Source organism: Triturus cristatus, chromosome 3_1, assembly GCF_964204655.1.
Source record: "Triturus cristatus chromosome 3_1, aTriCri1.1, whole genome shotgun sequence".
NCBI classification, from domain to species: domain Eukaryota; kingdom Metazoa; phylum Chordata; class Amphibia; order Caudata; family Salamandridae; genus Triturus; species Triturus cristatus.
In genome coordinates, this window is record NC_140583.1 from 309,289,573 (window position 1) to 309,411,468 (window position 121,896).

At 46.8% G+C, this 121,896-nt stretch overlaps 1 long non-coding RNA gene across 1 annotated transcript; it reads left to right on the top strand.

The window, feature by feature from the left end:
• The first annotated feature begins 38,068 nt into the window (after nt 1-38,068).
• LOC146860158 (uncharacterized) lies at nt 38,069-116,694 on the top strand. The gene is made up of 3 exons (XR_014979107.1): nt 38,069-38,125; nt 108,688-108,740; nt 116,021-116,694. It is a non-coding gene; the product is annotated as an uncharacterized LOC146860158 (long non-coding RNA).
• The last annotated feature ends 5,202 nt before the right edge of the window (nt 116,695-121,896 follow it).

Consider the following 121,896-nt stretch of genomic DNA (forward strand, 5'->3'; position numbering starts at 1 on the left):
CTGACCATATTCCTTACTATTCCATAGGCTGTCACTCCCTGTCCTGATGAAGACCCGCATTGACTAGTTAGTAATGCTACCCTGGGTTGAAACGTCGACATTTTTTCCGTGGACCAGTTGAAAAGACTCTGCATAAAGAATTACTTAATCCGTCTGCAGACTGCTTCAAATATTTGTTTTTCTGGCCTTTTGTATATTATCAATACTTCTATAAGTCACGTTGTATATATTACGCACCTTTCACCACAGCACTGAGCACTATATGTCACTTTGTCACAATTATTATTCACTCTTAGTCCTTGACAGCCATTGAAAGTGGATATTCATAAATGATGCAATTTATAAAACTTTTTTGAATACTGTTGATGGTCTCTATGTGTGTCAATTTTGATTAATCTTCGTACAAACAAACCAATGATGGTTTAGTGCTTTAAGAAATATTCTTTACCCGACAGAACCGTTTGTATTATCTTTGTATACTGCCCAGGTTCTGAGGGATACTGGGTTACCCCATTGTTATCATAATACATTGTGAGTCCCCAGCAAAGCTGTGGCAAGTGGGCCCCACGAGTGACGAGGAACAGCAATACCCGGGGACCATGCACTATTGTTGAGTGCAATCCCTTCACTACGTTCTACGAACTTGTACTTTGGACCATTTGTGGCCCATGCCTCCAGCAGGTTTTGCAGTGAAAATCAGAGGCCTACCCCATCCCGAGTGACCGTGGGCTCCTGTGAAGCATTTCCTGAAGAGGCATCTTTGCGATCACTTGCCCGTTGGCTAGTGGGTCCCCCGAAGACTTTCTTATCAACTAAAAGGGCTCCTCTGGTTGCTCCAGGCCTGCCCTCACTCACCCTTGCTGGGTGAGTCCCTCAGACCTTGCTGGTCTGCACCATCGACTTTCTTCAGTCTACACAAGACTTGCAATTTCCAATGCTTGTTGGTTCCAATCTGGTTGGCGATACCGCCATCAGCTGCAGACGTTGTGCGACACTCCGAATCCAGCCGCTGGTCATCGCCAATCCTTCCTGGACCTCGTGAGCGAAGAGTCAAAACACCATCGACGACCTGAAATCACCCGGCATCTGTGGTCCTCCATCTTCCTGGCCACCGGTCACTGGCAAGTGACTTTGAACACTGTCGCTTCAATTTTCAGGTCTTCTGCATCTTGAATCCACCCTTGGATTCCACCGGACACTTCTTCAGTCGACGCAAGCAGCAAGTCTTCTTTGGTCTCCATAGAAAACAGCGACGCGACCCGACACCAAAAGACACCTATGCACCCGGCTTCCCTGGGTGACGTAACTCGCGCACTCTGGTGCCCTAGTGTGTGTTGGCCCTCAAAATACATACCTTGTAAGTGGCTTGCTTGTAGACTTCCTCAAAGTACCCTAAAACTTTAAAAATCAAACCGCGACTTGCTCCATTGTAATTAGATTATAAAGCTTACCCCATAATGCATCATGAAAAGCAGGATCGTCAACGTTCGGTCCATATAGATTTACTATGACCAGCTGTGTACCATATAATGTTCCTTGCACAATTATGTATCTGCCCCCTTCATCTTCTTCTACATGAATCGGTACAAAGGGGATCACTTTCTTAATAAGAATCATCACACCCCGCCCATAGGAGGAGTAAGACGCAGCCAGCCTCACCCCCGCCCATCTGGTGGCAGTTGTGGAAACCGCCCGCTTAGTGAGGTGAGTTTCTTGTAGAAGAGCTATCTGGATGTGATGAAGATTCAAATAAGAAAGTACCTGCCAAACCTTCTTGGGGTTGTAAATCCCTCTGACATTCCAGCTCAACCACGAGATTGTAGAGACTTTGGGTTCAGCCATATCTGATATGAACGATATATTGACTGCATTGGTGCCAAAATATGAGCGCTGTACAAGGCATTCCCAGCCCGTGTAAAGTGGCCAATGCTACATCCAGAAAACATTGCTCCCCAACATCCCTACCCACCCACTTCAGCAATGGAAACTTGCTGCGACACCCCCCCCCCCCTTGCAACAAGAAAACAACTGGGCAGTAGCATTCCTGCCACAGTAAACATAAAAATTGGGAAAACAAAAAGCAATGCAACAAAGGCACCAGAAGGTGCTCTGATGTAAGGAAGAACTCTGTGGGGTATTCCCATACAGTGGGGCACTAGTAGCCTTTGGCACCCCGTCAAAACAGGGTGGGTCGGGATAGAAAGTGAAAGGTTGAACATTCATGTGTATGAAGACAATTAAATTGGCTCTGACCCATGAAAACTCTTGTATACCATCCCAACATAACAGGCAGCCCACAACTATACATTCATAAACAGCCTAAAGTAACCATATGAATAGCTTAACATGTAGAAATTCATCATTAGGGCCTAATGTGAGATAGGAGCCCTCCCCTCCGTGGAGATTACTAAAATCAAAAAAAGAAACAACCCATGCAAGAGATACCTGCAAACATTGAGCTACACAGCAATAATGGTCAAATGACAATGCAAGTCTCACGTAATCAACCATCAGAGTCCGAGTCCGCTCCCCTCTCATGCGTCTCCTTCCGTTCAAGCCGACGAATGTAGTGAAATGCTTCCTTGGGTGTCGAGAAGAGTGCTTTACCATTGTGTTGGATCCTCAGCCGAGCTGGGTACAGCATCGCATACTGGATGTGAAGGGATTGCAATTTTCTTTTTGCAGATTGAAATTCCCTGTGCGCTTGCTGCACCGCCACAGTGAAATCAGGAAACAACTCAACTTTCATTCCTTGATAATTCAAAGTGCCTTTTCTAGCCCAGACGAAGCGCAGTGTCCCGATCCGATAATTCAGAAGCCTGGCTATTATGGGATGGGGCGGTGCCCCCAGCACAGGGCGGGCAGCCAGAGACCGATTGGCCCGTTCCACGATGAACACTTTTGAGAAGTGTTCCACCCCCAGAAGCGTTGTGAGCAGGGTCTCAACATAGGATTCCATAGGCCCAGTGTTGGTTGATTCCGAAATTCCAGTTATACGAAGATTGTTCCTGCGGGAGAGTGCTTTGATGTCCTCATTCTTGGCCCTTATTACCTCCAGTAGTTTCTCCATACTAGCTCATGATGTGCCGACTGCCTCCACCCGATCCTCTGTAGTAGAGACGCGCTGCTCAGCCTCTGCGATCCGAGTGTCATGCTTCTCCAACTTTGCAGCCATATTGTCTATGCACAGGTTCAGATGATCTATCTTGGCATCGATGGTGTGTAGGCTCTGTTGCATATTCATCATCATACACTCCAGTTTAGTGCTCGATCCCGCTTCAAGATCTGGCTCAGTGTCGGAGGCATTGGGAGTTTGAGACTTGGAGATCTGTTTTTGCCTCAAAATGCAGTTTGGTCTGTTGCTTATCCGTTCTTCCCATATTGAGGCGTGAGTTAGAGCGAGTACACACTAAAGGAGTGAGATCGTACGTGGGGGCAAAGGGCGGCACACCAGGGGATCGATAAGGCACCACAGTCGCAGCAGTTTCCAGAGTATCCTTAGAGGTAGAGTATGAGGAGATGTTTGGGGCACATTCCCTGCTGCGTCTTATGCCAGTGCAGACCACCAGTTGCGAGGTCTCCGATATGCCGGGTCTTGCAGCGCAAAGTTCCTTACAGTCGTTAGTGCACCAGGGATAGTCAAGCAGCAGTAGTGTTGAAAGTGTCACTGTTCAACAGCAGGGAAACTTCCATTTATGCACAAGTGTTGCACCCAGACAGTGGCATCCCTCTGATTGGCACCCCCTGCAGCACAGCCCTCTCAGAAACCCCACACGCTGCTGCTCGCTTGCTCCTCTCAGTGTTGCAGTGTCTAGTGCGCAGGTACAATGCAGCGCCGGACAGAAAAGAGTTATATCGAAGGCGCTATAATAGGGGACAGTGGTAATGAAGGCACATAGGCCCCAGGACTTGCAGAGTAACCCCTTCGTGTAGTGGCACATGTGAAAAGGGAGAATCACATAAACTACTCCGTGTCATGCAGGATAGATCGTCACAGGGCCCACAATGCTAAAAGTGCCTTCAGAGCCCCGTTTCCTCATGTGCCAGGTCAGTGAATAGGAAAACCCAAGGCAACATGCACTGGGCCTACAATGTTCGGAGGGGAAAGTACCAGCTGCTGCCTAGATGACACTGCCACTCACCCGTCTCCCAGCAGCAGGCCCGATCATTAAAAGTGCACCGGCAGTCGCAGCAGATCTTCGCTGGGCTGGCAGGGTCTCACAGCTGGATCGCGGTAAACAGGCAGACAAGCACCGCGAATGTCACGGCTTCCCCCAGGCATATACCCGGGAGCCTCGCAGTGCCACAGCAGCAGGCGAAGGGCCGCAACGCAGACGCTCACCTTCTCACGCCAGCGTCTGCAATGGCAGATGAGCTCTGTGATGAGGTGGCGCGCAGACACCGATCCCAGACCTCTGGCCGCTCATCAGCGACACATCAGCGTATCGGCACCCCCGCAGCTCCCGACCACCAACGCAGGATCCAAGTACAGCGGCAAGGCAGTCAGCAGGTACACTGGAGAACACAAAACGTATTTTCACTGCGGGGCCGCCATCTTGCGCCAGGGCAGGCCGAAGTGAAACGAGCAGTTACAGGCTCATATTCACCAAGGCATCGGTATCAAATTGCGCCTCGATAGTCAGGGAGTCAATATTTGTGAAGTAGAGCCGTGGATGGCACCGATGTAGCAGGATATTGGGCGGATAGTAATCTCGACCGGCAGAGCTGCACTACAGTGCGGCCATCTTGCTCCGGGCTCGCTGGCGCCCCCCCCCCCCCGCAGAAGTCAAACTTGGTACCTTGTTCTATTATTATTCCACAGAGAAAGGGCAATCAAATTGGTACTACATGCAGGTGAGTAGCACGGTTTTGGAACCCAGTCTCTGAGGGTTACGTTAAGCACGGGGGTATACAAGGCAGCACCAAACTTACACCCTCAGCGGCACAGGGGCGGCTGGGTGCAGAGGGCCAACACAGCGTTGAGTGCCCGATGCAATCAAATAGAGAGTCTCACAATTGGAAAAAGGCTGCAGGCTCAGGACAGGAGACCCATCGACAGAAACCTACAGCTGCACAGGTAAGTTTGGTTGTGCTTGAGCTTCGGAACACCATCATATGATCTCCCCAAGGCACAGGGCTCTGAGTGCATGGGTTTCATTTGGTGTCGGAAATCAGCCTACCAGTGCAGGTCGCGGTTGGGGACGTTGTGGTGCAGATGCTGCAGGTGTCGTAGTGGAGTTTGGAAGGGGTCAACCCATGGTAGACTCTTGCTCTAAATTGCTAGAGAACCATTGCTGGATCGGTGGGCCACTGGAACTTGGGCCGTGAGCGTTGGGTGCAGAGGTAGTCGGTTTCGTGGCAACGCAGGCAGACCACTTAGTATTTAAAGTTGTTTTTCTTCTGGACAGGTCCGCTGCGCAAAAGAGATTAGGTGTCTTTTTAGTAGGCAGACAGCCCTCCCAGGGTTCTGGGGGTTGCTGGGTTGCGGGATGAGTCGCTCTTCTTTAGTAGGGTCTCTGAGGACTGCAGACAGACCAGTAGGCCTGGGGCCAAGTCAGTTGTTGCCTTCAGTCTTCGCTGCTGCATGGCCCTCATTTCTCCTCTTCTACATTGGTCATCAGTAATCTCAGGATTAAGGATTAATACTAATTTTAGGAGTATTACCGGGATCAGAAGGTAGTAGTAGCCAATGGGCTACTTACCTCTAGGATGTCTACACCCTTTGCATGTCCACTCCCTCTGGGGAAGGGGCATATCCCATAACCCTTTTGGCTACAGTCCTCCAAAACAACATGTTTGGATGATGGAAAGGATGGTGTGTAGAAAGCTGTTACAAATGCTGAATGGCTAGCAGCGATGTATAAGGACAAGATTTTGAAAGAAGCCAGGAAGACGATTTACACGGGTACATGCAGAGAGGATTCAGTGTCTGTGTCTGTCAAACCATATTGCAAGGTGGTGGAGGAGTTGACAATATGTGGTGAAGAACTGATCATGATAGGAGAAAGATGGAATATTTCTCAAAGGAGGAAGTCACTTCAGCTCAGGACACCGTAGGGGTGGTCTTGGCTGAGAGGAGACATATCTCTCCTGCTTACTAATGTTCTCAACAAAATTGCCACCAAAAGGAGCCTTGGTTAGGGGCGTGGGCTTCTCCACTGGCTGGAGAGGCCCTGGTCAGCATAACAAGGGGCAGGAAGCCTTTGAGGCTCACTGCCTTTCTATGCTTACCCAGCTTGGGGGTATGTGTGAAGCACCTCCACAGAGAACAGGCTCCATTCTGATCCACGAGAGCAAATGGCTCCCACCTTAGGGGGTCAGAAAGATGTCTATAGGTAGCAGGCTGGCAAGGATCAGTCAGGCACACACTAGCGAGTTGGTCGGATTTCAGGGGGTACCTCTGAAGTGCCCTCTGGGTGCATTTTTTAATAAATCCATTACTGGCATCAGTGTGGGTTTATTAAGCTGAGATGTTTGATACCAGTGAAGCCATCATGGAGCTGTGGAACTCATAATGACAAGCTCCCAGCCCATGTACTCAGTATGGCTTCACTGTGCACTTATAATGTCGAAGAATGTACTTAGACACTATATAAGGGCATATATACTCATGCAGTTATGCCCTCACAAGAGGTATGGTGCAGCCTGCTATAGGGCTGTAAGGTCTGCTGTAGAAGTGACTTACCTATGCCTTTTGCAGTTCTGCCAGGTATGGCACACAGGGATGTGCGCCAGGTTGACTCTTCACTTTTATCTGCACCAAAACACGCAGGCTGCAGTGGCGCCTTGTGTGTGTTTGGTGAGGGGCCCCCCTTTAGGTTGACACAATACATGCTGCAGCCCTTAAAGATCCTCTCTGGTCACAAGGCCCTTGGTACAATTGGTACCTTTAACAAGGGAATTATATGTGAGCCAGAGGTGTGCCAATTGTGGAAACAATACTATAGTTTTGGTGAAAGAACACTGGTACTGGGAACGTGATTAGCAGGAACCCAGGGCTCTACAGTCAAAGTTATATCATAAGCCAGGCAAAAAATGGGGGGAAGGCAGCTACTACAATAGAAACCCACTTCCCTATATAAGTGACAAACAAAGCACGAGCGTACGCTCGTTCACCTGCTCATTCAGTTGAGGAATAACAGCAAAGCAATTAAGGGCACACAAATGAGCAGCACACTAAAATGCATGGTACAAGAATCCTAGTGCTGAAGCTAACGGACATAAAACACAGCAAAGTATAAATTGAATCTGTCAGGATTTACGGCTCCGATGAATATCGGCGCCCTGAGAGACGCCGCGCGTCGCTGGGAAGGCGGTAGGGTTAAGACTACAATACCCATCGCCCCCAGCGAGCGTGCGAACGCACTTCCTGAGGCGGTACAAAAGCCGCTCTCACGGAAGAAACAGGGCTTGTCAATCAAGTCCCTTCTGGCGTATCTCGAGGTAATTGACCTCGCTGGACTGCTTCCCGAGAATTACTCGCTGCGTGAGCCGCTGCCCGGTTCACCTTCGCGTACTCCGTTCCGACGAACCTACGGGCTCACATGAGCTCACCCGCACCTTCCGCCTGCATACTACTTTGAGTGGCACTTCGCTTCTCCTTCCTCACTCCTGTTGGGGAACCGAAGCGTTGGAGACCGGACTAGAGGTTCTCCGCTTCGGCCCTACCCGCACCCCCGCTTGGAGCCGACTGAAAGGCTCGGAGAGCTCCGAGGCGCCTCTGAAGACACCTGGGTGTTGCTGTTCCTGCGCTTGGAGCCGACTGAAAGGCTCGGAGAGCGTCCGCACTTCCTCTCCTGGAGGCGTGAGTACCCTGGTCTGAAAGCGACTACCTGTGCGACACAGGGAACTGCCTGAGTGAGTGTGAGGAGGAATTCACTTGTGTACTGATATCTTGTCTTGCTGGGTGGGTCGGGGTTCCTGTAGCTCATGACTGTTCCTTCTCTCTCAACAGGAGTGGAGTACCTCCCCCATTTAGTCGCCTCTGCCCTTCTGAGTTATCCCGTTTCCCCGGGGGTGGTGTTGCTTGTAGAGGGGGCTCTCAATCCTCTAGGGTGATACTGTTCTCGGGGAGAAAGGACTCTAGCATCGTGGATCGCCCCTGCTGTATCCGGCTTATAAGGTTAGTGAGCAGGGTTGCCGCTGACAGATTGACAAGCCCACGGATAACTACAGCCCGTGCGATGGATACCGCTACAGTCTTGGCCACTATGTTGGACACCTTGAACGCTCTTAGAGTGGAGGTGGACGCAGTTAGAACGGAAAATCATGACCTTAAGAACGAGATGGGCACCATGCGAAGAGAGGTAGCCTGTCTGTCCCGTCACCCTCCCGCTGGTACAAAAGGGGGTTCATATATTCGAGACTGGACTCTGCCTCCCCCTGCGAAAACCCAAACGCATGTAGTGGATGGAGGTACGCAGGCTTCTGGCGGGGGTTCCCCCACTCCCGGGGTCTTCCCGAATCACTCCTTTTCTACGACTCTCCAGTCCGGTCCTCCCCCGGTCCAGATAATGCAACCCATGCAGATGCCCCTTGCCCCTCCGGAAAGATTCTATGGGGACCCCAAGAAGTATGGCATCTTCATGGGTCAATGTCGGCTTCATTTCCTATGCAAACCACAGGTCTTCCCAACGGACCAGGCAAAGACGGCCTTTGTGATGTCGTATTTAGGAGGCAATGCGGCGAGCTGGTCCTTCCCGTTAATCGAACGAGACGACCCTGTCCTGTACAACTTCCCCGCCTTTTGTATGGAGATGCGGAGGCTGTTCGATCGCAAGGCGCATCAGTTATCGATGGATAAAGAACTCCTAACCCTAAAACAGGGTTCACAGGACCTGCTGACCTACATTACCTCCTTCAACAGACTCGTGGTCGAAACAGATTGGCCGATGGAAAAAAGAACTTCTTTATTCTATCAGGGGTTGAGAAGCGAGCTCAAGGATGTTCTGGCTCAAGTGGTGCACATGCCGGCCACTTGCGAGGAACTAATTGATTTGACCGTCCAATTGGATCACCGGCTCTTAGAGCGAAAAGGGGACAAGAACCGCAGCGACGTCCGGTTCCTTCCTAGTAGACCTCGATATGTGCCGGAGGAAAAACCTTCCCAAGGGGATGGAACAGAGCCCATGCAGATCGGTGGCATCCGAGGCCCCTTGAGTCAAGCAGAAAGAGAAAAAAGGAGAACTCAGAAACTCTGCTTATATTGTGGCAAGCCCGGCCACTTCATCAAAGACTGTAGAAGCCGAACCAAGAACACCACTACCGGAAGCCCTGGACCTAAAACGGTGTCTGTAGTGGATTACCCGACTGAGGACCCGGAAAACTGATGAGCCCGAATAAGATGAGGACCGCTTGTTTGAGGCCTAGCAGTAAAGAGGTCTTCCCTGCCTTAGCCAATACCATACAGCCCTCGGTCGCTCACATGAATGTGTGCGTTGTGTTAACCTTGCCTTGTGACATATCGGTGGTGGTCCATGCTCTGCTGCATTGCGGGGCCACTGGAAATTTCATGGACCAACGGTACGCAAAAAAGTTAGGCATCCCTGTGGATCAAAAGGATACCCCCGAGAAGGTGAAGGCAGTGGACGGTTCAGCCTTAACCTCGGGTCCAGTTTGTTATCACACCAAGCCCCTCGTAATGCAAATAGGGTTACATCACTTCGAACAGATACAATTCGACCTGATCGATGCCCCCCATTTCACGCTTATTCTAGGAATGCCATGGCTAACTCTCCATGATCCCTTAGTGCGGTGGGCCGCACGCACTGTGACATTAAATTCGTCCTTTTGCCAAGAACACTGTACCGAAGTACAAGTCAAGACGTCGGCCCATAGGGGGAGTCCAGCTGGGTTCCTTGCCAGCACATGCATCCAGCCACAGGCAATGCCTGTTACCGTGTTACCCCACATTTACGAAAGGTTTCGATCCGTCTTCGACACCCAAGAAGCAAAAAGATTACCCCCACACCGGGACTATGATTGTGTCATAGAACTAGAGGCAGGAGCCAGTATACCTTGCAGCAGAATCTATGCCCTCACGGAAGCCGAAACCTCGTATCTCCGGTCCTACCTTGACGACATGCTTGCCACCGGGTTTATACGACCACCTTCCTCGCCTGCCTCCTCTCCGATCTTTTTTATTCCGAAGAAAGAAGGAGGATTACGGGCCTGCATTGATTACAGGGCAATCAACAAGGTCACCGTACAAGAACAGGTATCCCCTGCCATTGATCCCTGTTCTTTTAGACCAACTGAAAACCGCGACAGTATTCACCAAACTGGATCTCAGGGGAGCCTACCATCTGGTTCGGGTACGGCGCGGCGATGAGTGGAAGACTGCCTTTCGGACCAAATTCGGCCTGTTCGAATACACGGTCATGCCCTTCGGCCTGTGCAACGCTCCCGCCGCGTTCCAGTACTTCATGGATGAAGTACTGAGGGGCCTCTTAGATGTATCTTGCATCGTGTACATCGATGACATCTTGGTGTACTCCACATCCCTGGAAGAACATGTGAAGCACGTGGCGGAAGTTCTGGAGCGCCTACAACAGTATGCGCTATACGCCAAACTGGAAAAGTGTTTGTTCCACGTGTCTGAAGTGGAATTTTTGGGTTATGTCATCGGTCCCGAAGGCTTGGTCATGGACGAGAAGAAAACGCAGGCTATCACCCAGTGGGAATCGCCCACCACCGTAAAATCCCTACAAAGCTTCTTGGGCTTCGCGAATTTCTATCGCAGATTTATAAAGAACTTTTCCGGTATCATCCAACCGTTGACATTTCTCCTGAGGAAAGGAGCCTCCTTCGAGTGGACGGCCGCGGCGGAAACGGCCTTTCGGACCTTGAAGAACTGTTTCATGACAGCCCCCGTGCTTCGTCATCCTGACGCCACACCTCCTTTCGTGGTTGAAACCGACGCCTCCCAATATGCACTAGGGGGAATACTATCACAGAGACACCCGGACACGGGACAATTGCATCCCGTCGCCTTCTTTTCCAAGAAATTGGCCCCTTGTGAAATAAACTACAGCATTATGGATAAAGAGCTCCTAGCCATAAAAAGAGGGTGCGAAGAATGGCGACATCATTTGCTCGGCGCCAGACATACCGTAGAAATCTATACGGATCATCGGAATCTCTTATTCCTCAAAACCGCCAGAGCCCTGACCCCGAGACAACTACGTTGGTCGTTGTTTTTCTCTGATTACGACTTCGTAATCAAATATCGTCCAGGCCCACAAAACGGAAAGGCCGATGCTCAGTCCCGGCCCCAACTACCCGTCAGTACGAACCCTGTACCCGTCTCCGACACTCCCTTGATTCTAGAAGCCGCATCATTCCCTGATGAACTGACAGCCGCCGCAACAACACCCGACTTCATAGAAGAAGTACGACACCAAACCTCCGCGACCGAAGAAGCTGTTTGGGTAGCCAAAGACCCAGTACACAGGTCCTCTAGGCAACGCCTATTATTTCAGGATCATCGCTTGTATCTGCCGACCCCTTCCCTACAACAACAAGCCTTGAGATGGGTTCACGATTCCACCTTGGGTGGACACCAGGGGGTACTTAAAACCACGCTAGCCATGAAGCGCCATTTCTGGTGGCCTACGTTAAACCCAGATACAGCGGTCTACATCGCTGGATGCGCTATATGCACGCAAGGGAAGTCTCAGCCCAAACGACCAAGTGGGTTGCTCCATCCTATTCCAATCCCTCCCGCTCCGTGGCACACACTGTCTATGGATTTTATAGTGGATATGCCCTCTAGTAGAGGAATGACTACCATCCTGGTCGTCATCGATCATTTGACGAAGATGGGCCATTTTATTGCCATGGAGAAACTCCCTTCAGCCGCAGGCCTAGCCCAGCACTTTTTACAACACATCGTACGGAGTCATGGAATCCCAGCGGTTCTCATTACAGATAGAGGCACACAGTTCACATCAAGGTTCTGGAAGGCCTTGTGTCAAGTCATGAAAGTGGACGCCCGGCTTTCCACCAGCTACCACCCCCAAACAGATGGCAAGACCGAAAGACTGAACCAGACATTGGAGCAGTACCTCAGATGTTTTACGTTGCTCTACGAAGAAGAATGGAGTACTCTACTATGGATGGCGGAGTTTGCCTACAATAATGCTGAACACTCATCGCTAGGATGCTCCCCCTTCTTCTGTCTAACTGGGTACCATCCAAACATGTTGCCCTTTGAATGGCCTGCACAAACCAAACACCCTTCCATCCAAGAACATCACTCGCACCTGAGAGTGGTGCTACAGACAGCCAAGAAACAACTGGAAACAGCCCAAGAAAGAGACAAACGCTACGCGGACAAAAGAAGAACCCCTGAGCCGGACTACAAAGTAGGAGACAAGGTGTGGTTAGACACACGACATCTACGCATAAAAGGGAACACGCGCCTGAAACCAAAATACGTGGGTCCATACCCCATTATCCAAGTGGTGAACTCTGTAGCTATGAAACTGACTCTCCCTTCCACGTGGCGCATTCATCCAGTGTTCCACGTCTCTCTGCTTCGACCATGTCTCCCTCTCACTAGACTCCCCCCAAAACCTCCGCCACTACTTATAGATAGCGAGGAGGAGTATGAAGTCAAAGGGGTACTAGATTCTAGATACATCAGGGGCAGGCTACACTACTTAATCGATTGGAAAGGGTATGGTCCCGAGGAGAGGTCCTGGGAACCTCTGTCCAATTTACATTGCACTGCATTTCTGCGCCGCTTCCACGCGGCTCATCCTACGAAACCCAGGGGCCCGTCGAGACGCCGGCCCTAGTAGGGGGGTTCTGTCAGGATTTACGGCTCCGATGAATATCGGCGCCCTGAGAGACGCCGCGCGTCGCTGGGAAGGCGGTAGGGTTAAGACTACAATACCCATCGCCCCCAGCGAGCGCGCGAACGTACTTCCTGAGGCGGTACAAAAGCCGCTCTCACGGAAGAAACAGGGCTTGTCAATCAAGTCCCTTCTGGCGTATCTCGAGGTAATTGACCTCGCTGGACTGCTTCCCGAGAATTACTCGCTGCGTGAGCCGCTGCCCGGTTCACCTTCGCGTACTCCGTTCCGACGAACCTACGGGCTCACATGAGCTCACCCGCACCTTCCGCCTGCATACTACTTTGAGTGGCACTTCGCTTCTCCTTTCTCACTCCTGTTGGGGAACCGAAGCATTGGAGACCGGACTAGAGGTTCTTCGCTTCGGCCCTACCCGCACCCCCGCTTGGAGCCGACTGAAAGGCTCGGAGAGCTCCGAGGCGCCTCTGAAGACACCTGCGTGTTGCTGTTCCTACGCTTGGAGCCGACTGAAAGGCTCGGAGAGCGTCCGCTCTTCCTCTCCTGGAGGCGTGAGTACCCTGGTCTGAAAGCGACTACCTGTGCGACACAGGGAACTGCCTGAGTGAGTGTGAGGAGGAATTCACTTGTGTACTGATATCTTGTCTTGCTGGGTGGGTCGGGGTTCCTGTAGCTCATGACTGTTCTTTCTCTCTCAACAGGAGTGGAGTACCTCCCCCATTTAGTCGCCTCTGCCCTTCTGAGTTATCCCGTTTCCCCGGGGGTGGTGTTGCTTGTAGAGGGGGCTCTCAATCCTCTAGGGTGATACTGTTCTCGGGGAGAAAGGACTCTAGCATCGTGGATCGCCCCTGCTGTATCCGGCTTATAAGGTTAGTGAGCAGGGTTGCCGCTGACAGAATCTCAATTTAAAGGAACTGTCATTGGTGTGGTAGCTCATATCATGGTTCGGAATCAACAAATTTGAAAAAGAATTCAGGAAGTGTAGGAAGCAATGTTGCTTCACTCGTGTATGTCATGAAAACAGAGGCAGAGTGGGATCAGTGGATGTGGCTTCTAAAGATATCACTACTAAAATCTAGGATGACCAGGATGATTAAGTGCACGCTTTGGAAGAAGTTCAAAACAAAAATTCCAAAGAGACAGTGATAAGAAAGTCTTTGCTAGGCTGAAGAGGCTAAACTTGATGCAACAAAGATCAGCTCAGATCTTTCATGGGTTTAATATAATATAATTCAAGGTTTGTGAGTACTATTGCGGAAAAAACGAATGGATCTCAGGGTGATAGTAAAAAAAGTTAAATTTTCTTGGGGCAAAGAATAAATTTGGGCAATTCAAGAACTCAAGTGTGAGATATCCGAAGAGGGCATGCTCACACCTTCTGACATCAACAGTCAATCCATAGTTATGGTGGATGTCAATACTTCTGGAATTGGAGCCATTCTTTCCAAAAAACACAAAGGCAGAGAGATGACTGTAGCCCTGGCTTCTAGAGCTTTGAATTCTTCAGAAAATAACTATTCATTCATTGAGAGAGAGCTATTGGTAGCAGTGTGGGGAATGGGACATTTCAGAATGTGGGTATGGGGAACCAATGTAGTCTTGAGGACGAATCACAAAGCTTTGTTGATAATTCTGAGGCATTCAGGCATGGACAAAAGTTCTGGTAGGTTAGCAAGATTTGAAGTCAGACTGCAGAGTTTTAACTGTGTAATTGAATACATTTTGGGGTGAAGGAAATGCATGGCAGATTGCCTTTCATGACTACATAATAAGAGTGAATTGATTGAGGGTTATGAAGTTAAGGAGGTTGTGTCATGTTTGGATGATGGAATGGATGGCGTGTATAAAGCTGTCACTAATGCTGAATGGTTATCAGCGATGGATAAGAACGAGATTTTGAAAGAAGCCAGGAAGACTATTCACAAGGGTATATGGAGAGAAGGTTCAGTGTCTGTCAAACTATATCACAAGGTGGTGTACCTCATGGTAACAGTCCAGCCCGAACTGCCAAGCCATGTCTTCCCTGGACCGGAAACAAGCATCCTGGGACCGGTTTCTGGCTAATCAGCCGTCATCAGCCAGGCTAACTTGAATCCAGTGGCAAAGTGAGCAAGGGACCCACGTCTGGGCATACCCTGCCAACTTAGGGCGAACAAAGCAAAACCAAAGGGGATGAAGGACGGAGTGTTGAACATTGCAAGCACTCACCCCCAGTCAACTGATCTGGGTTTAATCCATCATCATTCTTTAGCTCACTCCGCCACCCCAGTTCAGACATGGCCATATGCAAATCAGTCTGACCCTGTGCCTCATGGGAACAGTCCAGCCCGAACTGCCACGCCATGTCTTCCCTGGACCGGAAACAAGCATCCTGGGACCGGTTTCTGGCTAATCAGCTGTCATCAGCCAGGCTAACTTGAATCCAGTGGCAAAGTGAGCAAGGGACCCACGTCTGGGGATACCCTGCCAACTTAGGGCGAACAAAGCAAAACAAAAGGGGATGATGGACGGAGTGTTGAACATTGCAAGCACTCACCCCCAGTCAACTGATCTGGGTTTAATCCATCATCATTCTTTAGCTCACTCTGTCACCCCAGTTCAGACATGGCCATATGCAAATCAGTCTGACCCTGTGCCTCATGGGAACAGTCCAGCCCGAACTGCCAAGCCATGTCTTCCATGGACCGGAAACAAGCATCCTGGGACCGGTTTCTGGCTAATCAGCCATCATCAGCCAGCCAGCCACTCCGCACCGTTGCCTCCTGCGAGCGGCAGAGTGAACACGCCTGCATCTGGCCCGGACACCACGATCCGCGAACTGGCACAGCAGAGGCCATTGGTTGACGGGGCTGGCCGGTGGGGCTGGGCCCGGGGCCGAGGCTGTGGGATCAGCTGAGCATGACATCCACCTGGGGCAGGAAGGCCAAGCAAGCTCCAAAAGAGAACTCTCTCAAGGATCTTTTCGCCCGGTCGCGGAGTGCGGGGCCAGCGGAGCCTGACCGGGAGGGAATGGCGGTGCAGATGGCCACCGCTGCAGAGGCGCCCATGACCTGGGCTTTCCTGGAATCACTCATCGCAACATTGTGGGACAACCTCCAGACAGTGAAGCGCGATCTCACAACGGAGATCAAAGATATCGGCAAGGATGTGGACAATATAGGGGAAAGAGTGGCGTCCCTGGAGACCAAAAGCGACATTCGGGACACTGAACTTGCAGCCATGCAACAGGAGGTCTTGCAGATACACGAGCAGCAGGTGGATGTCCAATCTCACTTGGAGGACCTCGAGAACCACTCCCGCCGACACAACATTCGTATCAGAGGAGTGAGCACTGACGAAGAGGCGGGCGACACCTTTGGTTACATTCGAGAACTCTTCAACTATGTCTTGGGCAACCCACCAGACTTTAACCTCAAACTGGACAAGGCGCACAGAGTAGGCCCCCTCAGGGCACCAATAGCCCCCCCCCCCGGCGGACATACTGGTTTGCGTCCAAGACTATCACACCTAGGAAGACATCCTCCGTAAAGCCCGCTCAATGCAACCGATCACTTTCCGTAACCAGCCACTGGCCCTTTATCAGGACCTTGCCGCCCTCACTCTCCAAAGACGCCGGACATTCCGGCCCATCACGGAGGCCCTGCACCAAAAAAACATTTCCTTCTCCTGGGGGCACCCATTTCGCCTTATATGACGATGGAGAGGATCCGGACCAAGACTCTACTGACGGCCATCCGAGATGGAGGCAGCAGCATCGCCGGTGCCGCATTCGAAAACCGGATCCGTAGGAGGTCCAGAAGGAGCAGCAGGCGGCCCTGGCGGCGCTGCCTGGAGTCCTGGCCAACACGACCACCAAGTAACTGGCTCCGACTACCATGATACAGTTTCTCATAGCTGCCCGGGGGGGCGGAGGGATGGGGGGGGGGAGCTCCCATTGGCCACCATTCGACCCCAAAGACTTTTTTCCTGTTCATCCTGGGATGACGGACTACTGATTGCATTCACAAACTCCTTATTTTTCCCTTTTGGCGCCAGTGGTGCCTTGATTTTTTTTCTTTCAATTTTTGTGGATCTTTCTTCTTCTTTGCTCTTTATCTCTCTTTCTTTGCTGTCCTTTGTTTCTGGGGGGGGGGGCCTGGTCCAGACGGCGACATGCTGCATTTCCTCTCGCGCTGGTGTTCAAGAGCCCTGGTGGTCTTGCTGCTCCTGCTTGGTGCTAACCCATATTTAGGTGTAAGATGTCGCCACCCTCAATTAAGGTTCTCACTTTCAATGTAAGAGGGCTCAACAACCCCATCAAACACAGGGCAGTTCTCTCCTACCGAGAGAATACGAGGGCAGACATTGCCTCCTCCAGGAGACTCATCTCCTTACCAAGGACCCGCGCTTTCCCGACCCAATTCTTCTCTTCCACTTCCTCTAAGACGGCAAGGGTAGCTATCCTCGTTTAAAGGGCTTTTCAGGTGAAGGCGATACAGAAAGGAGTTGAGATCAAAGGCAGACTTCTCACCCACCACTTTACTATAGGGGGCCAAACTGTGGTCGTGGGCTCAGTTTACGCACCCAACAATGGTCAGGAACGCTTTCTGCACGATGCCCTTACGGCTGCCACTGCCACACAGGAACACCACATATTAATGGGGGGGTACCTCAAAATAATATTTGACAATGACCTTGACAGGTCAACACAATGCACGAGCCAGGAGGATGCTCTTTTCCCCACAGGGCTCTCAAGACTACACGATCTAGACCTTACAGATCTATAGAGACACCGACAACCTCACTCACGGGCATTCTCTTACTATTCCAATGCCCACAAAACCTATGCGAGACTAGATTATTTTCTTGGTACCAAAACTCTTCGCGAGACCACACTTTCAATCGACATACTTGCAGCATTCCTGTCTGATCACAATCTGGTAGAATTCACGCTGGATCTTCCACAGTCCTGACATCCGGCCAGACACTGGCGCTTTCAGGACCACTCTCTTGCAAAGACCAGCCATGGTCACTCAGATACAACACGCAATAGAGGATTACCTCTCGCACAATGACACCCCAGACACCGCTCTCTCCACACGATGGGAAGCCCTTAAAGCGGTCATCAGGGGGGAGGTCATCGCTATCTCTTCCGCGGATAACACGGACCGCAAGGCAAAGAGGGAGGAGCTTACACAGAAGGTGCGGGAACTGGAGCAGATGCACCAGCGGACGAGGGCCCCCCGTACATGGCGACAGCTAATAGTCGCTCGGACACAACTGACAGCTTTAGACCGGGATAAGGCAGAATATGCTGCAATGCGGTTACGACACTCTTTCTACACTGGCGGGGATAAACGCGGCTGTCTTCTTGCGCACAAACTTCGTGAAGCTCGCTTACGCGAGGGCATCCAGGAAATCAGAGATGGCACGGGTTAAAGCGTGCTCCGATAACACGGCTATTGTCGAAACCTTCCGCAAGTTTTACGCCCAACTCTACGATGACCAGCCTCTGGACGAGGCGGACATCGATTCTTACCTAACCGAGGCCCGCCTACCCACATTTTCACTGGACCAGGCAGCCCATATCGAAAGGGGGATTAGGCCAGAGGAAGTTATCTCCACCATCGCCCGCCTGAATCTGGGCAAATCATCTGGCCGGGACGGCTACACAGCGGCCTTTCATAAACAACTGTGCGCGTTGCTCACCCCCCTGCTTACCAGGCTCTTTAATTCTTTCTTGGTGTCGGGGACCATCCCTCCCTCCATGCTGAAAGCGGCAATAGTCGTCCTCCCTAAGCCTGGGAAAGACAAATCTGAATGCGGATCATATCGGCCTATCTCACTCCTGAACATAGATCTGAAGGTTTACACCAGCATTCTGGCAAGCCGACTTGCCCCCTATATGCAGGTGCTAGTGGACCCCGACTAAGCAGGGTTCATTCCGCAACAGCAGACAAGTGACATTACGAAACGTGTTACTCACCTCATAGAAAAAGCCTCTCGCATACAGGGGAAGTGCATGCTGCTCACGATCGACGCAGTGAAGACCTTCGACCGGGTCTATTGGCCAATCTCGAGCAGGTACTGGCCCACATCGGCTTTGGGGAGAAAATGCGGACACATATTTTTAATTGCTACCGATCCCCCATGGCGAGCGTGAGAATTAATGAGCACACCTCCACTCCCTTCCCCAGTCATAGGGGAACGAGGCAGGGACCCCCCTGTCACCCCTACTCTTCGCTCCATACATGGAGCCCATGGCGCAGAGGGTCAGGGACCACACTCAGATCACAGGCATCCACTTTGGTGGGGACACTCATACTATTAGTCTGCATGCGGACAATATGCTGGTCACTTTAGCGAACCCTGAGGCAGCATTGGGTACTTTTCTGAAGGAACTAGACACCTTCGCCCGAGCCTCTGGGTTCAAGGTTAATCTGACTAAATCTATAGCGATGAAGCTCTCATTGCCACCCCAGGAGAAGGCTTCCCTACAGGCCCGCTATCCCCTACGGTGGTCAGACAATACCGTCCCATATCTGGGTAAATATCCGGCCCCAACCCTACAGGATATGAGACTGGCTAACTTCTAACTCCTCCACACTCACATCCGCACTGAGCTCCAGAGGTGGAAACACCACCAGATCTCCAGGCTGGGGCGTGTCGCTGCGATAAAGATGACGATCCTTCCCAAAATCCTCTATTTATTTTAAACACTTCCTCTGCCACCTCCAATTGCCTGGCTTCAGAAGGTACAATCAGACCTCTCTCTTTTCATCTGGCAGGGACGTAAACCTCGACTAAAACGAGCAGTCGGCTTTCTCCCACCCCACGAAGGGGACTCGGAATCCCGGACCTCGCACTCTACTACAAGGCCACACAGCTTAGATACTTGGTCGAATGGAGCCGGGCCGAATCTGAAAATAATTGGCTCTTCCAGGATCGCGCCGGTGCAGGTACCTCTCTCATGAAGATCCCCTTCCTCTTGAAAGCCCACCGCCCCCCGCCCAACCTATATGCCTCGCAGGTGACGCGTACAACTCTCTCGGTCTGGGACCAGACGAACATACCCCGCGACTTCACGACCTTCCCTTCGCCACTTACGTCGATCTTAGCCCCGGGACAGACTCACAATTCTTTCAATAGTGGCGGGAGGCCAGATGCCGCGCGTTAGGCCTTTTATTTGCCAAGGGCGACATCATCCCCTTTCCACAACTTCGGGCCAACTATGGCCTTCCAGAGTCGGAGCACGTGCGCTATCTCCAGGTACGACACTGGGCAATGCACCCCGACAACCGCCCAGAGGCGGTGAGGCTCCTTACACCATTCGAACGTTGGCTCATAACACGGTCCACGGACAAGAAACTGATTTCTGATCTCTATAAGATGCTCCAATCCAGATACACCTACACTTACCAGGTGGGGAGGGCTCGTTGGGAATGGGAATTAGGGCGCAACCTCAATCCTGAGGAATGGGAAGGTGCATGCTATAGGGCACGCCACACAGCAACACATGTAGGTCTCACCGAAACATTCACCAAATTAGTCTATCACCGGTATTACACCCCAGAGAGACTCCACGTGGCTGACGTGACCAAGAGCCCTGATTGCTGGCGGGGTTCTGGGCGGATGGGCACGCTGGTCCACCTTCTCTGGGGCTGTGAACATCTTCGGGCCTACTAGACACACATCTTGGATGAAGTGGACAAACGCCTCGATACAGTGATCCCTAGACTCCCTGCATATGTCCTCCTAGGGATGCCCAACCCTCTCACCTACCCCCTAAAGTCCAGGCGAGGGTAACAGATAGCTATAGCTCTCACCACAGCCATCCAGAACATACTGATTCACTGGAGGACCCCACTCATTCCTGCACACATGGGTTGGTAACAATGACTATAGCATGTCCTGGGAATGGAAAAGATCTCTCTCACACTGGCCGGGTAAGGCTCCTCCTTCAGCGACCTATGGCAGACATTTCTCACCCTGCTGGCACAAGACTTTTGCGAGTTGACTTGCCCCAGGTATCTGCGTCTCTTACGTTTAACAGCACCAGAACCCGCTTTGTAAACTGCACGAACACCAGGACTGACACACTGCCTGGCCTTCCGCTCCACTACCAAACTGGACCATGGATGGGTGGGGGGTGGCTACGCTTTCTCTTTTCCTTTTCCTTTCAATCTTTGGGTGGGGGGTGTGAGGGTATGTTAATTGTTTATCTTGAGATATTATTATTTTGCTTTATTTCCCAGCCGGGTCCTGAGCGACCCTTATAATGTACACTTACTTTCTACAGCTCTTAATAAAAAGAATTAAACCATAAAATCATAAAAGAAATGCGATACAGCCAAAGATGTCCTTCAAATAATTTGACATTTGTGCTAGTTTAAAATATTAGGTTACAATCTAGTTAATATGAGGTCTAAAGCTGATAATGCAAAAACTTTCCTACGACTTCTTATAAGCCTAGGGCTACCAGCCCTGAAGTCAGTAGATGAAACATCTAATACGTAGAAGTTTATCCAACCGCACACAGTCCAACATTCGTAACGCAAGTGAAAGCTAGCAGGTGATACTGTGACGTAAATAAGGAATAAAGTGCTGATGCAATAATCATATCAACTGACGATGTTTGTCCGAAGTAGGCAATGTGCCTATGTGTTGGTTGCTTGTGTCCTTGTGCAAGTTCTCTGATTTTGCATTAGGTTTGTTCAAGTTTGATGTTGGCTGTGAGGTCATTTAAAGTCAGGAACACTATAGGGTTCCTGACTTTAAATGACCTCATTTTTGTTTATGGCTCAAACTGACTTGTTCATTTACAACACCGCTTTACGAGGCTCAATGCTGGTCCTAGCTATAATTTAAAATAAACAGGAGAAGTAAAGTTCCCTAACGGGCAGACTTGATTCATCTGTCTCTCTTTTCTAGTTCCTTTGCTGCTAAGCTCAGAGTCTTCACAGTCTTGCATGCCAGTTGGACAGTCGATCCTCCTAATGAGTTTATAACAGCAGATCTTATTTGTTGTTACTTCAATGTTGGCAGTAAAAGAGTTTTCTGGAGGGGTAGTAACGCCGGGCAAGTGCACAATAGATGGAGCAATGATTTGTTACTATAACCGCAGAGGTGACAGTCCAGGGTTGGCCAAAACCGTTTCCACTTTGGTGTTAAATCTTTAAATGGGTAGACTTCGAGCCTCAATAACATCAGGTTAAACTTTTTTTTGATCTTGAGAAGTGGTCCAGGAAGTACAGATTAGGTTTTAGGGCCAGATGTACGACCGGTTTTTGCATGCGCAAACAGGTTTGCGGACCCGTTTGTGCATGCAAAAACATATTGGGCCATGTACATAGCCTATTTAGCGAGTCGCAATTTGTTTGCAACTCGCTAAATAGGTTTTGTGACTCCCTATTTGGAAGGGGCATTCAAAACAATGTGCTAATGTTTTGCGACCGCAATTACGGTCCCAAAACACTCGCAATTACCACCTAATTCAAGTAGACGGTAATGCATTTGCAAAGGGGAAGGGGTCCCCAAGGGTCCCCTTTCCCTTTGCAAATGCATGCGAAATAATTTTTTAAGGGCAGGCAGTGGTCCCATGTACCACTGCCTGCCCTTAAAAAATTATACGAAAAAGTTTTTTTTTTCTTTTTTAAATGCATCTCATTTTCCTTTAAGGAAAACGGGCTGCATTTAAAATAAAAAGCTGCTTTATTAAAAAGCAGTCCCAGACATGGTGGTCTGCTGAGCCCAGCAGACCACCACCCCTGGGAGGGCTGGCATTCACAATGGGCTCGCTAATTACATGAAGCTCATTAATTTTAATGAGCCTCGCAATTTGCGACCCCATTGGGTTTCGCAAAACAGTGTAAACACACTGTTGTACATTCCAGTTAGCGCTTTGCAATTTGCGACTCGCAATGTGTCACAAATTGTGAGGCGCTAAATGAAAGGGTCGTACATCTGGCCGCTAGAGTTTTACATGTAGGCATCACCACCCACGGATAGCTTTTGTTTGTCAAGGTTGCTTTGTCTATTAGCAGTGATTGCAGCCTGATGGCTTTGTTAGTAGTTTGTTTGAACTTGAGGTAGGCGTATACTGTGTGCCAAGCCTCTTCTAACTTTAGAGATGAAAGTGATTGAAGTAGAACAAAGTGAGATGAGTTCTTTTGTGTAGATTGTTTTTCGATTTCCAGCCAACAATGATGGGCGAGGGAGTTTGCCTCTGCTGCTCTCATTCTCCAGTAACATTTTATGAGGGCGCCTTGTTTTGCCTGAATCTGTTTTTTAATCCGAATTCCAGTTTGATGTGAGCTTGTCATGTGTATCATGGGACTGAAAATAATTTCTTGAAAAAGCTAGATTGAGAGGTGTTCAAACCTGATTCAAAAGACACACAATTGATGGACGGAATGCAGAACAAATCAAAACATTCACCCCCAGTCAAGAGATCTGGGTTAAATCCATCATTCTTTTGCTCACCATGCCACCCCAGTTTAGACCTGGCTATATGCAAATCAGTCTTGACCCTGTGCCTCATGGGAACAGTCCAGCCCGAACTGCCAAGCCAGGTCCTCCCTGGACCGGAAACAAGCATCCTAGGATCGGTTTTGGGGTTTCACCCCTCTTCAGCTAGGATAGCTTGATTCCAGTGGCACAGTGAGCCCAGGACTCACGTCTCAGCATACCTGGCGCACTTAGGGCGAGAAAGCAAAAGACACACAATTGATGGACGGAATGTAGAACAAATCAAAACATTCACCCCCAGTCAAGAGATCTGGGTTAAATCCATCATTCTTTTGCTCACCATGCCACCCCAGTTTAGACCTGGCTATATGCAAATCAGTCTTGACCCTGTGCCTCATGGGAACAGTCCAGCCTGAACTGCCAAGCCAGGTCCTCCCTGGACCGGAAACAAACATCCTAGGACCGGTTTCGGGGTTTCACCCCTCTTTAGCCAGGATAGCTTGATTCCAGTGGCACAGTGAGCCCAGGACTCACGTCTGAGCATACCTGGCGCACTTAGGGCGAGAAAGCAAAAGACACACAATTAATGGATGGAATGCAGAACAAATCAAAACATTCACCCCAGTCATGAGATCTGGGTTAAATAATCAATGTCACCCCGAGTGGGACGGGTATGCTCAGACGTGAGTCCCGTGCTCTCCATGCCACTGGAATCAAGCTATCCTGGCTGAAGAGGGGTGAAACCCCGAAACCGGTCCTAGGATGCTTGGTTCCAGTCCAGGGAGGACCTGGCTTGGCAGTTCGGGCTGGACTGTTCCCATGAGGCACAGGGTCAAGACTGATTTGCATATGGCTGGGTTCAAACTGGAATGGCATGGTGAGCAAAAAACCGATGGATTTAGGCCCAGATCTCTGTACTGGCGTGAATGCATGACATTGTTCTGCATTCTGTCCATCAATCAATCAATCAATCAATCAATCAATCAAGCCATTTATAAAGCGCACTACTCACCCGGAGGGTCTCAAGGCGCTAGGGGGGTAGGGGGGGGTGCCGCTACTGCTCGAACAGCCAGGTCTTGTGCTTCTTCCTGAAGGAGAGGTGGTCTTGGGTCAGGCGCAGGTCGGGAGGGAGGGAGTTCCAGGACTTGGCGGCCAGGTAGGAGAAGGACCTTCCTCCTGTTGTCGCTCTACGGATGCGGGGGATGGCGGCGAGGGCGTGGCTGGCTGATCGGAGATGGCGTTTGGTAGCGTAGAAGTTGAGGCGGTTGTTGAGGTAACTCGGGCCTTGGTCGTGTAGGGCTTTGTGTGCGTGGGTGAGGAGACGGAAGGTGATTCTCTTGTTGACGGGGAGCCAGTGCAGGTCTCTCAGATGTCCGGAGATGTGGCTGCTTCGGGGGATGTCGAGGATGAGTCTGGCTGAGGCGTTCTGTATCCGCTGGAGTCTCTTCTGGAGCTTGGCGGTGGTTCCGGCGTAGAGGGCGTTGCCGTAGTCCAGTCGGCTGGTGACAAGGGCCTGGGTGACCGTCTTCCTGGTCTCGGTGGGGATCCACCGGAAGATCTTCCGTAGCATGCGCAGGATGTTGAAACAGGACGAGGAGACGGCGTTGACTTGTCTGGTCATGGAGAGGGAGGAGTCCAGGATGAAGCCCAGGTTTCGTGCGTGGTCTGTCGGTTTGGGTGCGGTGCCCAGGGCGGGGGGCCACCAGGAGTCGTCCCAGGCGGAGGGCGAGGAGCCCAGGATGAGGACTTCCGTCTTGTCTGAGTTCAGTTTACGTCTTTCATCCCTTCGTGGAGGTTGGCTCTGGCGGCGGCGGGGTCGTTGGTCAGGGAGAGGATCAGCTGGGTGTCGTCGGCGTAGGAGATGATGTTGAGGTTGTGTTGGCGTGCGATGGCCGCAAGGGGGCTCATGTAGACGTTGAAGAGGGTGGGGCTGAGTGAGGATCATTGGGGGACGCCGCAGATGATTTCGGTGGCCTCTGACTTGTACGTCGAGGAAGGAGATGATCCATTCCAGTGCCTTCTCCTGGATTCCGGCGTTGCTGAGGCGCTGCACTAGGGTGCGGTGGCAGACAGTGTCGAAAGCCGCGGAGAGGTCTAGGAGGATGAGGGCCGCTGTTTCTCCGTTGTCCAGCAGGGCTCGGATGTCATCGGTGGCAGCGATGAGGGCGGTCTCGGTGCTGTGGTTGGCTCGGAAGCCAGACTGTGAAGGGTCGAGGGATCCATTCGTCTCGAGGAAGGCGGCCAGCTGCTTGTTGACGGTCTTCTCGATGACTTTGGCTGGAAACGGGAGGAGCGAGATGGGGCGGTAATTCTTGAGTTCGGTGGGGTCCGCTGTTGGTTTCTTTAGTAGAGCGCTGAGTTCGGCGTGCTTCCAGCTCTCAGGGAAGGTGGCGGTGTCGAAGGAGGTGTTGATGATGTCTCGCAGGTGGGGTGCGATGACAGCGTCGGCCTTGTTGAATACGTGGTGAGGGCAGGGGTCGGTCGGAGATCCGGTGTGGATAGAGTTCATCGTGTGGATGGTGTCTTCTGTGTTGATCGGGGTCCAGGCGCTGAGGGTGGTGGTGGGGGGCGTTGGTGCGGTCGTGGGGGGCGTTGTTTGTGGGATGAAGCTGTTGTGTATGTCAGCGATCTTGTTGTGGAAGTAGGAGGCGAGGGAGTTGCAGAGGTCTTGCGATGGGGTGATGTCGTTGTTTCCGGCGTTGGGGTTGGAGAGCTCTTTCACGATGTTGAAGAGTTCCTTGCAGTTGTGTGCGTTGTTGTCCAGCCGGTCCTTGAATGCAGTTTTCTTGGTGGCGTGGATTAGTTGATGGTGCTTCCGGGTGGCGAGCTTGAGGGTGGTCATGTTGTCCGGTGTTGGCTCCCTTCTCCAGGCTTTCTCGGGGGCTCGGCAGTTCTTTTTGGAGCTCTTGAGTTCGTCGGTGAACCATGGGGCCTTCTTGCTGCCGGGTCTGTTGGGCGGGGTCCTCAGTGGGGCGAGTTCGTCCGCGCAGGTGCTGATCCACTTCGTGAGGTTGTCGGCGGCCTGGCTAGGGTTCGCTGAGCTGGCTGGAGGGTGCTGTCTCAGGGAGGCGGCGAGCTGGTCGGCTGTGATCTTGTTCCAGCTTCTACGAGCCTCCTGTTGCTGGTGGTGGTGGATCGTGGTTCTTCTGAAGGTGAAGTGGACGCAGCTGTGGTCCGTCCAGTGGAGTCCAGTGGCGTGGCTGAAGGCGATGTCTTTGCTGGATGAGAAGATGGCGTCGAGTGTGTGTCCGGCGAGGTGGGTGGGGGTGGACACCAGCTGCTTGAGTCCGAGGTTGGCGAGGTTGTCAAGCAGGGTGGTGGTGTTGCGGTCGTTGTTGTTCTCCAGGTGGAAGTTGATGTCCCCCAGGAGGATGTAGTCAGCGGAGGGGAGGGCGTGCGGGCTGATGAAGTCGGCGATGTCTTCGCTGAATGTTGTGCGTGGTCCCGGGGGTCGGTAGATCAGGGTGCCTCTGAGGGTGGTCTTGGGGTCGGTGTGGATCTGGAAGTGTAGGTGTTCGGCGGTAGTCAGGGTGTCATCGGTGTTGGTCGTGATGCGGATGGTGTTCTTGTGGACGATGGCGATGCCTCCTCCAGTCTGGTTGTCGCGGTCTCTCCGGGTGATCTTGTATCCCTCTGGGATGGCGATGGCGATGTCGGGCGCTGAGGAGTCGTTCATCCAGGTTTCCGTGAGGAAGGCAACGTCTGGAGATGTGGTGTCGAGGAGGTTCCAGAGTTCGATGGCGTGTCTGTGGACGGAGCGGGTGTTGAGCAGGATGCACTTGAGGTGGTTGCTGCTGGTGTTCGGCTTGGCGGGTGCTGGTGCGGGGCAGGTCCGGATGCAGGTGTACTTGCAGGCGAGGCAGCTGAAGGGTCCGTGGGTGCGTCTCGGGGTGGCTTGGTAGCATCCCGGGGTTCGGCCGTTGTTGAGTGCGTTGAGGGTGGCGGCGTCGTACGTCCGGCGGGTGGGCTGGGGTCCTCGGGGCCAGGGGTTCGGGCGCTGGGCGCGGGCCAGGCACGGACGGGCGCAGACGGGCTTACCTTTGGTGCACCTTCGGTGCACAATCGGTGCGCCCGCTGTGCGTGCACGCTGCGCGTTGGCCACTCTGCCATATGAGGAGAGTGGGGGGGCAGAGCGAGGGAGGGGCAGCCGGGAGGGGGAGCGGGGTGGCGAATGGGGAGTGCGAGCGAGGGAAGGGGGGGGGGCCGCAGGGGGGCAGCGGCGGGGAGGTGGCGGGAAACGCGGCCGGGGCTGGGCGAGGGGGGGGGAGTACAGGGGCTGGGTAAAACGGCGGGAACGATCGGCGGCGAAGCAAGCTGGTGGCAGGGGGCACAGACAGGAGATCCGCAGACCAAGCGGATCCGGCGGTCAGGGCACGGCAGAGGGCGCAGGGCCCAGCTCGGGCAGAGGTGGCACCAGGGGACGGGCTCACTCGCGGGGAGTGTGCTCGGGGGGTGACCTGTCCGGGTCACCCCCCGAGCATCATTAGTTTTAAGCTCTTCCGATCCCTACGAGATTGAGGGCAAGAATTTAGCTGCTATGACATTCAGCAAATGATTTGTTGAACAGTCTATGAGTTTTTTTGGTAAGATTTTTAATGCAAATAGCAGCTGGTTTGCTTTTACTTGCCTTGATACCAAATATTGCTTATAGTTAAGGTGCCGATCAAGTAATACCCCCAGACGTCTTTGGTTGTCACTAAATTTGAGGCATTCCTGTGCTTGCTCCAGGATACCTTTGTAATGAAACAAAAAAGTATACCAGGACTCCTAGGCATCTGGATATCTCTCAGAGATCTAGAGCTACCAAATGTTCTAAGTTAGAAAGGAAAATTAATAAATCAACCAAAAATGCAAAGTTATGGTCTGATCTTCACTCTGCGGTTTCTTCTCGCAATATGCATAAAATCTGACTCATAATAACCAGAAGTTTGGGTAGAGATCACCTCAAAACTCCTACTCCTATTGATGAAAATCTTTTATATTCTAAATTTTGTGCTCTGTACACATCTTCTTCCGATCTATCAAATTTGGGACTCAGATTTTTAAAACGTTTCAGAGATTTTTTTTTTCAATGAAAAAAATTGGAGTTGGTAAAAGTAAACACATATTTAGGTGCAAACATCTCAAATAATGTTTCTTGGGTCCCATATAATACCTCTCAGGCTGTATAGAAGGGACATTTTTTTGCTGTTAAAGGTGTATATTGCTAGCGTGGTTCCTGTTGCTCTATATGGAATAGATATTCAAAAAAACAATGGGGTAACCCAGTATCCCTCAGAACCTGGGCAGTAAGTTTATAAGTTAACAGTGGTTCTGTTGGGTGAAAGTATTGCTTTGCGCATTCGGTTTAGTCAAGCATTTTTCAACAATGTACATTAATTTGACTTTAAGCAACACACAAGACAGTTCAAATGCAACCAAAAATTCTTTATATATGAATTGCGTCATTCATATATGCATACATCAATATTTTCACGAGTGGCCGTCATGCAATGATGTGTTGACAGAAGTGACACAGTGAGAAATAGGTGCTCGGTGACAATGTGCGTGATATGTACAGTAGTTTAAAAGCGAATTTTTTGAAAGTGGCCAGGATGTGTCGAATAGTAAAACTGCGCTATGGAAGAGTTCTTTTTTGGCACAGGTTCTATACGAAGGTCCACAAATTAGTCGACGTTTCAACCCTAGTACTGCCCTCTTGATAGGTCAGTGCGGGTCTTCATCAGGACTTGAATTTAAGCGTGACGGCCTTAGAAGGTCTAAGTCTATGGAGTAGGTAAAAATCCGGCGTTAGTGTCAGGATGGGGTTCACGCCTGTGGGTCCTGGCTCGTCTGGTGTGAATCACACCAGACGAGCCAGGACCCACAGGCCGGCTGTCCGTTTCTTCAGAACAAGTAAAATTTCGTCTGAAGAAGCCCATTCCTACCTACACTAATGAGGTAGAAGGATCTGGATTATAGACAGCACCGCTCAAGTAAATAGACACCGTCAATATCAAACACTATGATGGAGCCTCAAGTGAACTAACAAGGGCCCGTCAATAGGATAAACCATTGGAGTGAACCCCATCCTGACACTAACGCCGGATTTTTACCTACTCCATAGACTTAGACCTTCTAAGGCCGTCACGCTTAAATTCAAGTCCTGATGAAGACCCGCACTGACCTATCAAGAGGGCAGTACTAGGGTTGAAACGTCGACTAATTTGTGGACCTTCGTATAGAACCTGTGCCAAAAAAGAACTCTTCCATAGCGCAGTTTTACTATTCGACACATCCTGGCCACTTTCAAAAAATTCGCTTTTAAACTACTGTACATATCACGCACATTGTCACCGAGCACCTATTTCTCACTGTGTCACTTCTGTCAACACATCATTGCATGACGGCCACTCGTGAAAATATTGATGTATGCATATATGAATGACGCAATTCATATATAATGAATTTTTGGTTGCATTTGAACTGTCTTGTGTGTTGCTTAAAGTCAAATTAATGTACATTGTTGAAAAATGCTTGACTAAACCGAATGCGCAAAGCAATACTTTCACCCAACAGAACCACTGTTAACTTATAAACTATATGGAATAGAAGCAAGGTCGCTTTCTTCATTTATCTCTAATATTGAATCTATTTTATGGAAGGGCTACCTTGGTGTAAGCTCCTCCAGCTCTATTGAAATGATTTGTCTTGAGCTGGGCTTAATGGGTATTACCTTCTGTGCCTACTGCCAAATAATTTAATATTTTCAATAATTATTCTGGACTCCCAAAAATGCATAGAAAAATGTAACTTGGTGGGAACTTGTGTGGGATAATAACAAGATTTACACTTTTGGGGCTGTTTACTCCTATTGTATACCACAGTTTCCCTTAAATAATCATGGGGTGTTATTGTGTCTACATAGTAGTGCCTTAAAGTGTTACTTAAAAAAGCATGCTAGAAATGGAAGTTTCCGGCTTGAGTTGCAACATTGTTTAGAAAAAAGAAGATTACAGCTGGGCTGTACGCAAGAAGTGGTGAGATGCAATTGTATTTAAAGTCCATCATATTTCCCCTTGGGCGTGAAATTCAGGTTTAACCAGATGCCCTGGGGTGATAATGTGTGGATCAAGAAGGATGGGGTCTCCCCACATCCATGCTGTGAATATTGTGGAGTTGTTAAACATCATTTGAATCATGTGCTTTTTTTTCTGTCCTGACCTTTTTGATCTGCATTTTTTTTCTATCCTGTGATTTTAAGGTATTCTGTAGTAATGCACAAAGAAGCACTTAACTTTTTTAAAACTCTCCTACCTTGAATATTTCTTATCATTTAATTAGGTTTTTGGGTGCTTTCTTGATATAAATTGACCTATTTGTATTCACTACAATGTATTTTGCTTTCTCTAATCAAGTTTTGTATTGTTTTAATTACATGTATTTTTAATTCACTGTATTTATTTATTATTGATTATTGTGGTATTTAAGTTTAATCTGTGGATGCACTTTAAAGATTAAATAAATAAAGAAAATATTAAAATAACAAAGCAAACTTTGGATGTGGATAGCCACATCATGTTGAAGGTGTGCATACAACAAAACAATTTTTTTTTATATTTACAGAGTTGTGTCAGTAACTAAAAAGTAATACAATGCATGGGAGGGTGCAGAAGCAAACAAGGGACCTGATGCAGAAGTGAAATTGGAGGCGAGGGCAGGGGGAAGCAACCTGGGGAACGGAATCAACATGGGAGGGGCAAAGAAGCACATGATGAGACCAGGGAACATTGAGGGGAGCACTGAAGCACATGGCAAAACAGAGCTACACAGACAATGAGGGAGCACACAAGCTATAGAGAGATAGACCAACATGGGGAAGGGAGAAGCAACAAGGGGACAGAAACAACATGGGTGGGGCAGAGAAAAACGTGGCGAGAGAAAGTGTTGGAACTGGCCCCCTCTGCAGTATCACCCCCAAACTTTTTGCCTACCTCCTCCATTTTATCTCCCCAGAACATGGTAAGTTTGGCTTATCCCCAATTGGTATATTTAATTTACTTGTAATTCCCGAGTAAAGTGATATTACATGTACCCAGGTACACTTGAGTAGTTCTTCAAACCTGTCTCAGGCCTGCAATTACAGCCTGTGTGAGCAGTTTTAAACTGCCATTTCGACCTGGTAAAATAAACTGCTGCCAGGCCCAAACCTTCCTTTTTAGGTCTCGGCTGCGAAGGCTGCGCTTGCGCAGTCTCGCTCCGAGATTTAATGAGTTTGAGTGACTTTGAGAAGAGGGGCTTGCACCCGCCCCTCTTCTCTCCTGTTCTCCATTGGCTGGCCTCTTAAATGCTGGCCAGCCACTGGAGAAGAGGTCCAGTCACTCCGTTGAAGCCCCGTCCTTTTCGGATCGGGGGGCGTGTTTTTTCGTTGCTTTTCGCAGGGCGTGTTTTTCTCTCCTCCAGCCAATGGCAAGAGGAGAGAAAAAGAAACACGCCCCCGAATCCGAAACCGAGGCTGCGTTTCTCCGAGGCAGTTCTTCTCTGCCTCGGAGAAAGGCGGTGGTGTCCCGGCGTTGCTCCCTCACCTGATCTCCTTGTATTGCTATCGGGATCCGCACCGTGCTTTGGACGCCTTTCCCCCTTGTTAAAGCTCTTTCCTCGTGGCTTAGGAGACGGGACCGGAAGAAATTACGTTTAGTACACTGCAGCCAATTAGAAGAGGAGTACAACATTTTGCCTCTCCCCGACTTCCAGCTCATCTTCTCGTGTTTCTTTGCACGTAAACGGGAAACCTTCCCACGCCACGGCCCACCGACACTCCCTCCGCTGCTGAAGTTCTCGACCAGGATGTATTTTGTGTGATTTACGGATGGGGGGCGTGGTTAAGCTTCCTTATGTCAAAGGGGTGTGTTCTTCTACTTCAATTCACTATTGTGCGAGTCGGCGGCAGTTTGTAAACCCTACTCCTCACCCGTCCCCTGACTCTCGCTTCTTACTCCGGGACAGCCATGTCGGACCAGGCTCCCTTCGACACCAATGTCATCACCCTGACCCGGTTTGTGATGGAGGAGGGCAGGAAAGCCAAGGGGACAGGAGAGCTGACCCAGCTGCTCAACTCCCTCTGCACGGCTGTGAAAGCCATCTCCTCCGCTGTCCGGAAGGCTGGGCTTGCCAACCTGTGAGTGTGACTTCTTTCCGCCCCAAAGGGGCCAGTTTGCCTGGTGTGAGGTAGCACAACGCCACCAGCAATTTTACAAATAGCCGCCCAAGTCTTATCCAATTTGAGGGCGTGTCCTCGGTTTCTTTACACCTGGCCTGTCAGTGTCTCTCAGAATTTTTTTTTTTAATGTGGATTTTGACGTCAATGCCTCCATGAAATTAATATAAACGTGACACGCTGTAATGCGCCTTCCTAGAAGCCCACCAGGCTTTAGGGGTGCTTATGGTCCCCTGACTCTGGACTGGGGAGTAAATCGAGGCTTTGGACATCAGAGGTGCTAGTCGGTGGATGGGTCACTGAAATTCTAGTTTTCCGTTCCTAACCATGCGTTCCTCCTGGGCAAGGTGGGGATTTGCAAACTGGCTGAGGCTTTGTGGCCTGCTCTGTAGATCATTGGTCTCCTATTGGCCCTGGGGTCTGGCTGTCAAATCTTCAGTCTCGGCTGCATCCTTCAGGTCACCGCTAATGGCCGCTGCCCTGGTACTGTGCAGAGAGTTATCCAAATGGAGACCTGCCACTCTGCAGATCTTCCAACCGCCCTCTCTTTCTGTCTCTCCTTCACCCTCTTCCCTCCCTCGCCCTCTCTTACACAGTCACCGCATGCCTGTGTCTCGCGCCGTCTCACTGTCTCACACACTCCTGCTTGTTTCTCTGCCCCCTCTCCTTTTTCGTACCTCCTCTCTCAACACAAACCGAAAGTGCCTCCCAGCAGAGCACACGGGCATCCTAGCACTTTAAGGCACGGATGGCGTTTTGAAAGTAGCAAGAACGTGTCTCGCCGGCACCCCACCCCTCGAAAAACACCCAGAAAAGAAGCGTTAATCTGCATTTCGCAAACGACACCGCCAGAGTTCACGACCCAGCGGTAACGACACGCAGACATTACGACTAATTTCCGAGATTACCGCCTGCGGTAAACGAGCCTGCGCGGGCAGACGCATTTGCGTAGTTTTTGCGCGCTGAGCCCACTGCATCTGTGGCATGGTTGTAGGTCGCACGGAAGTATTCACAACCCAGTGCTCGACACTTCGATCTATTTCGAGGTGTATTGATCCGAGGGCGCTGTTCACCACACAACGGAAATTACCGGGCACGAGTTGTCTTTTATTTCGTTTCGAATCCGCGAAACGTAGGTGCGCAGCCTCTCGCGAACTCGCTTCCCGCCGCCGTTCTGTAGCCGAGTCGGTATATTTTTCTCAACCACATAAGTGGAAAAGATGGATACAACCCCGACTGCGCCTTGACTAATATCTGTATTTTACATATGCATTTTACAGGGCTGGATGGTGCATTTCTTTGGTTTTTGGTAGCTCATGTAGAAGATGTTTTGTTTCTTACTTCCTACCCGCCTGGTGTGTACACTCTCTGTCCTGCGGATTTTTTTCCTTGTGTTTCTAAATTGACGGGCAGTATTTTTTTTTTAAATGAAAATCTGTGAACATGTCAAAAAAACATACATCACCCTAAAGTGAACGAGGTATTTTGAAGTTTTCCCTGTCTGAACTTGCACGAACACGAGGAGATGTAAGTGAAATAAATGTGTTCTCTCCCCCCCCCCCTCTTTAATCTGCTCTGCTCCTCCGCACTATTACCTCTAATGGAATGTAAACTTTTTGACAAGGGAAAGGGCAGCGCAGGTGACCCTAAACCGAGCTCGACCCCCTCAAGCCACACCTGAGGCATTTAAAACGAACGTGTTTGTGCGAAGGAACATGTTAACTTTGGGGGAAAGGTCAGAAGTGTGATTTTTGGCACCACGCTTTGGAAGAGCAGCAGGTATTTTCAGCAATGCTAAGCGGCCTTTAAAGAACACGCGCTTAGACCTGTCCGGGGCAGAGTTTATTCCAACAATTCGTTGTAGCCTGCGCAAGATCACACAGTTCATTAACAGTCGCGGCGGAGCTGTGATCGACAACTTCAGATTTGTAATAATAACAAGCATTTACAATGCAACGGTCTCGGCATTGTTAAAGTTAGAGCTATTGGCATTGCTCATGACAATGCCGTTTCTTTAAATGTTTTAAAAACAAAAACATAAACAAAAATAATGTCATGAGCAATGCCAATAGCTCTAACTTTACCAATGCCGAGACCATTGCATTGTAAATGCTTGTTAATACATATAAGTCACCACTAGGGTAGGCCCTGGAGAGCTCAGAGGGCAAGGTGAAGTATATTCCAAATTTGGCCATGTACTTTAAAATTTTGCTTGTCCTGGTAGTAAAAAACTCTTACATTCATTTTTCAGCGCTGCAAGGCATACTTCTCCCATAGGAGAACATTGGAGTTACCTTATTACATTTAATTAGCTGTAATTTCCAAATGGAAACAGGTACCCAGTTCATGTTTTGTGTCTTTGGAATTGTAATGAAAAATCCTCTCGTTAAGGTCAGATTTTAAATTACAATTTTGAAAATGGCACTTTTAGAAAGTTGGCATTTTCCTGCATTAACCATTTAGTTTTCACAGCCTGTCTCTGGGTCACATGACTGGGTGTATCTGATTGTTGGGCTTTGTGAATTCCTCCACACACAATTAAAAGCTTCGGTGTGCCTATACGGGCCATCACTGACAGGATGGGAGGATGGAGCTGGGCACAGCCCTACATCCACTTGAATATGCTGTGTCCTGCCTTCACATAAAGAGCTACGTATCCCTGTAGCTAGTTTGCAGCCAAGACTGGGGTGGCAGGAAGCCTGTGCACTTCAAAGGGAAACCTTTAGAAGCTTTTCTCACTTCAAAGAAGGCACCTGGTATAAATATTGGACCTCAGACACCAACTCTTCAGTACACTTTTGGACCTGTGGAGGCTCTGCCAGGAAGAAGGAATGCTGGGCTGTTGATAGGACTGCCACTCTGCTAGACTGCTTCCCTGCTGGACTACTGCCTTGCTGGACTGCTGCCTTGTTGGACTGCTGACCTATTGCCCAGCTGCCCTCCTGTGTGAGTCAGACTGATTGGACCTGCATCTAAACCCAGGACTCCCAGAGTGACTCCAAGAACTAGTCTGCTGGCATCCTGTTCAGAGCCACAGGGACATAGCAGGCTCCCAACCACCTGAACCAGCACCCAAATCCAGCTGGAGCCAGCCCCTGACCTGCCAGTGGTGCCCTACAGGTCCTGGACCCTTGGTGTGGCCTCAGTGGACTTGAACTGATGTTCTTTGGCTCTTCCCGACTACGAGCTGGCCCGTTAGTGCCAAAACCTTGTCACTCACACAGCTCGCCAACACTAACTTGTTGCACTGAATAAATTGTACATTTTATCAATGCACAACTGTAGAATACAGTGGACTGCTTCTGCACTGTTATGACATCAACAAAACAATGGATGTTTAGCTCAAAGCCTTGTAATGTGGCAAATCACAAAGCTTCAGGTAGAAATAAGTACAGCTTTACATTTCAAAATGCAAAGATAGACACTGTGGTTGCAGTTGAATTTTAATGTTTTCTGAAAGGCAATGTAAAACATGCATAAGCACAGCTCATGCACAACAAATAAACAACCAATATTCAATAATGTGACTTGTTGCGGCCTAGTTATGCTAACTGAACCAAACCTATGTTAAGCATTATTTGTTAACATGAGAATAAGTTTCTCACAACTTTTTCAAGCTCACAATGTTTTATTTGCTATTTCATGCCTATCCTTCTTATTTGATAATAGGGTGCATTGCGGCTCTCACTTTTCTACCTCTTCACTTGTTCAACTTTGTTTGCTGCACTTTCACAAGCTAGGAATGACTGCAGTCTCATTTTTGTAGATGACAGCAGGACACTGGTAGACAGACACGTGGTATTATTACAATTAGTACCAGGTCCTGCTGATGTACTTCATTGCTTGAGGAAACAAAGAACAGAAGCCCACAATGCTCCCCCTCTCCCAGTGTGTGGCTGTTGTGTTTCACAGACCCACCATTCACTTAATGACCTGAGGTTAGTAACTAGCAGGCCTGAAACCTATTGGCGACCACTGTGAGATGGGCTGTGGAGTCTCAAAATTGCAAGTGATCCTATGTGGACAGTAGTATGTAAGCCGACAAAGCCCCACAGTCTGTCAGGGACTTCAGCAAGATCACAGATTGAAACTGGGTGGCACGTGAGACAACACATAGGTGCCTTTCCTGGGAGTCTTATGTGCCAATGTCTGAGTACTGATGCCCATTCTGCTTGTTCAGAGTGGGAATGATTGCAACTGCTCACCACTGGCATCTACTGAGTCATTGAATTTGGCTTTTCCTTCTTGGGATAAAATCCTAATATGCTTTTTTTAATTATTATTTTCTTGAAATTTTATATAGTGTGAACTTGGCCCGGTGGGGGATTAGTGTGCTTTACATGAACACGAGATTAAGAAGTCAAGCTGTTGCGGTACTACCGGGCAGCTGCACGACAGTTAACAAAAAATATATCAGGAACTTCATAGAATGAAGCATAAATCCGCATGTGCTTAATTGCGAATGAAAAGAAGCACTTCCAAATGTAAGGATTTCTTCTTCTATGACAGCTGCGGTGTACACTGTTATTTAAGAAAAGTGATTATTACATCTTCTGTGGGTGTTTTGGTTGGACACTTGGGGCCTCATTTACGAGACCCCAGTGGCACTTTTGCACCGCTCGAGCATCACAATTTTGACGCTCCAGTGGCACAAAGTGCCACAGCATATTTAAAAGGCCACGCAAAGCCACCGTACGTGGCTTTCATGGCATTGTAAATATGTGCCCCCTTCATGCAGGACACTGAGCTAAAGGTGAGTTCCATGTGTGTTGCTGTGGGTGTTTCCACGCAACACCCACAGAATCTGAATCATTCCCATATTTACGAGGAATCGCAAACCTGGGAATGTGTCAGAATCCTACGCCTCCCAATGGGAGGCGTGGGAGTGGCGCATCAAGGAGAAATTCTTTTACTCTACCTAGTTTTTTCCACTTTCTATGCTTGATGCATTCTGCAGCACTCATAGAAAGAGGAAAATGCTATGAATTATAGTTTTTTTGCAGGAAGATGTCCCTTCAAGCACAAAAACAATCATACCCTCAATGCAGGCACCCTTGCAACATGACGCGAGAGTGTCTGTGTTGGTGCACGGCTGCTGTTTGTGCACTGGCGCAGGGGAGAAGGACTGGAATGTGCTGTATCTTGTAGATATGGCACATTCCTGCCATTTTGTTTTGACGCACAGCAGTGCAGCAGAAAGGACTGCTGCGCTGCCATGCATCAAAAGTTTGTAAATGAGGCCCTTAGAATCTTTGTTTTTATCCACGGGTCTTCCTTTTACTAAATTATTTTTAATTTGATATTAACAAGTGCCAGAGGCATTTATTTACGGTACATTCTAAATTGAATTGATTAGTGGACAGTGATTTATAAATTGACAAAAAATATGAAATTAAAATCTGTCTAATAATTCATTAGAAATAGGTGGACTTTCTTATACCAGTGCTCCCTTGTTGTCATGGCGTTAGGGAACCTGCACTGCTAGCCTGTAGCTCTGTGAAGTTTGGTGACATCATAGTATGAATGATGCGTTCCTCATTGTGACCTATTGAGCATAAGCAGTAACAATACCTGTTGATGTGATTCAAGTTACCAGTGTCTCGCTGCTTTTCATAGAGCAAGGATGCAGGTTGCTAGTTTCTTCGGATTCAGATTACAAATTTGATTGGTAGGTTTTAAATCAATTTTATTGATCAGGAGTTTGTCTCAGCACAAGATGAGATAGAAGTTAAGAGGGCTGTTATGTTTACCTAACTGAAAATTGCATGTTTTCGAAGATTTTAATCAGGGCTGATATAAAATGACTTTCTGATGTTACACTACATGCCTGAACTTTTTTAAATGGCTAGAAAGTTTACGTTTGTGAAAATGTGCTGCACGTTTTAATGCTAATCGTTGCTGGAAAGTAATTTCTTACTTGTGAAAGTCCACTGTATTTGTTGTCTGATTTTAGAGAGATGATGCAATGTCTGACACATTTCTATGTTGGCAGAGTCCACTGTATTTGGGATATGGGATGTAATTTTATGAGACTGTGGTCTTTTCATAGAGTTATTGCAGTTACATATGTCCATTGCATGTGCTGTCTCTCAGGTTTGACCACCTTTGCTGAGATTGATTGCGGTCACCAGAATCCACTGCAGGGATGAAGTTATTTGTTTTGGCTGTTTGTTTTGCTGGTGGCCAATCAGCGATTGTATTCCTACCAGAAATGCCCCTAGTCACGCCTAACCTTCACTAGTCTCAACAAATGATGTTCCCTGGAGTGGACACTTAGGGGCCCATTAGGATGCTGTAGCATGTGCTGGGTAGCGGTGCTAGGAACGGCTGCTAGACGTGCGGGGCTCCCGCACCCCTGATTAGGATGGGACCGCCTCCCTGGTGGTCACATTCCGCTATCTTGACATTATGGAGGGGGCTGCTGTAAGCAGCACCCGCCGCAATGCCAAAATGGCATGTTGTGCATTGCCATGCACAACGTGGCAGGCACCGCGCAGTGCCAGCCGCCTTGTGCATGGCAATGTAGGTACCCCCCAAGTGCAGCCCTCCCACCCCCCCACCCCCTGTGGGCCTGCATCCTAATATGGATGGCGGTGCCTGGTAGGCACTGCCACCATATTAGTGCCCAAGTCCTCCCGGCCGGCAATCGCAATGATTACTGACCGGCGAAAAAGTGGCGGACACACTTTGCGTCCGCCGCTATACCCCCCGCCATGATGATATGGCGGGGGTATATCAGGTAGTGATGGCGGGCGGATCGCCACCGCCAGCCGGGCAGTGGCGATACGCCCGCCATCATAATGACCCTCTCAGCTCTGATGTGCTGACAGTAATAGAGGGCATCGTGTCTCAGCTACACACCTAGAGGTGGTCCTCAAAATAACAGTTATTACAACCTGATGTTCCACCCTGCCTTAGTCATTTGTTGCAAAATTCAACAGGCATATCTACAAAGAATTAGCGTAGGGCAGCACGCAACTCATTTTGCTGTGCTGCCCTTTGCCAATTTGAAAGGACAGAAATGCACTGCATTTACAAGAAACAGTGCATTCCTATTCTTTCAGCCAGTGCCAAATCATAAATTGAGACGTGCACCAACACAGACACCTTTGCACCGTGGTGCAAGGTGTCTGTGTTGCTGGTATGATTATATTTGCGCAGGAAGGGACACCTTCCGGCATAAAAACAATCACAAGAGGTGTTTTCCTCTTTCTATGTGTGCTGCAAAATGCAGCACAAATGGAAAGTGGAAAAAACTATGAGAAATGTAATCATTTCTTCTCGCTATGGCTGCTCTGGGGAGGTAAATGCTTTTTTGGCACTGCCCCAGATTCATGCTATGTTGTAAATCTGGGGCACTGTCAAAATCCATGGGTGTTGCATGCGAACGTCTCCCTTCCGGAATATAAGGCAACGCAGCAACTCCAAAGCCAAGAAAAGCCACGCAGTGTGGCACAAGTTTGCTGTTCTGAACAGAGTTGCTGAGTTTTTCAGTTGTCACTGTTAGTTGGGTTATCAATACGGGAGGTGGGAGGAAAGGGGTTTTGTTTCATTTGCAATTTTGGTTTGACGGCATTCACTGAGGAGCGAGCTGTCTGGAACTACTTGACCTTCATTCCTCCACTTTTGATGGATATTTGCATTAGGTTGTTTAATGTGTGCTATGTTTTTCCTTTTCAAGGGTGGCATTTATAATTAGGTGTATGACATGTAATGTACAAAAAAATGGTAACCCTAAAAATGCAGATTGATACTCGCATATTTAGAAAGACACGGGGCAGAAGTGGCTTTTCTTCAAGCAATGCCCCCTGATACCTTGGGACAGGGCTAATTTTTTGCATCACCGGGGAACCACAAATTACTTTGCTTCCTATAGCTCATACATGGCTAGAGTTGTAATCGTAATACATAAAACATTGCCTTTCTCATTTAATTATATTCATTGAGACTCCTTGGGCAGATTCATGTATCTAGCTGGCTTACTTTGTGACTTTGCCATCACAGTCAAAAACTCCTACACACCTAACTATCGACTTCTAATGTTTTTAGAGGACATTATGCAGCTTAATCGTAGACATGGTGACATAAGTGTTATTTGGGGGTTAAAACTTTAAGATAGCAGCGTATACCTTCCATTTAAATCCTTGAGCATGATGGTTTAGTGGATGTATGGTGTAAGCTGAGGGGGGAAGCAAAGGCCTACTCATAGTGCTCCACTGCCCACAACACATATTTGAGGACTGATTTCTTGCTTTAATCCCCCAAGGAGGTTCCCTGGGCCAGTCTCTTAAGTACTAATCCTGCAAATTCTCTGACCACTCATCCGTTGTACTTGCCATTATGTTACCTGACTTACTATAAAGACATGAACCTTGGGTGTTTCCATCATCAGCATTAAGGGACGCAGTATTCATAGCAAAGGGGGCAAACCATAGATTAAAAGAATGTAGGGTCAGTTGCCTCTTATCAAACAATCTCTGAAGCATTTAGAGTTTACACATGATAGACAGCTTTCTCAGAGCATATGACGTCCTTAAATCCATGTGGACCTGGCTTCGGTGACTTAAGAGGGAGTTAAATAGGGTTCACTGACAGAATATCGACCCCCAAAATACCCCCATACACAAATATCGACCTTTTAATATTGATGTCAACAATATCCACATCCTATATTTATTATTAAGTACAAAAATATCGAAAAAAATATTGATGTAAAAAATATAGTTGTACAAAATATCGATTTTAATATATATATAAAATATAATATTAAATATATCAAAAATAACATTTACAAAACAAGGAAAATAGATTTATTATACATTTTAATAAATATAACAAATACATTTAATTTAAAAAATGTAAACCTACGTATATAAAATGTAATATGTATATTTACCTTTAAACAATTAATAAACTATTTATTTTAATTTATTTTATAATTGTATTCATAAAAATCTATAAATAAATATATATATATGAATACACCAATAACATAAAATATAATAATAAAAAAACATTATATTATAAATTAAATCATTAAACTATTTCAAAGTCTTTCAAATTAAATTTTCAAATTCAGTGAATGCAACAGTAGATAAAGGTGCCGATTCCTATCCTGTAAAACCCGGGTACAAATGGTTGTAAGGAGCGTTTTCTCCGTCCGACTCGTACCCTGGAAAAACACCGTACAAACTCGCAAGTACGATTCGCACAGAAATACCATTTCCGTACGAGTTGTACAAAAGACCGACCGGCAAAAAAATACATACAAATCTGAATCTGGAATGCGCATATGCGACGTCCGGACGGAGTCAGGCAGCGTTTTACGGACTAGCAAGTACGATTCGTGCCTACGTCACTCCGCACGTAGCATTTTTTACGGGAGCCAAAAACTGCCGGGAAATTGAGGACGACGCGAACAAGGAGCACCGGTACGAGACGGACAGCGATGGACCCCAACCTACGCGTCATCCCGGCTCTCATAGCCTTCGACCTCGTGTTCAGAAACCGACGCAGATGCCGCAGAAGGTCAGAACAACCCCCAGGGGCAAAGGGGGGGGGGTGCAAGGGGCAGGAAACATAACCCACACCCCACAAAAAACAAATATATCCTGCACATTAATTACCTCCATGGTCTGGTCACTTCGGGGGGCGTGTCCACCAATCCCATGTCCCGCCACAACGGAAGTGGACGTGGACGCGTACCCGTCACCACCACAATGGTGGTACGGGACGTACCCACGCCCCTCAGAGCGTGGGTACGGTCCGTACCACCATTGCAGTGGTGATGTAGGGGTACGCGTGTATGGACCGTAACCACGCCCCCAGAGCGTGGGTACGGTCCGTACACGCGTACCCCTACATCACCACTACAATGGTGGTACGGACCGTACCCACGCCCCCCAGAGCGTGGGTACGGGCCGTACCACGCGTACCCCTATGTCACCACCACAATGGTGGTACGGCCCGTACCTACGCCCCCCAGAGCGTGGTTACGGGCCGTACCACGCATACCCCTACGTCACCGCCACAATGGTGGTACGGCCCGTACCCATGCTCTGGGGGGCGTGGGTACAGGCCGTACCACGTGAACCCCTACGTCACCGCCTCAATGGTGGTACGGCCCGTACCCACGCCCCCAGAGCGTGGGTACGGGCCGTACCACGCGTACCCCTACGTCACCGCTCCAATGGTGGTACGGCCTGTACCCACGCTCTGGGGGGCGTGGGTACGGGCCGTACCACGCGTACCCCTACGTCACAGCCACAATGGTGGTACGGCCCGTACCCGCGCCCCCCAGAGCGTGGGTACGGGCCGTCCCACGCATACCCCTACGTCACCGCCACTATGGTGGTACGGCCCGTACCCACGCCCCCAGAGCATGGGTACGGGCCGTACCACGCGTACCCCTACGGTAACGCCACAATGGTGGTACGGCCCGTACCCACGCCCCCAGAGCATGGGTACGGGCCGTACCACCCGTACCCCTACAGCCCCATTACATGATGGATACAAGGCGTACACACGCCAAGGATGTAGGTGTACGGCTTGGTGCAGCACATCATCTGTAAATTGGGGGTGGTGAAGCCCAGGACAGCAGTGTACCACAGCAAGGGCGCAAGTGGGTGGGTGGGTGGGTGCAGAGGAATACCAGCAGTTGACAGGGACATTGGGGGTGGGTGCAGAGGAATACCAGCAGTGGACAGGGACATGTGAGGGGTGGGTGCCCATCACTCCCAGCAGTGGACAGAGACATGGAGGTGGGTGCAGAGGACTCCGAGCAGTGGACAGAGACATGGGGGTGGGTGCAGAGGAATACCAGCAGTGGACAGGGACATGTGAGGGGTGGGTGCCCATCACTCCCAGCAGTGGACAGAGACATGGGGGTGGGTGCAGAGGACTCCTATCAGTGGACAGAGACATGGGGGTGGGTGCAGAGGACTCCCAGCAGTGGACAGAGACATGGGGGTGGGTGCAGAAGAATACCAGCAGTGGACAGGGACATGTGAGGGGTGGGTGCCCATCACTCCCAGCAGTGGACAGAGACATGGGGGGGTGTACATCATTATCAGATGACCACAACTCCATGGGTGTATGTACGCATCCCTGACTTTGGACTATGATGATAGTGCCATAACAACACATCACTGACAGCAGTGTCCCACTCCCAGGAGGATGGATGTCTTTCCCCCACTGCATGACACACCACATGTGGGTGTGAGGACAAATAACACATGCATACCCACCCCTGGCAGATGCAGCACAATACACACACTGAGATCATGCCACAAGACTGTATAGTCATGTCACTGCCTACTGAACTAGGAGAGCCAAACAGAACACACACTGTCACGCACATCCCAGGACTGATAGGAATGTTCAGGTGCTGGGACAGCCACCAAGATGTTGTCTGTCATGGAAGGAATAGGGTGTAGTTCCCACAGATACAATGCCCACAATTGTGATTCAGGTGTTCAAATACCCAGCAGAACAAGTACCATATGTGTGCTAGGCTGGGATTACACACATGCATTGTGCGGAAAAGGGACAATTTCTCCATGAAGGCATGGCAAAATACTCTGTACACAAGTACAGTGAGTACCAAGGATGGCACAGATGATGCAGCCGGAGACATTGCTGAGCAGGCATGGCCAGAGTTGAACGGATCCATCACCAACAAAGGAAATGTAGACACAGGTCAACACAACAATTGTGCAACTCTCTGCAGGGAAGATGTCAGGTGCCACAGAGGAAGGAACACTCCTAGGGACAATGTCTCCAAACACAAAGAGGAGACACGACCAAAGATTCTTTGCAGAGACCTTGTGAGGGCACGCAGATACCAGGTTCCACCCCATGAGATGCAGACTACAACATGTCCATGAAACATAACACATTCCCACAACCCCAACTCCTGGAGCCTCAGCATCAACATCAATACATGAAATGCAAGACTTTTCAAAACGGAAAACAAAATGCTTTATTCAGCATGAAAAAATAAGATGTAGTAAAGAACACTATGTACAAAGGCCAGTCCAGATATGAAGTCCTTGGGGGGGACACATGGCCACGCGTCTCCCCTAGCTTGCCTGCACATACTAAACCTCTGGTTCAGTGACTGGGGGGGAGGGGCATCATGTGGGGAAGGACCAGGCACCGCAGGGACAGGAGGGGGAAGGGTAGGTGTGGTGGGTGCAGGGACGGACGACTCCAGCACAGGGGGTGGGGCAGCACCAAAGGTGGAGGTGAGCTCGGCACTGCACACTTCTGCCAGTTCTTCAAGCGTCTCCCCTGCACCCGGAGAAACAACAGGCCCCAAGGAGGGAGGGGGGTCGGAGGGATGGGTTGCAGCGCTACTGGGGGAGGTGGTGGCAGGCTGGGGGACTTAACTCCCCTACTCGTGGAGTGCCTTGACCGTTTCCGGCCAGGTGAACTAGTGGGGCTGAGGCCCAGCCCAGCAAAGTAGGCCTCCTTCTCCGAATCTGGGGCAGGGGAGCCAAGGGGAGTGACATCGGAGGGACTGGGGAGTGAGTCATGTGGACGAGGACTGTGGCTGCGTGCCTGCCTGTGTGCCCCAGACCCAGTGGGTGTGGCTGCTTCCCCCTGCGTGTCAGGAGGTGTGCGCTTGCCCTTACGTGGTGGTGTGCTGCTTGTGTCTGGTGGGGTGCGTGTGTGTGGATGTCTTGGTGTGCTTGGGACAGGCATGGGTGTGGGACTTGTGGATGGGGCAGGGGTAGGGGGGGACGCAGCGCTGCAGGTGACTCACTACTGCCGTCAGTGACGAGTCCAGGGACCTCAGCAACATCCGTTGGTCAGACATCGCTGATGACATGCCCTCCATGTACGACACCATCTGGGTCAGCAGTCTGGTGTGGCCATGGAGGACAGTCAGGATCGATGTCTGCCCAACTTGCAACTGCCGCTGAATGTCCACAGACTCGGCAGTGAGGGCAGCAGGGGGGACAGGGGCAGGGGGTGTGGTGCCTGGCACGAAGGAGACACGGTGTGGCCTAGCACGGACAGAAGGGACCCGAGCAAGTGGGAGGGCGGTGATGGGAATGGAGGGGGCGGGTACGGATGGTGTGCTGCTGCCAGCTGTTGGAGCAGCCTCCGCCCCCTAAGGGAGTTCAGCCTCGGACCCGTCAGCCTCGTAGTCAGTGTTGGTACTGGGCAGGTCCTCCGCCTCACTCCCCTCGCCCTCGGTGCCACTTGACTCCGCCGACTCCTCAGCAGTGGTGGCACCAGTGCTCGATCCATCCTCCACGTCCATGCCGGTGTCTCCCTCGGTGTCCTCCGATGATGCTGTGGGCAAGGTGAAGAGATAGGAAAAAATCAGTCACCTGTATACATCTGACACATGAGTCCAAACAAAATAGGCAACAGTGCATATCAGGAAAGGCATCATGAGTAACATCTAGAATACTCCCCACATATGTAAGCCCTGCACTCCCCAGTTGGTTGATCCACGATGCCACTTGGAAACAATGAAAATTAGGACACAACAGCAAATAACTTGAAATCACAAGATCATAAGAAGCTAGTGTCTGGAATCAGTTGAGCACAGCAAGACTATGAAGGCATGCCACCTCTTCTTCACTGTGAACCAAACAGTATTGTCGCACCCAAGGCCAAATACCACATGCCAATGCAGAAGGTGTCCCCACACTCAGAGACCTGTGAGTACTTTTGAAACCCCAAAGAAATACATTGTGACTCCTGGAGAATCACAATCCTTTACACAATGGACATGTCTAGAATGTGTGAATGTGGCACTCTGTGAACACAACACACATGTGTCTGTATAGCAGAAGTCACACAAGGAGGTGCGCACCAAACTACATGTACACAGTCATTGTCTGAGCTGCCAGACTCATTCAAATCAGCCACTGTTAGGCAGAAATGGCGTATCAGTAAGTACATATACATGGCACCACGGTGGTCTGGATAACTTGACACTCGTAAGTTGGTATCAGCAACAACCAAGGACTAACCCAAATGCTACCACACTGTGGGAACATGTATATGTATGAACTCCAAACAAGTTTTGTTCAAACTGTGCCTTACTTTAAAATGTGCCAGTGTGTCCCTGGAAAGTGTAAAGGTGGTGTCTTGTGCACTTCCTTGGGAGACATCTGTCATGCAGGCACATCATTGTCCTTCACAACAAAACAACAAGGTCAAGCATATGAAACATTGAAACATGTTGACAGGTGTAGTGAGTGCCAATGGACATTTTCTCTGAGTAACAACTTGAATAATGTCATTTGGCACATGGCTATCCGTCACCTGATCACACAGTTGGCTACACATATGACCTACTGACTGTCATCTGGAGTGGCACACATGTCCACACCCAGGACAATGCATAAGCTAATGGGCCTGCAATTGTTTAGCCAAAAAGCCTAGCTGTACTGTGGGTTCCCCCTCATGGCAAACCAGAATGTACCCACAGATGTCAGCACACAAAGTCACAACTGTGTAGCATCTGAAACACACACAGGTGCCAAAAATGTACAAGCAGGATACATGATTGTCAAAAACTGACACAGGCTACGAAGCACGAACATTAAGCACTGGCCAACATCACGGGGGCACTGCATGATGACTTTCTGTGCTGCGAATCATCACACACAAGTCAGAACTGGCAATGAAACATCAGGGTTGAACATGTACGCCCCTCCCGCACACACCCACCCATACCTGAGTCAATGTGACTGATACCGATCAAGAAGTGACACCTCTTATTCAGGGTTACAATAACTGTGCTTGAAAACTAGCTTCATTAACACGACATCACCTTGTAGGGCTGCCAAAACATATTGGTCATGTTGTGAATAGCCACACAGGCACTGCCCAGTGTGAGTATGCACAAGCAAACTGGTGTATCCCTGTCCAGTGGACAAATGTATCACACATGTCTAAAATACTACCTAGGCCAGGGAACAATGCCACAGAGGCAGAGCCATGCTGAACCCACAGTGAATGTGCACAGTGTTGGATGACACACATGAGTAGGAGGGCAGGCTGTGTCAGGGGACTGTAGTGGGCACACTGCTCCATGGTCCTGGAATGAGCTGACTGTAACAGGAGCAACCTTCCCGGCACTATGCATATACCCCACTCATGCACATCATGTCTGAGGCCACAACATTGGTAATGCATGCTGCAAGTCTGTTCATTTGAAACCTCACACTCCTATGTTGAGACTCAGCATCAGTGCCAACAATTATGCACCCCCAAATGACTGAAGAGGACAGGGCATAGGCAGACCACCCGACACATGATGCTGAAAGCAGTGTGCACCTTGATTAACTGGCAGCCTAGAGGACCATGTGCAATAGTGATAACACACAGACCAGGTAACACATGTCAAGGAGGGGAAGGGAGGAAGAACAGCACAGGTTGACTTGGGGGAACAGGATATGCACTGCACATATATAGCCTGGCAGTGTATCCAGGCGACTGAGCAGCTACAAAAGCTGGCGACACACAACAAACACACATGTACCTACCCCCTTCCTGCTGCTGTAACTCCTGTATCCGCCTATCCAGGTCAGGGAAGACCACCGCCAGGACACGCTTCATCTGGTGGGTCAGGCGCCGGCGCCCGCCTTGCTTGCGAGGAGCCTCCTCCTTCAGCATGACCCTGGCGATCCTCCGGGTCCAGCACCGGATGTCCTGCCATCTCTTCCTCACTTGTGGCAGGCGCCGACTGCGACCCTCCACCGATTGAACGGCCTTGACGGCCTCCTTTCTGATCTTCCCCTTATGGTAGGCGGTTACCTGTGAGGATGACAAAGTGGGACAACATCACTACACCTGCACCATGTCACAGAGACACACATTTGAACATCTTTTATTTGTTGAACAGGGCATAGTATGCTGGCAAGTAATAGCACCTTAGTCATAGGGACTTTTTCCACTGGGGACGCACCAATGCACTACATGGCATAGTAAGTACACAGGTGGCATGAGGGGTGCAAAACAATCCCTGATCATGGCACACACTGTGCATCCCAAGCAACACAAGGCTGATGGACAGCACCGCAAAGCAGTCACATGCCCCAGGCCACTGACGAAACCTCAGCAGAGTACACAGACACACACAGGCACACATCAATCACCTGCCATTGGCAACAGCGGATGCAAAACTCACTCTGCACATGTGCCACTTGCCAGGGGGGGTCACAGGTGTGGGGCTAGCTCAGCAAGTCAGACACAAAGCACAGCTTACTTCACACATCAGATGGATTGAGCAGTTGCCTCCTCCATGCAGCTGTGGTGCAACACTCCACATAGACACTCACCCACATGACAAGAAACATTCACACACATCAATGTCCAGGGGGCGTACACATCATTTGGACACTCTCACCACTCTCACCACAGCTCCACTCAACTCACACACACATCTGTGGGTGCAGTCACCTGTCACACCGGGGTGACCACTGAATCATCGCAGGACAATAGAACAAGAATGCCCAAGAGGATTAGGCTGGCTGAATGTGCCATGCACTATGCAGTGAATGTCACAGTAAGCACAATGCAAGTGAGGAGTGCACACATGAACTACATCAAGCCCTGCATGAGAGACATAAGCCATCCATCCCCCCTGGGACCCACTCCAATCAACATTGCATGTCTGTCACACCTGGACACAATGCCAGAAGTGACAGACACAAAAAAGGTGCACAGGCAAAGGTAGTGGAGTCAGCACTCACCTGCTCCCCTGGTCGACCATACAGCATGGGGTACCGTGGGAGGATCACATCCAGCAGGGCCTCGTTCTCCTCCTGGGTGAAAGGCTGGGCCCTCTCCACAGTCCTTGACATGGTGCCAGAGGGAGACAATACAGCAGCAGTGGTATCGACTGACATGTTGTGCAGGCAAGTGCCCTCCCATGGGGTCTGCCTGCCTTATATCTGCCTTGCTGGCCTATTTCATTTACAGGAGTACAGAGTGATTGGTCGGACTCATTTGCATCCTACGTTTCCTCCAATCCCTTTAAACATACACCAGTGACAGCCTTAGCATCTTTCGATTTTGCAGCATCATGTCAAGTCAACAACCACTTTGCAACAATGTATAATGTGGCTAACTGCTTTTTCCAGACCACATGATGTAAAATTTTGAACTTGAAACTCGGTATCCATGACAACCAGCATGCATTTAGGCCCTAATACTTGTCCCTCATGTGTCCCCATTGTAATTCTTAAATCCCCACACAGGTACGACGCGTTTCACACGTACCCCTAGGGCACCATCACAACAGTGATACGGGCCGTACTCACGCGTGTACGGGCCGTACACGCATGAGTACGGGCCGTATCACTAGGGCCTACGGTACCCCAACTATAGTGATAGGCACGTACTCACGCGTGTACGGGTCGTACACGCGTGAGTACGGGCCGTATCACTAGGGCCTACGGTAAAACAACTATAGTGATAGGCACGTACTCACGCGTCTATGGCCCGTACACGCGTGAGTACGTGCCGTATCACTAGGGCCTACGGTAACACAACTATAGTGATAGGCACGTACTCACACGTGTACGGGCCGTACACGCGTGAGTACGGGCCGTATCACTAGGGCCTACGGTACCCCAACTATAGTGATAGGCACGTACTCACGCGTGTACCGGCCGTACACGCGTGAGTATGGGCCGTATCACTAGGGCCTACGGTACCCCAACTATAGTGATAGGCACGTACTCACGCGTGTACGGGCCGTACACGTGTGAGTACGGGCCGTATCACTAGGGCCTACGGTAACACAACTATAGTGATACGGCCCGTACTCACGCGTGCACGGCCCGTACACGCGTGAGTACGGGCCGTATCACTAGGGCCTACGGTAACACAACTACAGTGATAGGCACGTACTCACGCGTGTTCGGGCCGTACACGCGTGAGTACGTGCCTATCACTATAGTTGGGGGGTACCGTAGGGCCTAGTGATACAGCACGTACTCACGCGTGTACGGGCCGTGCACGCGTGATTACGGGCCGTATCACTAGGGCCCACGGTAACACAACTATAGTGATAGGCACGTACTCACACGTGTACGGGCCGTACACACGTGAGTACGGGCCGTATCACTAAGGCCTACAGTAACACAACTATAGTGATAGGCACGTACTCACGCGTGTACGGCCCGTACACGCGTGAGTACGTGCCTATCACTCGGACCTACAGTAACACAACTATAGTGATAGGCACGTACTCACGCGTGTACGGCAGGTACTCACGCGTGAGTACGGCCCGTACACACGCCCTCAGAGCGTGTGTACTGCGTTTCACAGCTTACACTGGTGATAGGAGGTGCACAGGAAAGAAATGGAGGTGTCAGACTCGCACAAGGCTGGACATCAAGTCATTGTCAGTGCAGTCCTTCATGTGCAGGGCCTAGGTGTGTCAGGCAGTGATGTGGCACATGTCTCCTCATGTTGTGACACAATAGATGTGTGATGAGCTGTTTACACATGTCATGTGTGATGGGGCACTACGTGGCACACTTCCCCTTCACACTTTGCACATGTGTGCATGTAGGACACACGTGTCAAGCACTGCATCACTGGTATGGCACAGTCAGCAACACCCGCAACTGTCCCCTGATGCCAGGTACACGGATAATTACACCTGACATGTGACTACCAGCGTGCCACGATGTGACTATGTCATGTGTGTGTCATGTGTTCCCATGAGCTTGCTGTTGGTGTTCCGTCAACTCCATCTGCTGTTGCAGCATCCAACATGTGTCTGTGTGCATATGTGCATGACACACATATACGCACACCATGCCACATGTGGACTCACACGTTACATGTGTCATGATGGTTCGAAGATGACTTCCTGACATGAGGCAATATCTGCGTTCTCTCAATGTCTGTGTCATCAGTTTTTTACATGTACCCCTTCATGGACGTGTGTTATCTGTCCTTTTTCAGATGACATGTGACCTGTGCGTCGAGACTCCCGCCAGCTGTCTGTATGAGATGACATCCTTCAAATGCTGATATGTGGATGTCTGTCACTCATGTAATGTGTCTGGCTTGTCACTTACACTGGCCCACAGCTATTTTAATGGCATGTCATGTCAACATTGCCATGCTACTATTGTGGCTGGCTCTTCGTAGGAGTATCACCTGGCTGGCCTACGTGTCCTGGATGTATTGCACAGCCCAGACTCTGTATTAAGCAGATGTGTATTAGCTGTTGAACATGTGCTCACCTCAGTGACATTGGTGTGGTAATGTACTCACTCTTCGTCATTCCTTCCAAATCTCTGCAGGACACCGCCTCTCCCCAGACAAATGCCAGACCTGGATGCCATGCGTGAACATGAGTGCATACGCAGATACCGCTTCTCGCAAGAGTTGATAGAGGACTTGACCCGCCGGCTTGCACCACACCACAAACCACAACATAGGTATCCTACAGCTCTGACCCCCAAGATGAAGATGATGGCAGCCCTACATTTTTTTGCCACCGGCATGTTTCAATTGACCATAGCTGATGTTGGTGGCATGTCCCAGACTATGTTCAGGCGTGTCCTGCATGATGTTTTAGAAGCCATGTTGGAGCACCTGGGTGAATTCATCCATTTTCCCACTCGTGAGCAGTTGACAGGTGTCAAGGGTGAGTTCTATGCCCTGGGAGAGTTTCCTCATGTAATTGAGGCCATTGATGGGACACATGTGGCTTTGGTACCACCACAGGCAGAGGAGGTAGCCTATAGAAACAGAAAACATTATCACTCCATTAATGCCCTTGTGGTGTGTCTTGCTAACATGCTGATTTCCCATGTTTGTTCCCGTTTTCCAGGGTCCGCACACGATGCCTACATCATGAGGCGTAGCAGGGTGCCAGAAATGATGCTGCAGCTGCACGCGGAACGAGCATGTCTTGTTGGTGGGTATACTCTGTTAGTCCTGTGTTTAGCGCTATCTTTGTATCTTACGGCATCTCCTGACCCACTTCTTCACATGATGTTTCCATGTGGGGGACTCTGGCTATCCCAACATGCCATGGCTGATGATGCCTCTCTGCAACCCCAGAACAGCCGCAGAACACCGGTACAACGACACCCATGGGCAGACGAGGCGCGTGATTGAGAGGACGTTTGGACTCCTGAAGAGCAGATTCCGGTGCCTCCACACGACCGACGGCGCCCTCCCAAATGCCCCGGTGAAGGTCTGCAAAATCTTCATTGTGTGCTGCATGCTGCACAACATGGCAGTGGAGAAGGCCGTGCCACTCATCCTTGATCCGGATGAGCAGGATCATCCACCCGTGGAGGATGAAGGGCTTGGGCACGGGGCATGTGAGGATGAGGATGAGGACATCCGGAGTCAGCTTATCCGCAACTTCTTCTCATGATGGTGAGTCCCTGTGTCTGAGTGTGCACGCTTTGAGCCTTGTGTGGCATGTGTTGCAATGTGTGTGTCCAGCTGACTGTGTGCTAAGTGACTTGGAGGTGTGTTCTGATGTGTCATTCAAGTGATGATGTCATTCCACACATTTTAGCTGGGACACTAAATTTATTAAGAGCATGGTGACAACATCATTCCTGTAGAGTACATGTACATGTCTGCGGATTACTAGCTCTTCGCTGACTTGTTGTGTGTCTGTCCTCCCCAGGTTCTTGCGGCTGTCGTCTGCTCATGTCATCATTGCCCTCCTGCTATTCCTCATGAGTATTGCAACGTGTGCTGGATCAGAGTTACATGCACAGACATGGTGAAAAGTCATTTTGGGTAAAGAGTGCAGCAAGGCATTTTGTGGGTGGTACGTGTTTGTGATATGTGGGGACTGCTCCTGTGCATGTTGTGTTACCATGCATACATGTCGACTCACCATGGGCCACATGACGTGTTGCATGGCTCCCATGAATTGATAATCACCCTTCCTGACAGTTATCTGTAATGGTTTGTGGATTCTGATGAAGGCATCAATGTGTGTATAACGTCCCTCAGGAACATACGGGATGCTAATGGTAGACATAGTGTGGGACATCCCCATATGAGGCTCAATGGGGAATTGCAGACTCTCCGTGTGCAGCAAGGGGTGTTAGGCTCAACCCCTTCACTTGTGTGCCAGCTCAGTAGGATTTATCACATCTGTGTGTTGAAGGGGGTGTCCAGTGTAGGTCACACATGGTCAGCCAAATGACCTGTGAGTCTGTTCCAATTGATGCATTTCCCTTAGTGTGAGGCTGAGTAATAAAGGTGTTCGTCACACTCCAAGGTGCCTCATCTCTGTCAATGCAGGTCTCTTGCCACTTTGCATGCGGCATAGCTGGCATAGTTGTGGAAGATTATGCATAGGAGTCCATGTGTAGTTTAGCAACATGCATGCAGTTGCTCATGGATTAGACTCCCTATTGGGCATGAAGTACATGGTCGTGTATGTTTTTTGGCATGTTGGTCCACACAATGGGCCATCAACAGCTGCTGAGGGTGTGTCTCCTGTGCGCAGGTCGGCCTTCAGTTTCCTGATCCGGTGTCATGCTTCTTTGGTGATTGTGCATGCATTGTCTCTGGGTGTGCTACGTGACACTGGACACTCCTTACTTTACACAGGCGCCTGTTGCAGTTGTCCTTCTGACATCCTAGTCTTTGTGTGCAAATTCTGGCATTTTGCAAGGAGATGCCGCCTGCTGCTGCGGCCCCTGCAGCAAGGGCCCACAGAGTATCCAGATTTGGCAACACACACGCCTCCAAGATGCTCCTCACTTTCTCTCTCCACCCATTCATTTGACTGTCCTCAGCTTGTCTATGCCACTGTTGCCGCCACGCGGTGCCAAAGGCTGGACCATCAGCACATGCAAGGTGCACATTGCACCACCACCCTGTCCTTGCATAACCCACATCACACTACAGTCTGATGTAGCAGCCACACTCCGAACTATGTCCATCCGCACATCTAACGCCTGCTTGCAGACATACCCTGGGCACACACACGACACCATTGCATGCTGAGTGTGCAACTCCAAATGCCTACACTGCGCTGCCCCGCCTTCCAGGCCCTGTCACACCAACCAGGTCACGTCCCTAATACTCCCCACCGGCTCTGTAGCCCAGCAAGGGCATGGGAGTGGGACTCAAGGCTTCAGCATGTAGTATGGTGTCATCGTCTGGGACATGGCACAGGTATCATCTCTCAGCATGTCAATCTACAGAGTGTCCAGGACCCCCCTCTCCACCATCACATGCGCACAGCACCTCATCATCAGCTCGTATGCCATTGACAGCCAGGTGCTCCTCACCCTCATCAAAGACACAGACATTGGCAGTTCCATCATTCAAGTATGCATGAGATCCATTGATGAATGGCTGAACACGAGCCACCTGAGGCTGGACTTGTACAGGACTGAGGTGATCATCTGAGGATTGTCCCGTCCAGCTGGGTCAAGTGCTTATGTCCCACCCGCAAGAGCCCTGCACAAGCACCCAGTGGCCACACACACAAGATGGTGTGCATCATGTTTGGCTCGCTCACATTTGCCATGCTAGTCCACAGCATCTGTACCTCATGCTGCAACGCCCTCTGCATTATGCACATGATCCACAGATAGATCCACTCCAAGAAAATACAGACCATCCCCCAGGTCCATGACAACATCCGTGTCAAATACTGCCCTGCCCTCTACGGAGCAAGTACATCCAAACTCCCAGGTAACTTGTCCACATCCAGGGTGCATCTGCACACCTCAGCTTCAACACCCTGCACCCCAGCCACCTCACCGTCCACCATAGATAGCTGCAATGGATCACTGTCTGCTGCAGGATGACCTCCACACTCCACACCCACACTCAGGAGGCAGTCCACAACCCTGACCCCAAACCAACCTGGTACGTCTGTCATCCTAGATCCCGTTGGGCCATCTCCGTGCATCCAACCTTGCCCTGGCCACTGTTCTTCACATTCACCGTACTCCAGCATACAGGACATTGTTCTCCCACCTGGCCACACATACCTGGGACTCCCTCCCCGGGAACCTCCACATGAGCCATGACCTCTACGCCTTGATGATAATCTCCCAAATAGGTCTGTCTGCACAGTTTAGCAAGCACCCCCTCAGCAGCCAGAGGCCATCACAGGTGAGTGTTGTGCTCCATGCCTACATTGAATGATACCTTGTGACCCATGTGTGTCCTGTACCAGACTCTGATCCCAGGGTATGGATGGCTGGAGTTAGTTCAACACTCAGGCATAGTTTGACATTTCCACACACATATGTCGTTGAATAATGCAAAATGACGGGAACGTCTCATGACCAAAGTAATATATTTATTTGCGGTGGGGTACGTGTTTTGGTAGATGAAATTTGGTGCTCTACCGGGGGAATAGAAGCCAAAGTTCACAGGGGGAGATGGTATCCTTGGCATTGGAAGTCATCAGAGTCCAGGGCACATTGTTGGTCATCATTGGTCAGACTGTGACCAGCAAGTCCATGTGGCAGAGAATGTCATTGGATGAGGTGCTGCTGTTGCACCAGAGGGCCAGTGTTTGACCTGTAGATTGTTGGCTCTGATGCTTATTTGGCTATGGATTGGTCTTGTTGTGTCACATGTCCATTGTGGGAGTGTGTAAATCCGTTGCCTGCCCCGGGGGTGTGTGCTTGTGTTAGGGGGGGGGGGGGGGTTGTGACTGGGCCTGCTGTTGTGTGTAGTGTGAGTTGTCATTGGGTCTCCCAGGTGATGTGTCTGTCCCCTCATGGTGCATGCTGGCATGACAGTGAGTGTGAGTTCCTGTGCTAGATACCTGTGCTTGTGGAGTTGGTGTTTCAGTGTACAGTGGTCACAGGAGGGCCTTGTGCTGCATACAGCAGGGCCAAGTGTCAGCTACCTTGTCAGTACTTTGCCAGTCCCTGTGCATTGTGCATGGGTATGCACCTATGCCATATGGGCTGAGGGCATTGGTGTCTGCGTCTCATTTTCACAATGTGTTGTGTGGGGCCCACCCTCGCAGCCTCCCGGACATCCAGTCTTGTGTTTGTGGTTATTGTAGCCTTGGACATGGCCTTGCCTTGATTTGTGTAGGGTGCATGGAGACGGTAGTGGCATGAGCGTGGTTTTTGAGTGTGGTTGTGTGCGGTGAGTGCTTGGGGGAAGTTGCATGCATTTGGTGTATATGTGGTATGGACCCCATTGCCCCCATGTTACGTAAGTTGGTTGTGTACTCACCAGGCTCTGCGACTCCTTCGACTCCGTGTACTCCCACCGGCGGTAGCAGGGCCATCACCTTCTCCTCCCAGGGATGGTAGTGTACGGGTCTGCGGGGCGGCCCACCTCCAGTGATGTTACTCTGGGCATATTCTTCGTTCATTTTCCTCTTGACCGCCCTGCGCAGATCGTACCACCTGGCTTGGCATTCATGCCTGGTCCTTCGGATGGGCGCAACAGCATTCACCTTATCGACACTCCTCTGCCACATGGCAGATTTTTCAGCTATGCTGGTCTGTCTGACCAATGTTCCAAACAGCTGTGGCTCGACTCTGATGACAAGGAGGTCCAGCTCCGCCGTTGTGAACTTTGGATTCTTGTCTGTGGGCATGGTGTGGGGTGTGGGTGTGGATGGTTGTGCGTGTGTGGGTGTGAATGTGACAGTGTGTGTGTGAATGTGAAGAGGGGGATGTTTGTGAAGGTGGTTGTGTGAAGGTGTGTGAGTGAAGGTGTAGTGAAGGTATGAGTAATGTGGAGTTGTTTGTCTGTGGGGTCTGGCAGCAGTGGGTCTGTTGCAAAGGCTCATGGGCTGTGTGTGTGGGCCCTTTTTATTGGTCCATTTTTGGGTGTGGCTGTGTTTGAATTTTGGTGGGTGTGTTATAAGAGGTGGTTGTTATTTAGGGCCTCTGTTTGCCTGTTTGGATGTGCCAGGTCAGTCATTGAGATGTATTTTGTCATGTAGACGTGTTTTGTGGTGTTGTGCGAGTCGAATTGACCCTCCTTGTGCTGTTTTACAGTGTCCTGGTTCTGTAAGAGTCTTTTTCGCGTAGGTACGATCCGTACATACGCGATGCTGGGTGAAGGTGCTGGGGTACGGTGTTGGAGTGCGGCGCGTACATGCAGTTGGGGTACGGTGCGTACATGTGCGGCCCTGGGGTACGGCGCGTACATGCGGAGGTACGGCGCGTACATGGGGGGGTAAGGCGCATACATGCGGTGGGGGTACGGTGCGGACACGTGCGGGCCTGGGGTACGGCGCGTACATGCGGAGGTACGACGCGTACATGGGGGTATAAGGCACGTACGGGGGGGTACGGCAGGTACAGGTGCGGGCCTGGGTTACGGCACGTGCATGCGGAGGTACAACGCGTACATGCAGGGGTACGGCGCGTACATGGGGGGGAAGGCGCGTACATGGGGGGGTACGGCACGTACAGGTGCGGGGCTAGGGTACAGTGCGGACGGGGGGGTAAGGCACGTACCTGGGGGGTACGGCGCGTACAGTTGCGGGGCTGGGGTACAGTGCGGACAGGGTGGTGTACGGTGCTGACATATTTGGGGGTGGGGGGGCTGTACGGTTCGTACACGGGCATAAGTATACCCGTGTACATGTGTGCTACTGCGTTGGCTCCGTACGGGCCATTTTACGTGCGATAGTGTATTCGGTCGGACGGTCGGGATCGTACTTGCGCGCTCGGACTTGTGTTTTACGATTTGCACGTAAAAATGTCCGGCTCACTCTCGTACACTTTTCCCGACGATATTCGGACGTAAAAACTTTCCGACGCACTCTCGTACACTTTTCCCGACGCTATTCGTAGTTATTTTACACGCACGAATCGTACTTGGCCGTTTGTACGGTACTTGTACGACTCATACGTAAAAAAATACGGATACAGGTCGTACGCAAATTATTTTTGACGGATCGGAATCCGCACCAAAGTGTTGGATAGCGGAGGGGTAAAAATGACTATTCCCACTCCAGTGAGTGCAACAGTAGGGAAAGTGCTGGATAGCAGAGGGGTAAAAGTTAATATTCCCACTCCAGTAAGTGCAACAGTAGGGAAAATGTTGGATAGCGGAGGGGTAAAAATTACTATGGGTAAAATTTACTATTCCCATCCCAGTGTGTGCAACAATAGGGGAAGTGCTGAATATCGGAGGGGTAAAAATTATTATTCCCACTCCAGTGTGTGCAACAGTAGGGAAAGTGGTGGATAGTGGAGGGGTAAAAGTTTCTATTCCCACTCCAGTGAGTGCAACAGTTGTGAAAGTGCTGAATAGCGGAGGTGTAAAAATCACTGTTCCCACTCCAAAGAATGCAACAGTAGGGAAAGAAGGGTTGGATAGCGGAGGGGTAAAAATTACTATTCCCACTCCATTGAGTGCAACAGTAGGGAAAGTGTTGGAAAGCGGAGGGGAAAAAATTACTATTCCCACTCCAATGAGTGAAACAGTAGGGAAAGTGCTGTATACCAAAAAAAATACTATTCACACTGAAACACCTAAAAAAAATCTATATATATTAAAAAATCAAAAATGTAATAAAAATGAATAATCGGTATTTTAAAAATTAAAATTAAATGTGTTATACATATAAAAAGAATACATATAACAATAGTAATTACATATAACAAAAACTTACAAATACTATATATAATAAAATAAAAAATAGATTTACCAATAACTATTTTAAAATACAAAATATTTACAAACAAAAACAATTAATGACAACTTAAATGTATTTATTTAATTTCCTGACCTATAACACCACACCAATAATAAAACACTTCACATTTCTAAATTAAATGTATTTACATATTTTACATAATTAATAAACAATAAAAAAGTCTTACTAATAAAAATTATAAACATGAATCTACTGCACACACTTTAACACTATATAATTTGTACAACACAAACTAAATTAAACTATCAAATAATAAAACACATTTAAAACTTATCTAAAAGTTACAATTACTATTAACAACTTATAATTAAATTATTAAAATGTATTCAATACCCACACTTTACCCCTTTTACAAATATATATATCAACCGCGCTATTCCACTCACTCAACCTATAAGAATCGGAGCCCCAACATTTACTTTGTCTGTCTCCAAAAGGCACCTCAAATCCAAGCCCACCCCACAAGTTTGACCAACGCAGTGAACAACGCCATGCGCCAATGCACTGAAGAGCTTTACGCATAGGAGTGCTCCCATTTAAGAAACGGTGCATCCACCCTCAGTTCCCAGCAGATAGGCGTCCCCAAACGTGACACACTTACTGTTCCTCCGCCTCGGCTTCGTCTTCCCAATTGCAGCTCGAAGTTGGCGTCAGAAGAGGGACGCGCTTGTTGAGTGGAGCCACACGACCCCAGAGCCCGCCGTGAGGGGAACGGCCACTGTTGGGGAATTGACCTCTCTCCTCCGCGACTTACCGTCATCAGCGCCGCCGTGAGGGGAACGGCCAGCGGGGAAAAAAACTACACTTCCCAGCAGTCCCTGACCCAGGCGCTCACTGCTGTTGTCATCAGGCAGTGCCTGGGACCTATTTGTACACCGCTGTTGCCCCGCAGCGCGGGACGCGCTTGTTGAGTGGTGCCACACGACCCCAGAGCCCGCCGTGAGGGGAACGGCCACTGTTGGGGAATTGACCTCTCTCTTCCGCGACTTACCGTCATCAGCGCCGCCGTGAGGGGAACGGCCAGCGGGGAAAAAAACTACACTTCCCAGCAGTCCCTGACCCAGGCGCTCGCCGCTGTTGTCATCAGGCAGCGCCTGGGACCTATTTGTACACCACTGTTGCCCCGCAGCGCGGGACGCACTTGTTGAGTGGAGCCACACGACCCCAGAGCCCGCCGTGAGGGGAACGGCCACTGTTGGGGAATTGACTTCTCTCCTCCGCGACTTACCGTCATCAGCGCCGCCGTGAGGGGAACGGCCAGCGGGGAAAAAAAACTACACTTCCCAGCAGTCCCTGACCCAGGCGCTCGCTGCTGTTGTCATCAGGCAGCGCCTGGGGCCTATTCGTACACCGCTGTTGCCCCGCAGCGTGGGACGCGCGCGGGCGGCGCCCGGGCAAAGGGCGGGCCGTCCTTGCCCGTCGTTGGCCGAAGGAGGCCGGGCTGGGCAACCCCTCTGTCACCTGAAGCAGAAGCACGAACTGTAAGTACCGTAGTGGTTGTAGACGAGCAAATCGGCTATTACTGCCCGCAGTTAACTGTGCTACATTCTGACTATGAGTTACTCTCCGGCCCTCGTGACCACCTACAATGGGGAAGAGAAAGTTAATGGAGGCTGGGGGTCCACTGGTGTGTAAAAGAGGGAGAAAAGCCAAAAAAGCTGCTCATGCCGCTAGTAACTGTGTCCTAACAAGGATCAAGGGTATAGTGGAGGAGTGTGAGGAGATTTTGGCCACCACTACTGACACTACACCTGCCATTGATGGAAATCAGCTTGTGGTTACACTGGTTCAGCCACTTCCACACAAGAGACACATTCCAGCTATGTTTTCCAAGAAACCATCAAATAAACACTCTACGCTCGAGGGGAACAGCCTAGTGGATAGCACTCATGGACCTATATCCCCACTAAAAATCGTTGATTCAAGTGTCCCTGTAATTACCAACAGTGACTGTATGTTTGCCCAAATACCCTGCTCCAATAGGTATGCTGTTTTAGACCCTAGTGCAGAGACTATTGATATCTCCACCTGTAGCAAAGCAGAGACTGCTGTGCCCCTCGTTAGCTCTCTATGCTGTAGTGTTTGTGGCCCCCAGAACGACGCCCTCCGCTTGAGAGTGGAAGCCCTCGAAAACGAACTGGCTACGCTGAGGGAAAAGGTGATTTTGCTCGGGAGTAGAGCTCCTGGTATAGCTCTCCCTGCACCTAAATTGACCAGTAGCCGACCTTGCCAGGGTCCAGCGGGAAATAGCTTTGAAGAGGTCGGGCGGAGATTAGTGAAAGACCAAGGGATTAAAGGTCGGCCACCCCCCCACTCACACCACTAATCTATACCCTGTTTTGGGCCCCAGAAAGGGCAGTAGAGGAGATTTAATAGATTGACTCCTCCCGGAGGCCAACCGTGACCATACGGCTATGACTAGGGAAGAGCAGCCCTCCCGACCCTATTTTGGGCCTAGCACAGGCAATTTACACCCAAGGGGCCCCACTCCCACAATCTTTATGACCATGGTCCCTAAACCTCTAAACCCCCATATCCACGAAACCCATGATTCCCTTCTTAACAAAGTTATCCATTAGATACGATATGTGAGGGGTTGTAGGTCAGTAATACGGGAGGATTTGGCAAAGGTAACGAGGATAAAAAACAGGGCTCGAAGACAGATTGCATTGAGATCAAGTTATGCAATGCTGAATTAGCCGAAAACCTGGTGGCACTCAAATTTCGCACTTCCCCACCAGGACTTTCGACAATTCAGTTTCGCAATTCTCCACTATGGTCAACATTTGGGGAAGCAACAGAGTCAGGCCTATCCTCAGTTGATTGACTGGATAAAAATTCCCCTTTAGTTTCCGATACCATTAATAATGGGGGGAAAAAGGACGAACCAGCCTATCTTCTAACCGCTAGCAGGGCGGGGCAAGCAGAGAGGGGGTGAACCTTCAAGGACCACTACGTTTTCTTTCCTGGAACATCGCGGGGTTACAAAAAAAACTGCTGCTCCCCGAGTGGAACACTTTTATAGAGGATCATGATATCTGCCTGTTCCAGGAAACATGGAGCATGGTGCCCCTTCATAAGCCCGGGTTTACCACCCACTTCATCCCAGCCACTAGATCAGAGAAAGGCCGTCCTGCAGGGGGACTCCACATCTGGATAAATGTTCATCTTAACTGGGTAGTTTCCTCTCACCCAACCCCCTCGATTGATATTCTGCATCTGACGATAAAAGGCCCAAAAAAAGATCCCAACTTGGAAATTTTCAATGTCTATGCCAGAGGGTCTCCTGGAGCTCAATTTTCTCCAACTATATTATTATTAGAGAGAGAGTTATCTAAAACCAACCCCAAATCAGTTGTTATTGTGGCCGGCGACTTCAATTGCACTTTCGAACCTCTATGTACTCTGGATGTCCTGGGCACCTGAGACCAGGATACTAAATTTGCTATTCCTCCTCTCAGCTTGGCCCCAATCAAGAAATGGTCCCAAAGGGCAACACAATTGTGCGCCCTCACATTGGAGCACAACCTTAGAGCCGTTAATGGCAGGTCACGCTCTGATATCTGTGGGGCCAATACATACAACAGAGCTAGCTGCACGTCCAGGATAGATTATATCTTACTGGACTTACGACTCTGGCACGATTTAGTAGACATGGAAATTTTACCTTCCTAGGACAGCGATCACAACCCGCTCTGTATGCTTTTAACCAACTCCTGGTCGGTCTCTAAACCTGTTAATGCAATGAAATTGACAACAAAAGAGGTAGTCCCCTCTCATTGCAACAGACGCCTCAAATGGCATAAGGTCGCACAAGACGAAGAGAAACTGTGTAAAATAAAAACTTTAGTAGAGCAGAAGTCTAGGGAGCTTGGTATACTCCAAGAGCCACCTATGGGTGTACAGAACTCCCCCTTTCTACATCAGTATCAAGATTTTATTGATAAAATGGGTTTTCTTCTTTGTATCCCAGATTCCCACACTTACAAAACATTTAGTGGGTCCACCAACCTTTGGTATTCCAGGGAATGCAGGGTGATGAGACGTAAGCTAACAGCTGCCCTCCAAAGTAATAACATCACTATGGTTAGGCATGCGAGGAAAGAGTACGCCAAGACAATTGTGAAAGCCAAGCGTATATGGGAGGAAGCGCATTGGCAGGATCTTCGATCCGCGGCTCTTTTGCGGGACGCTACGTTGTTCTGGGAACTTATTGATAAAGTCAGTTGTATGGGTGAGGCCCCAATCCCCAACCACATCTCTTCACACCAGTGGCACACACGCTTTACTAGCTTGTATAGTGTGGTTAATTCCACAACCGTCATGCCCCCTACATCTTCTGAGGCCCTTCCATTAGCTGCGATCCCCGTTTCCGTTATGGATTCGGATCTCTTCAAGCCTAATGAGGTCTCTATTGCCATCTCAGGGTTGGCTACCGGGAAGGCGGCAGGCCCGGATGGCATTGTGGGCGATTTCCTCCTTCACGCCCCAAAAATCTGGACAGACTTCATTCTCGTTATAATGAATCTAATTGCTAGAGGTCATCCTGTCCCAGACTCGTGGAAGGGCGCCGAAGTTGTAGCGATATTCAAGAAGGGGAATAGGGAGGAGCCTGCTAACTACAGGCCGATAAGCCTAATAGATGTCATCCAGAAGGTGGTTGGCAGGGTCCTCCTTATGAGGGCCAGGACTTGGCTGGACGAAGCAAATGTGCTTTCTCATCTCCAGGCGAGCTTTAGACACAGGGTGGGCACGATGGACCAGGTCTTCAGGTTCTTTACGATCTACTGGAAAGCGGTTGTCATTGGGAAAGGCAGCTTATATCTGGCCTTTATTGACCTAAAGACCGCATTTGACCTGGTCCCTCGCTCCAAACTCTGGTCGGTGTTGTCTGACCTGGGCTTTCCTCCCTTGATTCTGGATATCATCAAGCGCCTCCATGAGGGGAACTAAGCAAAGATCAGGTGGGGCAACCAGGGCCAGTTGACAGACAGGGTGGCGGTAGATAGGGGAGTCCGGCAGGGCTTTGTGCTGGCCCCAACCCTGTTCTCTCTCTACATAAATGGGGTGGTTGACTATCTGAGAGAGATTCCTTCAGACGCTCCACATTTCGCAGGGGAGAAAACACCTACTCTCCTTTTTGCCGACGACACCCTCTTGATGTCAAACAGCCCAAGCGGCCTACAAAAGCTGCTTGATAGGTTCTGCCAGTTTTGTGATGTACGAGGTTTAGTAATTAACACTTCTAAAACTAAACTAATGACACTATCTCCATCCAAACGTTTTAAGAACAACATCTCACTTAATGGCACTCCACTAGACATCGTAGACTCCTTTGACTATCTGGGAATTAGGATCAATAAGTCGATGAAATGGAACGATCATATAGCCAAAATGTTCCTCAGCCACAAGAGGGTGGCGGGAGCCATTTTAAGAAAACAGCGGCTCTCCTTTAGCAGACCAATTGTCCCGGCACTTGAGATTTATGGCGGGAAAGCTTTGCCTTCAGCCCTATACGGAGCGGAGCTATGGGGGTTCGAGAACCTATCCGACCTGGAGAAATCAGAGAACCACTTCTTGAGAGGTTTGGTTTCTCTCCCTCTCTCCACTCCCCTGCTACCGCTACGTATGGATCTGGGTAAACATCCCATCAGGGACATTGCTAGATTACGTCCACTGCTTTTTTGGGTCCGCACCCCTGAACTGGCTAGTTACGCCGACGCCTTGGATGAGATCATTAAGATAAACACAGGCACAAAGATTAAATGGATCTCCAACCTTAAGCGATTGGTGACTGATATTGGCTATGGCGAGGCATGGCTCAACCAGACCCCACCGCCAAAGCAAGTCATCAAAAAAGCATACTGGGTCTGGGTAAAGGGAGAGGAAGCAAGAAACCCTAAGAGAGGTTCTCTCACTAACTTGTTCCTTGAGCATAAGCTGGTGGCAAAATCTGAGCAATACCTTGATTATATTCAATGCCCCCGCGATAGAACGCTCTACATGAAGTTTGGGTTTGGGTCCCTCCTACTTAATTCTTGGATTGCAGGGTGGAATTGTCAGTCTTCAACAACTGCTGACTGCCCTGGGTGCCTTGCCCCTGGTGAATCTATTCCCCATTTCCTCTTTGCATGCCCTATGTCCAGGGCGGTCAGGAGGAAGTGGCTCAGACCCATTTGCAGGAATCTGGGTTTTGAGAATTATAGGGTGGCACTCCGCTTCCTCTCAACTGATGCCTCGTCCCTGGTGGTGGTCTGCGGGGTAGCCAAATTTTTGGGGTGTGCCTGGTTGATCCGTTCCAAACTGTTAAAATCTCACAAGACACATGAGCATTCGTCCCTGTTACATCTTGAACTGTTTTTGTGTTTTATCATCTGCCTATAATAACTTTTTTAATCTTTTAAATATTTGTTGTATATAAATGGATTTTAGGATGCTCGTAAATGTACATACTTTTATGATATTTTTTATATCGAATAAAGTTATACAACAAAAAATATTTAAAAATTACCAAAAATATTTATCTAATAATTACAATTAATTAACACCTATATTAATTAAACACAAATTACTTCCTACCATTTACACCTATAAACACCACAAAACACACCTAAAATTAATTACACAATTACCATAATTAATTAACAATTAATTATTTTAAATTAATTAACAACCAGTTATTAATTCATAAATTACAAATAAATTACTGCCAACCATTTACACCTACAAACACCACAGCACACACTTAAAAGTAATCAGACAATTACCATAATTAATAAAATTTAGTTAACAACCAATTAATAATTCATAAATCAAAATTAAATTGCTTCCCACCATTTATACCAACAAACACAAAAAATAATTACATAATTGCCATAATTAATTAGTAATTAATTCATTAAAATTCATTAACAATTACATAATAATTAAGTAATAATAAATTAATTCACACATTTTACCCTATAAACTATCAACAAAACAAATATTTATAAATAAAAATTAATCAATACATTTAATATAATTAAATTACTTCCCATCCTATTTCCCTATAAACCTTCAACCCGCTACAGAATGGAAAGCACAAAATTCATATTTAAGAAATAAAAAAATGTATATAATTAAATTACTTCCCACCCTATACCCCTATTAACGCACTACCTGCTACAGAACTAAAAGCGCAAATTATAAATAATCCTTTTTTTATAACTACTAAAGATGTAACACATATATTTTTTTTAAAAAATCTTACACACAAAAACATACATCACATGCATATAAAATATACACTAAAATACATAACAATAATAAAAAACTATATTTTTAACAACTATATTTTTGCAAACAATATTAAAAGCTTCGATATTATTAAAATCAAAATTACTTACCTGAATTCGATATTCTTAACCTTGATATTCTTGCTGTCGATATTTTTGACCCACGATATTTCCAACTCGATATTTGTGCACCTCGACATTTTGTACTCCATATTCTGTCTCTACACTGTTAAATGTAGCTTAACAATGATACAATATCACTCCCAGTAACTCCACACTTGCCCAATTGATTTTCTGTTTGCAGAATTTAGAGAAATGGCCTACCTTGGGAAAAATACTTGGGCCGGGACGTTTGTGGAGGCGTGAGTGTCCTCCTGCTGATACTGAAAGGGGTACAACCAAGAATGGTGTTTCGATCCCTGTGTACAGCCAACGGAGAACCCATTATGGGAAATGCCATGATAGTACATGCCTTCAAGTGTTTTAACCAAACTTTATATACCCACGTGATAACACTACCCCAGGACCACCAAGATGATTTTATGGATGACATAACCCAACCATGGGTGGAGGGAGGCAAGCTGGAATTTTTACTCACCCCATCATGCTGCAGAAGGTACTGACGGCTATAACTAGTCTGGCGGGTGGCAGGTTCCTCAACTCTAACGGGTTAAGACACATGTATTAAAGGTTTTTCCTAAATTAATTTGAGTAGTGCACAGTGATTTATAAACTGACAACAGATATGAAGTGAAAATCTGTATAATTATTGATTAGAAATAGGTGAACTTTCTTGTACCAGTCTTCCCACGTTGTCATGAGATTAGCTCACATGCACTGCTAGTCTGAAGCTTGAGTGGTGTTTGGTGATGTCATAGTATGAATGCTGCATTTCTTACAGTGACAGTGACCTGTTAAGCATAAGCAGTAACAAAATTTGTGGTCGTGATTTAAGATACCAGTATCTTGCTGCTTTCCATAGCGCAAGATTGTAGGTTGCTGCTTTCTTTTGATTCAATTTACTAATTTGATCTGTAGATTTTTTGTTGATTTTATTGATCAGGATTTTGTCCCAGCATAAGATAAGATAGAAGTTTAATGGGCTGTTATGTTTACATAAGAAAACAATGTGATGTTATAGGAGATTTTAATTAGCCCTAATATAAGATGACTTTTTAATGTTACACTACTTGCTAGAACTTTATCAAATAGTTATAAAGTTAATTTATAAATAAATGTGCAGCGAGTTATAATGCTATTCGATGTTGGAAAGTAAACTCTTACTCCACTGTATTTGTTGAATGATGTGAGAGAGACGATGCAATGTGTGACACATTTGTCTGTTGGCAGATTGCACTGTATGTGAAATATGGGATTTGATTTTAGTAAGACTGGGAACTTTTCATGTAGTTGTTGTAGTTACATGTGTCCATTACAGGTATGGAGTTCTGTCTCTCAGGTTTGACCACCTTAGCTGAGATTGGTTGGGTTCACGAGAATCCGCTGGGGAATTCTGTTATTCATGTTTGTTGTATTTTTATTTCCGGTGCCCTGTGGGCCTAATTCATAAAGGTAAGCTTACACTTTTATGGAAGTTTACATGTTTTCAGTATTCACAAAACTGCATTTTAATACTAAGTTTACGAGTGTGGAGACGTTGCAATCGGAACAGAGAACTTAGCCTGTTTTTATGTGCTGAATACTCTGCACCGATTTCGGAGTCTCCGCACTTGTAAACTTACTATAAAAATGCAGTTTTCTGAATACTGAAAAAGAGTAAACTGGCACAAAGTGTAACTTTACATTTGTGAATCATGTCCTGTATTTTTAAAAGTGAATTTCTGTAGTGCTCCTGCTGCTACAAAATCTTCCGATAATGAAGACTATAAAGTGCATTTTTAAACAATTCAACCACTTTTTTCATTGACTTACCGGATGTATATTATTTATTATGTGAAGTGTCATTCGCTGTGGTCACCCCCAACATTTACAGGAAACTGGGATATGCTATCTTGTCTGATTTTCTATTTCAAATTAATTCTGAAGGTTACAACTGGGCACTAGCTGGCTCTACACTGTGCAATTGGACAATGTGATTACTGAAGCACCATGCACAGCGGAGGGTGTACTCACTTCCATCGGGGTTTAAGGCAAAAAATAACAGGGTGATACCTTTAAGTGGGGGCCAGTGAAGAGTCACAAGTCCCGATTCACAAAGTTAAACTTACACCTGAAGTCAAAGTTTAAGCCTGAAGTCTAAATTTGGACCTAAAGTCTAAGTTTAGACCTGAACTCTAACTTTAGACCTGAAGTCTAAACTTAGACTTTAGGTCCACAGGAGTCCACAGTGCTGGCTATTGTCAAAATCTATATGTGAGAGTACAAGAGCGTGAACTGCAGTTCTGAAGTTGCTTTCTGGAAGAATCGGGTTCACTTTCTTTAGTAACGAGTGCTGGTACCAAGCCATGTGTACAGTGAGGGTGAGCTTGGTATTGAGATTTATTTGAAAGCAGGTACCAAGCAGTCTTGTTTTTCTTGGCAATGTGTTATTTGAGGTAGAGCTTGGTTTCAAAGGTACTACGAGCGCTAGTACCAGTCTTTGTTTTTATTAGCAGAGCTTTCCTTGTTTGAGAACTTTGTGTCAAGGGTGATGCCAAGTGACTTGACTCTGTTCGAAAGTTGGGCTGTGAATCTAGCCAAGACCATGGCATTGTGCCAGGTTTGGTCTAGTTGTTGCTTGTTGTTTTGGGAAATAGGAGAAATTTTCTTTGGTGTGGTTAAAACCTTGTAACTCTACCAGCCAAGGCTCGTAAATATCAGGCTGGTGTGGTACCATGTGGTGTTGTGAATCAGTTTCGATAAAATATGTCAGCAGATGTTTTCAATGAATTGAAAACAGAAAATGAAGATGTGCAAAATTAACTATTGCAGTCGTAAACATGAATTTATAGCAACACCAGCACCTCATTTGAGTCCTGAAACTGTTATAGGAATTCCAGTGCTCAGCATCAGAGGGGGTGGCTGTGTTGAAGGTATGGAAGTCTTATTTTGAGCCTGTATAATACCAAAAGAAATGGTCTTTCTAAACAAAACTATCCAGTAGGCTACTTGTCTAGGATTCCAAACAATTAAGGATTTAAAGAAACCTTCTATTCCAAAAGTCAATCTGACTATGTTTAATAATTGGCAATTTCTAATGAATATATCTGAATCAGATATAAAAAATATGATATAGAATGAATCCTGTAACTCAGCACAATTCTCTGTTGAAAAATTGGCCTTATGGCCCCATCATTCTAATACATCCATGCAGAATTTTCTTTCCAACACTCCTGAATCTAAACTTAATCGTCCTGATCCACGTTATAATACACAAATGCCTGTAGTGGTTACCACATACAGTGTAGGCCAGTTGTGTCAAAGATAGCTAGAACGCTCTAGTCTCTTAGCTGTAAAAGAACTCTTCTCCTCCATTAATAAAAATTTGAATTGTTCTGACTTTCTTTTAGGGCCATGTCCTTTAAGAAATAAAAGATTCCTTGCCACAGGAATGTATTCCATATACAATGAATTAAAAAAATATTCTGAAAAAGAAACTGCAGAAAGAATTAGGCAAATAGGTTAGGAAAACATACATTTTTTAAAGATATCAACAGTGGCATGCCCATAGTTTCTAAAAGAGTGTACTCACTATATAACATTCTGTCCTCAGCCTTGGACCTCATGAAAGGGTGAGCTGAAGTTGCTACAACATGGGCAGGCTCAGTTAAGAGCAATTATTCAATTAAATTGGGCATTACAATCACTTAGATAAGGTTTTGTGTCTTGGCCAATCCTTAATGAAACAGGTTTATTTGAACTCGACAATCCCTCAAAAAACAATGGCTAAGAAAGAATCTAACTACACTCTATTAAACATAGAACGAATTGAAGGTGTACCATTTACAGTCAGTGGCACACCAAATATTACCTGTTCTATACATGGTATCATTTCCTTATCCATAACTACTTTCCATTTTCATGACTGTCAAAAATATAACTCCATTGATTGGTATGAAACTATGCACACTTCACAACAGTTCCAGTCATGTTAATTCCCTTTCGCCCGAATCTGTTTAAATGAAAATTAGAATTAACCTGTGTATATCAGTATAGCAAACTGCAGAAATCCTCTTGGACACTCCATTCTGCGTGGCACCTGGGGCCATATGTAGGTACCTAAATACCGGTCGGTAACGGCCGAAAATCGGTAAATATCCCGTTACCGACCGGTATTTAGGCAATTGAGATGTAGGTGGCTGGATTTCAGGATTCGGTAATTTACCGAATCGGAATTTTAAGAAATCGGTAAAATACCGATTCGGTAAATTACCGAATCCTGAAATCCAATGTAGGGGGCACTCAAGTGAGTGCATTTTAGGTTTCTGGATTCGTTATTTACCACCAACTACAAGTTGATGGTAAATAACGAAAACATTTTAAAAATAAATGTTGTGCTTTTTGACAAGTGCCATGTGGCAGACATACATGCCCTTAGGGCATGTATGTGCGCCACATGTGCACACATGCACGATTCAGGGGTGCAACAGGGTGTCAATGTGACACCCTGCCACCCATGAATATGCTCCCCCTATTACCGATTCGGTATTTACCGAATCGGTAATTGTGAATGGCTTCCCATTCATTTCTATGGGCCTCCAGGCCCATAGGAATGAATTGGAAGGGATGCATTATTACCGAATCGGTAAATACCGATTCATAAATACCGAATATTACCGATTCGGTAATAATTACCGAATGTTTACCTACATTCTATTTACCGATTCATAAATACCAAATCGGTAAAATTCGGTATTTATGAATCGGTAAATATATCTTACCTACATATGGCCCCATATCTTTAAAAGGAATGTGTAGTGCTTTAATGCCAGAGTTAAGTTGTTCCTTATCTGTTTACCCCTGCTATTCATTCCCATAAATCATGAACTTTTAAACAACGGCTCCTATTTGATTTTAACAAATGTTACTTGCTTCGCGTTGGAACCTGGTAACTGTTTTGGAAACAATACAGTGCTGTGGAAAGAATTTCTATCCTCTGGCTAGAAATGATATTAGAAGCATCTTTTCCCTAGTAAAAGCATGAGATTTACGTGTTTTGTTGACTTGAACAAACTATTGTCTTTTCTCTTACAAAAAAAGGAGAGCGGTGTTGAAGGAACTCATGAAGGGAAGGAGGGAGTGGGTGGGGAACCCAGAAATTGGTATGGAGGAGAGTGTATGGGGAACAATGGGTTGCAACTGACATGAACTAAGGAGCTGCCACAGTTAATAGCAAGTCTGCCCGACTGCATGAACATATATTCACTTAGACGGCCACGTTGGAGACCAGAGGAAAGCTAGCTATTTGAGTTTTGGGGAGACAGATGCTTCAAGTTAGGTAGTATGGGATGGGGAGTTGAGGGGAAAGGTGAGGGAGTTTGTGTTTAACCCAGCTACAAGAGGTACCTGGTCGCAACTCACCGAGTGGATTGCCCCACTAAAGTACACAGCTTTGCACACAATATTCCTATGTTGGCCAACTTTTAAATAATCTCATGGAACATCAATTGGTTGAATAATAAGAATAAAAGAGGAGATGTGTTGCAAAACTTTAAAAAGCTAAATCCCAAGGCGCATTGCTGCAGGAAACCCACTTGGTAGATCCAAATGTGGATGCTTTGGTCTATTCGGCTTCACCTTGTGTATACCACGTAGGCTCTAGGGGTTCTACTACATCACTCATTTCCCTTCACAGTTACTACAACGCATGCTTCCCACTTGGAAAGTTATATAGGGGGGTCTGGACAGTTAGAAGGCACCACCTGGTCCTTTGTATGTATCTACCTGCTCCATGCAATGATAGACAGCACACTGTATACACTCTCGGAATTGATCATGGAACACCCTGCGGGTAACTAGGCAATATCCTAACCCTAGATGTCCGAACACCAGGCAACCGTGTTGCTACTACCCCACTGTTGAATTGGGCCACCTCCCTGGGTCTCTCAGACATGTGTACAGTACAACACCTGGGTATGCACTTACTATTCCGATGCACATTTCTCACATTTCAGGCTAAACCATTTTTTTCTCCACGCTGCATACTCAAACATTCTCCCCAGGTGTCTTTCTGACCACTCTCCAGTAGAACTGACTCTTAGGGGGCTCCCCAGAATGTGGGACCATCATTGACGAGTAAATACTTATAAATTGACTGATGGCAGGTTCACTGACCACATGCGACAGGGCATTGAGGACTTTCTGTCCATGAACACCACTTCCACCCCATCATCAGCAATAATTTGGGAGGCACTGAATGCAACTATATGGGGATATATTATCTCCATAACTATCAGACACCATAATGATGAGGAAGGTGACATTAATCAGTTGACGTAAGAGCTCTTGAGTCATGAGGCAACACCACACTACTGCAGGATGGACGAACTGCACCACCATGCAGAGGCTGTTAGAAGTACTACTATCGAAGGGCAAGAGAAGTTGGGTCACCTCTCAAGACACCACCTGTACGATATGGGTATAGAAAAAGAAAGCTCTTTGACTGGTTAGCACACCGCGACCAGGAACTCAGGGTGGCAGTGGGAATTTGAGACCCCACAGGAAATGTGGTGACTGAGGGCCTCATTTCCAACTTTTTTGACACAGGCAGCACTGCACACTACTTTGCGGTGTTACCCCTGTGTCAAAAGAAAAGGGCAGGAATGCCCCCTATCTATGAGATACAGCGCATTCCTGTCCTCTTCCACTGCGCTGGTGCACAAATGGCTGGCTTGCGCCAACGTAGGCACCCTTGCTTCATGCAAGGGTGTCCGTGTTGTAGGAATAATTGTTGCAGGAAGCGACACCTACCTCCACAAAAACATAATTGGAGGCATTTGGCTCTTTCTATTTGTGCTGCAGAATAGAAAGAGGAAAAAAGGAGGAGAAATTAAATTATTTCTCATTACGCCACCCGCGGAATGCATTCCCAGATTTACGCTATGTTGCAAATCTGGAAATGTGTCAAAACCCCGCAACGCCCATGGCACACCTCCCTGACGCAGTGTGAGGCAACGCAGTGACTTGCGCTGCGTTGCCTTACACCATATCCATGAGGACATGAAAGCTGTGCAGGCTTTGTGTGGCCTTGTAGATATGGGTTTGCACTGTGAGCTGCCAAAGCGTCAAAACAATTTACACTCCGGCAGCACACAGGGCTTATAAATAGGCCCCAGAGTTTTCCGAAAATGCTCTGCCAGCTGCCTGGATCATTTGTTGGGGCCAAACAAGAATGTGGACAAACCTGGCCCTCAAATACCACTTTGCTGAGAAGTGCCTCAATTTCAGATTTTATTGAACACAATAATTAGTCCATCCGCCGGCATTCATAATTAGACCTTCCCCGTGTCATTTGCAATAATTATCACATCTGATAAAATTGGACACTGAGGTGTTCAAAATTTTTCAAACAGCATAATTATCACCTATTTGACGGTTTTGAGGAATAAAATGCAGATGTTGGTGCACACTAAAATCTGCATATTCTAGTAAATACATATTTAAGGCCAAGTGATGCAGTGCAGCGCAGCAAGTTACCTTGCTCAGCTGCACTGCGTGACAGGTAAAGGACAGAAATGCACCTTATTTAAGGCAATATGGCACATTCCTGCCTTTTGTCCTGCGCTGGCACCCTTTTGGCTGCCTACCGCCAAAGCAGGCACCCTTGCATCATGCTGTAAGGGCACCTGCATTGAAGGGATTTTTGTTTCTGCGCAGGAGGGGCCACCTTACTGCACAAAAACAATCCTGATGCTTTCCCTTTTCTATGTGTGCTGCATACACACATAGAAAGAGGGAAAAAAGGGGAGAAATAAACATATTTCTTCTCATTACGCATCACCTGTGGAGATGTAGGTGTTTGTTGCATTCCTAGGTCTTCTACTTCTGCAAAATCTGGGAATGTATCAAATCCACTCAATGACCATAGAAATGCCTCCTTAATGCAGAGTAACGCAACGCAGCGATTTGCGCTGCGTTACAATACTCAAGATTTATAAAGCCACTTAGGGCCACACAAGATGGCCTTGTATGGCTTCAGAAATCAATGAATTGGCATAGGGCAGCGCCACAGGTCTTTTTGCTGCGCTGCCCTATGCCAGTTTGAAAGAGCAGGAATGCACCGTATTTACAAGTGTTAGGGCCGGGTTCTTGCCTACCTGATTATCTCCAAGAACCCTCACAGGTCGCCAGGATCTTTTTATCTGCCAGATAGCGTAGAGGGGATGAACACAATTATCAAAATATATCTACCACAATTAGACTTCATTTGGAAAGGACCACTGACTCCTAATCTATAATTTAAAGTGACATCCCTATTTAACATTCCCAACCCAGGCAAGAGGATCAAGAAAAAGGTGTCAGAAGTGAAGACCTCCTAAGAAGTTCATTCACTTAGTCAGGGCTCGATCTAAGATGCTCCTTCTAGCTTCCCGCCTAATCCTCATCTGCTCAACCCACGGGGCACTGTCCCTAATACAAAACCCCAAAATCGTAGAACACACCCTTCGGCACACCTCTTCAGCCAGGTCTTCCTCCAGTACTTTTCCTGCAGTCCACGGTTGGCATCCAACAACGGTTAGCTTGACCTTGGGTCCCAGGCACCTTCCATACTAAAAGTATCTTCTTCACGTTCCATTGCACTCCCCTGTTGGCTTCTCACAGCATCCCAACTCCTAAAACAAAGACTTATTCTCCAAAACGAGCTAAATGTCCTTGCACCTGCAACAGAAACATGGGAACGAAAGAAGAAACATTTCACGTCTTAAGATTTTACATTTCTCTGCAACCCCAAGCCTTTACCAAGGGAATCATTTTCGGCCTACAATATTAGCTAACATAAGAAAATGAACAGGCCCTCGCTTCCAACGTATATGTAACTAGGCCTTTACAAAACTAAACATACTACTAAATCACACTCTAAGCATTAGTTCATTACTATTATGTGCACAAATAAGCAAACTACACGTGAAACGTTTAACATGGCACGCATTTAACCTAATACATTGCATTACACAAAGCTAATGATTATGAATTTTACTGAATACATTTATGATAACTTGCAACATTGATCTTCACAAACTATTATTACATTTCTATCACTTCTATGTTAAGCAATCACAGCAACACATTTCTATGACACTTCTAAACATACATCGATTAATATGCGGGTGCTGACTAACGGTGAATATGATGCACCCCTACGAATTTCAGAATCTAGTGGCGCTCTATCAGTTCCCCCCTTTGATGACAATTGTCATCACACCATCACAATCTTATTCCCTTGGAGAAAGAACCGACCTAAACAGTGCTTGTTGCCATTCTACCCTGTCGGAACCTCTCCATTCTCTTAAGATTCTGATATTGACTGTCCTGCAGTCTCGCCATTCGCCTCTCACTCGCTCTAAAAGCTCTTTCAACTCTGTTTCCTCTGTACCACTTACAGGCTCTAATAAGTCCCCACAAGCAGATCACACAAATCACAACAATAATGAGTGGCTTCAACACAAATCCAAGGAATCCCTTTCCTAAATTCGCAAACCAACTTCCCACACGACCAAATCCTTTACCAATCTTCTCCCATACACCCTCTTCAGTCAAATCTGCAATCTCCTGATGAATCGTGGTAATGTTGTCTATATATTTCTCCAGATCCTTGCTGTTATCTGGAATATACGTGCAACATTCCTGAACTTTCAACAATTTACAGACTCCGCCCTCTTTTGCCAATAATACGTCTAAAGCAAGATGATTTTGCAAAACCATAATCCTTATCGACAACATCTCTTCATCCAACAACAACGACCTTGCAGTACAATTCATCAACCACAGTCGCCAACTTTCTTATCTTCACATCATTCAAAACTACTCCCAAACTCGGTATCATTGCTCCAAAGATATCACCAATCACTGCTCCTGCACTTGCAGCTCTCTGTACTTTAGAATGATGTCCTGTCTCCAAAAGATTCAAATCTTCCGCATAATAAATCTTCGGGAAAATGATAGCCAAGTAACATGTACCATACCAATTCGCAGGCAACCTCACATAGGCATTCCTTCCACACACATAATACACAGTTGGAATCACTTGCACCGGACCTTGCAAAAAGTTCTTAGCAGAGTACTCCATAGTAAAGGTATGATCGCACGTACTCTGTCCTACCGAAACCTTCTCATAATAGGTCTGAGGACGTCTCACACACAACTTCCCCTTCTGCGTCTGATCTAACGGTATAGGTCCATAACTTCCCTTAGATCTGTGCAATCTCTCCTCATCAGTCCAATCGACTGGACTCTCTCCTGTATTTCGTGTCTGGGTTAGTTTTCTATATCTATCCTCAATTTGACCAATAAACTTCTTTTCAGTTTCTGACAACAAACATGTCAAAATATGTCAATGAGCATAAGCTGTGTCTAAACTCAGTGTCGGTATGAAATAATTCCGAAGTCTGTCCTCTGACTTATAATAGTCATACTTATTCAAATGCTTATAGGCCGGAACTTCAGGAAGTACTGCATCGTAATTGGAAAAGAAATATTCAAACTGTTTCCTCTCATAGAAGATGCTAAGCAATAAGCTACAAGAAATCCCATAGGTTAGTGGAAGATGATGGTATCTAATACCCTCATCTACAGAAGAAGGTAACTGCATGCACACATAACAATCTTTTGCATCCATTGCATCAACATACTCATACAACAGCTTCGCATAAGCATCAAGTTTAAAATCACTTCTAGACAGATCTATGTGAAATCTATGACTCTTTTCAAGTATCAAAGCTCTTTGAGCTCCTATAGTAACCCCTTTTTGGCTAGAAGTGGTAGGTGTCCCCTGTACCATCCCCTCCTGCTCATGTGAAACTATATATGAGGCTACAACTATCTCAACTATAGCAGCTATCACTACCCCTAAAAGTGTACCTATCACTGCCATTTTTGTAAAGTTCGGTTCAATAGTAACAGGTAAAAGTCTCTTTCTCATCCGAGTATTGCTTGTCAAACCAGTTCAATCTCCACCTCGAAGCTGGAAACCCCCTGGCAATTTTTTCAGTTCCTTATTTACACAGTCCATAAAAGACTTCCTTAGCCCTTCTTCGTCATCTCTAGCGGGAAGTCCCTAACTTTATTCTTCTTCCACTCGGGCCTAGGTTATCTTCTTTCAGACTTATATACAACAAAAGAGTTCACTTTCAGTCCAGAACAATATTCGCTCCCAAACGCTCTAAGACTCCTTGCAACATTTCAAGACGATGTATCACCAACTCCTGATGTGATGGTATAACAGCAAAAGTCGGAAAAACCAGCGTCTCCAGAATCAACTCACAAAATTTACTCAGAAGCGGTGGATTCGGAATATTGAGAGTCAGTATTCCTTCGATTTCCAATCCTGGAATTCTCAACAACACTTCGATTTTCAAATTCGGAGAATTGCTGATCAGTGTCAAGGATCTCAGCCTCCCCGTGCTCGGTATGCCTGGCATCAGTCACAGCGTATGTCCACTCTGGTGAGGCGTACATTTGACACGGCACTCTTGCTCTTCTTGACCTTCTCAGGTTAACTTGAGCTTGCTCCTCGTCACTCTGCTCCGATTCAGATATTTCAGAAACTGGGGCAAGATCTCTTCCAGGTGCCAATCACGAGTTTACCCATCTCTGATTCACGGGGCAAACTCTTCCTGCTTCCGTGGCACTTCTGCTCTCCCTTCGAGTACCCTGTGCACTACTTCCTTCTTCAGTAGAATTTGACTCTACTCCACCCCCAGCAACACTTTCTCTGTCTGAGTCAACTTCGGGGCTTCGATTTGCACATCCCCTTTCAGCTCGATCTAGTGCACAACCAACTTCATCAGCAACACTCACAGCTTGACTTGCCCTCTCAGATGGCTCCGCCACCTCAGCTGGATTTTCATTCACAAGAGGGGCTGTATCTTCCAAGGGTGCTGGGAACTCTGCGGGTATGGGAGGCATGCACCCAGTTCGGCAAACCCCCACACTTCACTGCCATGTTCGTAACCAGTATTACCTGGTACGGACCACGCCAACGAGCATCCAGGCAACTCTTCCTCACGTGTTTACGCACAAGCACCCAATCCCCTGGGCACAAGTCGTGGCACAGGTCACTTGAGGCAGGAACAGCTGCTGCTTGCACCTGCTGAGACACAGAACGGACTACGTCAGCCAGACCCTTACAGTAGTCGAGAATCAAGTCATTAGTGATGTTAATCAAAGCAGTGGCAGGTATCGCTGGCAAACGCATCGCTCTCCCCATGAGTATCTCATGGGGCGACAACCCAGTCCTCCTATCGGGAACACTACAAAGGCTCATGAGAACTAAGGGTAATGCGTCAGGCCATTTCAGAGATGTCGAAGAACACACTTTTGCCATCCGTGCTTTCAGGGTCCCATTAACTTGTTCCACAATCCCAGAAGCCTCTGGTCGATAACTGTAATGCAACCTCTGATCCACATTTAAGGCAGCACAAAGCAATTTCATGATCTCACTATGGAAGTGTGTCCCTCTATCTGACTCTAAAGAGGTCGGAAAACCGAACCTCGGGATAAGCTCTCTCTATAACAGTTTAGCAACGGTGAGTGTGTCACATCTACGTGTTGGGTAAGCCTCCACCCATCTTGAAAACACACATACCACAACTAAGATGTACCTCAACCCATTGCACTTTGACATCTCAATGAAATCCAACTGCATCCTATTGAAAGGCCCTCCTGATCTCCCAATGTGGCTCAAAGTCACAGTAGTTCTCTTTCCTGCATTCATCTGCTGACATGTAACACACTTCTGACACACAGCTTCAGCTACTGCACGAAACTTCAGATTGTACCAAGTCTGTCGAAACACTCGCATCATCGCATCTCTACCAAGATGTACAGCACCATGTATCAATCTTGCCATCGGGCTATACAGACATTCTGGCAACACAGCTCGTCCATCATTCGAAACCCATACATCCACATCCCCCTTCTCACATCCAGCTCGTATCCAACTATCCCGTTCTTGATCAGAAATTTCATCCGGAAATCGTTTTAGTTCCTCCCATGTATCAGCCATGGCTAACATCACGCTGAGATCGGTTCTTTCTTGGCCTTCTTCTACATGCCCTTCAGTAAATATGCATCCCTCTTCTGCACAAAACCGGGCAACTTCATCCGCGTAGCTATTACCCAGCGACACGAAATCATTCCCCTTGCTGTGCGCAGAACATTTGACAACTGCGATTTCCTCTGGACATTGCAATGCTTCCAACAATTGTCTCACATATTCCCCATTTCTGATGGGTGATCCAGAAGATGTCATGAACCCTCTCTGTGACCATAACTGTCCAAAGTCATGAACGACACCAAACCCGTACTGACTATCGGTATAAATTGTTATCCGAATCTTGTCAGCAGCCAAACAGGCACGAGTCAAAGCAATAAGTTCAGCCACCTTTGCGGAGTATACTCCTTCTAAACGAGCAGCTTCAACCACTCCTGTGATGGTACATACAGCAAACGCTGCTCTCAGTTGACCAGCACTGTCTCTTAAGCAGGAACCGTCCACAAAGAAAATTTCATCGGGGTCAAGGAGCGGCTCATCAACAATGTCTGGTCTCGGTTTGGTGCACAATTCAGTCACATCGAGACAATCATGGTCCTCACAATCTTCATCATCCACATTTGGAATAGGCAACAATGTGGCAGGATTTAAAACAGAACACCTCTTCAAAGTCACATTTTCTGCAGCAAGGATGACTTGCTCATAACGCGTCAACCTGTTGTTTGTGAGGTGCTGTGTTTTAGTCCTTGTCATCAACAATTCAACAGAATGCGGTACATAAACTGTAAGCGGATGACCCATTACAATGCTCTCACATCTTTCGATACTGACACCTGTTGCAGCAACGGATTTGAGACATCCAGGCAACGCAGAAGCTACTGGATCTAAAGTAGCTGAGAAGTAGGCAACTGGTCTACGGACACCTCCATGACTCTGAGTCAAGACTGCCAATGCGCAACCTTCCCTTTCGCAACAGAATAGTGCGAATGCCTTGTTGTAATCAGGCATCCCCAAAGCTGGAGCACAACACAAAGCTTCTCTCAGCCTCAAAAATGACGTTAAGCAGTCTTCGTCACATGGTACCGGATCACTCACATCCTTACGCGTCAGCCGCTGTAAAGGCTTCGCTTCAAAGGAAAAGTTTGGGATCCATTGGCGACAATAGCCAACCATTCCCAAGAACATTCTAACTTCTCTCTGATTGGTAGGCACAGGCATGTTCATAATAGCCTCGATGCGATCGGGTGACACCTTTCTCTTGCCTTTCTCAATTCTGTGACCCAAATACTGCACTTCGCTCAAACAGTACTGCAGTTTGTTCGGAGACACCTTGGTGCCGATTAGGATCCTGGAAAAAATTTTCCCCGTACGACTCGTATCCGGTCTTTTTACCGTACGAATCGTACAAGTGCCGTACAAACTGCCAAGTACGATTCGCATGGGAAATACTCCATACGAGTCGCATTGGGAATAATTCCCCACACGTCCTCGGGTCGGAAAATGTGTCCGACACTTCCCCGGACGATTTACCGTACAAACTTGAAAAGTGAAGTCCGACCGCGCTAGTACGATCCATCCCGTGCGTCCAATGTCACAACCGTATGGAAAAAACACCGTCCGCACCGAACTCCCATTGCAACCATGGAGACATGTGCCCACATACGCGCCGAACCACCCCCCCCAGCCCCCGTATGTACGCGGCGAGCCCCCCGTGTATGTACACCCGTGTACGTTCGAGTCGTACCCCCCGTGTATGTACACCCGTGTACGTGTCGAACCCCCCCGTGTATGTACAAGAAAAAGACGGGCAGTGAGGTATATCCTGCGCAAACAATTAGTGATTAAGACAGTGAAAAAGAGAGACAAAATTATTACATGGCTTGCATCAAAAGGGAACAAAACAGCCACCACCCAACGCTGTTGCCTACAATTGTAAACAATTGCCACTGTGAAAAAACACTTGTAGTTCCCTGAGCAAACTAAACATATCGCAAACTTCAATTTCAATTCATAGAAATCATTTACGGATCACAGATAAGTATATTGATAAATAAGGGCCTTGTCCAGTCTGTATCTTTTATATAGTCGCTGTAATCCCAGTCAAGACACTTCTCCTTAGGAGACTTGTTCAAACCGTAGGCGCCTTCAGTATTCAAAAGAGTAATCCAAGTCCATATATGACTTTTGCAGAACAGAGTATTTATTTCAATTTCAACAGGTTCAACAGGTCATAAAAGAACAGCCAACACGTGTTTCGTCTAAGGATAATATTCCATAAGACTTCCTCAGGGCTGTAATAAACAAATATACAGCACAGTTATTAGTTGTATTCCTCTTAGCAAAACAAGTTCGAGGTCCCTACCTAACAGGGAAAGACAACCCGTGTCAGTGTGAAAATCGAAAAGAATCAAGAACCAAAGTGTGACAAGAATTATGATCAGTACACCCAAACCACCTTAGTAACACTCAGTTGTAAAGATCAAAAGAGGGACAAAAGGTGAGAGAAACACCACGACTGGTGTCAGAAATCGGAAATGGTAAAATCACCAAAACAAGCAAAAAATTTCCACCATGTGTAAAAAAAAGGGGGTCAACCCAAAAATACCTAACTGCAAAGATTAAAGAGCACTCACCCTGGTTCCAAGCTCTCAATATTGTTACCCGGAAATCACAATTTGGGTGGCCGCAGTAGTATCAGCCGACCCAGCTAGATAAAATTTACCAAATACTGTTCGTTGCCTATTAAAGGGAAGAAAGAAAGGCATATGTGTACATAACTCAATTTTTTATATAAATAAAGCCTGTTAATCCACAATCATCTAGTTTATAATAGCAGCAGCAATTTCGTACCACAATATTCAAATCCAAAAAATGTTCGTATACCATCCAAGAGTAAAAAGAGATAAGGATGACCATAAGGACAGCTCAACAATATTGAGTCCGACCTTGTCAACCCGTTAGTAACAAGAAGTATAAAACTAAACCAGATAGCTAAAATGCCATTCTTATCTCTATGTTAAAAACACCGAGTACGGTCGTATTCTGCCATATTCAAATGACGACCGAACGGAAAGCCCGACCATACTATATCTGACCTTGCCATCCCATTTATAACAAGAAGAATTATATATCTAATAAAAAGTAAAATGCCTTTCTTACCTCTGTATTCAAAGCACCGGGAATGGTCGTATTCTACCATCCTCAATTCGCGTTTTGCAAAGGCGCCATTTCTATCTACGTGTTTATGGAACGCGAGTGCTCTACCAACATAGAGAGAGGACTAAAAGACTTTAAACAATAATTACGCCGCTATCCTACCCGCGCCATCTTGGATAAGTGTTATATGAAACATGAACACATAAAGTTAATATCCAACTTAAACAAAAAAAACACTTATATGATTTGAGAAAAATAGTAAAGTTAAATCCAAAATCATACATGGGGGGGTTCGACACGTACACGGGTGTACATACACGGGGGGGTACGACATGTACACGGGTGTACATACACGGGGGGGTACGGCGCGTACCGGGCCCCCTAATCTGGTAGTTTCGAGGCGTACTTCGCTTTTCCGGCACTTTTTGGGTGCCGTGAAAATATTGCCGTCCGGACTGCTGTCGGTTCGAATCGTACTTCCTGGGTCGTGAAACGCTGCCTGTAAGCGTCCCGACGTCACGTCGGAGCATTCCCGGATCACATTCGTACGTGTATTTTAGTCGGTCGGTGTTTTTTACGATTCGTACGGAAATGGTGTTTCCGTGCGAATCGTACTTCCATGTTTGTAAAGTTTTACAACCGGGTACGAGTCGGACGGAGAAAACGCTCCGACTGACGGTTCGTACCCGGTTTTTCCAGGATCGTAATCGGCACCCAAATGTCCATTTTCCACCAGATAATTCAGAAGAGCAATGGTATCGATCCTGCAAGCGTCTTCAGTTTCTGACGCTACAAGCAGATCATCAATGTATTGCACCAAAACAGAGTTCTGTGGCAACACAAGACCTTCAAGGTTCTTCTTCAAAATCTGGTTAAAGATCGACGGGCTCTCCGTATACCCCTGTGGGATACGACACCATGTTTACACACGATTCTCCAGCCAGAAAGCAAAAAGAAATTGGCTCTCCTTATGCAGAGGAATCGAGAAGAATGCTTGACACAAGTCAATCACGGTAAACCACTCAGCTTCACATGGGATCTGAAACAGAATCACAGACGGATTCGGTACCACTGGACAACATAGGACGACTATCTCATTAATTTTTCGCAGATCTTGTACGATCCTGAACTTCCCACTTCGTTTCTGTAGTACCATGATATGTGAATTGCATGGGCTACCCATGATCTCTTTCAAAATTCCCTGCTTGATCATGGACTCGATTACAGGCTTAATCCCTGCAATAGTTTCAGGTGACAGATTATACTGGGGCGTTCTAGGGAACTCCACATTCGGCTTAATCTGGATTTTCACTGGGTCTACACCTTTGACCAATCCGATCTCTTCTCCACTGAGATCCCACACATCAATTGACACGGAGTCTCTCATATCGAGTGGAAGTTCCTCCACCGTCAACGCTGGGAACATTTCTACACACACACACTGATTCGCAACCTTAAAGGTCGCATCATCATCTCTCGTCTGTACTTCCACTCCCTTCGGGGTACAATAGATGGTGCAATTCAGCTTGCACAACAGATCTCTACCTAACAGACAAACTGGACTGGAATCGCACACCACAAACTGGTGTCGATCTCTGAAATTCCCTATTCTCACCGGAATTGGCTCCGTTAGTGGGCTAGTCAGTTTCTTATTCGCTACACCAAAGACTTGAATTAATTGTCCCGAGAGGGGTAAGTCAGGGACTACTGCAGATCGTACAGTAGACCGAGTAGCACCAGTGTCCACCAAAAAGGTTGTAGGGTGACCATCAATGTCTGCTTCCACAAATGGTCCCCTCTGATCTACCTCTAAGACTGCCCCAAGTGCGCAGTCTGCTTCTCCTATCAAGCACGGTCGTGCCAACGGGTCTGGACCGTATTTCCCACTCCCTTCAAACATAGGCATCTGTAGGTAAGTACGAACTCCCTGTTGCATACTCTGTATTCTAGGTGGTTGAGGAACCTGCACCTGCGGAACACCCGTCCCCTCTTTGACCATCTTAGGTCGAGTCACTGTAGGAACCATGTCCGTCACAGGAACCTGAACTATCTCTCCTTCCTGCTGTATCTGATTCAATGGGTTCAAAGGACACTCGCGTTTCCAGTGTCCGACCTGGTGACAAAGGTGACATGCTGTGGTCTTTTTCAATGTTGCCACATCCACCCCTGTCTTCGGATCAATTGATTTTGGTCTTCCCTGACCTTGGACATTCTGATTTCCTCCTTGATTGTTTCCCTGTTTCCTTCCCAACGTCCCTCCATTAGACTGTCCCTGAGCTGTCTGCATCTGAACAAGCATCAATTTATCCTTCAACTTCCTGTGCTTTGATTCTATCTCATCACTACAGTACCTAGCATACCGTAAGATCTCATCCACAGGCTTATTCTGCCAACAAATCAAATGCTGCTGTATCATGAGACTAACCTCTGGTCTCAATCCCAACACAAACATCGAAACAAACTGTCCCATGTCTTTTGTATCCAACACGTCTAATCCACTGTACTGCTTAAAAGCCTGCAAAAGTCTCTCATAAAATTCATGCACCGTCTCCTTTGGCTCTTGCACTGTCCTATCTATCTTCACCCAATCAATATCCTAAGGTGAGATTTTCGACTTCAACCATGTATTCACCTGTTCGAACTTTTTCATCACTATGGGCGACGGACCATTCGAGATTGGATCACTGTCAGGCTCTGAGGTTGGCCACTCAACAGCAATTTTACATGCCGACCACAAGTCACTCAGAACCACAATGTCAAACAATGTGTTCAAATCAGCCCACAATACTTTCGAGATTTTGACAAAGCAATCAACTTGCTTGTACCACTCCACAGGCTTCTCCCTTAGCCGGGGAAAATCATTCGTAAAGGCAGCCAAGTCACCCCTACTCCAAGGCACATTCATGTATCCTCCATTTTGTACCTCTCGTAAAGGTTAATTCCCTACCTCCGTCATCCCCCCACCCGGTGGTGGTGTCTCTCCTATTGTTCTCCTAGAACTTTTCTTCTTGGACCACCTTTCTTCCCACTTATCAAGCATGATCCATGCACGCATTGCTATGATCAAATCTTTGATATGGGCTCTCAAACCCATGACTCTCTTTTCTTCCAGTTCCTGATCGCTATACTGCAATCTGTGACTTCCTTGCAATGATTTCGTTTTGGACAAATCTACATCATACCTTTTGGCCAATTCTGACAACTTCTCATGTGCAGTTCGTGCTTTGTGAGTCATATCCTTTGCTACAAAGAGTAACTCATCTTGTTCGTACATTAATGTCCTCTCAAGAGGCAAATTTCCACTTATTATCTCATCTACTTCTGCCTTCAACCTTACAACATCTAGCATTCTCCCTTTCAGGGCTCCCTTCAGTACTTCTCGACAAGCTGCACCATCCCTCTCATCATAATCGCATTCCCGTTCCTGAGACCTACTCTCGTCAGACATACTCATAGGGACGGAACGATTCACTATTGTGGCTCGCTCACTTTCTGCTGTTCTCACACTCTGATTCTGATTCCTCACCGGTGGTGCCGACATCCGCAAATCTGATCTTGACTCGGCTAAGGTCCTCGGTCTCACTGTTCTCGACTCTCCCTGTCCCCTAGAGGAGTCTGCTGTAGCTGGCAATGGCGTACTCCATTCTATAGGCTTTGGAGTCTGCTCCATTCCGCTCACTGACCCACTTCCCTCGATCCCACTCCTCGCTCCTACAACCGACTGCACTGAACTCCCAACCTTCTCCTGGTCTGGATCATAAACAGAAACAATGGGTCCAATGGTAACCGGTACCTTTAAAGCATCCGGTAACCTGGTACCTCCCCCAACATCTGTGCTAGCTGCAGGCTGATTTCTGGTAGCCTCAGCTCCTGTTGAAATCTTCCCTTCTACTCTCACTTCTGACTGAGTTGGTACTCCACTAGTCCCTTCTACTTCTGTGGGCCTCAAGGATCTCTTATGCTGATCTAGATCTCCCCTCGCTATCGGAAACAACCATCCTACTCTGCTACCAACTGTTAGGGCCGGGTTTTTGCCTACCTGATTACCTCCAAGAACACTCACAGGTCACCAGGATCTTTTTATCTGCCAGATAGCGTAGAGGGGATGAACACAATTATCAAAATATATCTACCACAATTAGACTTCATTTGGAAAGGACCACTGACTCCGAATCTATAATTTGTAGGATTTTATTACAATCAGAAATAACTGAACATACACACACCTCAGTATAAGGTGCAACAGGTAAATAGGCACTAATACAAACGCAAGTCTACGCAAGATTGGGGGGCGCTAGGTGGCGCACGACCAAAATGGCCGCACGCCTGTGAGGCTCTTGCCTTACCGAGCAGGAAAACATCCTCCATCCTCATCCTGGGTTGACGAAGTGACCATCTGTAGGCACCGCAAGCTGTCCGAAGAGTTGCTGCATCTACCGGGACCACGCCTGCTTAATAACTTGGAAGATGTCCTGGTGGCGCTGCCGCCGTTACTTTGGGTGGTCTCCTGCGCTACAGGCCGGAGCTAGATAGCGGAAGCTCGAGCTCGGGAAGCCCGGGGCCGTAGTGGTGGAGGCGGTGCCCTGATGAGCTCCAGTGGTTCGTCCTTGCCGACTCGCTTGCTGAATACCGGAGGCCCGGAGGAAAGGCACTGCATAAGCGTTGGTGCTGCCTCCCGGTACCTGGAGACTCCGGCGGTGCTGCCGACTTGGGCTTGGAAGGCTTGGGTGCGCGCCACCGCGAAGCGGCCGAGTCGCGAAGCGCCTGAAGTTAAGGACGCGGCGGACGGCGCGGCTGAGTGGGGTAACCGGAGGAACTCTATCCATAGCCCCGCTGGATCGCGGCAAATACCTGGACTCCATGGTGTGCAGTAAGCGCTGACATTAATGCGATTTCGCGCGCACAGGCGGGTGGCGGCCATCTTGTCTACCCGACATCCTGCGGATTGAGATGGGGACGCAGATCCTGGAGGCCTCAATGAAATCCATGATAGCGGAGCGGGACCCTTGATTATTACCAGAGGTGCGCTGGGTCGGAGGTCTCTGATCAGCTTGAAGGCATTGGCAGTTGTGACAATAGCAACATAGACTGCTCCTGGCAGCCATCTTGAGGCAGCTGAGTGTCGGACTGCACAGCCTGGCTAGAGACGGGTAATGACTCACGGCAGACAGTGGTGGAGAGATTGTGCGTTCCATACCACTCCTGGGATCCCTGTGGATCATTGATCCTTTCTGAGCAGCAGATGCATCCTGTGGTGTTATGCTGGCGATATCAGGGATGTCGGAGTGATAAACTGGCTGGCTTTGACTCTGTCTGGTGGCGTGTATCTTGCGTTTGGGCACGCATGTGAAGGTGTTGCTGGCACTACGCTACGGGAGATAGCTACCAGCCCCGAGCTGCCGTACTCGCTGTTGCGGATCACCTCTCTGGCCACCCAGGTTGTGCTGCTGATTGGATTTGAGCGTTGCAAGATGGGGCGCACGGATACCAAGCAAACCAAACTTCCCTTTGAAACATGCAAGGCGCCCAGATCGACCTCGCAGGAGCATGCCGATTCGGACACCTCAGAGGCGCCTGACGAAGACTGGAAGGCACTCCTGCTGGGCATGAAGCACAGTCTCACGGCCATAGATTCCAAGATCGACACGATGAACATGCGCATGGAGGCTATGGTTAACAAACTCTACCAGCATGAGTTACGGATAAAAGAAGCAGAGACCAGGGTTTCAGACCTTGAGGATAGTGCTGCCTCCAGCCGGGGACAATTATTGCAAATGGACAAGCTGCTCAAAGTTATAACTGATAAAAATGAGGATTTGGAGGCTCGATCCTGAAGAAATAATGTCCGTATTCTTGGCCTGGCGGAATCCACAAACGTGGGTCGCATGGAAGACTTCATAGAACGGCTGGTTGTGAAACTGTTCGGCAGGGAATCCTTTTCAGCGCATCTTACTGTGGAGATGGCGCACACATCGCTAGGGGCTCGCCCCCCTCCGGGGTCGCCACTGCGGCCGGTGATAGCCCGCTTCTTGAATTATCGTGACAGGGATGCGGTTCTGCGGCTAGCTCGTGAAAAGAAGCAGGTCCACTATGAGAATACCATATTGGCGTTCTAGCCCGATTTCACCCAATCAGTTCAAGATGCCAGGCGTAAGTTTTCTGCAGTCAAGAAAAAGCTTCAAGCGCAGGACATTTCTTACGCTATGCTGTATCCGGCGCGGTTACGGATAACACATCAGGGTACGCAGCACTTCTTCCAGAACCCGCAGCAGGTTGAAGACTTCCTTATGCGGCATCAACGTGCAACGCCCAGAGATCCGGAGGCACAACGACGTTCCAGATCACATTCTCCACTATCGGACCCTGACTAAGGCCTATACTGGACATTAGATCCTCCTGTGACTCTTCTGGACACTATGCTGTTACTGATTGACCTGCAGTTGGTGATGTATTATCTTACTTTTTCGTGTTCGGCATGATATCCTGCTCGGCACCTCCCTTCTGTCCCGTGACAGCTGCCCACTTTCAAGTGGAGTGGTGGGTGGGTGAAAGTAAGGAGGGAGAGGGCGGGTCGTGGGCCCCTGGCGTTTCCCTATGTGGGCATCGCCCAAATATTTGATGATGAGGGACAGTCAATGTGGAATATTGACAGATGTTTGGGTGGGGAGGGATTATGTACCCAGCATGTTGGGATCGCCGGTGTGGGAGGTGGAAGGGAAGTATTTGGTTGCAAGTTGCCTGATTACACTATTAAAAGTAATTCTTGATGCAGCGATAGGTACAGATTATTGTAGTGTACACCTTGGCAGACACCACACGAGATTTTAATGGATTGAAGATTGCTACATAGAACGTGCGAGGCTTGAATAACCCCAGGAAGAAAAGGCAGGTGCTTGGATATTTAGATCGACATCATGTCGCCGTAGCTATGTTACAGGAGACACATCTAGGCCCTGGTGGAGTACCTTTGTTTGCCTCACGATGGGCTTCACACCGATGCTTCGCATGTTACTCCAGCTATTCTCGCGGAGTGGCTATTCTATTCAAACGTGGGGTGCCATTCGTGCGTAGTGGAATAGATACTGATGTTGGCGGCAGATTTTGCCTCATCTGGGGGACACTCTACTCTTATGGTGTGACGTTTGCTAATTATTATGGCCCCAATATCGATGATCCCCACACTCTTATTAGGTTATGGAATAGAATTCAAGAGATAGGCACCACATATGTCATTTGGGGCGGGGATTTTAATACGACGTTACAACCACGGCTAGATAGGTCCCGAGTCACTCCGGCACACTTCACGCTTACTCACAGAACATTGAGCGACATAGTAGTTGATAGTCGATTACTAGACTCTTGGCGGCACAGACATCCTAGGCGACAGGAGGGTACGCACTACTCGGCAGTCCACTCATCCTGGGCTAGATTGGATTACATGTTCCTATCGGTTGGGATGGCGCACTGGCTGCGAAATGCGACCCACCTAGCCCGAACGTATTCGGATCACTCCCCGGTGGTGGTGGAACTACATGTTCCTTTGCAGCACTCCCCATATAATAGCTGGCGCCTCAACTCTTCACACTTGCAGGACGCGGTGTTTAAAGCAGAACTAGAACAAGATATACGGGACTTTTTGGAGCGCAATATCAAATCGGTCTCCAGTATGACCATAGTCTGGGAAGCGTTCAAAGTGAAGGTCCGGGGATGGTGTTTGTCCAAAGGGGGTGGCATTCTTAAGGCGTTGCGCAGAGACCTTTCCAGATTGGAAGACGAGCTGAAAACATTGGAATAGGAAGCTAGTGGAAGTGGCGCGCACTTGGGGCTACCATACGTAGCAAATTGATGGAATTTGGTGAGATGGCTGACAGGGAAAGTATATTTCGAGGGAAACCGCACCTGGCCAGACGATACGGGGAGGGAGATAGGCCGGGGAAGGCACTGGCGGCAGTGATCAGACCCCCAAGGTTCTCTAATTACATAACGGAGATACAGGATGGGCAAGGTCAGATACATAGAAATCTTCCGGAACAATTGATCACGTTTCGCGACTTTTATAGAACTCTGTACTCTTCTTAGCGGGGTGCTCCTCTTCATCTGCCTGAATATCTAGAGGATACGGCTCTGGCCTGGTTGGGGGAAAATCAGTAAAAATTATTGAACCTGGAGTTGGAATTAGATGAAATTACAGAGGCTATTATGCAGATGAAGTCTGGTCGGGCTCCTGGGTCAGATGGGCTGCCTATAGAATTTTACAAAACCTATGCTTCTATTCTTGCTCCCATTCTGAAGGAGGTCTTCTATACGGCATTGGAGGAAGGTAGTCTGCCAGGAACTATGCGCGAGGCCTTAATAACCTTGTTATTGAAGCCAGGGAAGTCCCCTCTCTCCTGTGACTCATATCGTCCCTTATCTCTACTAAATTGTGACACTAAAATACTTGCTAAAGTGTTGTCGACCCGGCTGGGTCTGTTGATGCAGCGGCTGGTCCTCCCCGACCAGGCGGGATTTGTCCCCAACTGGGCCACGTCGCATAACCTTAGGACGCTGGCTGCAGTGTTACAGGATATTGATCCCAATAGCTCGGCGGTAGCGTTTTTTCTCGAAGATACTAAGGCGTTTGACTCCCTGGAGTGGGATTACTTGCTGGGTGTATTGGAGCGTATGGGAATGCCGTACACTTTATTAAACTGGATTAGGTTGCTCTATAGTCGGCCAGTGGCCTCAGTGCTTTTAAATGGTGCTAAATCCCCACCCTTTGCTATTTCCAGGGGCACGCAACAGGGGTGCCCTTTATCTCCTATTTTGTTTGCCCTTGCCATTGAACCCTTAGCAGCTAAACTCCGGCAGCACCATAATGACAAAGCACTGATATACCCCTCTAGACAACTCCTTATTTCACTGTATGCAGATGACATGACGCTATATGTGAAGCAACCCCAGGTAAATCTCAATCCTATACTGCGCGAGATAACTAAATTTGGCGTAATATCGGGCGTGCAAATAAATTGGTCAAAATCGTCTGTCTTCCCCTTAACCGGAAATACTATACCATATCCGTTGGATTATCCCCTGATATGGGAGTTGGATGACTTGAAATATCTGGGTATACGTATTACTAGAGATAAAGATGCATTAATGAGACTAAATTATGGAACGGCCATAGATAAGATTACTGACAATGTTACCAAATGGCTGCGACTTCCCCTCTCCATGGCAGGAAGGATATCTCTGATTAAGATGGTGCTGCTACTGAAGCTTTTATATCTGTTTGTTAATATCCCATACCATCCAGGGAGTTTCTTCTTTAGTACACTGAAATCTCAACTCACGAGGCTTATATGGGGCGGGAAGCAAGCACGCCTTAACTTAGCCACGCTTATGCTGCCATATCACCAGGAGGGGTTTGAGGTCCCTGATTTTGAATACTATTACTACTGTGCACAAGCCCACTTTGCCACCTATTGGTTTCACCCGCTGCCTTTCATGCCTCATCTGGCGGTCGAAGATGGCTATATGGCCCCGACGCCTCCGTCCGGTTATCTTTTCACCGCAGTGAGGGAACGGGCACGTGATCCATCCACAGTGGATTGTACTATATGGGCCTGGCAGCGGATAGCCCGCAAGTTGGGGTCCCCTGTATTGTACTCGCCCAAAATGGTCTTGGCACAAAGTCCCTTGTTACGGGTTACGTGTGAGGGCATTTGTCGGAAGATGCTTGATGACCTGCGGTATTTCGCCTGGGGGGACTTGTATATAGCGGGGCAGTTTCGTACAAGGGAACAGTTCTTTGGTGAGCATGCGCCGACCGTTATGGACACATTTCTATACACCAGACTCCAACAAAGTCTTAAAGCAGTGACCCCTGACTTCCCTGCAGAGCCGGTCACATTAGCTCCTCTGCATGCCTTCTTGCAGGCAGAACCCTCCCCGACATGCGATATCTCTCCTATATAAACACACGCAGGATGCAATACCGACCACTCCTATTCGGGCCAGAAGTGAATGGGATACAGACTTGACTACCCCATTGACGGATGGCCAGTGGGAATTTATCTGTAGGCAGACGGAGGCTATTATTGGTAACAGCAGGCAGCGCCTTATTCACTTTAAATTTTTGCACCAGTTATTTTATACTCCGGCTAAGGTGTATAGATTCAGACTCAGATACAATGATATGTGTGTACGCTGTGGGAGGGAAGGAGCGGACTTTCTGCATTTGTCGTGGAGCTGTCCTTCGGTGGCAGAGTTTTGGGCTCAGACGTTCGAAGGTCTCTCGAGCATGATAGGGGTCCCGGTACAGCCATGCCCCCTACTAGCACTTCTGGGTTTGATCCAAGCTGTCAACACTAAGTATAAAAAAAAAATAGCAATGGGGCTATTTCTGGCTAGGAGACAGGTGGCATGCCGATGGGGGCGAGGTCGAGCCCCCAAGTTTAAAGATTGGATTAATTTGATGATTACTTGGCAGGAACAACTACATGGTTATGCAGACCTTCTTCCCACAAAGTCGCGTCCGAGGGACATTTGGGGCCCGTTATCCACGTATCTGTTAACACAGGCAGAGCGGAGCAAGGAAGGGGACGCGGACATGTCATTGGAGGCAGGGGGCGAGCTGGAGACTGAAACCAGTTCCTAGGTCGTGCGCATAGGGTACCTGGGAGGGAGTTCACCACAACGTCTGGGCTACACCACCGGACTGGGGAGTGGAATTGTTCTAGTATCTAGGTTCTGGAAAATGAGTGTGTCCTGGAGTTCTGAGAGTGGAGTGTTCCCATGCCAGGGATGATGGGGTATTCGCTGTTGCCCTGCTAGTGGCAGATTGGGGCTAAATGGTGGACTGCTTTATATGATGATAGCATGTACTGAAACATGTTGGACTTTATGATGAGATTCCTGAGGCTGCATCGAAATTATTTAGGGGAGGGGGGGGGGAAGTTTAACTCATCCGTGTTGGGGTGCGAGGAGGTGGGGTATATACGTGTATTGATACAGTATATGATATGATGTTAGTAATGTACTGATGTACCATGCAATAACTCAATAAAGGTTTTAAAAGAAAAAACAAAGTCTACGCAAGATTCTCAAGCGGCTTAGAACAAAGAGAATTACTGATTACAAAATCATCAAAAAGGCAATGGTCAGTCCTACATCTAAATTAGGAATCATTAGACATGAGAAAGAAAACATCAATCTTGTCCTACACTAACTCTAAAGTGACATCCCTATTTAACATTCCCAACCCAGGCAAGAGGATCAAGAAAAAGGTGTCAGAAGTGAAGACCTCCTAAGAAGTTCACTCACTTAGTCAGGGCTCGATCTAAGATGCTCCTTATAGCTTCCCGCCTAATCCTCATCTGCTCAAGCCAGGTGGCACTGTCCCTAATACAAAACCTCAAAATCGTAGAACATGCCCTTCGGCACACCTCTTCAGCCAGGTCTTCCGCCAGTACTTATCCTGCAGTCCACGGTTGGCATCCAACAACGGTTAGCTTGACCTTGGGTCCCAGGCACCTTCCATACTAAAAGTATCTTCTTCACATTCCATTGCACTCCCCTGTTGGCTTCTCACAGCATCCCGACTCCTAAAACAAAGACTTATTCTCACTAACGAGCTAAATGTCCTTGCACCTGCAACAGAAACATGGGAACGAAAGAAGAAACATTTCACGTCTTAAGATTTTACATTTCTCTGCCACCCAAGCCTTTACCAAGGGAATCAATTTCGGCCTACAATATTAGCTAACATAAGAGAATGAACAGGCCCTCGCTTCTAAGGTATATGTAATTAGGCCTTTACAAAACTAAACATACTACTAAATCACACTCTAAGCATTAGTTCATTACTCTTATGTGCACAAATAAGCAAACTACACGTGTAACATTTAACATGGCACGCATTTAACCTAATACATTGCATTACACAAACCTAGGGCCCGATTCACAGAACTAACTTAAGACAAAATCCTAAACTTACTACCATTTTGGTATTCACAGAAGGCACTTACTCATTTTGGTATTCACAGAAGGCACTTACTCATTTCGGTATTCACAGAAGTTAGGAGTCCTAACTTTAGGGCTCCTAAATGCCTTCTGTGAATACCGAAAGTCTTAAAATTAGGATTTTTCTCAGTTTAGTAGTAGTATAGTTAGGACTCCTAACTTTAGGACTCCTAAATGCCTTCTGTGAATACCGAAAGTCTTAAAATTAGGATTTTTCTCAATTTAGTAGTCCTAAATTTAGGACTCCTAACTTTAGGACTCCTAAATGCCTTCTGTGAATACCGAAAGTCTTAAAATTAGGATTTTTCTCAGTTTAGTAGTAGTATAGTTAGGACTCCTAACTTTAGGACTCCTAAATGCCTTCTGTGAATACCGAAAGTCTTAAAATTAGGATTTTTCTCAATTTAGTAGTCCTAAATTTAGGACTCCTAAATGCCTTCTGTGAATACCGAAAGCCTTAAAATTAGGATTTTTCTCAGTTTAGTAGTTGTAAAGTTAGGAGTCCTAACCTTAGGACTCCTAAACTGAGAAAACTCCTAATTTTAAGGCTTTCGGTATTCACAGAAGGCATTTAGGAGTCCTAAAGTTAGGAGTCCTAAATTTAGGACTACTAAATTGAGAAAAATCCTAATTTTCAGACTTTCGGTATTCACAGAAGGCATTTAGGAGTCCTAAAGTTAGGAGTCCTAACTATACTACTACTAAACTGAGAAAAATCCTAATTTTAAGACTTTCGGTATTCACAGAAGGCATTTAGGAGTCCTAAAGTTAGGACTCCTAACTTCTGTGAATACCGAAATGAGTAAGTGCCTTCTGTGAATACCAAAATGAGTAAGTGCCTTCTGTGAATACCAAAATGGTAGTAAGTTTAGGATTTTGTCTTAAGTTAGTTCTGTGAATCGGGCCCCATATGATTATGAATTTTACTGAATACATTTATGATAACTTGCAACATTGATCTTCACAAACTATTATTACATTTCTATCACTTCTAAGTTAAGCAATCACAGCAACACATTTCTATGACACTTCTAAGCATACATCGATTAATATGCGGGTGCTGACTAACGGTGAATATGATGCACCCCTACGAATTTCAGAATCTCATGGCGCTCTATCACAAGATAGGGTGCATTACAATACTTCCAGCCAGCGAACAATTTGCAGCTTAGCGCCAGCGCATACAATCTTGCACCAAAGTGCATGGGTGTCTACATTGTTGGCAGGATTGTTTTTGTGCAGGAAGATGAAAGAGGAAAAAACTAAGAGAAATGAAAATATTTCACCTCATTACGCCTGCTCTGGGGAGGAGTATGGTTTTGGCCTCGCCCCAGGTTTACGTGATTTTGTAAATCTGGGGCAGTGTCAAAATCCATGGGTGTTGTTTGGGAACACCCACCACAACACCCAATGAACCCCTCTTTGAGGCAGAGTAAGGCAAGGCAGCACACATACATATTTCAGGGGTGCAACAGGGTGTCCTTTTGACACCCTTGCACCCTTGAAATAATTTCATTCGCAATTTGCGAGTACCTAATGAGTACTCTCAAATTGCGAATGTCTTCCCATTCATTCCTATGGGCCTATTGGCCAATAGGAATGAATGGGAAGGTATTCCTTAATTGCGAATCGCAGTTTGCAATTCGCAATTAAGGAAAATTAAGGAATCGCAATTATTATTGCGATACCTACATACATTCAATTTTGCGAGTCCTTAATAGCAATTCGCTAAAAATCGCTATTAAGGACTCGCAAAACGATTTGTTCATACATATGCCCCCAAATGATTTCATGGAGCCTCAAGCCTGTAATCACACCACCCTGGTCATGCAAGCATTATGCAACTCTCTGGCTGACTTTTTTGTGGATAAAATAGACACTATGGGGCCCATTAGGATGGCGGGCGGATCGCCCCCGCCGGGCCGGCGGTAGCCACCGCTGGCCCGGCGGGGACAATCCACCAGCCATCCATGCCTGAATGACCCTCCGCCATATTAGTATGGCTGAGGGTTCCACGGCGGACGGAAAGACCGTCCGACGCTTTCCTGCTGGTTGGGCGGAAAAGGGGCATAATATGGTCATCCATATTACGATGCAGGCAGAGATATGCCTTTCCATGGAGGCAACGCCGCCATGGAAAGGCATGCGGTCTTTTGTATTGGGAGCCCGTTGCGGGCCCCCTGGGTGTTCGGGGGTGGGGGGGCACTTGGGGGGTACCCTTGGTACCCCCCTACATGTGCATGCACAAGGTGGCAGGCACCACGCGGTGCCTGTCACGTTGTGAATGCAAATGCACAACATGCATTTTTTACATTGCGGCGGGTGCTGCTTACAGCACTGCCCGCCGCAATGTAAAAAATGCAGGTGCGACCGCCACGGTGGCGGTCGCATCCTGATTGGCATGTCGGGACTGCCGCACCTATGGCGGGCAGTTCCTTTTGCTGTTGCGGTGGCGGGCGGACTTTGTCCGCCCACCATCGTAATGATGGTATTTCTTAATTTTTCAGTCAACCATGACCAGCAGGAGGATGTAGCTGATTTTACCCATCCTCCAACTAATGCCGCCAATACTTTGGAAAAATTGTAACCATTTTCTTTGGAACAGTTTCAAAATATGATGGTTCATGTGAAATCTGGAACTCCTGTGGAGTTATGTCCTCCCAGGATTATTTTGTGCCTGGCCCACACTATTGCCCCTTCAGTGATGGCTCTTATAATTTATCATTTGTCTCAGCCAATTTTCCGGCAGAATGGAAGTCCACTCAAGTTTCTCCCATCCTAAAGAAACGTGCAGCATCGTTTCTAATCACCTTCCTATTTCTTTGCTTTCTGCACTAGGAAAAGCATTTGAAAGTCATGTAAATAAACAACTAGCTGCCTTCCAGGATGTCCACTAGATCTTGGATCGCTCACAATCAGGTTTCTGAGCATAACATAGTATGGAGACCGCACTAGTAGCAGTCTCCTCTGACCTTCTGAACGTAAAGAAATATCTCACTTAAATAAGCATTAGTGAAAATCGGATAAGAAATAGCTCAAAGGGCTGACTGTCATAGTACTTACTGTTGGGAGGAACTTGGAGGGAGACATAGGGTAAATGACCAAATAAAGTATATCCATCAAATTGTATCAGGAAGAGGAAATCAAGAGGAGGCGCCAGACGATAAGGGGGTTTACATGCTGCAAGTGATAAAACAAAGTTCAGACTAGAATGATATCAGTTTAGGCCCCTGAATAGGCTGCAACTACCAGGGGATGCCAATTACCACAAGAGGTTGATGTTAAAAAAGGGGGTTTCTGGTTGTCAGAGTATACACCCTGTACAAGCAGGAACCACCACTCTAGTCAGGGTAAGTGTAGTACACAGTAAACGTTTATCTGTGCTCACGCTCTAGTTGTTTGGCACAGAGCAGTCAGGCTAAACTAGAGAGGCAATTTGTAAAGTATTTGTGAACACACACACAGTAACACACCCTAAACACCACAAAAGTACTCCACACCAGTTTAGAAAAATAGTCAAGTTTCAAACTGCTTCTCATGAACGTATTATTTATAGATTACAGGATCAAGAGGAATTTTTTTAGCAAATTTGGGCTCCGTTTCTTCACAATCCTTGAATTTCTTTCTATCCACTCTTATCATACGATATAACCTTATATTCTAATACTTCTTTAATTTATATAAATTCATTGACATATATTTATACTTTATTATTTACCTAATTTTTGTGTATTCATTTAGGGTTTCTCTATTACCTTTTCCTTTTTCTACTCTACAAAACTTATATTACTTATTTTCATATATATATACTAAAATTATTTTCTTCATTTGCTCTATAATTTTATATAACTTATCTATTACTTATTGTTTATTATTATATATGATGTATTGTTACTTTGTATGAACACAAGTTATTTTAGAATATTGTATACATATTCTTGTTTCTATGTCTTGTTAATTTATTTTTATCAATAAATAAATATGAAACGGAAAAAAAAAAGAAAAGAAAAAAAGTCAAGTTTAATCTGACTAAAACAAAATCAAAACGTCAAATATCCAACATACACAAGTCAAGATAGGAATTTTGCAAACTTAAATAAAATTATAGTGTTTAGAAAACTATAGCTCCAACTGGGACTACCTGGTTGCGTCTGACCGGGACAAATCCACAAGTTCTGTCCGACCACGATGGAGCACGAGCCGTGTACAGGAGTCAAGCAGACCCCGGTCACAGTACCTTGGATGTGTGAGAAATCAAACACGATGCGAAGTGCAGAGGAGGTGACGTGTGGCAAAGGCAGATGATGCGTCAGTTCCTGAAAGCGGGGCAGGGTTGTTGGAATGCTGGTGCTTGGGGATGATGCGTTGCACAAAGGAGGTGATGCGTCACTGTAACAAGTGAAGCGTTGGTTCCTGGAGGTGGTGCAGAATCATTGAGCCGCAAATGCCCAAGGACAATGCGTTGCACAGAGGAGGTGATGCGTCAGTTGCAGGTGTGGGAACTCAGTTTCAGAAGTCATTGTGGTGTCGATGATGCATCAATTTCACAGTGCGATGCATTGATTCCACGGCATCGATGTCAAACCACTGGACCACAGACACTGCATCGGAATCATAGTGGTGCGTCACAGACTTCGGTGAAGTGGTTCTCGAGACTCGCGCAGTGGTGCTTCTTCTGAGGTGCTGCGGCAAAGTCGGGGCTTGCGTTGTAAGTCACGGTTGTTGCGTCGCGTACTCAGCGAGCGGGAACCACGTCTTAGATGCAGGCAGCGGTGATGCGCCAATTTCACAGAAATGTACCGGTTTGGAAGTGAAGCTTGGAGTTGATGGATTGGTTTCCTTTTGCAGCACAAAAACTCGCCTGCAAGGAACCATAACTGGATTTGGTACCATCTCAGCAGAAGAGCCCAGGGACTGCAGACAAAGTCTTTGATAGCCTTGAGACTTCTAACAGGAGGCAAGCCTAAATCAAGCCCTTGGAGAAACCTTAGAAAGCAGGATGTTCAGAGCAAAGTCCAGTCCTCTCACTCCCAGGACAGAAGCAGCTGGGCCAACGCAGTAAAGCAACCAGCAAAGTGTCAGGCCCTCCTGGCAGCACAACAGCTCGTCTTCCTGGTAGAAAGTACTCATTCCAGAAGTGTTCTGAGTATATGGTGTCAGAGGTCCAGTACTTAAACCCATTTTAGCCTTTGAAATAGGGAGACTTCAATGAAAAGTCTTTAACGTGTACATGACCCTGCCCTTCCTGGCCCTGCCTCCAGACACTCTACAGGGGGTAGGCAGCTCTTTGTGTGGAGATAGGCACAGCCCTATTCAGGTGCAGGTGTCAGCTCCTCCCATCACTCTAGCTCAAGAAAACCCATCAGCCTGGTGATGGGCCATCAGGATATGCAGGGCACACCCCAGCTCCCTTTGTGTGATTATCTTGAGTGAATGCACAAAGCCCAGTTGTCATCCTGACAAAGACATGTATTCATAGACAGGCAGAGGCACAGACTCATCAAAATAAGAAAATGACAACTTTCTAGAAGCAGCATTTTCAGACCTTCAATCTAAAAACCAAATTTATCAAAAGATGTGAGTGAGTCCATAGACACCAAGCTCCAATTTTCTACCTGCCCCCAATGGGAAATTACACTTAAACGATGTTTCAACCTCCCGTATGTTAACCTTTTGGGGAGATAGATTGCTTCATAATTTGGAATTGGTGTATCTGTAAGATCAATGCTGGGCTTTGTTATGGGGTTAGTTGCCACAAGACAATCATAAAGCTCTCCCTCTTCACCAGTCAGCAGTAAGGATGAAGAGTTCAGAGTTGGACTGCAGACTAGGGTGATATATAGGTCAAAAGAATCTCATTTCAGAACAATGTGGCAGTGGAAAGATGTTGGGTCTAGGTAGTGAGGAAAAGAGCAACAACAGATTGAGGAACAGCCACACTCAAGGTAGAACTCAATATAAAGGTTTCAGAGGCTTCAACAATGTGTGAAGCAGTTGCTACGGAGCAGAGACATGGAGGGAGTCCTGCCACTATGGGGTCTAAAGAAGAAGAATAGTATGCTATGAGCTTTTTCTGATCGCCATGATCCTTCGAGAGAACTTCAGGGGAAAATCCATCTCGTTCACTGCAGCACAGTGTAAACAGTTTTGCATTATCCAGAAGTCCCAAACTGGCACAAAGGGAAGCTGTTGGTTTAGCTTAGTTAGACCATTGCAAAGGTTCAGAGAGCCCTTTTCAACATCATTTTTCAAAGGTTTTTCCATAGAGGGTTACCCAAGAATCTACTGTTTACAATAGAAAGTCACATCCAAGACAGTTTTTATGTGGAAAATTGTTATCCGACGTGGTATCTTGAGATAGTCAGCATTGTTCTTGCATTGGTCTAATGTAACAGAGACAAGCAGAAGGTCATCAATGTACTGAACCAAACCTGAGTTCACTGAAAAGGCTAAGGTGTCCACAGCTTTCTTTAAAGCTTGGTAAAACATCGATGTAGACTCTGTAAAGCCATGAAAGAGCCTCCACCACAGCAGCTGAGACATGCCAAATGAAAACATGGAGACAACCTGAATAATTTCACTGATGGATATGGAAAAGAAGGCGGAACACAAATCTACCACTGTAAACCACTTATCATGTGCCAGGATACAGGGAAGGATGGTAGTAGAGGTTAGGAATGACAGGGAAGCTGTGAATATTGAACACACTCAAGAGTATGTTTGGTTAACAGAGGGGTATTATTGAACATAAGAAAATGCTTTCCTCAGTACAAGAACCTTCAACCACCCGAGGGTGGCATGCTTCATCTTTGGGTTTCCTCCGCACACCAGGGCCAAATGGTACCTGGTATGGGCTGCAGCTCTCCAAAGGAGAGGAGCTGAGTTGTTTTCAGTTTTAGATGAGCGCTACGTATGGGTTAGAGGCAGAGTAATATTGATAATGTGGTGAGTCTAAATCATCTCCTGGTAGGCTTAATGTAAGTTTTATTCTGGTGCACCCAGTGGATAGGATTAAAAGAATCTGCCCCCTGCACGATAATGGCAGCAGGTTTCTCAACTTAAATGAGCAAAACTGCGCAAACCAAGATGGCCGCCGTGATCTCAGGAGATCACAGCAAACCAATCATGGGCTTCCTTTACTCAGACGCCGATCGCATGCTTTTTTTTCATTTAACCGCCTCGCTTCGAGTCCTGAATAGAGCTCCTCTCTTCCAGGCTTGCGCTGAATCACGCTCTCAGCCAACGGTGAGCCTGATTTACACAGAATGCACTAAAAACACTTGGACTAATGTTTTCCTTATTCCCAAATGTCGCATAATAACAATTGCTTAATCTAAACATTTCTCATACAAAAATTATTTCTCACAAAACCACAAACATGACGCTCGAATATCCTTGCTTACAACTACCAACCGATTCTCTGAAGATCCAATAATCATTATTCAACTAAAAAACACACCGCTTCTGAAAATTAGAAGCCTCCAATCATTCCTAAATACTCTCATACTATGAAAGTACCATAGACAAACATAATAAAAGGTACTTACCTGAACAGGAGCAGCATTTAAAAGAGGAGAGTTCTATGCTAGAGACTTTTAGTGTTTATTAAGATTCCAGTTTGGGATTTTTTTCTTGGTTGGAAATTTCTTTGAAGGTGCTGCTGGCCGGAGTAGCAAATAAAAGATCATGCATAATGGTAGCCTCCGGTCTTGTAATGAAATTTGGAAAAAAGGCTCCCCTTAAAAGGTCAACATATTTTTGCTCTAGAGTGGCTTATCTCTGCTTGAGAGTGAGGGGAAATTCCATTTTGAGGGTAAGATTGCTCATCACTCTGCTTCTATCACTGGTGTGTACATTGGTGGTGGGCACTTTGTCACTCAGGTCTACGCACATTACTTTAGTAGTGGACTTCTGTTTATTGATAGGTTTTTTTAATGCTTTCAAATGTTGTCCTTTGTCTCTTTACAATATAGTATGATGGTGGACCCCAATGATCCCTGAGTTGAGTCACTCTAAAGCAGAAACATGTTGATCTTTTTTAAGGGGAGCATTTTTTCTAAATTCTCCTTCACGTTTCTTTTATTCATATCTATTAGGGCACCAAAGTACAACTTATATTTAGCCTACCAGAAGGTAGTTAAATACACAATATTATATACATAGCACTCTACCTCTCACCCATACTCAGCGCACATCTATAACTAAAACCCCTCAGCTCCTCTCCATTGGAGTTGTTGCCTACACCAGGTACCATTTGGTCCTGGTGTGAGGAGAGCACTCAAGCAAGAAGCATGCCACCCTCAGGTGGGTGAGGGTACTTGTCCTAAAGAAAGTATTTTCTCATGTACAATAACACCCTTCTGTTAACCAGATGTACTCTTGTGTATGTTCAATTGTTAGGGAGTAGTACATTTCTGATTGGGTTTATCACTCCCAATGGACCCCTTGTGTGCATTTAAATTAGGAATATTTACAATAATTATGGCTCTCAAATCTTAAATGGATCGGTACACGTTGGGCTTTCCAGCTTTTTTGATAGGAAGTAAAGGAATACTCATCTGCCAACAATCAGTATCTGTTAGACCTGGCAGCCTTAGGGTGGTCTTCCCGAAACCTTTTGCCTGTTTCCCTCCATTGTTTTTTGCTGAAATTTGTTTTTGTTGGCCTTAGGACTCTGTGCACTTTACTACTGCTAACCAGTGCTAAAGTGTTTGTGTTCACTCCCTTAAACATTGTAAAATTGGTAGTTGTTGTAGTTTGTGAGTGTTACCAGGGTTTACACACACATGGTAAAATTGGTTAACACCTTATTGGCATCTTTAATCTACTTTTAAGTCCCTGTGTTAAATGGTTTACTATATACCCAGGGCCTGTAAATTAAATGGTACCAGTGGTTCTTCAGCACTTATTGTGCCACTCACTTAAATACCTCCTTGAAGCATGTCCCAGGTCTGCCATTGCAGCCTGAATGAAGTTTTAACATGCTAATTCTATTTGGCTATATTCCCCTTGTCAAGCCTTAAACGCCCCTTTTACTGCAAATATGTTATCCCTAATGTAGGCCCTAGGTAGCCCATAGGGCAAGGTGCATTGTAATTAAAAGATTGGATGTGCACTTTTCAGTTTTACATGTCCTGGTAGTGAAAACTCCTAACATAATTTTCCACCACTGTGAGACCTACCTGTCCCATAGGATAACATTGGGTTAACTTATTACAAGTGCTAACTTTTTTTTGAGACCAGGTAAGCATTTCTAGTTTGGTATCCGTGAAATTTTAATAACATGCCCTCATTAATGGTAAAGGTGGATTTTAAATTACAATTTTGAAAATGCGACTTTTAGACAGTTGGCATTTTCCTGCCCATAGCCTTTTGGTACCTGCAGCCTGTACTTGGTCACATGACTGAGTGTAACTGATATTTAGACTTTGTGAAATCCTCCAAAGTCACACAATATAAGGATTAGGTGTGTCTGAATGGGCCATCTGCTGGCAGGATGGGGGTGGAGCTAGGCAGTACCCCACTTGCAACTGAATAGGCTGTGCTGGGCCTTTGCACAAAGGGATTGTCACCACTGCATTGTTCCTAAAGCCAGCTTGAAGCGAGAGCAGGAGAGTCAGGAAAGTCCAAGCACTTCAAGAAGAAACCTCTAAAAACGTGTCCCAACTTAAAATAAAGCACTAGATATAAAAATAGGGCCCTCAGGCCTACTCTTCAGTTCAATTTTTGGACCTATGAAAGGATGCCCAGTGGACTACTTGTTGCTGTGGACTGTTGTGTACTCCAAAGACTGCACTGCTGCACCTAAAAGGACTGCTTTGCCACCTGGAACCCTTCTTGAACTCTCAGAGGTCTGTCCTGCTGCTTGACCCCTGCTTCATCAATTGAACCAAGGACTACCAGTGTGACCCCAAGGGCTATTGTGCTGCCCTCCTCCACAGGGACATAACAGGCTCCACAATCTTACTCCAGCGCCTAGACCGAGCTGCAGTGAGTTCCTCACCCCAAGTGGGGTCCCTCAGGTCCTGGACCCTTGGTTTGACCTCAGTGGAGATCTTCTGAAGTTTTGGGGCTCTTTGCAAACTCAAATGGGCCCATTCAAGGCAAGACCTTATCGCTCATGCCACCTGGCAAAGCAAAATTCTGGCAAACCAACTCTTTGGCTACAGCATTGACCATTTACGGTGACTGGCAACGCATAGCTCCAGCCTGCCCAGCCTGCTCTTCACACTACAACAACGCCCGGCCTGATCAACATGCTACTACAATGACTACCTGCAACACTCTCCCTCCTTCTCCTGGCCCTTTGTAAGGTATGTAGTGTAATGTAAGGTGGATTTGTAGAGTGCTTTCAGGATTCCAGTCCCCTTCCACCATGAATGGAACTCTTTGCAGTGGACTGTGAAGGTAACTCTTTCAGCCGGACTGACATGCTCCCTGTATCCCGCCCGCACTCCATCGCTGTTGCCCTAAACGTATTACTTTCACCCGGTCTCGCACTATCAGGTAACCACGAGTGACAATTTGTGCTTTTTAGTGTTATTTTCACTTAAATCTTTAAAAAAATCATAACTGAGGTTCTACTGATTGGATTTTTTTTACTTTGGTGCCAAATAATTTATTAAAAAATGTACTCTGTTGTTCTATATTGGTGTGGAATTTTTCTTGTGTTGTGTTTTAACTCTATTATTGTTTGTGTGCTGCATAAATACTTTACACAATGCAACTAAGTTAAGCTTGACTGATTTTTGTGCCAAGATATACAGGGTTAAGCACAGGTTAATTTTGTGACTTTTTGTAAATCACCCTGCCTGGGGCTGTTGCTTGACTAGGAATCACAATCCCAGGCAACCAACAACCCAGTTACTCAAAATTACTCAGAGTATAAAAACACTTTGCTTGATAAAATCTGCGATTGCTAGTTGAATTCCTGCTTTGGCTTCAGGCTTGGTAACTTTTTATATGATTCCTCTTCATTTTTACTGGTTCAGTTGATAAGATGCAACTCAGGTTCTTGACTGCTGTGTGCCATACGGTGGAAGACACCTGAGCAAGAAATTCATATAGATCTTTACACATTTCAGGGTTATCGGCAGTAAGTTGACAATTCATTTCACACAACAGATAAGCACCTTGTCTTCCTTCCTCTGTGGCACATTGAGATGGATTCCTTCAGGTGTACAGAAAACAATACAACTTAAATGTACAAATAAAATCCCAACCCAATAGGTTAGCTCTTACAGTAGAACTTGAAAGGTTACTTGTTTGTGATGGAATCATGAGTTATGGGAACACGATTATTAATGTAGATTTGAAATACCGACTGGTGCAACGACAAGCCAGAGAGCAGTAGTGCAGGGAGTTCAGAGCTGTCCAGGGCAGAGCAGCTTCAGCTAGTATCAATGACACAAGTGCATGCTGCTAATCGATTAATGTGAAGAGTGATAAAAACATTAGGAGCGATCTTCCAAGGAAATGTTGAGTTTCAAAAAATGCCAATAAAATTTACAATTGTGACCCCTGTGGTCATGAGTAAAAAGCTCACATAGGACTACATATTGAGGTCCCTAGAAAGGAAGTGTAAATGCAGTATCCCTGAGGTTAAAAATCTAATTAACTTCAGGGATGCATAAGAAACAAGGATTGTGAGGATGAACTTTGAAAATTCATAGATTAATAAGAAACTGCAAAGGAAATCAATTCCCCGTGGGATCCTCATTCTCCCCATCAGTAACTCCTAGAGATCAAGAAGCCTAAAGAGCCTGGGGCAATAGTCGTGCCTGTTGTAATTCTATAGATCTTATAATTCACTAAATAGCCAGTACCAGGGTCAACCGCTCGATCATGAACTGGAAGCATCTCCTGGTTGTGGTCAGTGACTGTGAAGTTGGGGTACGGCTGAAGTGCTGTGCATAGGAGGTTCCCAGACTAAGGGTATGGTGGACCAGCTTCCTCTGACAGGTCTGACTTCCCTTGCATGGTACCTTGCTGCTATGGAGGCCCTTCTGCAAGTGCAGGGATGCTTATAAGAAATGGAGCAGCAGCACTTCTGCGTGGAGTCATTCTTGGGAGATGGAATGTTTAAACATCCCAACTCTTCAAATCGTATGTTACGCTCCCTATCATCAGCCACAACCCTGGACCTCGGTCATGGAGGGGTACATGGTCATCACACAGAGCATTATTTAGTAATGGTGACGAGCATTTGAATGCACATGCCACTGCTGGCACATTGGTTGGATGCAAATGACAAACAATTCCCAGAAACAATCTGCTGCATCCATGTAGCACCAGATATGTTACTAAGTTCTCACACTGTTACTCATCCACCGTGCTCCGCGAATATGTTTCTCAAGGGAGGTCTCAAATACATTCCCAGTCCTCCCCTCCCAGGTCACAGCTGCCAGCTTGGAAGGTGTTCACTTGTCATGGCTCTGCACTATTGGTAGCCACGCTTTTCTCTCAACATGACTTTTAATGTCCTACTGCCACTTTTGTAGAACATGAATGATGTGTGTGGTGGCTTATCTTAAAAGCATGGTAAAATATCAAACTTTTAAATTGTCCTTTGCCACATTCAATAGCACATTGTATTGTGAACCACCTTCTTGTATTGTTCACGGGGGAGGGAGGGTCTTTTTTAACTCGATTAAACATTTTTTTCACCAGGCTTGTTAACAGGTAGTTTCTTGTGTTTATTTCTCTTTCTATGAATCAGAATTACCTCTTGTACTACTAAGTTTTACCATCAACGCGTCCTTATTACTTAATAATTATAAGGTCAAGATATCAAATGGAATAAAAGCAATCAAATAGACAAAACTAAGGAGCTGCTGTTCCTTGACTTCTGTCACTCAATGTGAGAATCATATTTTAAGAGCAGGGTAAAATGTAAAAATATTTAACTTGTCCCTTGATAAACTAAATAGCACATTTTATCATTATTTCCAAGTTTTAATTCATCTGACTAATGAGAAGTCATTCATCTTTAAACAGGTAGTAAGTCAACTTATCTAGATTAACGGGCAAATTAAATAAAGTGTTTGCATACCTATGTTTCACTTAGATTCACTTAGAAAAACAAATACTGTCACTTACAAGTTAGAATTTATATTAATGGTTCACAAAATGGAAATTTAGACTAACAAATGGATGTATTTACACTTAAAATTATGCCAGTATTGCATAACTTTGAGTATGACACATCATGTGTGTGGTGCTGGTGTTCCAGGTCAGGGACACCAACAAACGTTGACAACACTCAGGTAATGGCCATTTGCAAACCATCTGTAGATAGTTTCCTCCCTTGAAAATAGTCACAATAAATCTATCTTCATCGAGGGAAAAAGGAAGGGAGCACTTCAAATGTTGCTGCCTTTGTTGGAGGAGTGGTTTCTCCATGGAATAAGCTGTCTCCCCATTGAGAAACAAAAAGGTTCTGTAGTGATAGATCACATCTTTACATAAAAAATGAACAGGTGTTACATTTCCAAGTTCATCACTGTTTACTTCTGAAATTCTTGGGCATTCCATGAAAGCCAAAAAAAGTCTGAGCTTTTTTTGTGAATTATACCTTTACTGAAAAGGTGTGGCATTTATTGTAGGAGTGTGTGAAAGTGCACCATCTTACAGCTCACAACGCTGTATAGTATTTTTTAAATTATGGGAGATATTCAGCATTTGTAGTGCAGGTAGTTATAAAAAGCACTGGCAAAGCCAATAGGCATGCGTCTATGTGAGAGCGATTAGCTTTGTCAGTGTCATCTAGCCATGTTGTATAGCAGCACGGCTACGGTGCACCATGGCTAAAAGTTTGAAAACAAGTACTATGATGTAACCAGCGCTGGCCATGTCAAAGTGCTTTTTTTCTTATGGTGGGTGGGGATGTGCCATGATGGACAATGAGAGGGATGGCGATAGAGAACGGGCAACACAAGCAACGGGACCAAGGGTAGCAGGCAACAGGATCGTAAATAAGAGCAGTTAATAGTGCTTTTTTCATATGACAGGTGGGAAGATGGGATGGTGTAAAATCAACATGGACAAGAAGGAAGGGAAAGAGGTAAGAGCAACACGGACAAACGGGAATTACATGCAACACAGAGAAGGGGGTGTAATGTGTTAAAACCAACATAGACATGAGGGAAGAGGGTTTTAAAAGCAAAACACACAATGGCGAGGAGGGAGGTCATTAAAATGCAATACAGACTGGGGAAGAAGGGCGTTTAAAAGCAAACCGGAAACAAGCAGGGATGAGGGGCAACAGTGTTAAAAGCTTTCATATGCCAGACCTATAAATGAGTAGCATCTCTGGGTATCTCTGGAATGGAGCTCCTAAGCTGATCTCCTACCTTCCTGGAGAGTCAATGCTGGCCCCGCACCTACACAACCAACCAAACAATGTTTCCCCCTCCTCATAGTGCAGTCTAGCCTACCATGTCCAACCACCATCAGAGTTTTCTCCCTGCTTCACTCTGCTCTCCTGCCAGCCATTCTATTTTCCCAGCAGCTTATCCTGGCACCTACCAGTATTCCTATGGAAGGTGCAGCCTGCTTGCCAGCATCTCCTGCTTGCTTACATCTACTACTTGGAACAGAAAATGGTGGATGTGAGAGGTCCCACCACCCCATCAACTACATCCTGTTCTTGGATGTCAAAAAGCAGGAAATGCCAGTGGGCAGGCTGTGCCATCCATGGAACACCAGTGTAGGAAATTAGGTTACTGGTTGAGGGGGGTAAAACGCTACTCAAGCGGCAATCACAATTCTTGCCAGGGTAAAACACAAGCAAACCCCAAACTAAACTGTGCTTTACCCTCTGATAGCTTGGCACAGAAGCTGACAGCCTTAACTTAGAGGCAATGTGTAGGCAGCACGTCAAACAATTAGAAAGTGAAAACACAACACAAGAAAAATCCCACATTTATTTAGAATTATAGAGTAAAATGTAATCAATTGCTTGAGACCAAAACAGCAAAAGTCTAATCAGTAGAAGGTGCCACTGTGGCTATCTAGTTGGGCCGGACTGGGACAACGTCACAAATTCAGGCCAACCGTGTTGGAGCATGGACAAGATACAGGGACCAATTTACGTCTGCTAAACAAATTACTTTCAATCATGGTTGCATTACATTGTGAGATCTCCTTCAGAGCAGCAGTCCAGCAGAGTGGCAGTCATTGTAGTAGCAGAACAGTACTTCTTCATGGCATATAATCCACAGACAGATCTAGAAGTGTATTGTAGTGGTGGCGTGTGACATATCGTATTAATACCCAGTTGTGCCATTGAAGTGGGAAGAAGCTTCTAGAGGCATGCCATTGAAGTACACAGATGCCCTGCCTTCCTGGTTGTGACTCCAGACTAACTACAGGGGATATGCAGCCCTTTGTGTGGATGCAGGACACAGCCTGTTCAAGTATAAGTGGGGAATTTCCCAGGTCCTTCCACCAATCCTGCCAGTGATGGCCCATTCAGTCTCACCTACGCTCCCCTATTGTGTGTGGCTGTCCAGGAGGAATACACAAAGCCCAACTGTCACCCACACCCAGTCATTTGACCCAGATTTAGGCTGCATGCCTCAAATGGCTAAGGCAAGAAAAAATACCAACTTTCTAAAAGTGACATTTTATTTATAAGCTAGGATTTTAAATTGTGATTCCGGAGACACCAAACATTTATGGGTTACCTATACACATTTAGAAACTACACCATAAAATGTAATAAGTTAAGTCCAATGATATCCTGTGGGAGTGGTAGGCCTTGCAGTAGTGAAATACGAATTTAAGAGCTTTTCACTACCAGGACATGTAAAACCTCTTTATAAATAGATTTCACCCTGCCCTATGGGCCATCCAGGACCTACCCTAGTGGTGACTTGTACATATTAAAAAGGACGGTTTGGGCCTGGCAAAAGATTTATTTTACCAGGCCAAAATGGCAGTTTAAAACTGCATCTATAGGCTCTACAATGGCAGATCTCCGACCTTATTCTAAAGACTACTTAAGAGGATGTCACACTCTGTGCTGCCTGCCCACTAGTCGATTTGGGAAAAAGGGGGTGGTGATGGACAGAGTTTCTGAATGATGCAGAATACTCTTACCAAGTCAAAAGATCATGGTTTTAATCCATCACCGTTTTTTAGCTCACTGCACCATCCCAGCTCAGAACCTGGCTAAATGCAAATTAGTCTGTACCTGTCCCAGTGCATGATGGGAACAGGGCAAACCAAACTACCAAGCCAATTCTTATACTGGGAAGGAAACAAGCTTCCGGGGACCGGTTTCTGGCATCACAGCCTTCGTCGGCCCGGCTTGCCTGAATCCTGATGGTGCAATGAGCAAGGGACTCACGTCTGAGCATACCCTCCCACACTGAGTGTGGATAAAATCGATTTGGGAAAAAGGGGGTGGTGATGGACAGAGTTTCTGAATGATGCAGAATACTCTTACCAAGTCAAAAGATCATACTGCCCACTAGTAGCATGTAACAGGAGGCCCTGGGCACAGGTAGTGCCACTATACTAGGGACTTACAACTAAATTCAATATGCCAATTGGGTGTAAGCTAACCCCGGGCGTCGTACTCCTCTCCGCCAGCAGAGTTTTACCAACTCTCCGCTGAGAATGCGAAGTTGGGTAAAACTCCGCCTCCGTGGCGGAGCGGTATACGAGGCCAGCCCCATTTAAAAACACCACTTACCTTGTCTCCTGCCTTCCCTCCTCCTCACCGCGGTGTCTCCCTTCTTCCGGCGGCCTCCTCCTCGCGTCCCTGTAGGTATTACGTGATGCATGAACTGTGCATGCGCAGTTAACGGGAGATGTAATACCTACAGGGACGCGAGGAGGAGGACGCGGTAAGAAGGTAGACACCGCGGCGAGCAGCAGGGCAGGCAGAAGACAAGGTAAGTGGTGTTTTTTAATTTTTTTTATACTGCTTTGTGGGGTCCCGGAGCGGAGCTCCGCGTAGTTCCACTGAGGTTTATTTTTACTCCGTGGAACTACGCAGAGCACCACTACGCATACTCCACCCAGGGTTAGTGTAAGCAGGGACGGCTTTAGGGCGGTGCGATCGGTGCCACCGCACCGGGCGCTGACTTGGGGTGGGTGCGTCATGTTTATTGTTTTAAAAACACCAGATGCCACGTTCCTTGTCCCAGCAATTTTCAAGCATCAATAAAAATGTCACCATAACTCCGGTGATTAATGTTCTTCCTGGAGATAGCCCGGAGTTTTGTCTGGTAGTGGAAGTTTGATGCATCATAGCGCAGAAGGTTAATATGCCTGCGGCAAAGAACGTGTCCCATTCACATCACAAATTGCATATAATATAAATAGGTCAATGGGTTATCGCTTTTGTCAGAGAGATCCTTATGTTACTTGCAGTTTAAAAGTTAAAATCCTAATATAGAGCAGTGAGCTATTAACTGTCAACTGCAAGGAATATATTATAGCTACATGTTTTTTTGCCCAGTCTTTCCTTATTCTAATATTGCAAAAAGGGTTCATTTGGGTAGAAATAAATTCTTATTATTAAAGAAAACCCTAACAATGGTGTTACATTTTAAATTCTGAATATGTGCATTTTCAGACCAAGGACTCTTAGCATATAGCACCTACCAGTATGGATGCCATGTGACTCCTACACCTTGTAGGCCTCTGTCATATGTAACATATCCTATACACTGATTTATCCACGTATGATTGTCTCCGTGCAACTTTTGTGTGATGTAAAGTGTTCTGTCACCTTAAACTGGTATGAGTGGCGCTATAAAACTAAATGAATCTAAGAGACAGTGATTTATGGAGACTTGGGGGGCTTTGTCAAATGGTGGTAGTGAGGGAATCCGTGGCGAGGTGTTCATATGGGGGGGGGGGGCGCCAGCAAGCATTTTCGCACAGGGCGCCGCCAATACTAAAGCCGGCCCTGAGTGTAAGCCCGTCCTGCCACGTTTTAGGGAGAGAGCACAATCACATTAGCACTGTTTAGCAGTAGTAAAGTGGACAAAGTCCTAAAAGCCAACAAAAACGGGTTCAGAAAACAGGAGGGTGAAGGCAAACAGTTTGGGAATGCCCCTGCAGAAAGGACCAAGTCCATCTACCAGCATTGCATAGTCATAGAAAAATAGGAAAAATATACTTACTATCCGTAGGCTAGAATCTGCCAACTTTCACAACTATGGATTCATGAAAACTTTGCAGACCTCTACTTTATTGTCAACAGCTGTTTTTACTTCATGACGTTAAGATAATTAATCTTCAAGTCTTGTTAATAATACAAGTTCTGGCTACATTTCCTTCTATTTGCTACTCCTACGACCAAGAATGAGAACTGATAAAAATTTGAGCAAGTAGATACTGTCCAACAAACATTAATTCGTTCACTAGACAAGACCCAATAACAGTAACACTAGCTGTGTAAGAGACCAAAAATACGTGTTATCTCAAAGTGAAAGAATTCAGATATGTGTATTATGTATGCAAAATGTAACAAAGAAAGAATTTCTCTATTGATAGTACAAATCAATAACTTATATCAGCAAATACTATTATTTACTTGTACCTTTCATGATCAAACATCAACTCTTCAAGCTACATGTGGATGAGTCATTGAAAAAATTGTGCACTACGTTACTTCAACAAGTCCTGTGTAAAATAGTTGATAAAAAACACTTATGGCATATGACAGAGACACAGGTTTCACGTTGTACTCTAGTTCCTGTTGGTGATTCACAAAATGTAATATGCCCTCATAAACAGATTTCCTTACACCGAAAATGATACCGCTATTGCACGCCTTTAATCGGGAGAGGTGTGGCGCAGCGGCCAGGGCAGCTGACTCCGGAGCATTGGCTTCATGGTTCGATTCCCAGTCCTGGCGGCAGCTCAGCCAAGCACCATTTGACTCTATACAATAGCTCGCTTAATCACCTTGATGGCCCCCAGCACCTTGAGACCCTTAGGGGTGATTAGTTTGCGTTTTACAAAATATCGGGTTATGGTATTCCATGTTAAGTACACCATTAAAATGTGAGGACCAATCACATATGAGCAAGTTAATAGATTTCTCTAAGGATAACGTATCTTCCCTGCGAGAAACAAAAAAATTTATTTAGTGCCAATGCAATCATACATTACATTTCAACATGAATAAAGAAATGCATGATTAATTTATAAGTCTGTAAATGTGTATCTTTAAATGCAGCTTCCGAGGTGTACGCTTGGAATTCTTGTAAATGCCAGGAAAGTCAGAAGCTTTCTCAAAATGTAGGAGTAAACTTGAGGACCAAATATTCGAGCCTTTTTGAGAATCGCGCCCTAAAAAACATGTGGGTGGTACTGTGAAATTGTGTTTCTATTTCATGATTGAGACATTCTCCCGCTATTTGCTTCTACTACTACAAAGACTGAGAACTAAGAGAAACCCTAATAAATAAATACTTCCATAGAAAAGTATTTACTTTCACCAAACTGCAATCACTAAGATCATCCACGTAAGCCACAACTAATATATTACCTAAAGATGGAAGTGTTTAGCTTTGTGTATGGTGCTAGCTAAGCATTATATCAATACATTATGCATACACATGACAAAAAATATCTTAATTAGGTTAATGGAATGATTTATTTGCATGCTTTGCAATCATATCTCACTTCTTGCAGCTGCTTGTGAATAAGGCTTTGAAAGGATCACACCCTATGTCTCAACAAGTGTTGTCAGGTAATACATTGACATTCCTACTGCAGATCTCCTAATGGAAGTAGGGGCATGTTTGACTATGGAGAGGAAGGAAATTGCACCTGAGAGTGGGGGTCTAAGTTCCAGATTTAAGTTCCAGATATAGATTGTGTATAGTTTGCAATTACCAAATACTGAATTTATCCGATTTGCTATTTGGTAATTGCAAACACCAATTTACAAACATGTCTTAGATGCATTTAGCGATTCCCAGTGGGTCGTAAGTAGACGAAAATAGCATGTTACATCACATGCTATTACAACGCGTCCCTTTACAACGCGGTCATTACAACGACAGCATTGTTAGAACGCGATACCTTTACAACGCAAGTCATTAGATCGACTTGCTGTAGGGGGCACACTGGACTTAGGAATAGTATAAATTACTATTCCAACTCCAGCCTGCGCAACAGTAGGGAAGGAGTTGGCTTGCGTTGTAAAGTCTTCACGTTCTAACAACATGGTCGTTATAACGACCGCGTTGTAAAGGAACTGCGATGTAATGACAGCGTTGTAAACGCTGTCTCCCTAAGTAGACCTGCCTCATTATTATTCATGAGGTAGGTCTCGGTTTACGACCAATTGGGAATTGCAGAAATAACAGGGATGGTGGTCAGCAGACTACAATGTCTGAGATTGCTTTTCAATAACCATTTTTTTTTAATGCAGCTCTTTTTCCTTAAATGAAAATGGAATGCATTTCAAAAAGAAAAATTAAAAGCTTTCTTTTAATTCTTTAAGAGTAGGCAGTGGTGCGTGGGACTGCTGCCTGCTCTCAAAAAATGTTTTTGCAAATATTCTCACAGGGGAATAGCTACCGAGGGAACCCCTTCCCATTTGTAAATGGGTTATCACCTACTTTAAGTAGGCGGAAAAATGTGAATATTTTGCAACCTCATTTCGGTTGCAAAACATTCACACATACCACTGCGATTCGGTATTAGGAAGGGACGCACTAAACACGCCCCTTACTAATACCGAATTGCAAACCCAATTTGCGATTCAGTAATACATTACTGAATTTCAAATTGGGCCTTTGTACATTAAAATATGTTACTTGGAGGCCGCAAAAGACTCTATTCTGCGATTTGCGATGTTTGCGACCTCACAAAAGCTTTGTACATCTGGCCCTAAGTGGTTAAACAAGTAGCTCTTCTGTTTAAAGGTACATTGTAATACACAAGGTTAACTTGAAATGAATGTAAGATCGTATGTGAGAGACTGATACGAAACTGACATGGCCATTCCTGGCCTACACTGGCTCCTGCCATACACAAAGAATGAGACTGCATTTGCCTTCTTGGGGAAAGTGGCCACCTCCGGCATATAAGTTCTCGGATGGAATCAGCTACTATTGGTCTGTCAAAGGCCAGCACATTGCAGAATCTATAACTGGACCAGTGTTCTTCTTTGGCTTAGAGCACATTGCCTTAATTATTGTGTATATTTGAGTGAAAATACTGACCCTGTCAGTCCACACCATGAGAAACTCGTACAGTTAATCAGAGCGGGTGTTGTATTTACTCTTGTTAAATGTTGTATTTACTCTTGTTAATGTGACTAACTAAAGTTAACTTACAGTATTAACCTTTCTCCTGTCATTATAGTTCTCTAGAGTTCTGCCGGAGTCCAGACATCTAATTGTTCGAAAGGCAACTAACCACTGCATTAAGGGCAGAATCTTCTGCAAAATCTAGACACCTTAATAATTTGGCCGCAAGATAAGACCAACCAGAGCCATGGCCATGTCCCAGCCACCCAATACTTAACACATTGGGAATGTTCCATCAATATTCCAATCAGTGTTGGGCACATTTAAAGTGAATCTCACACACAGCCAGCCAAATTCGACTCCAACAATTGACTTTAAATTGGTAAATCAGAACAAACTAGGGAAGCTGAAGACTCTGCTGAGACCACTACCATCTTGCGCAAAGGCTAGATTTGAGTGACATTGGTGTGACACAATTTGCAACAGCAACAAACAGGATAGAGATACCAAGCTACGGTTCACCTAACATAACCCTCTGCAGACCAATGTTCACAAGTTTTGCGATGACTCACTGTCCAATATTGCCTACAGCATGAGACAAAAAAAGAAAAAACAATCAAACCCCGTGAAAAAGACTGAGCTTGTAGGGGTAGAATCATCGCCCACCTCAACAATGAATCTATTGCCTTTGGCAAACAAGTCTGCAAATACAATGGCAACAAACAACAGACCAAAAAAAGAGGGGGACTTTGCTGCAGCAGAAAGTCAAGGACACTAGCTGCACAATGATAAATTAAAAAAACATTTAAGTCATACATTTAAAAAAACAATCACATTCATATACTAATCATGTTGAAAGCTGTGATCTAACAACTTCAGAGGAGCATGATATTGGATCACCCCAATCCTCACCCACCTCCATCAAGATCTACTGGTTGAGATGGAAAAAGCATTAACTTTTTTAATGAACACAACCAACAAGACCCCATAATAGGGAGTAAGAGCCAAATCAACAGAAAAAAGAGTGACAGGGACCTCCTGTAACTAAATCCATTCCAATCTTTCAGGTACTGCAATACATCCTTTTTATAAGACACAAGAAAACTACAAAAATAGTGCAAAAAATCTCCATCAAAACAAACCATCTCTATTGCTGCTCTATCAGTCCATCAAATAGCGCTACCTAAATCTGTGGAAGAGCCCTATCCTCATCCGCTGCACATGGATAGGCCTCTCTTGTGCATGTCCTCAAGATTTTTGAGGGAAAGAGTACCTCAAGCACCCAGCAAGATTAGCGCACCAAACCTTTCTGCTCTGTCAGCTCCAAATTGTCACTTCCATTCTCCACTATCCTGTCAGTGGTTTCCTTTCTTGCCTCAGACAAGGGCCAGACCACTATTGTCCCTAGTACATTTTTCATTGCTGCCATATGTTTTCCCACGTATAGGGGCAGCCCCTCCACTCATAGACCTGCTTTTCCACCAACATGCACCTATCCATGTCTTTTTACCCAGAGGTTAAATTGTGAGGCATATCAGATCCTTATTTCTTGCCCACATTCCTTTTTGCTATTATCAGCCCCAAAGTGGTGAGAGTTGTGTGTGTGGGAGGTGTGTTCAATCTCTCCAAATGTTGAGTTCCTCTAGCCTGGGAGACAGTTTTGCCTGGTATCCAGTGACATAGCTCTTGCACGCCCATGCAGCCTTCAGTAGCCAGTTAGTATTGGGCGGCCCCATTGTGTATGAAGAAAGGTTCCCAATCGGCTGCATCCTCTGACACAGAGATCTGACCCAATTTTCCCCCATCTTACACAAGATAGAATTTGTTTAGCAGGATGTATGTAGAAAGAGCAACTGGACCAGGCAAAAGCTAACCCAGATCACTTTTTCTCGAGGGCGCTAAGTGCCTACTCTCACCCAGCTCTTTAGCTGCTCTCTGGCATTCTGTAATTGTTGAGCAGCTATAAGTAAGTGAGATGGCTTCTTGGTAAAGAGTTCTGACAGCAGGGTGGTCTTTCAGCAGGGGCGTCTTTGCAACCTATGCTCCCACCACTATGTGAGTCGACATAGCATGGTGTGTCTGGAACTAGAAAAGACCTCCGTCTCAGCCATCTGGCAGTCCTCCCAAAGGACAACCCCGGTTTTTCAGCCTCTCATCTTGGCACAAGCTCCCAATTTTCTGATTCATATCTAGTTCCATCCCTCAGATCTCTGCGTTTTCTGCAATTCAGTCTGTGCCACACTGTCCCATACCAGGGTTTGATTCACTAATGCCTTCTCCCATTCAATTATCTAGTGGCCTCCTTGCGTGTTCAAATCATGGACTCTGTATGTACCTTTAGTTCTGCCATTGTCTCAGGTCCAGGGAAAGCTGTTGGGTAGCCCCTATTTCCCAGAATTACTGTATCTACTTTTAGGAATGGCTCATTGTGATGCAGAGTAGTGTTTGCAGCTATCCAGTAGCACAATTCCACTGTCATAGACTCCCCTTGTGAGTTTGGAAAGGCTGTGTGCACCTCCCCTCCATCACACAGTAGCATTGGGATTTCCTCCTCCAGCTTTCTTTTTTTCTTTTTTTTCATAGAATAGGATAAAACAGTGTGGACCATCAGTGAAAGTGAATACAAAACACTTCCAAAATAAATTTCTGTCTGCACTTCCCTGACCCTCCCCCACTCTCCGACCCTCCCTTTCCCACTAGGTAGAACTGCATGGATATGACTTCACTATCTTATCTAGCATTGAAGGTCAAACAAATGGTCCCTCATCTGGCGCTTAATAAATTGAACAACAAATCAAGAATAGGTTACACAGTAGCTGCTCATTTACGATGTCAGGTGTAGGGATCTCAGCAACTTGAGACAACCATACAAAAACTCTTTCTTGCAAGCCATGTACCAGGGGAGTCCGCATCTTTTCATATTTATGCTCCATTTCAAGAATGCCCAGATACATTTTTCCATTGCCAACAATATCCAGAGTTTTCCCGCCCATTCTTGCATTGCCGGAATAAGAGGAGAGTTCTATTTAAGTGCCAAACTCATGGCAAAAATCCGTCTCCGGTCCTGGATAGGCATTTGATGTCAGGTGGCCTCAAATTAAGTACCATCGTCGCCGGGATTGTTTGTAAGGGATATCCAACCACTACTCTCTATGACTTAGGACTTCCTTCCAAAAGAGCATACGGCAAGTGTACGCCCACCGCATATATATAGCATATCCCCACATTCTCACATCCCAGCCAGCAGAGCTGGCATATCATACATATGTTTCAATTTCACTAGTGTGGCATGCCAACCCATCATTATCGTATACAGTACTTTTCTATTCTGCAAACTCTTGCATAACAATTGGATAGCCTCCCATAGTTTTTGCCATTGAGACGAGGAGAGTTGCATTTCCAAGGACTTGTGCCAGCGCTTCATAGAAGACCACTCCGGTGCTTCTCCCATATCTGTCAAAATAGCATATATATTAGAAATGAGCCCGGTAGGACCATCATATGTAGCATTCAAGTCTCATTGCAACAAGCACTCCCTTCTATCCAGCGTTTAAAGTCTCTCTTACCAATACCTAGAGTGAAATCTATGTTACCCACCAATGGTGTATAGGGAGATGGAAAGGAAGCCAGAGTTTTACTATCATGGCTGGTTTCAGAAGTTTGGGGTAATAGCAGACTGGTGGTCTATCTTTCTTGGGCAACCACAGAACAGCTAATAGAGCATGATTCATCACTATGGCATCCATATGGATTCAGTGGCCTGTAGTTTCGTAAAGGGACCGTTCAAAAAAGAATTGTAAGCTGAGACGCCTAATAGTATTTCTTAATGTTTGGTAGCCCCAATCCACCTGAACGTTTGTGCTCGTTCAACACTTTCCTTAAAACCCTTGCCTTTTTACACAACCTTATAAAGACATTGATCACTTTTTTCCTAGTCCCTACGTCAGACTTGGGGAGAATCACTGGGAGTGCTAGAAAAAGGTAAAGGAATCACTGCAATACATTCTATTCACTTACTGCCACCCTGCCCATTCACAAGAGAAAGAGATTGGTCCATTTGTGCAAATTGTTAGTGATAGCATTAAGAAGGCAATGGTAGTTTGCTGCACACATTCAGTGGCGTTTTGGAGTAATATAGACCTCTAAATATTCACATTTCTTTGCAGCCCACTTCAGTGGTGTGACCTCTAGGAGTCTAGTTTTGACCTCTGGCAGTATACCTAGATGAGCATTTCAGTTTGATCTAGATTGACCTTGAATCCCAATAGTTTCCCATAGGATTCCAAAACTTCCATAACTTTAGGGATCACGTATTCAGGGTCTGCCAGAGTTAATAAGAGATTGTCGTGAACAAGTGTATTTTATGTTGATCATCACTGACGTGCATCCCCAAGATATTCTGAAGCTTCTGCACGATGGCACCTAAGGTCTCTATTACCAATACAAATATAAAAGGCGAGGGGGGCAACCCCTGTTTCATCCTTCTTGATAGGGTAGTGGTCCAGTATGCTACATTAACCAGTACATTTGTGTAGTTTGCTTTTGGCTAGCCGCTATCCAGGGGTGAATGTTAGGGCCCAACTCGATCGCCTCTAGCACCGGAAAAAGAAATTTCACTGACATATCAAAGGGTAGGGGATCTTCCTGAACTTAACCTTTTCAACCAGATGATAAACTCGATGAATATTATCAGCAGCTTGTCTCCAAAAACCTGATCAGAGTCAATAAGGTAGGGCCAATGAGGTATGAATCTATTGGCCAGCACGTTTGTGAAAATCTTGATATCTAATTCATAAGAGCTATTGGACTGTAGGACTTGTATTTATCAGCTGGTTTGCCATGCTCATGAATGAGAGAAATATTTGCTATCAACATTGAGGGCATAAACATTCATGATCACAGAAAGTATGGAATAGTATTTCTATGTGGGGATTAGTTCAGTCACAAAATGTTTGTTAAAGCGATTGGTGAGACCATTCGGTCACCGGGCTTTGTCAGGAATAATGGCCGATATTGCATTTAAGACCTATTTCCTGGTGAATTTTCTCTAGATAGCTGCATTAACCTTGGTTAGTCACATGTAAGTGGCCTCTATGAGCAGGGGTGGCTCCTCCACTAAGGCGGAGTAGCGTCGCCCCACTACTCTGAGAGCAGGAGAAAGGGGAAAAAAATGATAATAACCCTGTTACTATCATTTTATTTTTCACTACAGGGCTAGGTTAGGGCGGCGCGGGGCGGGTGGTCACAAGGAGAGGAGTGGTTTGCATTCCCTAAGTGTGCATGATTGTTTGGCTAGCCTTCTTGGGCCGGCCCAAAAATCATGCGAAATTTGCATGTTCCCCACCAGGCTGCAATACACAGCCTGGTGAGAAACATGCTGAGGCTCCCATTCTTCGTCTGAGCGCCGAAATATGGTGCTCAGGCCAATCACAACACTGCAGTGTTGTAATTTGCTTAAGGGAGAGAGCCTGTGTGCTTCCTGCTTCCGCCGTAGCTGAGGAGAAGGCGGTGTGCGGAGGAGAGACGGTGGCCGGCAAAAGGTAAGTGTTTTTTTGACTGCCCCCCCTGCCACCCATGTTCCCTGCAAACTGCCACTGTCTTTGAGACAGGACTTTATGTCATCCACCAAGAAAGGGTTCGCACACTAGAGGGCTGTGTATTAATCCCTAAAAGCTTCAGTTTTATCAGCATTTGCACTAATAATTTGACACTTGATGCCCTCGAGAGTCACATTTGTATCATCCGCCTTCTGTTAGCTATGCCACCTTGCCAATAAGTAGTCTATTTTACCACTGTAAACACTCCATTCGTCTTCCACCATTGTGTAAACACTACTTTGTGCTGTTGCTCACACTGCGTATTTGTCCTGTTTTGGATCACAAATTTTTTCAAAAATATGATTTTTCAATATATCAATTGAGACCATTCAATTCAGTTGACTTGTATTTTTTTTTAAATCAGTGTTGTGATTTACTGTCATTTATTGGAGTC